The sequence below is a fragment of the Simochromis diagramma genome, unplaced genomic scaffold, assembly GCF_900408965.1.
Source record: "Simochromis diagramma unplaced genomic scaffold, fSimDia1.1 OVJJ01000216.1, whole genome shotgun sequence".
Classification (NCBI taxonomy): domain Eukaryota; kingdom Metazoa; phylum Chordata; class Actinopteri; order Cichliformes; family Cichlidae; genus Simochromis; species Simochromis diagramma.
The window spans coordinates 10,139,304-10,283,482 of NW_024386883.1; the positions used below are offsets into that span (position 1 = coordinate 10,139,304).

The 144,179-nt window shown below is 37.4% G+C and overlaps 1 protein-coding gene across 1 annotated transcript; it reads left to right on the forward strand.

The window, feature by feature from the left end:
• Positions 1-12,078: 12,078 nt before the first annotated feature.
• On the forward strand, positions 12,079-69,549 carry LOC120733791 (gamma-aminobutyric acid receptor subunit beta-2). The gene is made up of 10 exons (XM_040032209.1): positions 12,079-12,422; positions 12,560-12,657; positions 13,204-13,271; positions 37,484-37,704; positions 48,854-48,936; positions 57,407-57,544; positions 59,502-59,654; positions 63,065-63,309; positions 65,910-66,047; positions 66,163-69,549. Exons 1-10 carry the CDS (start codon positions 12,340-12,342, stop codon positions 66,508-66,510), a joined length of 1,575 nt encoding a protein of 524 aa, XP_039888143.1. The 5' UTR covers positions 12,079-12,339; the 3' UTR covers positions 66,511-69,549.
• Positions 69,550-144,179: the final 74,630 nt, after the last annotated feature.

The window sequence follows — 144,179 nt, forward strand, 5'->3', positions numbered from 1 at the left end:
CATACTGTAAAAGTCAGAACTGAGTTCACATGAATTTATTTCTGTTGCAAAAGCGCAGTTCAAGAAATTGCACCCTGCTGAGTGAGTTTCCAGTAGCACATTTTGTGCAAGGTGTATGGAAGAAAGAAAAATATCGGAAAAGTAAACCCTGCAAATGAAGTGCAAAAGCGAAATTTATCACTCTATTTATTTATTTATTATTCATCTAGGTTGGTGCAAAAAAAGTCAAAGACAGTATTGTGTGGGAGGAATAGTTACTGTACCACCACTATGTGGAAAAACGCTAATTATAACTCATGCAATAATCATAAACTGATTTTTTCTCTTGAAAACAGAACAACTTTAAGAGAGAAAAAAAAGTGAAAGCCAATATTCACTGACGAATGCCAGCAAGCCTCTGTAAGGTTATATGCTCAGTGATCAATGAACTGCAATACTTTCTTCCAGTGCACCATTACTTTTTCATTAGAGGTATCATGTCATAAGTGATATCATAGTGATTCCATCAATAATTCATGTGAGGGATACAAATAAAGGAAATTCTTCTAAAGGCATTAAATTGTGAAGACTGATTATGCAACTGTGGTCTCTTTGTACTCAAAGCTGAAGTTATATAATGATCTCAAAATATTGTTTAAATCATATGGAAACGATCGCTTTCAGTTCAAGCACATTCAGATTTAATTCTTTTAAAAGAAAACTGGTTATTGCTGTAATTTGTCTGATAAATTGAAGTTATTCTCTTGGTTTTCTCTTTAAACCCCAATCTTGTATTGTTAGACATATCATCAAAGTAAAAATCGAAAGTTTAAGAAAGAGTTTGGTGAACATTTATAATTCTTTAAAGAAATATCCTGTATGCTGCATTATTAGAAGAACATGGAGGGCATAATTTCACTTTGCATACTGGATGATAAAACTAAGATTTGATATTTCAAAATAGAACACAGCATTTGTTAGAGGTATGGGAGCAGAACTGAAAGCTTTAACACTACTTTATACAACACGAGTATTGTGGTGAGAGCAGTGGCCATCCTAGAAGTGGTGGGTACAATTGCAACAGTGGCAATAGTAGGAAATACAGACCAGGCATATACTGAGGTAGTACTGTATTAGAAGCAATTGCAGTGGCAGTTTCAGTTTCTCTGTTGACTTGCTGGTACATAATGTTATCTGACCCTAATGCCGCGATCAACTTGATCTTTTAAAGCATGAGGTCAACTCATCTGACCAACCACAGTGCACTGACCATGAAAGGCTTCTGACCTGATTTGCATTGCTGGCACTAGCTGAGATTTTGGATGAGCCACAGCAAAAGCGAACATATTCTATTCCTCCCTGCTGTGAATGTGCTAAACATGCTTTGTAAAGCTTCTGATATCTCAGAAAAGCAATCACAAGTGTACGCACATAAATACTTGTGATGCAGACAAGGGCCATCACTATTTAGGCCACCTCTGCAATTTGGTTGCTTTAAGTAGTACTGGACGCACCACACATTTAGTAGATCACTGTTTTTTTAAGCATGCCACCACTTATAAGAATATTTAACATTTACAAAAATTAGCACTTCTCAAAAGAGAAGGATCTGAAGCTACATGATGTTGTTTGTGTGGGAGAAGATTGGCTTGACCCAAATCAGAGACTGACATGCACTTTTGAATATATCTGTAACTTGTCTGCCTGTTTGCTCACCTAATTTCCTTCCATCATAGCATTTTTTTCCTAGACAGACAAGTTGCTGCCTGAATAATTACCCGACTGGATAGCTGATTGATAGAACGATGCGCTTGCTAGTTCGACGTTTTGCGTAAATAGCATAATGACTGACTTATAGACAGATATTAAAATGCTGACTGGATCATTGCCTGCCTGAAGACTACATCTAGAAGTGCACTCTGTCAGTCCTCCAACCAAACATTCACAATCAGTGGTGCAGCGAGTAGAGAAACAGATGGTTAGGCTGGCTAAATTGGGAGCCGTCTAAATCCATATTGTTATATGAACAGCCAGCAGAGATAAAATTCAGCTATGGCAACTCCTTACATCAATTTTATTGATTGTCCTGGCATGGTGATCGTGATCTGACATGTTAGTCGCAATTCTGTCTTCCCAATTTATAATTTCTTTGTAACCGGTCACTACATTCTAAAGCCCATGTCAAGAGAACAATTGCAATTAATGAGAGGTCATTATATCTAACAGAGCATATTTCCATAAAATATAATCACTAAACCATTCATTAGTCTTAAGTTCTGAACTGAGATGAAAAAGGCACAGTGATTCTGATGGATTGCAATTAGGTATGCTTCGTTCCATGAGAACAATACACCTCGTATGCCAGGATGAATAGCAATTCAATTATGTCAATTTAGGAAGTACAATTACTTCGGGAAGATAACGGGACATACTTGAAAATCCAATGTGTTTTGATGAAGGAGGAAAAAGCCTTCAGAAGGAGTTTGTTAATTAGTTCATTATTCAACAAAACAGGATTTAATTAAACATGTCATGATATGCACTCTGTACTTGAACACATATAGCAGCCTCTCAAGGAGCAAGATGCGGAGCTAGGAGATTATTGCAAGAAACTTTTCACAACTTGCTGACCTTTTTGAGGGAGGAGGAACTTTCAGATGGTAGAACTGGAGTGTGTATGTGTGTGTTAAGCTGTATGTTCAATAAAATTCTTTTTAAAGAGACTGAAATTGGTGTGAGGAAGCACGCTACACTGTAGATAAACAGAAAGAAAAACAGATGAGAGAAGATTTGAAGATATCCGCTCTTGTGCATCTGTCCTTCAGCACCATGGACAGCTCTGACAGGCGACTTGGTTCTATTTTGCCAAAGAAAAACACAATAAGAATTCAAAGTCACTGCTGACAAACTTGCACACCATACTCCACATCCCCTCTTACGGTGCCTGTGATTAGTCAAAAAAAAAAGTGCATTGTCTAAACTCGTTTCTGGCCGCATCACAGTGCTTCTATAAATAAATGATTTTTCCCACGTGAGATGGACCCACTGTACTTCATGTGCCTCACAATGCAGTATCTATGGTAACCACTTACAGTAGAAGAAACTCAGCATGTGTGGTGTAATGTGGATGCGTGTTTGGAGATGGCATGAACTAAATGTGCTCAAGAACAGTGAACAATTTTAGGTCAGTGCTTCTAAAAGTAATTTTTGGATGACTTTAGGGTTAACGTCAGGATCAAGTTTTATTAAGTGACTGATATGTTTCAGTACGTGGTGTATAAAGGAGTATAAAGTATAAAGGAGTTGGAATTTGTATTTCAAAGTGCTATTTAGAGTTTATTATTTGGTTGTTGTAGGGGGACTAGTGGTAGAGGTTATAAAATCATTTTGTGTATCTGAATTTTGTTTTTCCGCTCGTCTGTAGGTTAATAGCTAGAAATATACAGTTAGTGCTTGCGAGTGTTCCTCCATCAATAATGCCGTTGCATAACACCTACATTAAATTCAGTCTTTGAAATCTTTGGGACTCGGCCTGGTTATATCTTTTTTTTCCCATCAGCCCCCGTAGTCACACATCCATAACAGCGCACACAAAGCAGTAGTTCTTTAAAATCGCTGTTCCTTACACATGATGTGCTGCACCAGTTCCCGTGGTTTTCAACATTAGGAAGAAATTTCCATTGCAGTTTCCATGGAGACCAAACCATATCATAGTATGATAAAATGTTGATTTGGAGAAAACAGTTGTCCTCGCTGCCTCAGTTGACCTCTTGCCTGACTACAGCCAAAAGCTTCACAATGAACTGTGCTGGATAGCTGCCAACGTCCTGCTGTAAGGAGAGTGGAAATAAAAGTGGTGCAACAAAACAGAAAGCCACAGAATACATAATAGGAAATAATAATATTTATATATATGATGTGAAAGTTAAATGTTTTGCTCTGTAGATGCTGGTTTAATTATGAAACAGAAATTATTTGATTGCTGACATTCTGAAATCTTGTCATGCGTATGGTATTCCTTATTTTCCATATGCAAGAATAAAGAGTTGATATTCAGTCTCCATGGGAAGAAAAAAAGTCAATGTCAAGTTAAAGTCAGTGTGCCTGCAGAGGCAGTGCCTTCATAAATCTGCGACCTGAGTTGATTAAACTTGATTGAATCAAATTATTTGAAGAAAAGACGCAAAAAAAAATTCAATTTTTTTCAAATGGCATTTTGATTCTATATTGACAATCTTTCTCATACTTTTTATCACTGGACTGCTTGTTAAGTTTGTCCTTGAAATTGAAAAAAAAATGAGTCCAACTTTATATATATATATATATATATATATACATATATTAAAAAGATTTGTGATTAGATTTGGTTTTGTGCTGTCAACATATAATTTGCTATACAAAAGTAAGGCTCCCTTAATTTTGTAGCTGAGATCACATGTTAAAAAAAAGTGCCCCTTTAAAGTGCATCAAGTATAAGCCTCACTGTGTAACTGTAGCTCTTGATCTTTGAAATCTGCAGGTGGCATGGTGGAACGGCGACACAAGAAGCCAACTACATCGCTGTCATCCTGTGTCGCAGTCTAAATCATCGCTTTTGATGCCAAGACACCAAACGTGAGGTTTCTGGCAGAGGCCTCCAAATAATCCTCCCACCCTTCCCTCCTTCCATCACTCCCTTCATCTTTCCACCCATCCAACTGTGGCTAAAGCTGACACTCACCCTGGACTCCTGTCTGCAGTTCTGGCAGCAATGACTGACGTCTGTTGGGGCCAGAGTGAAATACTGAGACAGAAATGAAGAGAAAGAAAATGTGGAGGTGAAAATGGAGTTGGCCAACTATCTGCTGTTTTGGTGTTAGCTGGGCAGGTAAGGACACCATAACCTTGAAAAGCTAGCAGGTGGTGCTTCCTCTGGTAGTGAAGCTAGTTAAGGCAAGCTAATGAAGCATAAAACTTGGGTTATGGACTTCTTTTATTTATTTATTTTTTCAATCTACATGGTAAAGGTCGATACCGCCATCCTCACAATTTGTTTGGTGTAAGCGCATTGTCAGTATTAACCCTGTTCAGGACACATTCACGGAGAGCTCAAAGCAGTGCTGATGGGTAGTTTTTAACTGTAATGGATGGAGTGTAGCCAATATAGGATTTTGAATCTATTAGATCTGGTGAAACATTCATGAACATAAATGTTGGTGAAGTGCAAGAGAGGACCGTCATATTTTTATGTATTCATTATTCAGAGGACCGATAAGTGTGTTTCTATTTAATTCATTCCTGGTGCAAAATCCTCAATATGCCATTTAAAGAAATTAAAATAAAATGTGTTGTACATTAGAGCATGAATTGTTTCTTTTCTTTTTCTTTAGTCTTCAAATCATGGGATCCTAAATGAAGGAAGTCAAAAAGCTTTGATCAGATATATGTATTAAAAGGCACTCATCACTCTAGTCTATCCGCTATCCTTCCTTCGCACAAGTCCAAACGATCTCAGTCTTGTCTCTCTTAACTTCGTCTCTAAACCACTCAACCTCTATAGCCCTCCTTCTGGTCAGTCCCACTGAAAATCAGCGCATCTTTAATTTTGCTGCTTGCTTTCCTTCTGTCACCAGTCACCGCTGACAGTCGTCTCCATCTACTTCACCCTGCCGGTACTCTCTCCTTCACCTTTCTTGTGCACTGTCCATTGCTTTGAATGGATGCAATAATGTGCTTTATATTACACAAGCTACTTACATCAATAGCATGACTGATGATTAGTAAACAAAACATTTTTCTAACTTGGAAGTAACCATTTACAAAAGTTTGATTACACATTAATTGACCCTTTATTATTATTATTGATTGTTTTAAAGTAGTACATTTCTTCCTCTGTTTAGGATGTTTTTGGGACATTGTCAGTTGGTGGTTGTAAATGGTCTCTCCTTCTTTATCTTTAACTAGTATATATTGACTTTTTAGGATTCACCTGGGAGAGTTTCATTGTGTGGGAACTCATTTCAGGACCTTTAAGTATGAAGAGGTTGTTAATAGAGACAGATTTAAGTACTGCACCGCTACTTTATGCTAATTTGTACTTTTTGTTTTCATTTTAAAGGCCACCATATAACACTTTGCAGCCTGGAGGTGAATGTCTTCTCTACAAAACTTAAACTTGCGAGAGAATTTTTACCTCGTAAGATTAGTTATGCCTGAGAAGCAACTGTTGCTTAGACAGAGAATCTGACTATTTCCTTCACTACTGCACCGCGTAAGCTTTTTTTTTTCCATGTTTAGCTATCAATAACTTTATCTGGGTCAACTATGCTTACACTACACACTGGTGATCGTCTTTTTGTGAAGCTTTTTTTTTTATAATTTAATTATTTTATTTTAAATTGAACTTAAGTTAACAAGTCAGATCAACACAACAGATTCAAGTTACACACAACACACAATAAGTGAAACATAACTTAAATAAACTTAAATATTTAAATAACTTCTATAATTTCAAGATGATGGAAAAATACACCACTGTCACAAAAGCAGAAAGCTGATTGGGAATATTTTAAAATATTGCATTACCTCAAGTACATCTCAGATACCCTTTTTACAATTTAATTGACCCAAACACTAAAATAAATGAAAAAATACAAGTAATATTTTCAAAAAGCCCTCTATATAAACAATCAATGGTTGTTTGCACCATGCCTCAAAACTGAAGCAAAATAAAATAAATATAATTACTGAAATAGTAAAGAAGGGTTTCTGGGTACTTAGCAACATGCACGACTTTCAACTGAGAGGCTGAGCTTTAGAGTCATTTTTTGAGTCATTTTTTTTACATTTAGAGTCAATCGATGTTTACTTTCATTTTCATTCGCTGTTTGCCCAGATTTAGGCATTAAAACTAGGCTACTTGTCAGGATTAGGACCAGATTATAGTTTGGGATAAAACAGAACCTTTTACAAGGATAAACACATGTTAGAAAGCGCCATTTTCTAGGTTACCAGGGTGATGAGTTCTGCCCCATATAACAGCGACACCGCCAGCGCATATTTTACATGCATTTACCACTAGAGGTCATTCAATTTAAAAAACACAAGGATAAGTCATATTAGCTGCTTGCACAAACAACCTATTGGGTCGTACTTTACGCGAGGACAGTCTCGCATTGACATAATTTAAAAGTGCCTTCCCAAGTCCTCTAATGGAGCTCTCCTGCTGAGTTAAGGAGCTCTAATCAGCGGTGTCAATGCTGTAATTGCAGTTCGCATAAAAGAGAAATACAGAGAGGTGTTTTAATTACAGGGAAAGGCAGAGTGCAATTTCCTTCCCTGCCTGACAAATTGTGTTTGATTATATTATAAATGTGATGTACGTTAACTGTTGGATCCTATGTTGTTATGTAATTTTAGATCTGACAGTCAATCCAACTTTATCCAACACAGGGACATGGTGAGAGAGAGACAGAGAGAGAGAGAGAGGATGAAATGACGGCACTTTATTTTGGCCATGAGCTTTGGCATGCTGCTGGTCCATCTCTGTCCATCTGGATGGATATCAGACAGTCAATCCATGGGAAGCCTTACCTGCTGAGAACATACCAGGTGCAAACTCCACAGTAAGACAACAACCAGTAGAGGTTTATTAAGTACTACACAGTAATCAATCTTCTTCCCTTCCCACCTTCCCACAGCATATTCGTGATAAATAAATAAATACAAGTAAACTGCTTTGGTCTGATTGTTTTGCTAATATTTGTTTAGGTTTTATAAAATCTTTGACAAGATTTTAATGTGTAACAGTTCATTAATAAGATAAATGGTGAGTTGAGATGACATTATAGGTACAACGGTTAACGCAGAAGAGCTCCGCATCATAATGAATTTGCTATGAAATTAAAAGTATCGATAAATGACAATTTTTAAAAAAACGATCCAGTATCTTTGAACGTTACATTTACGTATCAGTGACATATGGGGAAAAATATATTTCCTATCTATAGTCACAATGTGTCACTTTCAATTTGTGGCCAAAAAGCTGATCGCCCTTCAGTTAAATATGTTTGTATATGTGTGAAGATCAAACTATTAGAATACTGAATGTAGTGCCCATCCAAACAGTCAGTGTTTGACATCCTCTGCCATTATTTGAGTTTTCCGTCATGTTCAAAACCTAAGTCAACGTTATGGCAGATGATTAACCGAGATCTGCTATCTGTGTGCTCAGGCACAGAATTCTATCTCTCTCTCTCTCTCTCCCTCTCTCTCTCTCTCTCTCTCTCTCTCTCTCTCTCTCTCTCTCTCACACACACACACACACACACAGAGCGAGATCACAAGCCTCTTCCCTGAATACTTCCATCATATTGCCAAGATCCCAGCAAACAAACGCATGTTTACTGACATGAAACAACACAAATGCTTCTTTGAAAACATTGCGGACATCCTTTTTTCATTCCTCAGCACAGGGCAGCCTGAGTATAGCTTTGGAAGAAGTGTTTTACTGGGACGCTCAGAAAGGCAGTCATTACATTCCTCTTAGTGCAAAGATGCAGAAAGACAGAGAGAGGAAATGGAAGCATGAGAGCCCATTTGAGGATGTTTAACAATTGGCCAAACCAGGCATTAAGAACAGCAGAGCAGGTCAAAATATTTAATTGCTTTCTTCAGTGGCAGATTCAAGGTAATGTCTGAATCTACACACTGAGATTTGAGGGCTAGATTACAGCATTATGTTTTTTATACACACAGTATTATAACTTGTGTAGAATTGTATAATTCCTCCATCTGTTTATCTTCGAATGAGTATTGGTGAGTCAGAGATATGTCATAGTCTTCAAACCAACATACTTTTATAAACTGTTTTGTTTATACAACCATGTATGATTAATTATGTGAGCTACTTTCATATAAGACATGCTGGCAGGATTAAATTAAATAAATAGACACAAGCACACAATATTCACGTTAAAGCCCGACTAACTTCGGATATACATCATGATTTACAGGGAATTGTGTAGGAGAATGAGGAAGAAAAGTGATTTAAGTGACACTGATGGCTGTTAATGCCAAATGTACTTGGCCAGGCCTGTAATTCAGAAACTGCTGATATACCATCTGTAGGATCTGCAGAGAATAGCCTGAAAAAAGGCAAAACATTCAGTAAGTGCCAGTTCTCTTTATAAAATTGCTTTGTTAATGCCCGAGACCAGAAAAGAATGGTCCGACTGCTTTGAGCTGATAGGAAGGCAACAGTAACTCAAGGAACCATTCGTTACACCCAACATATGCAGAAGCCCATTTCTGAATGCACAAACATACCAACTAATAAAATCAACAGAAAGCATATGATTTATGCTCTTGTTCATTTGGATTTCTATCAGCAAGTGACCAAGTACAACATTTCACAAAAGTCTTGACCCATTTCTTTAGATTTTGCTTCCAAGGAGACAGACTTTCTGATTCTGCAATTCAACAAGTAGTCTTGGGGATCTTGATTAATGTATTTATGAATTCAGCAAAGTACATTTGACCTGTCATGCAACACCATCTGGAATGCATCCAATTGGTAATGGCTTTATTTTTCAGCATAACAATGATTCCAAACACTCTGCCAATGCAGTAAAAGCATACCTGGATGGCGAAACAAAACACACACACAATGGAAAACTATCAGTCATCGAATGAGCACCACAGAGTCTAGACATCAAAATTATTGAAGAACTATGGGATCATCTTGAGAGAGAAATGAAGAAAAGATACCCTACATCTAAAGAAATTATTTGAGTCTTCTTCGGGAAGTCTGGAGAACTATTCCTGAAAACTAGATGAGGAAATGACAATAAAGGTTGCCTAAGAGATAAAAAGTTCAGATTGCCATACCAAACACTGACTTTCAAGCTTGTTAAATGCGTAAAAACTCTTTGCTTTATATACTCTTTTTCCATGTATGGCTGCATGTTTCGATAAATTGCTTCACCTATTTCCTAATTTCCCAACAAAGTATAAAGAAATGTGGGGTGGTGGAATACTTTTGCATATCATGGTATTGAAAGGATAGCTCATTAAACTAAAACTGTATTTCCATGTGTTCATCTTGAGTTTCCAAGTCCCTAAATTTCGTCCTTTTTTGTCTATAGTTATAGCTGGGCTTTGTGCCAGAAATAATTTTAGCAAGACCAAATAAATAGCTTACAACTATAGCAGATTTGAAGCACAATTAAACTTATCTATGGTGGCTTCCAGTTGACAAAAATGGGGACAAAGTCATTAAAGCACCATAAAAATAATTTGAGTTTGAATGAATTCATCCAAAATAATGGTGGTAAACATTCTTACGGGTGATCATGTAAAGTGGAATGCCAACTGTTAACTACCCAAGAGGAGCACAGTGATATATGAGTTTTCAAGGCTTTATGAGGACCAAAGCATCTGTGCATGTGTTTCAGTGTAAAACCGTACAAAGACTTATTAGTAAAACAGGCCAAAAGCCCATAATGCTGATGTGCAAAACTTCAAACTTGTTCAGGTTTTTTCTTTTTTTTAGGTAGGATTTGTGCATTTGTGTGCAAAAGATGATTTGCAAATGGCCAGTGTTCATTAAAGACTATTGAAATGATTGTACCTCCCTGTAGTGAAATGCAAGCTACTTCATAACTTACAGCAATAAAAAATGTTTGGTTTTGATGTATGGGGTTGTATAGAATTAACGAAAAATAAATAATAAATCTGGCAACCTAATGTTTGTCTCTTAACGTGTCATATCAGCCCCCTGCAGATAAAGTTTCAATGTGTGCAATGGGGCTTCAAATATACCCTGATTATTATTCGATTTGCTTAGACTTTAAGTTAAATGTACTTTGGTTTTTGTTTTCAGATTTTTGCACAATTTTTAGTTCCAGAAACGCCATCAGGTCGAATAAGGTGCAAAAATTGCACTTGTTGTCTTGATAATACAGGGATTCCATTGATTTATGTGAATAAATCACAGTAATGAATAGAAGTCTCAATATGAAGAGAGTTGTGCTTTGAATTAAAGAGAAAATTCTGCAGCTTCCTGGCAGGATCCCCCCACCACCACCACCACTACCACACACACAGAGAGAGCTGTGAATCGCTACTGGACTCCTACACGGGGCTCACTGCCTTTTGCATCTGCCTCTGATCCCACCATATTCATGACGCTTCGTGTCCGAGTTTACACAGCGGCGCACATCCTGCTTACCGGTGCGTGGAGCCACCAGCGTGCACGGCTGTGTGAGACGCGCAGAGTGCAAGCTTCAGCGCATAGTGCTCTCCTCCATGAAACCTGCTTCCAACCTCGAGGCACTGCGCTGGCAAGGCGCTTCCCAGAATGTAAAGCCAAGCTGCTCTTTTTGTCAGAGGCCTCAATGCGTTGAGGTCGATGTGTGAGCAACTGCTGGTTTAGACACGATATACAGGAGAGAGAGAGAGAGGGAGAGAGAGAGCTCCATGGACAATGTCAAGGGGAGCGGCTGACTGAATTCACTGGTTTAAGCATCATGGACAGAAAGACTTTTTTTTTCTCTTTCTCTGGGCGTTGAGCAAACTGCGGACCTGTTGTGTACCCCAGCTGTAGGAAAAGTTTTGTCTCCTGGTTTGGACAAACAATGTCACTGATGTATACTCATATCTGATAATATTTGCACATATCCTATGTCGATTAGATCTTTGGTTTAAGAACGTATCATACATATCCTTTCCTCTTCACCGGGCCAACGCTTAGGTCTGTGACCAATTCCAGAATCTATAAAACTAGATTTTAGTTAAATGCTTCACCACAGTGCTGCTGTTTCACAAACAAAGATGCTAAATTTAGAATATGAACTGTGTCGTGCAGACTTCAACTGAGAGCTGCCGAGTTGCTCTGCAGGAGCAAAGAGATTTAGTGCCTTCAGTGGTTTGCTCGGGGACTGACGAGTTGGCTAACTGATGTCCAGAAAAAAAGCTAGTGGAAAGACACAACCACACCCACAATTTTCAGTAATCTCACGAGTGTCGAACTATCGCTTTTTCTATCACAGTTGTCGCTTTTTAAACAACCGCTCAACGTGTAAAAAATCAAAACACACGCCCACGCATTCTCTCTCTCTCTCACGCATATCCAAAACAAACAAAACAAAACAAAAAAAAAGGAAAGAAACGGGGAGACCCCCATATGCCCCTGAGCAACCTAAAGTATTGATTCTCCTTTAAATTTTCTCCTAGATTTGCCAGTACCATCAGCGGCAGCGGTGCTGCCTCTCGGTGTTGTGGTCGGGAGTACGCATGCGCCCGGCATTGGAATTACTGCGCTGGCAAGAATAAGTTAGACCTCGTCTTTCCTAAAAGAGCGAAAAAACACAGAGTTTAAATATGGTAGTGTTCAGAAGACGAAGAATGATGTGTTTTATCGTCTGCTTGCTCCCCGTCATTGTGGCCATGGTGTGCGCTCAAAGGTAAGTGACGGAGGATGCTCCACTCGTTTTACTAAGTGTATTACAGACGGCATGGGAAATACTTAGGCACTTCTGTTTGAAGAATATATCCTGTTTGAATCTGATTTTGTCTCTTTCTGTGTTTTCTTCGTCCATAGTGCCAGTGTCAGTGACCCTAGCAATATGTCTTTGGTCAAAGAAACGGTGGACAGACTGTTAAAAGGTTATGATATACGATTGAGGCCAGATTTCGGAGGTAAATGTACTTCTATTTTCCGATACTATGTTAAAGGCAGCGCGTTGTCAGCCTGTGAAATATTACAGTTAATGTGTTAACTGGGCAGTTTTAAGCAAGTAAGGAGGGGGTGGGGGATATATCAGCTTTAGAATGACAGTGTAGATAAAATACGACTAACGCCAGAACACATGTGGATGATAAATTGCACCAGCACATTTATTTGAATGACGAGTCTCCAGAGTTGGGGAAAAAACAGTATCTGCTCATTTTTCTTAATATTAACGTCCAACTCAGGCGTTTATTGTCACGGAAATACGTTAGAACTATCTGAGCTAAAGTCAGCAACTTTTAGAGGCAATACCAATACTTTCACTGCTGGCCAACGCATCTAATCCCACCCGAAATGAACACTGTAAACTATTATTCAGCTGACAAGAGCTAAATTCACAACTGTGTGCTTCCTAGTCACGTACTCATTATTAACCGATATGTCAGCGAATCACCAGGGCTACATCTGATGTGCAGTGTTTTCTTTTTTGTGTGTGCTTGTTTTCATCTGCCCAGGTCCTCCGGTTGGAGTGGGAATGAATATAGATATAGCCAGCATAGACATGGTATCAGAAGTCAATATGGTAAGTAGGCCATTATCACCTCTACTTTTGGGACAGTGTGTGACGATAGTGATAACTGTTATGCTTAAGCCTATGGTGGGAGATGCCCACCATAGGCTGTGTGAACGTGCCAGATCAAATCAGTGGGTGTGAGTTTGAGACTTCAAAGCCACTGATCATTGTGTGTCATGACACGAATTAAACCTCTTTGGAGCTTTTAAATTGACTGGAATAGATGGACGATTGGTTTTTGGTCTTTTAAGCTGATTGCAGCCTCATTTTCTGAGCAAAAAGGCTGCACAGCCAAGCATCACTAACCTAGCACAATCAATTGTTTTAGGGAATAAAGTTCAATCTGCATACATGGCACGCACCTGCAGTGTACTTCCATCTATCTTGAGGGAAGTTTTGATATTAACAAAAGTCTCAACGCTGACAAGATTTTCTGAAACATCGTTTTTGACGAGTCTGTCAAAGCTGGGATTTTGCTAGTAATAGTGACAGTGGAGGAACTTCAGCAGCTGTAGCTATGAGAGGTGATTAAGTTTCATACAAGTGCGCCTCCTAGTGACGATATTATAGAACATCACCTCGGTTTTGAGAGAAACGGAGACATGTATTTTATCACACTGGAAGGTCAGCTTGACACTTATAATACACCAAGCAAAGGGGGCCAAAAATGATATTTATGATGTTATGCATTAGCTTTTGATAGGTGCATTGTCACTCCTACATTTTTTTTAAACTTCTTTTCTTTTAATGTTTTACTTCAACAGTGGGAGCTGGCACATTAGTATTTACAACTTTTACATGAAATGTCTAGCTGTGTCCTGCTGCAGCAGTTGTTTTGGTGTTGCTATCTGTGATATGTTGCATATGTTTCACTCTAGGAAATTGTGGGCTGCAGCACCCAAACACTGTCGCTTGTGTTGTTATCTCCGTGCCTCTGTTGATTCGCAAGAGTGAGAAAACAGATGATAATATGTCTATTTGCATGTATTTGAGGACTTGCACAATCAGTCACACACACACCCACATACACAGGTACGCACACACATGCATACACAATGCAAGTCTTCGGAGCCTAGGACTGTGGCTTTGAATTCTTAATTAAAGCCATGTTTTCTCTGTGTGAAGGATGTGGAAAGCTGCCTTACATAGAGGTTGTTCATGTATATGTACTTGTTAAAAAGAGTGTAGGTTCAGAACTGTACTGTAAGTGCTAAAATAAGATGTATTTTCAAGTATCAAATGCATTCATGATGTTCTTTCCATCCTCATCCAGATTAATTATAGAATAACTAAGCATGTGAACATGTTTATGCAATTTATAGATGCAGGCTGGTTAGGAAAAAAGGACAGCATACCATGTGTTACGTTACTAGTGATTCACATTATTTTCAAACTCATTAAACCACATTGGGACCCTTATACCCTATGGATGGGGAAATTGTCATCCAGGATGACACGATAGAAGTGTTTCATCGTAGCAAAAAGTTATTATTAGAACAACCTTATACTTTTCTCCTATTTTGATCAAGTCTACCCAAATGGCAGGGTTCAGGTTCCCACAGCATAACAGGTCGTTACATCACCTCACTGTACAGTGGGGGTCGAGCATCATGGTTTTTCATTTAATTTGTGTCCTCTCTGTATATTTTCTCAGAAAATGCACAACAGCAGGAACTTATTATTAAATGACAATAGTGCTAGAAAGTAAATAATGATATTTATGTTATTTAGATTACATGGAGCAGTGCGGGAAGCAAATCAGGAAACTGTAATAGATTATGAGCTAGATACCATGGTGTGCCAAAACTATTTTTGCTAATACTTTCAACTCCCAACAACATTCAGAAAAAAAAACTGACCTAACCTAACATCATTATTCTTGCCTACAAGCACACCACAGCTGGGATTTATATTCATGCACCCCCACACGGACAATCAACAACAAAAAAATCCCACTCTCCATCTAAACACAAAAAAGCTGCTTCTTTTGATCATGTGAAGCCTTTGTTAGGTTTGGCCTACTAAACACCCTCTAATGTGAAAGCAGAGTCATTACCACCTGACCCACTGGAGTCTCATAAAAAGAAGAGGCCACATGTGTGTGTAATGGTCTCAGCATCTTTGATCTCTTGTCTTCCTCTAAATGTAGCCACTTTTCAGGATAGCAGCTGGTGTAGAAGCACTTTCCTTTCTTCCATTTCCTCTACCCCATCTGGCTCTCTGTCTGCCACTTATTTCAGTGCAGGGATAGAACCTCCCTGTGTACTTTCTTTATTGAACGGAAAAGGGTTGAGGGTCGAGGATAATGGAGAGATGTCACAGAGGAATGCATCCAGCAGAGCTGTATTTATCTTCATGGTAGAACAGAACATCCATGTTTTGGTATGTATATATCAATTGAATCTGCTAGTCTGGCATTACTCTATGTTGGAGGCCTCACATCTGAAGCAGAGACACCAGGTGATGGCATATGTATTTGTTGACATTTTGCAAAAGACCTTTTAAAATAAATACATCTTTTGCAGCATTTGTCCTCAGTGTCATAGATCTATTTGCATCAAACTCACTTTAGATGAGTTCTCAACCTAAAAGAGCCTTTAAGCATGGGTGGCCGTCTCTGGTATTCATCACATAACCCCTCATAATATTTATGAGGGGTTTTAATATTAAAACTGTACATGCATATCTTCACTGATGATTGTGCCATGTAGAAAACTATATTACATGTTTGGGTTTTTTTAAGGATTGCGGCTTGACAATGAAGAGGATGTGGCCAGTGAAAGGTCACTTGTTCCTGTGTTTTGGACCCAGTGTCACAATCTTTGGCTTGGGACTTTGGATATGATTGTCTAAGACCTAGGGGTCACATTTTTCACTTTTCAGTATGTGACATAAAGAGACAGAGAGAGAGACAGAGACAGATAGGAGAAAGAGCTCTGACATTAACAAGTTACCATGTGGAGAGCCAGCAGCGGTGCTGGTGTTGGAGGGAAGGTCATGTACCTAGTGCTGCAGAGGGTTCATTCTGCGTGACTCAGAGGTGGACATACAGAGAGGGACGCACACTCGGAATACCAATGACATGTTAGACATTCAACCTAAGGCAAGTGGCTTGCAAGCCTTGATTCATGTCGTGGTCAAAATAAAAAATAGAAAAAATAGTGGAAATTAAGTGGGAATATAGAGGCATTAGTAGATCTCCCTTCAATCCTCTCAGTAATTGTCTTCTGCTTCTCTGCTGCTCAAGTCTCAATATTTACTTTTGGTTTAGCTCCTGAGCAGTTGAAGTTTAAGCCAGCAGTTTTCACAGGAGAGAAATATTCCTCTCTGAGGATGAAGAAAAGTTCTTATCCCCCTCCAAAAGGCAGAAATACCATTATTGATGCACATAAAGGTCGAAAGGAGCTTATTGATTGTTGGAGAGGGACTGCAAACTTCAGACCCCCTTCAATTTTGGTACCACCTCTCAGCACGTCTGGTGTAAATGCATGAAGACTGTACGGAAAACTCTACCGCTTATACTATGTATCATAAAGATACATTATAATGGATGTTGGCTGAAAGGCAGGAGATTATTGCTTACCACATGATATTAAAAAGGAAGAAAGATTGTGATAGCACTTATGTGGTATTGCACAATATCTCATCCCAGACCTAAGAGCTTTAAAATGATATTAAGCCTGCTTCTATAGATATGTCTAAATCTATGTCACAGCCACCTTCAGTAATCTGGATAGAGCTGTATACCAATGAGCAGATGACGTATGGAGGAATGTTCAACCGTGTCAGTATTAGTTTAAATAGGTTTCCATGACATGGGTTTGAACACTGAAGAACACTTAGTATAAAATGTCAGTGGGGAAGAAAACATCTGCTTAATCAGATCATAATAAGGTTAAACCAATTGATGGGTGTCATGTAATCTTAGGAAATAATGAGCGCAACTAAATCTATTTTCATTAAAGAATACATCAGCTCTATTGTCTTTTTTTTTGTCAAAGCCCACACACTTTGGCAGGGTTTCACCAAAGCTATACACAGGTTGATTGCTGCAGGCTTTGCCAGTACTCCAATTACCCCCATACTCCTGCTCCATGGTTGTTGCATAGTAACTAATGGAAGCGAAGAAGTAATGTGTGAAGATTCACAAACTGAAACACCTTTCATTTGTGGAAGGAAATAAAAAGAAATGTGCTAAAACTCAATCAAAATGTGTGAATTTGTGAAGACACACCAATGTTTTTTGGTGTGCAAAGTGTCAAATTAAATGTGAAACTATTAAATCGTCTTTGCTCAGATATAAATTTGAAACAAGCAATTTAGAAAATATTGGTAATATTTATTTGAGTTGGAAATTTTGCAACTCGATGGCATACTTTGATTAAAATGACTAAAAAAAAATCTTCTTTTTTCAGTGTAAAAGTTATAACCATGCCTCTAACTTTGGGAAGGCTATAACTAGTCAAAACGTCTTCATTAAAAGTTACACTTGCTAAAAGCTCATTGAAGTGCCTCGTGTAGTGAAGTGGCTTCTTATCCTCAGTCTGTGAACAGACATGGACATACTTAAAATGTCTTTAATGAGAAGTACAGTGTCTCTGTGTTTCTCCCATGCACATGCATACATTTGCTAATCCAAAGCCCTCGCTGGTCTATAGTCATGTCTCATCTCATAAACTGGTATTTTAACAGATCCTCAGTGAAGTTGTTGGAATAATGCAAGAGACCAGAGTCCAGACAAATGCACCCATGGTCACATTCAGGGTTTTTATTTATTTATTTATTTAAGAAAACAAGCTGAACACAATAATTGTACAGTTGCGGGCCATAAAACTACTTTATAAGCTAAAAGAGACTATGGACAGATGCATAGCAGGTTTGCATTGTGCGTTGCAGTCTGCCACAGTAAGTTTTGCTTCCAAAACCTACAACATCTGAAGCATCCTTAAATTGTAGTATTTAATCAGATGATTATGAAAGCACTGGAAAATGTTATGTAAGAATTGTGAACAACCTTGATATATGAATAGAAGAACACATTTGGAAATAAAAGACCTCCTTCATTTTATATTGATGCTACCATGTTATTTGGTAGGAAAAGCTTATAATTTATTTGTGAATACTTTCAGGTTTGTTTACTCTTATTGTAGCAAAAGGCTGATATGGAGCTCAGTCCAAATAAAAATATTTATCACAGTGAGTATTTTAGTGAAACGTGTTTACTCATACATTTATATTCACAGGGAATATTTTCAACTCCCTCATTATTAAGCTGTGATGCACTTTGAACTTTTCTAATAAGTTCCTGTCCTTGGCATTCACTTGTCTCTCCCACTGCTTCCAGGTGTAACCTGTTTCCTTGGTATAGTTTGTTCTATAGACAGAAACCTTTGTGTCACAGAATATTCTCCACCCTCTCACTCTCTTAATATTTTCTTTCATGGCAGTTTTCATTGTGATACCTCTTTCCACCTGTAAATCTGGCCATGACTTTCCTCTGCCTAATCAGCATGAAGAGGAAAAACATAAAACGGAAATGGAAATTCTTCACCTTGCATAGAAAACAACAAGTAAATATAAATATGACATTGTGCAGAGGATGTTGGAGATGAAATTGTGTTTTAGTGATGACCCTGTTCCTCACTGGAGAAAGATTCTAGGTTCTGAGGCATTTCTGTGTGTTAGTACGTTCTCCCTCTGCATGTGTGGGTTCCCTCCTAGTGCACCAACCTTTTTTCACAAGTCCAAAGACGTGTATATTAGGGTAATAAGTGATTCTATTTTGGCTGTATAGTTGTGACTGCTCACATTCACACCTATACCCATGTCGCTGTCTCTCTGTGGTAGACTGGCAACCTGTCATGGGTGTCCCCCACCTATTTCCTATGTGTGATAGGTTCCAGCTCTGCCTATGATCCTGAATTGGATACATGGTTATGAAAACAGATGGATGGATGCCAGTCTATAGAGTTTTAGTAATCTATTTACAGTTAAATCATGGGTCACTTGAATCTTGTTTAAAAAAAGGCATAATTTATGTGGGTGTTTATGTACACAACATAGGATTACTTTTTTATGTCAACAATAAGAACACATAACCTACAGGTAGGTGTTAGCAGAAGCTATTAGCAGAATATAAATGAGGCTGAAGCTAATAATTGTGTTTCTGTGATAAGACCATGATATAATAAAGCAGGTAAACAGAAATAAGGTTCTAAATGATCCTCTTCATCAGGGAGATTAAGAAAATGAATGTAAAACTTGAACAGAATAAACATAAATGAGGAATTTCCTCTTTTGATGAGCACTGTACACGATAAAGTGATCACCGAGGATGTGCCTCACCAATAAAATACCAATAAGTTTAGGGTAAAAAAACCCCACATGTCAGAGCCTTAAGACTCTGTTTGTTGGCTTTATGAATATAGTATGTAAAGTAAATTTAAATTCTTTAACACATACAAAGCAAGTAATACATGTTCCATCAGTGTTCACATATTTTGGAAACTAGCTGGAATTATTCATTACTAAACTTCTTTATTTTAAGTATTGATTGTTTCAGAGACAGGACATGGACATCAAAAAGCACTTGTAATGCAATTTTATTAAATGTTATCCTAAAATGTTTTACAGTAATAAAAACAAAGATTTCCACTCGTGTTATCTTTTAAAAAACAATTGCAAATTTAACAAATTAACATATTTCTTAACTAGACCACTTACCATTCACACAGTGTCTAATAGCAATTAAAAGCAACTAAAGTAGTACCAAACTGAGCGCCATGACACAACTGCCTAGCAACAAGTGTTATAAAGAGAGTGCTGAAGGATCTCCAATCTGGATTGCTGAGTGTAGCCTGAAACTGTAGAGAAGATTGAGTATTTAGTTGCTCAATAAGCAAGCTAACAGTTGGAACCAAAGTCAATCAGATGTAGCAAACACATTTAAAATGCCGTGGGTAGGCAGTAAATCAAAAAGGAGGCTGATGATCATATAAGCAGGTACAGACAAGTGGAACACAGTGAAGGCTGCAGCAACACAGGAATAAGACAACTTAGGCAACCTGGAAAATGTTTTCTATGTGCTATTAATTTCAGATAAGGTAGAAAGAGAGGTCATTGTGATCAGTGTCAAGAAGCAACAGGAAAATTCAAAAACAGTGGCTGGTGGGCATGAAGAAAGAATGACACAGCTGAAAGTGATATTATATTACTGAGAGCACAGGAAATAGTCAGAGGCAGAGGAGGGAGGAGAGAAAGATGGAGCAGCTGTCCCCATGACAAGATTACCACAGGTTTTTGTGCAGTCGAAATCTCTTAAGCCGTGTGTACAAAGATGTCTGACTAAATAGGGACTAAGGAGTTAGCTTGCCATTATTTCTCATCTCACTGCAGGTATCTTTTTAAAATCACACAACTCGTCTTTACAAAACCTGTCCTCAGCCCCGAGTTATGATTCAAAAGTAGTTTTTCGATCACTGTATTTAATTAGGCGTAGCCAAGTGTTGAAAAGCTTTCACTTGGGCAGTCTAACAATCCCTTTTTGCAGATGATGTGGTTCTGTTGGCTTCATTAGGTGGTGGCCTCCAAGTCTAAGGCCATGGTCCTCAGCTGGAAATAGGTGGAGTGCCCACTCCAGGCCAAGGATGAGTTACTGAAAGAAGGAGTTTAAGTATCTCGGGGTCTTGTTCACGAGTGAAAAGAGCAGTAGATCAACCAACAGATTGTTGCAGTGACTGCAAAAATGCCGGTATGTCCATCAGTTCGTCATTCTAAAGAGAGAGCTAAATGTAAAAGCCAAGCCCTCGATTTAACGGTCAATCTATGTCCCTACCCTCACCAATGGTCACAAGCTTTGTGTAGCGACTGAAAGGAAAAAGTCAACGGATACAAGCAGCAGAAAAGAGCTTTCGCCGAAGGAAACCTAGCTTTTCCCTTAGAGATAGGGTGAAGAGTTTGCCCATCCGGGAGGGGTTCATAGTACTACTCCTACAAATCGAAAGGAGCCAGTTGAGGTGATTCGGGCATCTGATGAGGATGCCTCATGGGCGCCTACTCGGTGAGGTGTTCCGGGCATGTCCCACCGGCAGGAGGCCATGGGGCAGACCCAGGACACGCTGGGCTGGCCTGAGTACACCTTCTTGTTCCCACGGACAAACTGGAGGTGGTGGTTATCCGCTTAGGCTCCTGCCCTGTGACCCAGCCCCAGATAGGTGGAAGAACATGTACGTATGGATGGATGGTATTTAATTAGGTTCAAAGTTTAGGCACAGTTCACAGCCTTGCTATACTTAGCCTCTCACTTTTCATCCTGTTCCATCATAAGGTTAAAAGTGTTGAACCTTGAGCTGTTAAAAAGTTTCTGTGCTGGGTTGAATGCAAGCTAAACAGCAAAGATGGATATATTTACTGCCAGAATACCATTGTCTTACTGCACTTTGCCTCTCTGCACTCTTTCCTGTTAAGGAAACTGGATAGGCAGAACAAAGAAAGGAACATATGGAGTTCAACACTTTCGCAAATGCAAAAAAACAAATTCACTAAAACTTTTCAAAATATTAAAAGCTGGGTGTCCCATGGGTACACTAAATTGTACATGGAGGAATCCTTTAAGTGTTTGGCCACTGCATTTTCACATCTTGATATAACTCAAATCTGGTTATCTTTGAAATATCAGCTGAGTTTCATACACCCATCACTGTATCCACACATGCACCAGAAATGTACTTCTTAGATTGCTATTAATATTACAGACATTGCATATTGTACAATTAGTACCATAGCTCTAAATGTCAAGGGAAGGAAGGCATGTAATCAATTCCCTCAGGTTAAACAAGCTCACTAGTTAAGCATCTGATTCACTGCTGCCTGTGACAGAGAATGATGGGCTGGATGTTCAGACAACAGCACATTCCCTGCAGCAGTAGGTCTAACATCATCTTGTTTTCGTGTCGGTGGGCAGAGCAGGGCGATTTAACAGCATATTGCCACTGTTCTATTGAGTATTGCAGGGTAATAATTTCTACCCCTATATTATGTTGCTCTGTTATATTTTCCTGTCTGTCTCTCTCTTTCTCTCTTTCCCTCCAAAGTGTATCTCTCATTTTCATTTTTTCTATGCCTATTTGATAATGACACAAGGCTGAGGCCCTGCTGCAGGGGGGATTAGACAGAGTTACAAATCAAAGTGGGTTAATCGGCTAGCCTACCATTTTTGCAGGCATCTCTCAGTTCAGTGGTCCCACTACTCTATTTGTTTGTGTGTTACTGTAGTGTTTGCGCACACCTGCTCAATGTTTTTTTTTTGTTAGTTTATTCGTTAAAACAAAAACGAGCAAAAAATATCACAACATATTTCTTTTGAACTTTTTATGGACTCACCTTTGGAGAGACAAATTAGGAGTGACAGTACAATCAACCATCCGCTTTCAGGAAATAAACCCAAGATGGCTTGTGTGGTTGCATACAAAGTCAGTTGATGAGCATGGTTCTGGTGATTCTCCTGCCTTCAGGTTTGGACGTTGTGGACTCTTTTTTTTGGAGACTGCTGTTTGATTTTTTGTGTGCAGCATAAAGCTCTCCACGCCAGGCATCATCCTGCACATGAAGATTGGGTCACATTCAGAGCTCTTTGCACAAGTTTGAAGTCCATGTTTAAATCACAAATGAGGATTTGCAAGTTTAGTCCTAGACTTCCAAGGAGAAAATGTAGCATGAACTATGTGCTGAGCTTTAGAACCTTTTTATTCAACCCCACATACTGATGAATATTCTTAAAATCCTGTTAGTTGCTGAAAGTAAGACAGTCAGCACAGTGTGGAATGGACTGGACTAGGACACAAACAGGTCTAATCTCAGATTCCTCAAAGCTAGTGTTATTTTTGCCAAAGACGCTGTGCCTATATAATCACTTAATTCCCAGTGTTAATCAGTGATAAATGTTTAGTGGCAGCTATTTTCCTCTGATTGAAACATTTTTTTTTAGCCATATGCTGTCATGGCTGGATGCCAGGTGACTATTTATGCATTAAAGATGGTATGATATGTCTCTGACACTCACAGTTTACTGTGCACACATTTATCTTCAAAGCTGAGAGCTGCACAGTATGTTGTGTCACTGAAGTTGTGTTACAGAAAAGCAAAGACAGATGCATATAATACTCATAGTCACAGCCACATTTGGGTGCACTTTCCATTTTGCCTGCTCTTTTTCTTAATAGGAAGGGCACGAGTTGAATCACGATCGACTGTGTGTTCAAAATATGAGTGTTAGTGTGTAAGCATTGCTGTTGAGTGTTGTGTACCAGGGATAACACTCATCACTGCGTGGGATCTATTTTTAGGTTGTTAATCAAGTAACATGTTCTGACTGACACACTCAGTATGATATCCCATGAAGTGTGAGTGCAGGGAGATTGCTTCATTTTGGCTCATCCCACCGCAGTGACCTACCAGAGGTCAAAATGATGTGTGTGAGAGTGCAGATGCAAGTCTTTGCTTTAGTGCCTGTTGTCAAACAACAAAATAGCTCTGTACAGTGTTTCCAGATGCAAAGGGTGCCAGACACATTTACAGAGATTTGCTTCTCTTTATTTATATGTGTTTGTTCTCTTTAAATGCATCCCAAAAATTGGACAAGAGGGAAGGGTAAAAATATGTTTTTTTTCTAAAACGTCTATTATGAAACAAGAACGGTCATGACACAGAAAGATGCCGTAATTATCCAGGGAACAATACGACACAGCGTAGCCACTCACATTTAGTACAACCTTTTGAACAAAGTTAAACATGTCAGTAGGGCAAAATTTTAGAGTGACATGAAGGTTACAGGTTATAAAAGTCAGATGACATTTATAGTCATCAGAACTAAGCAAATAAGACACTAATAATATGTAATATACAATTGTTTGTTTGTTTTTGTTTTTCATAATTCTATAATGACTGATGAATTAAAGCCAGTTAAGCACCTGCACTACAGCAGGTAATGTTTGAGATAAAGGATTAGCAGTCACCCTCTACTGACCAATCAATGCTCAGGAAAATAACATAACCATACACGGAAGACCCCTTATCTCCCAGTGATAGGACAGTAATAGGGACTAAAGTTTTTTTAAGTGTTAAAGGTGTTGTTCTTGTTTTTCTTTCTGATTAGCAATATATAATGATTTGTAAGATGGACATTGTAAACACCTTGACCAAAACACAATTGAAAAGTGTTAATTATAACACATAGACATGGACTTCACACCTGACATTTGAGGTAAACAATGATTTGACAGGCTACCCTTACCACAGCAGTTAAAACATTTGAGTTGAATCACATAAAGACAAGGAAAATGACACAAGTCTTATTTTTTTCTTACTCTCAGTTTATTGTTAGTGTAGATGTTATTCACATACATTAAAATACAGTGTGTACAAAAGCGTGGCCACTAAGAGATACAGTGGTTTAATCCTAAAACAGGATAACTATTTGCATTTGCTGACTTTTAATCCAAATTTATAGGCAAGCTGAGTCTACATTTGATAACCACCATAGTGTGACCACATTGCTGAATTGCTAGTATTAAGATAACTGAGCCCAGATAAGACAAAGTTATCCTGGGTATGCTAAACTTGCTTTGTAGTACAGCCGCCGCAAAAATTCTTAACAACGCTGTTTTTTTTTCTCCTATTATAAGAGAATAATGATCCAATCAGTGATACCTGTTTAAATACAACAGTAATACTTACCGGGGTGCTACATTAGGAGTCAAAATCGAATCACTATTTCATTAAAATTATTTCATTTTACCAACCAACTGAGAATGTTGTCAGTTGCAATAACTATAATGTATAACAAACCAAATGAGAAAGTTATTTTGAAGATTCTTGACGCTAATCTTTTAATAAACCTTACATGAGGCCAGCAATTACAAAGTTACAATATTTTTTTTCCTTGTGTATATTCTTGTGTGTATATATTTTCTTCCTTCTCTGATTAAACAGATTTATTAACGTGTTTGTGACTGTTTATCTTTGCTATAAATTTGACTGTTGGTCACATGATTTGCTTCATGTCTGGCAATAACATAGATTTTACAGTGTGTGAAAACTCATGATACTAGCTGTCAATGGAGCACAGGACTATATTCTACTTTATCGCAGCTTGTCAAAATACGAGAAGTTGATAATGGCTTGGCAGGAGAACCAGGGGGTGTGGATTGGTTTTCACAGCAGCTGAACGTGGCACAGAGTTGATAATGGGATAGCGCTGAGCGGTGTAATGCAGCAGTAGCACTTGGCCTAAAGGATATGTTTGCTCTCACTTCTGTCTTATGGGAAAGCATTTTAGCATTGTTACTTTTATGCAAGTTACAAGTTTAGTTTAAATTTAGATGGCCATTTTTCGGTCCAAAAAAACCCAAAACACAAACAATACAAGCTTATTGATCATAGTCTTAGGTATGGGCTAGGTATGATTTTCCCTCTCGTATTTGTTTCCAACAAGATAGAACAAGTTCTGTGGTTGCCTGTTGTGCCATTAAAGGGAGTTTTATGTCCAGCACCCGTGTTGAATATGAATCATGAAACAATTTCTATCTTATTCAACCTTGTATGGACAGCTGTGATAACGTATGAAATGAGTCTTTTGAAGGGCTTTGCCTTTTGCTGTTGCAGATTCTCTCTCTCGTACTTCTCTCTCTAACTGTGATTTGTGTTTATGTATGTATAATATAATAAGTACATTTCCCAAGTTCAATTCCATTAACAACAACATGTAATTTATATTACATGGCAAAGAAACTATTATAGGGACAACCCCCAACAATCAGTTGAGCAAACACCTATGAGCAAGCACTTGGTGACAATGAGAAGGAAAAGAAGAAACCTCTGGAAGAACCGCTATCAGGGAGGGGCAGCATTCTGCCATGACCATTTGGGAGATCATGAGAAAGACGGGGAAAAAGAAAAGCTTAGAGAGAACGGACAAAACAAATACATTTTATATTGCAATACTAACAGTTTCTTGATTGATAAATGGTGGTACAACTTGATAGCCAGAAGAAAGTACTGTACTTTTTGTCACTCCCATATATGAAATAAGGTTTGTCATCAGACCTTTGGGAATTTGTGAGATCACTGTCGAAGTTACAATTGTAGATAAACAAAAGAATTTTCTTCAAACAGTTATATAAGGATCGAATGGCTCCTAGCAGCGGGACAGATACCACATGCTCCCAAAGCACCTCTCACAGAACACGCAAGTGAAACAGTCGAATGCCTTCTTCAAGTCCACAAAACACATGTAGACCACTTGGGCAAAATGTCATGTACTCTAAAGTATCATTGAGGGGGTAAGGAGGTGTTCCAGTGTTCCATGACCATGGACATGACCAGTTCTTTTCCAGCACCCTGGCATAGAGGCTGAGGAGTGTGATCCCCCTCTAGTTGGAGCATATCCTTCGGTCCCCTTCTTCAAAAATGGGAAGCACTACCCTAATCTGCCAATCTAGAGGTACTGCACCTGATCTCCACTAAACATCGTGGAGGTGTGTCAACCAAGACAGCCCTACAACATCTAGAGTTTTCAAGCAACTAAGGCGTTGTTTAACTGGCTCAGTGACCTTGCCCCCGGTGATGGACGAGTCATCCCCCTTGTCCCCAAATTCTGCTTCCTCTATGGAAAACTTGTCGATGGGATTAAGGAAGTCCTTGAATTATTCCTTCCACTGTCCAAAAATATCCTCAGTTGAAATCAGCAGCACTTCACCCACACTCTTCCACCATACACAGTGGAAAAAGAGAACCTCCTTAGTCGCCTGACAGTTTGCCAGAATCTCTTTCAGGCAGTCTTTTTCCGTGGCCTCTCCAAACTCCTCCCACAGCTGAGATTTTTCTTCAGCCACCACCAAAGCCACGTTCTGCTTGGCCTGTTGGTATCTATTGGCTGCCTCCCCACTTGCTCTTGGAACACTGTTGAACATCTGCCAGAGGTTGAACTTGTAGAACTCATGGATGGGGGCTTCTGTCAGGTGTTCCCAGTTTACCCTCGCTATACGTTTAGTGACCCCAGGTCTGTCCAGCATCCTCCCCTGCAACCTGATCTAACTCATGGCCAGGTGGTGATCAGTTGACAGCTCAGCACCTTTCTTCACGTGAGTGTGCGGAATATATGGTAGCTCTTATGATGCGATTACAAAATCGATCATCAACCTGCGACCTAGGGTATCCTGGTGTACATGCACTCATGGACACCCTTATTTTTGAACATGGTGTTTGTTATGGACAGACTGTGGTTTGAACACATTGCCCACATGAGCGTTGAAGTCTCCCAGTTAGACTACAGAATCCCCCAGGTTGGTTCCACATTAGACAGATCAAACCACACAAAGATATTCAGCCTTTTGGAGTTGCCATGTAAGACCTCAAACCTTAACCAAACAGACATGATCTCAAGGGACTTATTCACATTGGACATTCAAAGAATATGGCTTCACTAACACAGCTGTGTGAAAACGGATTGCCCTATAGTCATCTTGAATAGTATGCATGACTAAAGTTTCCGATTAAAAGTTAATGTTTAAGTAACTGTGGCCAAAGGAGATTTTATTATTAATTAAATATCAAAGTTCAATGTTTTTTGAATGCCTAATTGGTGTGTTAGTAAATGCACACAAATCTAAGAAACTTACCTGTTACTGTCTTCTGTGTACTTTTTTGAAGCAGATACTTAAATATTTTTAAATGGAAGGTGAAATATGAAAAAATGTTGAATTGTATTTTTGTTTGTAGAGCACTTTGAGCATTAAGGCTTCTTGATGCTCATCTGAGATTATTAATGGTATACATTCATGATGGCAAATATAGTTCTCAAAACAATTCAAACTGATCTATTTGCTTAGGATCTCTCCCGCACTATCATATATGGACTTGCACCTTCCTAAAAAGTGATACATTTGCAACCTATTACATTTAGTTTCAGTGAAAGCAATGCAAGTTCAAGTATGTAGGTCATCTGTTTCAAATCATCATTTGTTCGTACTTAAAATGGCTTTGCAGTTATCATTCCACTTTATGCCCTTCCCATCACTGATATTTTATATGTTTTTGGTAGTGTTGTCAAGACGGATATAATTATGGTCCACAATAACACATTTCTAGTGTTATCCTTGTATGGCATTGCCCCACATACACATACATACATTTTGGCACTGACACCCCTAAAGCACCCCTGTGTGTATTGTAGGTCAATCCAGCTGTGAGGAAATATTGCTTCTTCAAGGGTATCCTAGCTCAAGGAGATACTGTATTCAGACCATCAAATCTGAAGTCACAAAACTATGTGCATGAAAAAGAAAGAGACATTTGCTCCTAGCTACATAGGTAGACTGGAATAAACTGTATTTGTGGGTCATACATATCTTTATAGACAATTTTTTTTATGCTCACTGTGGTTGTATATTTTCCTTCGATCTGGAGATGTCTATTTACTGCATTAGCTCACTGTTGACAATGTGTATGTGTGCTATGTACTTCTTGTTACACAACTTGAATAACAAACAGGTTCTTCCTCAGTTCCCCAAACGTCCATAATGCATGAGATGCTGGAGTCCAGTAGATCAGCGTATTTCTATGTGCATTGTATATGTGCTGTAGTAAAAGGATAGTTGTAGAGAGCCTCAGCAGCATCAGAAAGGTAGATATTTGACAAGTTTTCAAATGAGTATATGCATGCAGTGTGCACCACACATTTAGCTTCATGAGACATGCAGGTCACACACATATACCTGCCCACACACACATACCCCCACCCAAAACCCACACATGCAATCTTTGAAAGCAGGAGCGGTAAGTGGAACAAATAACATGCACTGAGACAGACTAATTTTTTTTCCCCTTCATCTCTTTGGCTAGCTAGCCTTCTGATGTGAATGAGATTGAAAGCTCCATCAGCTACACCCTGTCTTTCAGTGAAATTCAAAAGCACCCTAATAATCTGCGTCCTACTCTGTCCTCTCTTCTCTTCCCCATCACCCCCCACTGACCCCCTCTCTGAATTGCCACTCCACTCTACTACTCTCCGGGGATGCAAAAGGGCCTGCAGATGCTCCAATCGTCTCTAATAAATTGTATGTAGTCAGTTACGCTACACAGCTGCCAACTGGCAAAGATTTTAACCTCTGCTTTGGGAGAACTCTGGGAAATAAAGGTTCCTCTAAATTCAATTCACCTTCAGCGATCGCTTTTGAAAGCTATGTCCAGGCCAAAGTAAATGATGAAAAGTATAGAGGGGGAAAATGGGTGACAAACAGAAAGAGACAAAATAGAGAGACAGGAGCTACATGATGGAAAGAAAGATTAAGCAAAGTAAACAAACAAGAATCTGGCAGTTATTAAAATACATCGTCTGGATTTTGACCAGATGATGTATTTTATATATAAAAAGAGTATAAACAGTTTTGGTCAGATAAATATCCTCATGGAAATTAAATCTCAAGACCTGAGCAACAAACAAAATTGATCATACTCTGTCTAATAAACTCACATTTACTACTCTTATCACTCCAATCTCATGTATTAATCAAGAGAACGCTAATAATACTGGTCCTAATAATTTGGGAAAATTTTACAAGAATCCCTTAAATTTGCTTACACTTGTGATTATGAGGTTTAATCACTGAAAAATATGATTTAAAAAAACTCATTTATTTTTTTTGCATCTGTTTGATATATTTTTACATTATATGTATTTTCTCTCAGCTTGACCACCTATAAACAAATACTAGTGTTATTAATTCTGGAGCAAACAGGCCAAACAAAACCCCCGCAGCAGCCCTTGTGTGGTTTCCTGTTGCCTATTTACTCCATGCAGTGTGCAAGCTGTTCTAGATACAGCTCTGAATCATAAGGACTCCATAGACAGATCACCCCAGACTGAGAAATATATGTCACTCTGCTCTGGAGGGATGGATGTTTATTATTAGACTTCTTTAGAAATTCTGTGCCCTATTCCAGGTTTCCCGTACCCTGTCGATGAAGGGGTTGAGGGCCATGTGAGACAGGAAATTGAAAGCCACTTGTTGTTGGAGGGCTTTTTTGGAGGAACTGAAGTACTGGTATACTACAGTATGGGCATATGGGTGAGTGGCGAAGTGATCACTTCTCGTCCTCACTAAAGATATTGCAAAATAGAGGAAGAACAAAGAAAATGAAGCAGAAAGAGTGACAGAGGCCTTACAGTCAGGATGCTTTAGTATTCAACCCCAGTATTCAAGGTTACTGCACTTCAGAAATAAATTTAAACAAAATTAGGTGAATGTGTTAAATATTAAAATCATTGTTTTGTGTTTTTTTTCAGTCGAAATTTGGTTGATTTTACCTGAATGCAGGATATACAGTTTGGGGGAATAAACTGGAGAGGAGATATTTAAATCAGAATCCTTAATGGAATTGAACAGCTACAGAACTCATATAGCACCTTAGAGGCTGATACACCACCTGTCATAAGATAAGATAAGATAAGATACTTTTATTAGTCCCACAAGGGGAAATTTCATGTTCTCAAGATGGCTTCCATCTGCTTAGTGATCATGATACCAGCTATTAAAATTCCCCGTTGATGAATTCCCACCTATTTATTTCCCAAACCACATGCAGTAAATGCAACAAGAAGTCCTCTGAGATTAAGAAAGATGGAGAGAAGAATCTAGGGAGAGAGGAAAAGCTCCAGGGGAAATAGATGGAAGGATATTCATCAAAGGAGTGGGGAAAATCTGAGCTCAAATGGGAAAAAATAGCATGAAATAAGAAAAAAATAAATAGTTGGAGGAGATGAGGAAATAAAAATGGAGGGGAGACAATGTTTCAGAGGGAGGTCATAGCTGGTGCTGACTGGGAATGAAGAGCAGTGAGAATAAAAGCAATTTGCATTACCGTTCCACTGAGCTTTCCAGTGCCTTTCATTTGCCCCCATACCTCTCCACTCCACCCCATACACACAGACACAGACACACACACACACACACACACACACACACAATTCCTTTCTGCAAACTAACCACACTGTTCCACATCTCTGAATAGGAAAACTTTCTTCAAGGTTAGTTAGAAGAAGGATTTAGTAATCCTTATTCTGGCCCTCACCTTTTCTCTTTTGATGTAGACTTTGTATTCCCACTCTAGTCCAGCCTTGTCCACTTACAATCAAAACAAATCACTTTCCATGACTTCTGCTATTTATTTTTCTGCTTTGTGTATTTGGTTCACAGTTTTTGTTAATTTCTTTACCATATCTAAGTTACATTATGCCTTAAAATATATAGCTATATATACTCCTTAAGCTTTAAAATTGTGTATATACTATAAACACTATATAGAGTGTGAGCTGAGCAATCAGCTGAACACAACTTGGTAGTAACCTGGATCAGGTGGTGTACCGTCCTAGTGTACCATTCAATAAGGTGGCAGTGTACCATGTTCCACACATGCTTGTATATATTTTTGTGTCGTCTTGGTAAGATGCTGATAAAAAAAAGTATGCTACTATATAGTTTGTTTGTTTTTTGTTGTTTTTGTTGTTTTTGTTTTACTTATTTTTCCAAAAACAAGAAGAAAAAATAACTGTCAGATACACAAAGCAGAGTTTATACAAGGGCTTACAACACAAGACAAAAAAGAATAAGACAGAAAGACCTGAAGAAAAAGCTTTAATGCTGTGCAGCGATGAGGATGAGAGGGTTAGTAGACAGGGCGGCTTGAAGGATGAGTGGGGTTGACGAGGTCAGACTGGGTAGCTGGAGCACCTTTATTTTGGGGTTTTCAGTAGTTTTTCTTCTTCGTGAGTTCAATGTATTTGAAAAAGATGTAGAAGGAGCTATAGTTTTATTTTTTTCTAGTGTACTGGAGAAAAGATATTCAAGGACAATTTATGACAGAAATAATGGTTTGAGCATTTTGGGAACAAACCATCTGCATGGCCTTTCAGAATATGTTGAAGTTTGTTGCAGATTACCTGCTCACCTAAGATACATATACACACATGGGCATGAAGTAGTTTATACTATATAGAGCTACTGATTATCACTTAATTTACTGCGTGACTGTGAGTATCTTTTTTGTCACTCTTTCAACATAATGACCTGACCTAAATTGTCTGTAATTGAATCACTTTCCTAAGTGGATGGAGGGGCTTTCCATGTGTTCTTCTGTGTTGTTTATGACTCATAACTCTCCCGTGTACTGTTTTTAGATAAGATACATGCTTGGATTAAACACAGATTTGTTTTATTTTAGAAGAAATACTGGTCATTACGACTAATTGAGGGTCATCATCCATAGCTAGGAGTAAGATAGCTCAAGATTATAAGCAGTTTATAGGACTTACTTGAATATGCTCTGGGAAATAATTGTTGCCTTTCCCATTTGCATTTCACTGAGATAGCTGCAACTTAAGACTTATAATGACAGTACCTCTGTAGCGATGAATGCTGATGGCAAGCTGAGCAGAATAAGCATATAGAAACAATCTTACAGCAGGATGTAGAGTGGAGTGCACCCATGACATGATTGACTTTACTGCTTTTTCAGAAGAGTACTATATATTTCCATTGTCTATATATGGAGTTGGAATTTCTATAAAATAAAATTTCTACAGTATTTTAACAGACTTACTTACTAACAACATGTTATAGAGAAGCAATCAAAAGCAGTTTGACCAACTGTCTTATAGATTATAGAATTTCTTTTTTTAGTTGTTCCAAAAAACTCTAATAATATATTTAACCTTCCAAAAAGAAACATTTATTACAGAGTGTAAAGCATCCTGCTGAATTGGATATTGGTTATTAGATATAATGGATCATGTCATAGGGTTGTGTGTGAAAATTTAATGATCACTTCACATTGTCCCCTCTTTGACAGTGTGGGAGCACAGCATATTCTGCACACATAAATTCAATATCATTCTTCCTGCTTCACTCTGTCTCCTTTTTCATTTCTCTCCATCTCTCTATCTCTCTCCAGCATAGTTTATATACCGATGCTCATTATGACTGTTGTTATGACTGCCTCCCTTGCACTTACATGCACACACCCGCTGCAGTTATTCTGGTGATTTACAACCTCTTTCCTCCACAAGAGAGATGCACTATAACTGTTTTTGAGGGGAGCTTTATGTTCACTGTAAACTAGCCACAGTGGCACCTCCACAGGGCCTGTCCTGCTCAGCAAACCACAGCCTCCTCAAGCAGATCGGTGTGCAATAATAGGCTCTCAGGGATGACAACTGAAACATTCACTCAGTTTAATAACCAAACCGCAGGCCATTTAACACCCTTCTTTTTCCACCAAGGCTGTCCTTTATTTTTATTTTTTTTTACACAATTTCTAAAGAGTATTTCAGTTTCAGAAAGTGGACTTTGCCTTGTGGGAATTGTGACTTTAAATGAAGTTTTTGGGCAGTGGCACAGTTTTGTTTTGTTTTTTGTAATGTTGCCTCTGTGCACCATTGGAGTGGATATTGAATCAAAAAGATGCAATTTTAACCTTTAAATCAAAAGCATTGAATTAACTGTTTACAAATTATAATCAAATTTACACATAATCCCAACAGTTCAGAGTCTCAAACCTAAATGATCAGACTATGCAGATGAAACATCTGTTCATTGGCGCTCTGAATTTGTGCGTGAAAGAAATCACGATGCAAGTATCATCAGTGTCGGCCATAATATTGTCATTGTGCAAATAGATATGGACCTAACTGTGAGTGCAACATAAGATCGAAAAAGTTATTATGTAGTGCAAAGAATTCTTTAAGAATGGAAAACTTGTAGAGAGTTGTAGGTAAAAATCACTGTTCTTTTCTTGTATTCCTTTATTAGTCAAGACTGTAATGCCACAAGAAGAGCATACACATTTACAACACATTAACAGACCCTTGTGTACAAACTGCAGTTCTACAAGGAACATTTGTAAAAAGGTGCAACACATAATTGAAATGTCATTGTCAGTGTCCAGACAAAAACATCTGTGTGTTTGTGAGGAAGAGGTACAAAAGCATTCCTAGTGTTCCATGTATCACACGAATGCTTTTGTGTGATGCTGTGTCTAATAAGGGCATCAGAAATAGTATAGGAGGGGAACATTTCAACAAGCATCTCTTCAGCCACACGTGCTGTGGTGCATAGCATGGCAGAAAGAGCAGAGTGTGAGCTGTTACGTAACCTCCAATCCGGGACAGAAATGTTGCAAAGGCAGCACGTGCAGTAAAGGATCTGTTGGCGCAAGACTGAGGCTACCCAGAAATTAGATGACTATAGTTATTTACTGAAAAGACACAATAAAACATTTGTTTTAATTTTAATGTCTCTTTAACGTTGGGTTTTAGCATCTCTTGTTTCCAAAAGTCTTCCAACATGTTATTAAGCCTCCTAATGAACTTTTAAATGGAGATGCAGAAGTAAGGTTTCCCATTATTTTTATCATAAATTAAGTAAATAATGTACATTCTTGATTTATTGCCAGTAAGGTATTATGTGGATGAATCCATGTAAATGGCACAAAGACTATAATGAAATTATATGAAATGGGTGTTTACACAATCCCAAACTATGTGTGACCCTAAATTTACCAGTGTCACTCTGTTCCTATTCCAAGTCTAATTATAGTATTGGATGCTAGTATTGCCACTCTACTGTTTATGTCTTGAAAAACCCAGTTCCCAAACTCATGGTTGTCAGCACCCAAGCCAAATAAGGTACAAACAACAACAACATGACAAAACCGATTTAAGTCAGACAGCGGTTTTACTCTGAAAGCTGCTCCCATTTTCCTGACTCCATACAGTCGATATCCAAGCCTCTAGTTCCCAAGGTGCTGTTGGATGTCAGATCTGTAGCCAACAGGCATACTCAAAAATGCATGTTCAGCCTCTTTGCCAGGAAGTGGATGTGCCAGTCATGACAAAAAGTTCCCTGAGACAGCAAGTTTGTTTAACTTAGTTTTTCATGGATGATTGGTAGGCTTCTTACTGCAGTAAGCTACATGAGCATCTGACTGCTGGCTTGACTATTTTTAACGTGCCCCAGATTTACCAACAGGGAATTTTCTTGCAATTTATCACACTTCTTGTATTTTTTTTTTTAAAATAAATTATTAAGCTGCTCTATGAGTTTCAGGTGATGTGTGCACTGTAGATCAGATTTCCTTGTACATTTATTCATATATTCATTGCCGGTTACTGGCAGCATAGTTTCTACCACAAAAGTACTGTACTACTGCTCTATACTGTAAAGTACAATATAGAATGATACTGTATTATTACAGCGGTAGATGTTTTTCACATCTACCGCTATGACTTATGGGTTTATTTTGACAAAACCAGTTTTTTACTGACAAATCCTCATGTTCAGTTTTGCAAGTGTACAGAGTTTGATCATTTATTCACCTGCTAGGCCACAAGGTCAGCTTTAATACAACATAAGTGGAAGGAAGCTGCAATGTTAGCTATATAAAAATATAAGATTAAATAATACAAATAAATAGTTCAATAGACTGAGCTGTGGACAATGCTGTGCAGTGTTGTATACAAACTTCATGATAAACAATTGCATTCAGAAATAAACAAATTGAGCAAACTGTGCTTCCATAACTGCAGCTCATATCACCATTTCTCTTTTTTTTTTCCAGTAACATCCTACAAGTTGCATGTTCTGTGTGATGTAATGTTGGTGTCAGTATTTACTGTAATGTTGTATTATCGTCATGACATTTTACAGACAGAGCAAGGTGATAGCAAGCCTAAATTAGCTGTGACAGAAATCACAGTCAGTGCTTGCTGCTCTTTGAATTTAAATGCTAAGATCACAGTCAACATCCTGGCTCACATAGTAGATTTGAGGGATTTATTTGATCATCTTTTTTTTTTAAGGTTTGCTAATGTAGTTGTTTTTGCAGTGGTACATTTCCTGGCACATTACCCCACTAATTGCAGAAGTGAAATAAACAGTCAGCAGTAATTTGCATTGCACTCCATGCACCCTCAACCTTGAATGCTTGTAACAGGAACTCTCTTATCAAAACATTGCTTCACAGCAGAACTACTGTCCTAATCCAAAAGCCAGTGGCAGAAAAAAAAAGGAATACCATTCAGCTTAATTCAGGTCACACATAGAACTACAATGATCAAAATGTGTAGAATTTATTAAGGGTTTTAACAAATTTTGAACTAAAGAAGAGCTCAGCTTTCCTTTGATAAACTGAGCCCTTAGTTGTGTGGTAGGCAGGTGAGCTCTCTGTCTCGTTACTAACAGATACTGTTGGTTCTAGATTTCCACGTCTTAGGAGAACATTAAGCAAAAGCCAAAATCCTTTCCTGTTAGTGATTTCTGCAATTTGAATACATTCTGTGAGAGAGTGCGCTTTCTATACATTTCTTCATTTGACTTGACTGAGATATCTAGCGTTCCACTTTTGGGCTGAGCAAACAGTAGATGGGTGAATATGTTATGCAAGCACAACACAGCAAACCCATAACCCAAACAGTTCTTAATCCCAGAAAGACAGCCACTGTCAAAGGAAATAGAGCATGTAGGAAATACTCGGTAAAACTTATTTTTTGAGGTTGCTTGGAGGTTATTTAGATTTTTCTCAAATATGCGGTCTCTCTTGCTTTGTCTTTCTCTCTCTCTTCTATGTATGAGTCACATGAGTCAAAAATACGCAAACACACGCATTAAACCAACTGGACATGCCACCGACATGTGCTATACTCCAGAGCCATACCGACAAAAACATACACACACTTACACACCAAACCCGAGCCATCTTTCTCCCTCGCTCTCTTCCTCTCTCTGACACATACACACTCTTTCACACTATCTGTCTTAACCTCATGTTTCTATGAACAGAAGGAATTCCCAGTTGCTTTGTACTGAGGGTTTTTTGGCCTGTAGAGCTACTATTTCATTTGCTTTAAAGTGAACTTCATCCAATATTGAAGCCTGTCTAGTCTGGTCTAATCTAGGAGTTTGCATAAGAAAAGTCTTACAGACCAGCTGTGTAAAATGCTTGTTTTTTGGGGGGAAGTAACCACCTCTTCTGTTGTTTTTCTCCATATCTCTGTTTTATTCATCTTTCCTCCATGCTTCCCCAACTCCTTTCCTACCATTTTATCTTTACCCTCTATTTTCTTGCTCTTTTCTTTTCTCTGTCCTCCTTTGCCCGTCTTTGTGCACTTGCAGGACTACACATTGACAATGTACTTCCAGCAGGCATGGAGAGACAAGCGGCTGTCCTACTCTGACATCCCCCTCAACCTGACCTTAGATAACCGGGTCGCTGACCAGCTCTGGGTGCCTGACACCTATTTCCTCAACGACAAGAAATCGTTTGTCCATGGTGTCACAGTAAAAAACAGAATGATCCGACTGCACCCAGATGGTACCGTATTATATGGTCTAAGGTGAGATTTTAATCTCTTAAAATAACATTTTTGTCAACACAAGAACAAGAACTAAAAATGTTATATGCACAAATGCTGCATGACCTTGGTAACAAATAATGACAAACATGTTGCACAAGAATTGTGTTCTCTTTTACTTCATGTTGTCAAACAATTCACACTTAATCCTTGTCAGCATACTTTCTATTTTAAACATCTTGAAAACATCCTGGAAAAAAGAAAATCTTGCAGGTGAGGTAACAGTGAGACAACCATTGCTGCACTGGACCAAGTCAGTAATTAGCTCATTAGAGCCAGATGAAGAAAACTACTGATGGGAGGTGCAACATTCCCCCTAAGCAAAAATGATAATGTTGAGGAAGTGACCTACTTGTGTCCTCATTTAAAAGACGTCTGCACATCACCAAGCCAAGCCTCACTAAAGGCTTGTGTAACACTAAATTCAAGTCTTTTGCATGCTCTCTGCATAATTTACCTCACCACCAAGTATAAAAAGCAGATGTACTTAGAATAGCTGTAGGTGTAAAGCCTTGAAAGTTCATCTGAAATTAAATTACTTTTTTGTTTCTTTCGAGATCCACCAGGGACGTTCAGTACTAACATTGCTCATTTGAAGGCTGATTAGATAGTCAGCTGCAGCACACTGAACTCTGTAAATGTCATTTCAGTTAGTTTAGATCTTGTTCTTCAGTACCACTGCTAATAAAACCGTTTCTGTTGTTGCCTTGCCAGCTACACCTTTCTGAGCACATTGGGGTTTTTTTTTCCCGTTCCCTCAATGTTACTACATGTCAACTAGTTTTGCACAAATGATGTTAGATTAGTTTTTCTTCCTAACAATAGTTAAACATTTTCATGATCAAAGTCATTTTGATGGGGTTGACTAACACTGTGAGATGATTAAATATTTAAGCCATTAAATTTATTTAACCTACTGAAAATCAAAGAGCATTAGGTGACAAATTATGAAGTATGATTGGTAATTTTTGCTGACAACGATGCTGTATGCATTCAGCAAGATACTTCTCTACCTAAAAAACACCACAACTTTTGCAACGTTTTTTAAAACAAACTTTTAGGAGGGCAACTACTTTAAATATCTCAATGGTTTTTCTCCATGCAGGTATTTGATATGATAATATGACATAACCTAGTTCTTTCCCAGAGACCCGAAGCAGAAATCCTAGTTGCACTATATAAATTGATTGATCATTCCACTGAGTTTCAACCTCTCGAAGTTAACATGATGACCATGCGTTTCTTACTCCTCACTGATGTCTCATCATTTCATTTTGTAAATAGGCCTCTTATGCCCAAAGTCTATAAAATGTTATTGAAAATCATAACACTTTAATGGCTACCATGACGATGAACCGGATCTGCTCTGGGACGGTGAAATTTAATAGAGATTGAGAGAGCACAAGACAAAGGATGAGAGATATGTTAAGAAGAGGATTAAAATGGAATCTTGCTATTATATTTTTCTGTGATACTCTTCATTGCTGTTGTTGGATAAAGTGGATGGAGAAGGAAGAATAAGACATTTTTTCTGAGATGAAGAAATGGAAGAAGAAAGCACTATGTGGAAAATTCTAAATAATACATTGTCTTGTGCTAAAATCAGAATAATCAACAGTCAATTTTCATGGAAGAAATCCAAAGCTCTTATGCAAAAAAGGGAAAATGAAAGAAAATGGGATAAAAAAAAACCCAACATACACAAGCTTTAGAGATGTATTGTTATATTTGTGAATTTGTCTATAAATACTCTAAATTTTATAAGATTTTTTCAAATGTTATGCCACATTGCATTATAGAGGACCTCCACTTTAACAATCCAATCACGTGGCCAATCATGAAAGAAAATCAACAAAATCATTTGTTCTTTTCAGCTAGGGAGATAGCTCAAAAAGGTTGTCTAGAGATGTTCGGGGTCAGGATGACTTTACCTGTATGTTCCCTGACCCTGAAGGTGCACAAAGGCTGGAGAGAATTCTCCTTTTCAAATTTTTTGAAGCATGGTTGAAGACCTAAATAGCAAATTGATCAAAGAGCCAAGAATAAACTCAATATAATTTTAAAATGCTTTGAGTTTCTGCTGGTAGGGTTTTTTTTTAAATTATTTATTCAATAATTTTTGTGTGCTTGAGTGGTCAGTACGGATTGCAGCCCAGTGTCTCCAAGCATGTTTAACTGCAGGTTGTTAGAGCTGCACCATCAGATAATCCACTTCTCCTCCTTGTTTTGGCAGATGAAGTGATAATTATGAGCACTGTATCATCAGCAAATTTCAATGGCCTAATCGTAGGGTTCACTTAGCTACACTTCTTAGGTTATTATTGTTTTGTTTGCCCATCACATACTATCAATTGCTTGATTAATTATGCAGAACAAGCTATATTTGCAAAATATATCACTAGTAATCTTTTAAAAGTGTAGTGTAAGAATATTAAAAATATTTTAATTGACAAACCTTTCCTTTATAATTGGGAGGAAATGTTTTCCTTTGTTTGTTTTTAATTCATTTGTATTTAACAGTTTTGGACTGATATATTTCTCATTTATACTGTCTTATCTTGCACACAGTTCAATAAACTTTTCATATAATGGACACCTACCAGATTTAAACTTTGATGGATCGAGCAGCAGCCAAAAAGTCTCTGTTGCTTCAAAGCCAAAGTGCTTCATGTCTAGAATGTCTAAAGTGAACAAAATCCAACAGAAGAAAGCTCGAGGCAGTAGCAGATTGTGAAGGTCAGATTATACTGAAATAGAACTCAAATAGTACAAATCATTCTTGTGTCAGGTCATCCAAGTTAAATGTAAAATGAACAGCTATCAACACACTGATGCAATATCCAAATGAGAAAAAAAATCCATAATCACACGAAATATGGGTTTGAACATTTTCCATCCACTGAAGAACTTGACACAAAGTGCAAATATTACTTTGGATGGAGTAGGATTAGACTGAAATTGGGGGAAGAAATCCATCACCTTTGACACTCAATATCATGTAAGTAGGATGACCAGATTTTTGCAAATCCTAAATTGGGTCATGGAATCTTGTGCAGGTCAGTGAGTGCTCATACATCCACACAGCACATGCAGATACAGCATATTAATGCCCACTGAAGACCTACTAAAGCTGTGCAGTTATTCAATTTATTATGTTAATAAATTCAATTAGACTACAAAAATGTGTAGACACAAGCATGCATTAAAATGAAATTCATGCAAGTGGAAATTCTTGTAGTCTGACATCAATTAAAAATATTCGAATGAAAAAATGTAACAATAATGCATAATAAAATCAGGACGAAAACATAGTGACACGATGGACTATCAGCTTCTCTAGAACGTGCCATCTATCTCTACAGCTCTATTTGGATAAATGGTTTAGAAAAATGGATAGGTGGATGCAATTCAAAAGATTAGATTTAGGTTAGACTGGAAGCAGTCTGAACTAAGTACATCATATATCTAACAAAACCCGTGACAGATTAATAAATTTTGGCTATTTTGTTATTATAGGCGCATAAAGATAAAACAGCAATTTCAGGCTTTATAAAGGCTTTTAAAAGATTTATTTCTAGATGAAAACAAGCCAGGTGCAGGGACTTCTGCAATTTTGGCATATGAAGTTACAGGATGACCAAAATAAATATCCCTACAACTATGTTCAGTGACCTGTGGTGTTTCGGGAAGATGTACTGTCACAAAGAAAAATGTTTTGAAAATATAATTAAATGTAGCATCTGCAGATGTTTTAGAACTAAACCCACAATTGTTGCAGCTTTCAAGAAAAGCAAAAAGCTAAAATTGACTCCAGGGCAAATATTACCTGTGCAAAAGCAAATATAAAATAATAGGACTGCAAGCATTTTTGGGCTGAGAAACCAAAACAAGAGTTGGTGTTTTGTCTTTGTTATATATAGGGAGTATTTGTTGGTAGATAGGGTGTTTATCACTGGAAAAATACCCACCTTTAAACCCAGCTTTAGGAGAGTTCTTAGCATACACAACTAATGCCTGATTGAGAATTAACAAAAAAATGTCTTTGAATATTAAGCTTAAATGTTAATGTTTTACCTAGAGCATCCTACTTAGTATATTTTCATGGACATCAGTGGGTGGAAAGCAGCTGGCTATGGGGGATGATGACTCTCTAAATGCTGTCATTATCTTAAATATCAAATAATGCAGCTCTGGTGCACAGCACATTCACTGTTTCAATGAGCTCTGAGCTCTGCGAGCAATCAGAGTGGAGTATTTTGTTTATAATCACAGAAAATGGCTAGACTACAATTATGCAGGGGTACTCCTTTCCAAGTACAGTGCAAGGAACATTTACTATATTTTTCCCTGAAAACCCCAAATAAAAGGGACCTACTTCTCTGAGTGCTACTATTTTTTTTATGTATTTATAATTTAACTGTACTAAATTATAATGTTTTTGTACAATTAATTATTTGTTATGTTTTTGACTGTAAAAGTTAAAATGTTTCTGTTGCAACTACTATAAACTAAGACCAGCATAAATTGAATACAAATAAGTGACTGAGAATATTTAAGTAAAAAACAAAAGTAAATCATTGCAACGCATTAATAACTCATATTTATCACCCTGAATACTTTTATTGTGACTGTGACCAACAGCCCGCACATTTCTTTGGCCTGAAATCCAGTCTCTTCCCTTAAAGCTACTTGGCCCTGATTTGACCTCACAAGTTAGATCAATCCAGCAAGCCAATCTCTGAGCACAGCTTGAAAAATATGGAGGGTCACTGCAGGTGATGCAACATATGGGATTTAGTGTGGTTGGCAGCTTTTTCAGGGAATGTTGTTTTTTTTTTTTAGCAACCAGGGAGCGTAAGCAGACTGAAAAATGTGGCTTTGCATCATTTAATGGATGGAACAACTGGGGGAAATGAGAGGGTAAATGGAGAGCAAGACAGCAGTAGGCAATCTGATGCACACTTCTACAGTGTAACAGCTACGTAACATGCTCACACATTACCTCATACAAACATGCATAACCTTTATCTTTTCTAAAAGCCCTGCCAGATGCTTGTGCTCTGAGTTCTACACCGGTGACTCCGACTTGACACAGAGATCAGAAAGTTGCCGAAAAGTAACCGGCAATTTACTCCTTGGTTAAACACATGGAAGCCACAGAGCCCCATCACCAGCAGTAAATCCATCAGTGTGAAATAAATGCTGACAAAGACAGGGGACAAGAGAGAAAGAAAAGGAGAATCTATCTAAACCTCTTAGGCTCAAACAACCTCACCGTCACACTCTGTGGGGTGGTAATCCCTGAGGTGTGTAATATGAAACAGCATGTTAATGTTAGAACTCTTCCCTTTGAACTTCTTTACTGGCATTAGAAGGAAATGTTATGATAGACTGCTCACTGTCTCTCTTCACATCCTCTGTCCTAAAATATTCTTTCTATGGCTTTCTTTTTATTATTTTACCTCCATTTTTTGAATAACTAAGTAAATTACAACATTTCTTTTTCTTAGCAAAAATATTTAAAAAGTAATACTTAAGTTTATCATAAGAGCTGTCTGATCTTATTTTACTATACCTGTAAAGTAATAGTAATGTGTAATATTAATATTGAAATTATAAGTAACATTAAGTAATCTCCTACTTTTTTTTTGTATTTGCTTTAAATGGGAAAAAGCTGGGGAAAAGATAGGAAAAGCCTGAGACTGTAATTGTCGTTATGTGGCTGCGAAAATTAGGTGAACCAATGACTCCACGATTTCAAGATTTAAGTGTCACACTTTCTATTGGCAGAGACTTTCTTTTTCTTTGTGTATATTCTGGCTAACAATGATAGGAAATTATAATATTATGTAATCTGAGCAACAGGGAACATGCATACTGTACGTTAAATGGTGGAGGTCCAAGAATGGAACCTTGAGGAACTCCACATTTAAGTGTTGTTTGTTCAGATTCGGTACTGTTCAATTCAATTTAATTTTACGTAGGGCTGTGCGATATGACCAAAATCTCATATCCCGATATAAGACATTTATCGTGCCGACAACGATATATAGATCACAAAAATTTTACACTTTCTATAAATTCTGTGAATCTCGGCAGCTCTACTTGCGTAAAGTGTTTTCAGCTGGGCGTCGTGTACCTGGAGTCGAGTGTTACATAAGTTGAAACGGCTGCAGTTTTCTCTGAGTATTTTTTTTACCTGATGGCTCTTTTTAGCTTCTCGTCTGTAAACACTGTGCATACTATTTCACGTGATTCGGTTTATTTTGAAAAATCTCAACAGGATCTTCAGCTTTATTGTGAAAGGTTTATGTGGAAAATAAACAAGCAGACGGCAAGAGCCACGCGATGGTTTTACCGTCGTTGTTGCTAACGACAACGCATAAAAACAGTCGCTTGTCCGTCCGTAGGGTGATTATATTAAGTATAAGAGAAAGAGAGAACTTTAAGAAATTCTACAGTGACCATCAAAACGATGAAAAATATTGCCGTAAACAGTTTATTTTGCGACTCCACAAAACAAACAATAGCGTAATATGAAACAATAGACGTTTTCATATCGCCATCTGATATATATCGTTATATTGAACAGCCCTAATTTTAAGCAGTCACCTCAAGATTCTTTATATTGTAAGGTAAAAACCCTGCAATATCAGAAAGACAAGCAATCACACAATCCCAACCCCAACAAGCACTTGGGGACACTGGGAAGGAAAAACTTCCTTTTGATAGGAAAAAAAAACTCTGGAAGAACCCGGCTCAGAAAGGGCAGCCATTCACCACAATCTGTTGGTGGTGAGGGGAGAGAAAGAGAGAGGAGAAAAGAAGGGAGTGGAAGAGAGTTTAATAATAACTAATGATTAAATACAAACACAGATTTGTAAACATAGAGAGTGAAGAAGAAGTGCTCAGTGCAGCATGGAAAGCCCCAGCAGACTAGTCCTACTGCTGCATAATGGAAGGATGGTTCAGGCTCATCTGATCCAGCTCTAACTATAAGTTTTAAGCCAGATCTTTAAAACAGTCTCCTGACTCTGAACTTGGAGCTGGTTCTACTGAACAGGGGCGTGAAAGCTGAAGGTTCTGCCTCACGTTTTACATTTAAATACCCTAGAAGTCACAAGTAGGCCTGCAGTCTGAGAAAAAATATCTATTGGGATGATAGGCTACTCTGATATGAGGACCATGTCACAATATAGGTGATATATGGTCTTTATAGTCCCTGACAGTACTGCAGCATTCTGGAGTAACTTAAGCATTGCAGGGAGATTTTAGAACAACATGATAATAATAAATGAATTACAATAGATATCCTAGAAGCAATAAATGGATGAACTAGTTTTTCAGCATCACTTTGAGACAGGATGTTTTTGTAATTTGAGAGATCCTGCACAAAAGGAGAGCAACAAGTGTCTGGTTAGACATTTACACTGGTAGGCATCACCTTGTTTTCTACCACAGTTTTTTACCATTACCACTGTTTTTTTGTATAAATACCTCAGTTTTACCTGATTTTAGAAGCAGGAAAGCTTCTAAATTCATCTTCTTTATGAAAGCTGCTTGTCACTGGCATTGTATACAATGCCCATTCGCACTCCTTTTTTTGCCTTTTATAGTCGAAACTATGAAATGGAAACACAGAGGAGATTTTTGAAAGGTAATCATAGCACTGTTGTGTTTGTTTAACCAGGCTTGGGTTAAAAACATAAAATCAAGATCATTTTTTGTAATATATTACTTTATAAATTAAATGCATTAGCTGTGCACTCTGAGTACACTTGGTTAATGCTTTTGATCTTGCCACATAGGATCACTGTTTAGACAAGTGGCATGGAGTCTGTCTCATCTATGATAAGCATCTGATTGGTGATGTGTGTGACCACTGCTGCGTAATATATCTTCAATTTGGCTCAGCTTCAGTGTGGAACGTTGACCAGTGAGTGAGTTCAGGCCAAGCCACCTGTCACAGCCAGGTGGCTTGGCTGCAGGTTGTTACAGGGACATCCTCTGGAAGCTTTGGATAATAGGGTGGATGGAGTTAGTTAAGGAGGAAGGAGCATATTCTGTCTGACTATGTATAGTGTCCTGCCTATGTATTCTGTCCTTGTTGCGACTTGAGGCGACTGTTGTTGTGATTTGGCGCTATATAAATAAAATTGAATTGAATTATTCACAGAGTTTAATTAGTATTAGATGTTCCAAGAGCAGGACATAGATTGGCAGCAAGTATCTTGGAGTGATCTTTACAGTTCCAGAATAAACTGAAGTTGTCAATAAACTTTATCCAATAGGTGAGACATGCTGAAGTTAACAAGGTGTTTGAACTAAGTAGTCTCCTAAAAGATCCTATTCCCCTCTCCATGGTAGGAAGTGGGCCACAGAAGAATAACTGATGTGATGGATGCTCAGTTTAAGTGAGGCAGGGATAAGTTTTAGGTCTCCTTTTTTAAAACGTCCCATAATCCAGCAAGTGGAGCATAAAAGGAGAATATTGTCTCCAATTCCGCTGTTAGCTTCTTTGCAGACATGTTGTCAGTTATTGGATTTTGTTTTAATATATTTGCCATAGACTCAGACTATGGGATGCCTCTTAGGTGTTAGTAAAATCTTGTAATGCTGGTGCATAATTGTTTCCAAATCTTTGCTTACAAATAATATCATGTAATGTTGATTATATCCTTAATTTGAATGTCCATTAATCTTTCTGTGTTTGTATAGTAGGTGTTTGTAATTTATGAATATAAATGTATTGGCATTATAGTGGCTGTTTGAATAATGGCATAGTAAAAGAGAGATAGAACAAAGAAAGCGAAAGAGGCACAGAGGCACACAAGCATGGTTATCTCTGCTGTGTAACAGAGGATTGGACTCAAGATGAGCCTCTCCTCTGGCACAAATTTATCTATGTTGTCAGGTGTGCCTAGACGATTACCCACCATGCTGTGCTGCTCTGTGGCAACTCCCTCAGTGGGAGTGAAGTTCTCACACAAGACCAGAGTCAAGGAAAGAATGGCAGCCTATTACTCACAGCCTCATCCTTATGTTCCTTTCACAAAGTCTGATGGACAACATAACCTTATCTATTGACTCATGGTTGCCTTCTGTTATTATCCCTTATTATCCCTTGCTGCCTATTTGTTTTGATATTGACTGAAAGGCTGAATGCCTTTATGGTGATAGATATCCACAGAATATGATAGGATAGAAGTAGTAAAACAGTAAGCTCTGGTTCTTTGACCAGGGTTGTTTACACATATAAGCACATTTACCACAGCAGTACATTTCTTTGGTTAATTTCTCATAATCCATGACAAGAAATTAAGATAGAAACTGCTTTAGGTTGCTCTGTTATTCACAAAGGGTTAACACAGTGGTTGTTTTAACATGCTCAATTTAGCTAACTCTACTTTTTCTTTTCCTTTTTCTTTTTTTACACTAAATGCCTCTCCTGATGCAACCCCAAAGAAATTTGTGTCTCCTCCTGGTCTCAAAGCTTTCATGTGTTAGGTGAATGCGACACTGTGGAGTAACTATAACAAACTAAAGCATTAAATAGTATTAATAGCAATAAAAAACAGCAAGTCAGAAATCAGAATAGTATGTGTAGTAGAACTATAAAGCTCTATATGCTCCTGATTGTGGTTCACATCAAAAGAGTCAGAGTTATGTGGTCAAAGAGGGTCTTGACATATTGCTGAGATCAATTCCTCGAGTGTCTTTTTAGTAAAACATGAAACATAGGAATACCATCTAATAAAAAATGTTAAATAAAACAAACAAAGAAAAAAAACACCAAGATTCTATTTAGATTGCCTCTCATCCCTCATTTGAAGTCATGACATATTTTCACATTTGAATTATTATGCTAAAGGGAAAGGATAAGTTAAGCCTTGGGGGGCAGTAATCTAACATTTCTCTTTTCCCTCCAAGCTGTTTTATCTATCTTTACCATTTCCCATGAAGATAATAATCTATCATTTTATTGATGTTCGCATGCTCCATGGAGTCATGAAGTGTTCATTTGTGGCACATCAGGTGCTATATTTGAAAGCCAAGTCCCATTTAAGCTTGGAAACAGGAAATTATGTGAAAATGTCATTTAAAGTACTTTTTTAATGGAATGTATTAACTGAACAACTCAGATATTTGAGGTTTTTATATAGCTATATGTTAGGAGTGTTAACCCATCAGTACCATGCTGTAATAATGCTATAATAAAGCTATTTCCTTGTTTAATATTCAAAGGAACTTAGATTCTTCTTTTAATTATTAAAAGAATAGCTTTGTACAATTTATGTCATTTTTGTTTGTCTGTGCAGCATCTCACAATAAACAGTAATGTTCATGAAAAAGGTGATGTCTGACAAGACGGGTGCACACTTAAATAAAACTCTGACACTAACGTAACATCATACTTATTTAAGTTATATGACATTTTTTGTAACTGCTATAAGTAAACAAATGAAATTATAATATTGATCTTTCAGTCTGAAATTTTTCATTTATTGTGCTGATTCCAGTTACACTAACATCATCATTTTATTCACACAATAATACTGACCTACAAAGTCAAAGTTTTCAATAAGGTTAATTTTATCCCATATGGCATTTTATGGCATTATTACATTCAATTGACTTTTACAGTATATCTCTCTCTTCTGTTGCTGTCACCACTGTCCCACAGAGAATAAACCCCACAGTGATTCATATCCCAGGTGAAACCTAACAGAGAACCCACAGGATTATCCAAACAAAGCTAGAATTGGGACATAAGGATTAGCTATTCACCTATAATGCCCAGTGGAGTTCCCACCACTACCACCGTTCCAGTCTTTAAAATATATATATAAAATAATTTGGGGTTATTTCTTTATGTATTATTTTATTTTTGCAAGATTTGGATTTTGTTCAGTTACTCAGTGCCACGCAGCTAGCAAATGGTCATCAAAATTGTTTAGAAAATAAATTAAAAGTAAATAAAATGAGGCAATTAAAAGAAAAAAAAACAAAACAAAAAGTTGATTCTCACAACTAACAGCATCTATATTATATATCTTTGTCTAGTCCCTGCTGTAGTTACCCTGTTGAAAAATAGAGTTTGCTCTCTAATTTTGCTGTGATTTCTTTTCAGGATAACTACCACTGCTGCTTGTATGATGGACCTGAGAAGGTATCCACTGGATGAGCAAAACTGCACACTTGAGATAGAAAGTTGTAAGTAATTGATTCATTAATGACCATAATGTGTTCTTTTTTTTTGATTAATGTGTTTTCTTATCAGAGTTGAATTAATATGTCGACTCAGTTTAACAGTTTAAAATTCTAAGTTTATGTCTAACAATTTAAATTTGTCCCTTTTAGCCCGTGTTCTTCCTTTGTACTTTAATAGTAAAGTAAAGTTAAAGTAAAATGAGTGACTGTGCCACTCATTCACAAAGAAATTTAATTTACCTCCAAACAAAAGTGGTTGAAATTTAGCTTTAATAAGAACTAATGGTGAATAATGATAAATACATCTGAATGCCTGCAATGCTGCTAAAGTGCATTACACCCTGAAAGGCATAAATCTGGTGTTAATGTATGAAGGGAATTATAGCATGAAGGTTTAAAGGACATCAGGATCACACAATACATGGATTTTAACACAAAACAGTAATGCAAATATGCTTGTTGTAACAGTTATCTGTTATTAAGATTATCATAGTTTCACGATGACTGTCATGTCAGATGATTTTATTTTGACTGGAACTTTACTTTCTGTACTCATGGCTAAGGGTTCATGCAGCTTCACAGCTGCTTTACAAACTGTTCAAATGAAACACGCTATTTGTAATCTAGCAGCCTGCTACAAAAGTGTCTGTGAGAGTATTGTTGTAGTAATCCATGATTATTATACACAAACCACATTGTCCATACCACAATGTTTGCTTGGTTCATGATAGGCATATAAAGCTCCATAACTGCATTTCAGTTATGGATATATTCTGTATCCATTCTGAAAAAAGACATTTATAGAACAAAAAATAAATTGACAGAATAAATACCAATAAGAAAATAATTAAAATCAAGCTTTCTGTATTCAGTTAAATAGTTACAAAATACATCAAGGCATATTCTGAAGTGGAAACTGTATAAATAAAAATAAATAAATAAATACATACACACATTTGTAAGTAAATAAATAAATAAATGGGGTGATTCATTTGAGGAAAGGGGTAATAAAGGGAAGTAGAATGGAAGAAAACATTTTAAATGTATCATGCATGTTTTGTCAGTTTTTGTCATTATTGTCATTTAGTTATTGCTTAGAAAGTAAACTGATTGCTGCATTTATCCCCGCCCCCGCTTCGCAAATACTCGAGTTAAACCCCCAATACTCATTTTACTTCTGGGCAGCTTTACTTTCAATTTCTACTCCAGCTGGTCCAGCAGCCTCTGATAGTTCTCAGTGTTCTCATACTCCATCTTTCCTATGTTACTGTAGAACTGCTAGATCTCACAGTTATAATTAGCCCCATGTCAGCCACGCCCATGTCTGGTTGGTTAGTTCGAAGCTCTGTTCTTTCAAACATTTTGGAAGACTCTTCCATAAGTACTTTGAATTCATATGTGGCACATGTATGTACGACATGTGCTATATCTTCAGTACATCGTTATGCCTTTCAGTGTATGTCTTTCCAGCTTGCAACCTTAACACTGCTACTATGTGCTTAACAGTCTCCAGGGCACCTTTTCATATTTCTCCTCTGGTAGAATCCTACCTTTATGGATCTAATGTTAAGGGCCTGCTCTCAAGCTGTTCTTCAGGACTGCCTTCTGTGGCCAATGATATGATTTCTTGATCTCAGTCACTTCCTTTATCTGCTAATGATGCATACATTGCATGGAGGGGCTTGTATCCCATAGATTTTACTCCTCCTCTTCATTACTATATATCTTCTGCTGCCTAAGGCACTCTCATAGCAGTTCATCCCCAATACCCATCTTCCTAATGTATTCAGAAATGTTCTGAATACATCAGGAATATGTATTGGCTCTCACAACTGGATCTTGGCACTGACACTCACTAATCCTCACCATCCTTCTTTTCATGGCTGGTGGAGTCTCATGGTGCTGGACTTTAGATGGAACCATCAGTGCCCTCAGAAGTTTGTTTGTATTGATGTTACTGGCATTCCAACTCTTGTGGCCATTTTATTACTTAAGCCAATATCTATTTTGACATTGAAAGCGTTGATGGTATGGGTCTTATTCCTACAATGGAAAGGGCTCATCAGCACTTGTTCGTTTCAATTGAGCTTTATTTATATAGCACCAAATTACAATAACAGTTGCTTCAAGGTGCTCATTATTGTTAAGAGGCTTCATATTGTCTCACTGTCTATTATCTATTTGCTGCTTTACCCGCCAGTTCCTGGTCCTTTGACATTTTGTTGTTTCAATACCCTTTTGAGCTTTGCTCATATGTGTGGAGCTTCCATGTTATGTAGAAGAAGTTTATCTACCAGTTTGTTACCTGGTATTTATACGAATTATACCTTTGTGGGTATAGCCAGTCTGAGTATTGTTAGCCACTCATGTGATCTTCGAATAGAAGTGGATCATGGCAGGTCCTTGTTGCTGTTTGCATACACAAATGCACACAACTGCCACATATCATCTATATATAGTTTGTCATGCCAAGGGGACAGACAAGAAAAAATACTATAATAAAATCTAAATGGGAACTTCATGTATATTTTTACTGCAAATGTAACCCCCTGCTTTGTAGTGTCCAGTTGAACAAATTGTCTGAGTTCAGAGAATGATGGTAAACAACTAGAGGGGAAGATGGAGAGGAGTGGAGCATTAGTGGTGTACATATGAGCTCACCTCACAATATGTCTAGTCATTAGTACCACAAGCGCACATCCTTCTCTTTTAATGTGGTTGGAGTGTTTTCTTTCTCTTAAGAAACTAGCTGGATATTACTAACTGTGGCTGTGAGCATCCATCATATAGATATGGTTGTGTATGTGTAATTATCATAGCCACTAAAACATACCCAATAGACAAAACTTCTGAAAACACACACACATGCACACTTATAAGGTTTAAAGGACTCCCAGTGCTAATATAAAAGGGTAGACTACTGGTTTCCATCCATCTATCCCCTTTAGAAATTCATCAGTGTTTTTTTCCTTCCTCAAAGTTCTTTCTTACGCTGTATGTATCGTTCCATTAGCCATTCTATTTTCAAATCAAACTTTATGTGACTTAGAGGCAAATGTAAAACCGCTGATTTACCAGCTTTTATTCATGCTATGGCAAAAGTGCTCCATAACAAGTAAATAAGGTTTTGGAACAGTGGACACTTTATCAGCATAGTGAAATGTAAAACTGTTAAAGTTAATTAATCTGTTACTGTGCACACAAATCTCAAAGTATTAATCATGCTTCAATTCAGATCAACTCAGATCCTATGGTACAAAAGTTTGTATTAGTATACAAAATTTCACACCTAGACTATTATTGAAGGATTTTCTTGCATTTGAAAATGCCATTCCTACATTATTTATAATGCTCAGTGTCGCTGTTACAGTAATATACAGTCTATATGCTGCTGTATAGCCCTACCTTCAAAAGAAAACTGATTTGATCAAAAGATACAACACTGACTTCATAACAACAGTAGCTGTGAACCTTTTCAATAAATCATACCAAGATTAGGATCAGTCAGCCGTTAAACATTGAACACTAGCCAAGAAGCATTTTTTGGCCCTCGTGTAGCAGCTTTGACTTTACAAAATGTATGGCTCTACACAAGACGACAAAATTGGTCATTTCAGCAAAGCTGTTTTAAAAGCCATAAAATGAAACAAACTAATTAAGACAGCTATGTACGTATTCGATAACTTTTACATATACTGAGGGGAAAGTAAAAGGCACATTACATTTGATGTTTCAGTCGATGTGTGCTCACTATGAAACTATCATTTTATTACAGCATCTCTGTCAAGTTATAGTTATATTTTCTGCACCAGCGATCCCCATCATATGGACAGCCACTTCCACTCTATCTCGCTGTTGCCATCACTGCTTATCAGAGCCCATTTTAGAAACTGCAGACATTCTCTGGGGTGTGAATGATTTCCACACGTGGGCTTGCATGGCTTATTTATTTATCTTATCTTTAGATGTTCCGCCCCTGTCCAGGCATCCAAGTGAGCCGCAGCTTGCTGTATACTGCAAAACTTTAAAGATATTTTTTAATTACTAGGAATAATATTAAAGTCGCTTTGAACTTTGTAAAATCAAAGTTAGTTGCAGACATATTTAGAGTTGAGTATCCTTCTCAGCTTCACTGGGATATGCGTGAAGCAGGCATTTGTCGGGGGGTGGATTTCAAGTGTCGATTTTTGTGTGAGAGTGATGGTGATGTTTGTGAATGTGTATGTGGACACATGTGTTTACGCATCACAGAATGTCTATTAATATGTATTAAGTTGATTTGCATTTCATCTGATAAACTGTGGGAAAAAATAATCCAAAGGACTTGCTTGGTGACTTTAATTCATATAATTTTCAATAAACAGTCAAAATTTAGGGAGTCACAGCATATTTCAAAGTATTCTTATTTCAAATGTTTGCAAATGCCAAATGTGTTTACAGGTTTTATTTACAATATATTTAGAAAAAAAAGTATAGATGTGAAGAATAACATGATTGTTTTGATTCTTAATGCTTTATCATGACCTTGCATGCCAGTGGTATTTAATATATGTATTAGAACTTGGTATTCTTTTATAATAAGTATATGAAAAAAACCACTTTTTTTTTTATTATCCCTGATTATCTTCTGCCCATAGCAATATCAAAGCCAGTGTTTTATCTCCTTCCAAAATCCTTCTTTGCCCATTAAAACAAATCAACTGAGACATTATTTCATAAGCTTGATAAAAATGCCTGGAGTCAGATTTGGTCAGGGAGATATGCCAGAGTCCCAGTTAAATAGCTTTAGTATTGTATTGCTATCTCCTCTGATGTTATCGTGAACAATTTCATTTATTTTTGGTCTGGCGGTGCTCTCTGACATTGGAATCCATAAGAGAAGGTTTTGTGCTAGTGTAAAATAGATATCGTCACCCCATGTTTTTTTTTTATTATGTAAAACTTATTGTTTTTTTATCTAAGTTCTGTAATCTTGTGCCAGTTAATAGTTACAAAGCCAAGTTTCTTATTTCACCATTTTGTAATTAATAGATATACTCTCAACTAATTATTTATTTTGTGTCTCTTACTATATTCCTTGCAGTTAATTTCATATGGGATGGGAATTAAGACAATCTGAATGTGCTAAACACTTTGACACAAAAACTTCAGTAAAATAAAATTGCAAAGTCAGTCTAAGGGTTAAAGTTTTTAGGTAACTAAAAACTAAGTTATAAGAGCACTGGGTCAAACTTCTACTCATCTATGCTATTACAGTACAGAGGTGTGTGTAGTCCTTGTTTGTTGACAGTTTGTTTTTCCTAACATGCCCCCATTCAGTCATCCACTTCAGTCATGCAGTAGCTCTGTTCCCCCCTGAGTGTGTCCACAACACACATTGATAATTACTGCTATGACCTCATATTGTCAATTCACCATAAGCACATGGCTCAGAAAGACTCTTGTTGTCTAGGTAACCCTCTCATGTATTTACTACCAGGTCTTCTACAAGTCAAAGATATCCTTCGCACTCATTGGCTGTCATCAGTGTTGGTCAAGTTACTTGAAAATAGTAATTAGTAAATAATTACTGATTATTTCTCCAAGAAAGTAATCCAGTTACTTTACAGATTACTTATTTTCAAAAGTAATTAGTTACTTTTTAAAAACATGATACACAACCTGAATACGTAATAAAGCAATAGACCTTCCAGCCCAATTCTATTTTTTCTGCATAATCGATCATATAAAATGTATTTAAATGAAAAAGTCTTGTTTTAAAATTTGTTTTATTAGTTTTAATATTTTAACTTTATGCATCAAGCAAAAATTAAATTATTTGCAACAGTCTTGTTTAATTTAATTTGATCGGATATCGGAGAGAAATAAAAAATATCACAAAAACGCCTCACAAAACTTTCGACATGGCGCAACTCGGCTCATAACCGTAGCACGTCAGAGCAGTATGCGTCACGTGATAGAGCGGCTGTTGCGTGCGAGACCTGTCGCTACCAAACCAGCATTTCATCTCAGAGAAAGTTATCCCAGAGACAAGTAAAGCAAGTGTGTAAGTTCATCTCTGAATGTTTGTAAAGCATTCCAACGTTAAGCATAACAACCGATATATGGAGCGACTGCCTCTTCCCTCTCCCTCCCTCTCCTGCTGCTACTTCAATCATGAAACTGATCAATGATCAGCTGATCGGCTTTTCTGTCGCAAGTCCGTCTCTCTTGTTTGTTTTTGGCCCACTTTGCACCAGAAAGAGGGAACCAGCGGCTAAACAACAGCAGCACGTTTAAGCTTGATAAGCTGTTGTTAGAATGTATTTAATATTACTTTCTACACCAGGATCCATTTCTACATAGCTGACGGCTGGTAACTGTGCAGGGGCGGGTCTAGCAAGGGGGGCAGGTAGGGCATTAACAGGGAAAAGGGGGGCACATTTAAAATGTCCAGCTTTTAATAAATAATTATCTGAATCTTACACCCAAAGTTTTAATCTGATGTAAAATGTATAGAAATCCAAGTCTAATATACCGTAGTAAGCTAGTACTTTTGGATTTTTTGTCGCTTAAAAAATTCATCCAAACTTAAATTATTTCTGTCTGCCCCTGACCAGTCCTGACTTCATTTCAGTCATCTCAACTAATATAATTTCCTTATACACTTCACTCCATGAGGATTTTTTTCTTTTCTGGCACCTGTACTGAGGAAGTCATTTTACCATTCCTTCTTTGGAAACTTTTTGTTAAAGAAGAATGAGTAAATAAATAAAAATAAAAAGCAGACAGATAAGCCTCCATCGAACTTCTGCTTAGAACTTGTTCCTGTGCTGCCATCATTAGTGCCTGTGAGCTGTCTTTCAGTCCACCTTTGTCTAACCATTGATAGGTTTTCTTAATATCAGCCACTTCTTCTACCTGTCAGTGGTGCATGCAGTGCAGGGGCCTGTCCTTCCATGATATTTCCTACTTTTGCTCCTCTTCTTTCTTGGGTTTCTGCTGCCTGAGGTATTCACTAAGCACACGGTCAGTTGTGGCCATCTTGGATTTGGGTGTCCCATTCTTGGTTCTGACATTCACTAGTCCTAGCCCACCTTCCTTACACTTAGTGTACTGTCTCAAGGTGCTGGATTTGGGGTGAAACCATCCCTGCATAATAGGGAAGTTTCTTTTCTTGCCGTCAGTGGCTTCTATCTCCTCTTTTGGCCAGCTTTATTATCACAGCACGATATTATTATCAACTAGAAGGACATAGGTGTTGATTGCCTAGATGTTGTTCTTCTCAGGACTTTCCTTACTCTCTGCAAGAACTTGATGATTGCAGATTTCCTAGCGGCCTCTTCATGGTTCCCATTTGCCTGTGGAATTTGAAGGTACTTGTAGCTGTCCTCGTTGTTTGTAGTGTTGCCTTCTGGTAGTACAGTCCCCTCAGTTCTGACTACTTTCCCTCTCTTTGTTGCCACCTGGCTTCAGTCTCTCAGGTTCAAGCAGCTGGCCATAGCTGTGAGTCTTTGCTTGACAATTTCTAAGGCCTCAGGTATGGGCAGCTTACTTCTTATGCATCCATTTGTTATATTAGCAGCACCAATAGTTGGCTAATCTTCCTCCATGCTGCCTTTATCTTGATGGAGGGTACTGCCTTTTGTGGCTGTTTATCTTGTAGCCAAGCATCTCAGTGATCAAAGTTGCTGTGGTGTCACAGTAGTGATTGTCCATCTTCTAGTAGACCTTAAGAAGGTACTTCACGTAGTCTTGGTAATCAGCCACAGAAGGTCTAGGTTTTCATTTTAGCTATGATCCTAGCTATCTCTCAGGTCATCTCCTCTCACACTCACAACCGTTAGTTCACATATAAATATTTTGCCACATTGCAGTTATTGCGAAGTGCACAGTAGTGAGAGATCTAAATAGTAAGGGTATCTTCATGTTGAGATGGCTTTGAATAAGATTTTAACACACAGTAATTGCACTACTGAGCTTTACTTGTGTAACTAACAGAATTAATATGTTAGTTACACAAAAATTTATAACCAGCATTCATTCTTCCAAGGTTGCAGTATTGCGAACTGTTATATGTGTGGTTCAAGGAGTGTTAAGAGCATAAAAGTAGATTGTTTTGACTAGAAAATAATAACAGGTAAACAAACCCACAACTTAAAAACATTTCAAACCATATATACACTATGCAGGCCTTTTGAGGAGAAGGAAGCAAATAGGAATAGGAAGCATATTTAAAATGCACATGCTTTTACGAAAAAAAAAATTCAAATGAATAAAAGAGTTTTTCCTTGCGGACTGCCATGAATTTTTCATCAGTAAACCAAAGCCCAGTGACTGCATCTAAAGTCAAAAGACTGTAAACTGGTAACAAATGCAAACCTAATCATTACTAATTAAATATACAAGAACGACATGCGATAGATTGTGAACAGATATAGTGTGTATACCTTATTATCAATCAGTGATTCTTGTTGCTTGTACTGTCTCGCAGATGGTTACACTACAGATGACATTGAATTCTACTGGCGAGGAGGAGATAATGCTGTGACAGGAGTAGACAAGATCGAACTTCCCCAGTTCTCCATTGTGGATCATAAGCTCATTTCCAAGAATGTTGTCTTCTCCACAGGTAACGCATCATAAAAATCATGATTCATTATCATTGTTACTATTATTACTAGTAATTTTACTTCATTATTATATCTCTCAGTGTCTCTGTATATTCATAAAATAGTTTAGATGTTTCATACTTTATCAGTACTGACTGTTTTCACTGTTTCAACTTATATATATATATGAAGAAAATAATTTCCAGAAATCCTAAACATCATGAAAACAAACAGGCATACAGATCTTTGAATGAATCATTGTCTTCGGAGGCAGATGATACCATGACATTTTAACAACAAACAAAAGAAAACACTGCCTGATATAATGAAATATTCATATGTTCAAGTTTTTCATATTCATGATTTTGTCATGCAAACAAGCATTTGTAAGCAGGACAGTGATTTTTTTTGGTGATTAGTTAAAGCCGCTGCACTGAATGATAGCATAACGTAAATTCAATATGAATGTTGCAGCTGCACCAATGAAAGCTTGTTTTGTCTGCACACACTGCTTGTGCGTGTATGTATGTGTGTTGTTGTGTATTGGTATACTATTAGTATGCAAGAAACTTTACCCAAGTGTCTACCTGAAGTGTGCTGGATTTTATTACCCAATACAGATATGGGGGAATTCCCCTGGTGTCAAACATTCACTGGCTACAGCTTGGTTATAAAACTGTCATAATTATAGTGCTAATTTGAAAAACTCTGTAATTGAAAAAAAAAACCCTCAAAGAAATGTGTTGTAGTTGGACAATTGTAGTAAGACTTTATTGTATACCAAATTTGTATTTGTTTCTATCACATATACTGTATGCTGACATTTCAAATAACAGGCTATACAGGAATAACATGGATTTGTCCTCATTCATCTTCATAGAACAAAAGTCACAAGATCACGAAAGTTAGACTTTTTCCTCTGGATACCACAAAACAAATTTTAGTCAAGAGTTGCAGAGATTTTTCCTCTGGCCTGACAGAACACCACTGTCATTGACAGAACCACATGATCAACATGGTCACAAACCCCTGTTTTCCTAATGAAGCATGTTTCAGCCTTCAGATTTTTAAGCTTTATTTTGAGTGTCTGCCATGACCTTTTTTAAGGAAGGTAGTAAAAAACAGTTGCTCATCAGTCAGTGATATTGGAAAGAACAGATTTAAATTACTTGGTTCAAACTGATCCTGATTACTGATGATTGTGTTCATATTTTTTGCCACACACCTGATATCTTTGGCATTTCACATCTTTTCTGTCATGGTCCTGGGTTGTGCGACCCAGTGTTGAGTTTTATGTATCTTTTGTATTCATTTATGCTCTAGCTTAGTTCGTCTATTTAATTTCTAGGGTGCTGCTTAGCCCTTTGTTTCTTAGTTGTTTATGTCATCTCCTCCTGTACTCAGTCTCCCTGGTTCATGCATCTACCTGTCATGCGTCATGTCTGTGTGGTTATGTTAAGTTCAGGTCACGTCTAATCTCCATGTTTCCTGTTTTACTTTGAAAGTCTGTGTCTAATGTCAGTGTATGTAGTTTCGCTTTCCCTGTCCTGTCATTAGGTTCATGTGTATCAGCTGTTCCCCCTCATGTGTTTCCACTTCCCTTGATCATCCCTTATGTGTACTTAGTCTCTATGTTTCATTCAGTCTGTGTCGCGTCGTCTGTGTTCCCACCCTCCATGTTTTCACGGCCAGTCTTTGCAGTCATCGTCATAGTTTTCTGAGTCTTCATAGTTTATCACAATATCAGTTTCCCAGTTTAATTATAGTTTAGTTTAGTCACGGCATTTCTGCTTTGTTTGAACTCTATGTCATCAGCCATAATAAAGGCTCGCTTTCAGTTTAAGTTCACTCCCGTCTACTCACTTGCGTTCGCACCTGGGTCCACCACACACACCACCGCACGGTCTGTCTCCACAGACCGTGACATTTTCTCTTTTTTAAACATTATTTTTAATTATTATTCTCCTTTCTCCAAAGGTTCTTACCCTCGTCTGTCTCTGAGTTTTAAGCTGAAGAGAAACATTGGTTACTTCATCCTACAGACATACATGCCTTCTATTCTCATCACCATCCTTTCCTGGGTCTCCTTCTGGATCAACTACGATGCCTCTGCTGCCAGAGTGGCTCTAGGTAAGGTTCATAAAACAATAAATAGGCCAATAAAAGGGGAATATGTAGTTGAAAGCTTGCCCAACTTGTGTGCTGGCTGTACTAAATACAAAAATGAAGAGCATGCATCTTACATTCTCTTGTTCGTCTTTTCTCATTTTATCTCTAGTTGCTTATTTCCTCGATTTTGTGAACATTTTGAACTTTACACATAAACCACACTGTTACTGTATCTTTTGCAAGTATTGTGGGTGTTAGTGGGTCAAATATTATTCAAGTATAGGGTTAAATCATAGAACTATAAAGATGGTTGACTAGGCTGATTTGTTTCTACTTTTAAACCAGAAACCGTCTGTTCTCTTTTGGGGAGCCGCAATTTCCTCCAGTCATCCTTGATTATGTAAATCCCATGTTGCCTGGGAGATTTGTAACGAGCTACCCTGTGTTTATCAGTGGTTCACTGTCTTCTTTTTACCGAATTCCATTCATTCAGCTTCATCTATATTTCTACCCAACCCCTCCTTTTTGTCAACAAGGCAATTTTGCTGATTGACAACTGGGCTATATGTAGTGGTCCAGGGGAAGGCATGCATGGGATTTAATGAAAAAAGTTAATGTTTTATAATAGAGGCAGGTCAGAGTTGGGAAATGTTTGGCCACCTCCTTCGCCATACTAGATTCAGAATCTACTTTATCCTGACCTCCTTTCAGGCATTAAAATGGACTTGTAAGGGCTATATCACATGATCACTATGTGCAAAAATCTGTTGTTATTGTTAAGCTCTTATCACAACAGCTTGGGAAAATTGTTTGAATCCTATTTTGACCAGTATTAATTTATATTAATTGGCTAGAACTCTTGGGATGCTCTGAAAAAATGTTTCTTAAATGTTTCTTAAAGCCTGGATGCAATGACTAGCACAATTTAAATGCTATAAAAATCAAATTAAATATATAAAAAAAGTAAAATAAGTCTATAATGCTGCTCATTTTGAATGTGATTCATTAATAATAATAATAATAATAATAATAATAATAATAATAATAATAATAATAGATTGCATTTATATAGCGCTTTTCGAAACCCTCAAAGCGCTTTACAATTCCAATATTGATTCACTCTCACATTCACACACTGGTGGAGGCAAGCTACAGTTGTAGCCACAGGTGCCCTGGGGCAGACTGACAGAAGCGAGGCTGCCATATCGCACCATCAGCCCCTCTGGCCAACACCAGTAGGCAGTAGGTGAAGTGTCTTGCCCAAGGACACAACGACCAAAACAGACAGAGCTGGGGATCGAATCGGTAACCTTCCGGTTACAAGATGAGCGTCCCAACCCCCTGAACCACTGGGTTTGCTCACTTGCAAAAATATGAACAGTGTCTAATTTTCATGGTATTTTCATTTGAGAGACAGGATATCATGGCCCTACAGAATATTGTACGGTCATGCCATTTGACCCCTGATCTCAGTTTTACATTTCACATCTTCCTTTCTTTCAGGTTTACCCCAAAATGTGTTAAATCTTTAAAGAAAGTGTTGGCAAGAGAAAGAAAATGAACTGCATAGTTAGTTAGAAATATACTGTAGTGTAATATATAATAAAGTTACCCATGACCACTTATATACAGAGTAGTACCCATTGTTTATTACGTACTCCTACATAATGTTTGTGTAATCAAAGTAAACACACGTCGTGCTGCCCTTAACCAATTTTTACTGTACAACAAGTACGTTAAAAAAACAACAAAATTAACTAAATAAATATATACTGAATATACAGTGTTTGTGTGCACAAACTTGGCCAAACAAAGATAATTCTGATATACAAAACACAATACTACTCCATTAAAATGAAATGAGTGAGCTGCCTCAGCAGAGTTTGCACTTTTATAGTACTTGATGTTATTTTTTGTTGTCGTTCTTATTGTCATTTAATTTAAATGCAGCATTTTAATGGTTGTTAAATTAATGTATTCTAATTTATTTATATGTTACTCGCTACTTTAGAAATTTTGTTCCAATTGTTCACTAGAATTTAAATAGTACTGCTGTTTTTTTCAATGAATGAGGTATATGTAGGAGGACACGTAAGCACTGTAATTTAACCATTTTAGTAAGTTCTCATATAAGCATTAGAATCTGGCTTCTCTTACCATTTCTCATTTCCTTTATATGAATAGAACAGTGCTAATGTAAGCCCAACACATGTACATCCAAGAGCGAACATTGTGTTAAAAATGACAAAAAAAGGGAAAAATTGCCATGTAATAACTCTTGCAGGGGTTTGTGTGCCGTGCATAATAAGCAAATTCTCAACACATTGATATGCATAGTCTGACAGTTTGCTTGGGAAGGCTTTGGAAAAACTGTCTTTCTCAATAGGAGTTCTCCACTAATGAACAAGATCAAGGTTGACATTTGAATTTCAAAATACTTCACTTCAGGTTCTTCCTCTAAAGCATATTTTTAAAATCATGGGGCAAGCCCTTTACTTTCCCTGATCAAGGTCACCTAATCAAGCGAATCAGCAGCCAGCATTTGGAGGCATTTCAGCCAATGGTGCACAGCAAGTCACTGAACAAACCGTTGTCCGTCTTGGACAACCCATCACACCAGCTGCATGCCACAAAAAACCAGCAGTGCACATTCTCCCACAGACTTATCCAACCCTGCTGAAACAAAGGTCGCTTCTGGAAATCATTCTTTGTTTTCTCTATAAAACTCTACAACAGCTTTCCCTTTTTCTGATAGGTGAACACAACTGTCAGAACATAAGCTTCCTCACACATTTCTATATTTGTCCCTCTTACTGACATTTTTAAAAAAAGAGTACATATTATTGATTTGCTCTGCTATTTGCAAGAAATCTATTTTCCACAATCTCAGTCTTTTTTCAATTTTATTTCCTTTTATTTGGTCACTATTATTAAGAAAATTTTACACTTCCCAATATTATACAGTAAGGCCTTCACCATATGTGAAGGCCTTACTTTCACAACGTTATTAATATTCCTCCCTTCTTGAATTATTGTACTCATGAGGTTTTTAGAAAAGTTGACTTCTGACTTTGTCATTGAGGTTCAAGGTCACTTCGATTTGAACTCATTTGAGATTATTAGTTGATGTACCTATGGCATCAATTTGAAAATCCTACATCGCCACATTCATGAGTTATTGCATTGATACGATTTTCAGAGAAGTATACCTCTGACCTTGACCTTAGACTCACAGGCACCGGGACTCAGACTTGTCCAAGATTTTTCGTAGATTTCTCTATGGTATGACTTCTTTCTTGAGTTATCAGATTGACAAGATTTTCTGAAAACTGGACCTCTGACCTTGATCTTGAGGTCAAAGGGCAAAATTGCAGTTTTAAATCTGACTATTGAATTTCTCAATATCTTTTTTTGTGTTTTTTGTGGTTAAGGTATTACCACTGTGCTGACCATGACTACCATTAACACTCACCTGAGAGAAACGCTCCCCAAAATCCCATATGTCAAGGCCATAGATATGTACCTGATGGGCTGCTTCGTCTTTGTTTTCCTGGCTTTGCTGGAGTATGCCCTAGTAAACTACATCTTCTTTGGCCGGGGCCCTCAGCGTCAGAAAAAGGCAGCGGAGAAGACAGCTATGGCCAACAATGAAAAGATGAGAATGGATCCAAACAAGGTAACTATCTAATAGCTTAGCTTGTCCCTGTAGTTTGGTCATCTACCTGCCTACCAGCATTTAGAAAGGACTTGTTGAGTCCAGTATACTCACTGCATTGGTCACTTTGCACAACATAGTTGACATCTTCACACAGCCACATCCATTTATGCTCGCCTGAGGTAAGGTACCCACTGCAGTATTCTCCTGAACGATAGGTGTTGGCACTTACATAATAAGAAGCCAAAACTGGAAGTCAAAAAATTGCTAAGTTTTTTTTTTTTTTTTCCACAAAGTCTCGTCTTTTCAAACTGCTGCAACATCTCACTTTATATAGTCTGCAAATCTCTGGCCTTCATCAAAAAAAATGGTGATAAGAACCAATGTGATCCTTGTGTCTTCAACCCAGCATTGGCAGCAGTAGTACAATGTCCCGGGTTACACAATTGGCAAAAGGGTGGCTTGCAACAGAATTATTGCAACTTGGTGTCAAATTGACGTCAACTTTGTTGTATAATGCTGCTCTGCCACCACAAGAGGACAGGTATAATGGGGCCCTTATTGAGAATTAGTATGGTTTTCAGAAAAATGTTTACATAAACAATTAAAAACTAGAAACATATATTTGAATACATAGGCAAACCACATCTGATGTTTTACTTCTACATGCATGAAAATGCATGAAATCGCATTTACAGTGAAAATGGATTATTCAGATTGTCTAAAGAGTCTAGAATTAGAGCAGGGCGATATGGCCAAAAATATTTATCACGATATATATTTGAAAATTTGCGATAACAATATAACTGACGATATAATTGATGCGAGACAAAATACAACTCCACAACATTACTAGCGCAAAAAGACAACCTTCCATTTATTTCACTTAAACAAGAAGCTGGTTTTTATGTACATTAAAGCTTTATAAAAATGTAACAGTGCAAATGCAAATTCCTTGCTGAAAGTTTAACCAAAAGGCATTTCCAGTAGAAATGGGCTGACATATCCTGAGCATAACCATGTATAATATCCACTGAAGTAAAAAGAGGTGCTTTGCAACATTAAACTGCAGTGTGCAGTACGCATTTTTCGGACCATAAGGTGCACGGGATTATAAGGCACATTAAGCGAAACAAAGCAGTCAGATAAATCAAACTTTATTAAACTCATTCTTCTTGCTTCCTCCACTTCTGTACCATTGATTCATTAATGTTGAATTCTCTGGCAGCTGCTCTATTCCCATGTTGTTGCAGTATATTAATGACTAACCTCGTATTGTGGATGGATTATCTCAGTTGTTCTCCTGACTGAAGTTTGGTCCGTTTACAGCATCCTGCCATGCGATTGCATTTGTCTCTAACCATGAGGAACCTTCACGTTAACTTTTATAAGTGGAAAAGTGTTAGTGTTCGTCCTCCAGCTTCACTGTTTATGTTATGCTAACATAGCTGTGTCGCTAGCGATCACGTAGCACATCATTATATACCAGCTAGCCCAACTTCAGTAACCCTACAAACGTCACTGCTGTTTAGTTTCCTGTCTTCATTTATGTTGGAAGTGATAGCAGAGCTGTACGTTTGAATTTTTTCAGAAATCTCTCAATCAGAACGTGCTATATCATGCTTAGGTAACTAGCGAAACTAGCGAGCTAACTTCCGCTAGCTTCCTGCTAACTTCTAACTCAGTTAAATGTAATAACTTTTGTTTTCATGGATGCCTGGAAGTTAAACTTCATAGTTACACCTGGTAAAGCAGCAATGCTGATCGTTTTATTAAAGATGAAAGAATTTAGACAGTTTTTAACTCTCAGTGATGCTGCAGTGTTGATTGACCTGAAGCATACGGAGTTTAGGACCCAGATTACTCCCAGATTTAAGAGCATCTTAGTCCGACAAATACGACAATAACAATGGCCGCTTGCATGTTCTGCAAAAAAATGTGCTTTGTTGTGTATCTGACGGACAAACACCAAACCAGTTCCACATCACGGAAGTTGCACCATTTTTACAAACCAATTCTGGTTCATCTGTTTTACTCAACAATCGGCCATGTGCGTATGAAAACAAAGGCACTGCGCATGCGCGTTTTACTCCCATTCTATCGCGATATTTCATTTTCCTATCGTTGCCTAATATTATACCGGTATTACCGTGAACGGTATAATATGGCCCAGCCCTATCCAGAATAATAATTAACAACATTCACCTTTAAAGCAGCTTAGTAGGATTGTTGTAGCCCGTGTTTGGAAGCCAAAATGACTCGTGAAAAAGAGAAGGAGGGTCTCGGAGACAGATGGCTCTTCGCCTTGACAAAATGCAAATGGTCACCATAACATGGCTGCACCTGGACTGCTGAAATACTCAAGGCAAAATGCCAAAGAAAACCAAATAGAAAAATAACTGCATTTATATCCTGTGACCTATTTCAAAGAGTGCACAGTCTATATAGCAATTTAGGAATTCTGTTCTGTTAACCATTTAGGTTATGTCTACATGGAATTTGAAATGGAAACACTAGAAGATAATTATTTCATAAACTGCAAAATGTAACAGTAACAATCTTTTCAATCCAGTCCATCAACTGAACCACAGCAATATTGTTTTGTTTGAATGTGCTTGCAGTGGCTGGTGGGGAATGTAGTTGGCAGAGATGACACGCTGTATGCAAGAATGAAACAACGTGATATGGATGGCCATGAGTCATTGTGGGAACCAATCTTTGTGGATGATGCAGCAATTGGACTTGATCAAAAAAATAAGGTATCTGAAAATGATGTGCAGGTGATTTCAAATGAGTTTTGTGCTAATGTCTCAAAAATAAACCCAACACTACATAAACTTGAATCTAACAAACTTTACTCTTTTACTTGGGCAGATGGACCCACATGAAAACATCCTTTTGGGCACCCTGGATATTAAGAACGATATGGGTGTTTCAGAGCTGGCTCTGGGTCTCAATGACCCACGGAATACCATGTTGACATATGACAGCTCAGCTCTACAGTATCGCAAAGCAGGGCTGGCCAGGCACAATTTTGGCCGAAATGCATTGGAGCGTCACATGACTCAAAAGAAAAGCAGACTACGGAGGCGTGCTTCACAGCTAAAAATCACCATCCCTGACTTGTCTGATGTAAACTCTATTGACAAATGGTCACGGATGATCTTTCCAACTGTTTTTTCTTTCTTTAATGTTGTTTACTGGCTTTATTACGTTAATTAGGATTAAAAAAAATGTTTTAAAAAAAAAAGGACATTCATGAGGGCAAGACCAAACAGCAAATATGTTGCTAATTTTGTCTTTGTGTCTTGTTTGTTTTCTATCCATGTGATCTTGTAATTGCTAGACTGAATCGGTAAATTACGGACTGGATCTGTCATAACTTGGAAAAGAACATTTGCTGGTTTACACGTGAAAACCTTACACTAGAGATTACAAACATAAGGTGCCTGTTCCTGAGTATTTGTTTAACATTTTATGTATTATGGGATGTGTGGATCTTTCCGTTATTTAAAATGTTTGCGTTTCTTGTGTTTTTATTACTTTAGATTTAAACGAAACAGTAATTGCCAAACTGTTATATAAATGAGATATGAATGGATAAGCTGACACTTTATAATGACCATTTACTTTTACCGATACTAATTCAAAGTGCTTGAAGCAAGTTTCAGGTTAATAGGGCTTTCTGTCTCAATTATATCAAAATGTCATGTTTATATGGGACACGGGGGCCTGAAATATACTTTTTTAGGATTTTGTTATTTGAAAAATCATTTTAAAATGGGGAAATTACCAAAACATTCCAGATTGATTGAGTAAGAGTTGCGTGTTAAAAGGAAATACAGTGAGTTTATTATGATTGTTGGGTGCTATCCACTGTGTCAGACAGCTAAGGGAACAAACAATATTATTCCTGTTATTCACTTAAATGAGATTTATTTTAACAGATGCATGACAAATTAAAGGATAATCCAACATATAATCTATTAAGATGGTGCTGGGCCACCATGTGTCACAAAAATCAAAAATTCAGTACATTTTCACATTCATTCCCCAATTTTGTGGAACTCTGCTGAAGAGATGGAAAATTAATCCAAAACATATTCTCTTAGTTGTATTCTAATCTAATAACCAAAATCTCTGTTTGGTTTATTGGTTGGTAGGTTTTTGGACCACATTCCCACAAAATGCCACTATCGGCAAAACAAAGCCACCGGTTCTCCCCACTTGATCACTTCAGTGATCAATGACTTCATTGTTTTTCCTTTAATTTGTTTCTTATCTGTTTATCGTTGTTACATGGGTTTGCTTTAAATTGCTTGATGATGTAATGATTGTTTCTTTGTCTCTTGTTTTGTACAAAAAAAAAAAAAACAGTCAGTGAAATTAAATGGGTGCCTGTGTTCGATGGAAAGAATAGAATTCATAAATATACAAGCATTATGTCATTATAGTAGCAACTGACACCACGATTTGAACATTTATTTTGACTTTTATGTTTCTCTGTTTCTTTGACTCAAATGTGTTTATTTATTCATCTTAATCCCAAGCCAGACTTGTATACTATATATGGGTGTAAAATTATCATGTATTGTTTTTACATTGAAAAATATGTTGACAATCATAAAATATACAGCTGTCAATACACAATGAATTTAGAACAATGACAAAATACTTGCTAACAGTACTGCCCAGAAGGTGGAATTTATGTGGAACAACTGATTATGCACAAAAGTTGTTATAAGCCATAGAGGCTCAATAGTTCTTCTAACATCTGGTGCTCATGGGAGTGGTTTAAAGAGAAACCTTATTGATCTTTTTACACTATATATTTCAATTTCAATTTAAAACAAACCTAGGGCAGCGATACACCAGTTTCAAAGTCCCTTTCCTGTAGCTCTATACTATTTAGATCATCAAATTGCTCTGTTAAAAAACAAAAACAAAACAAGAGGTAAAAAAAAAAAAAAGAGTAGCAAAGCCTCACATGTGAAATTGTACCTACATAAACATTGTTAAATATAGTGGAAGAGGGGAAAGCTAACTTCAGATATTTACCTAAAACACAATCTTGCGCATATTGCTGAAGTCCTCTGGAGTGATATTCATTTTGAGTCTTAAGGCATGAGTGAATACTCTAAACATTAATATGTTAATGTTTAATCAAAGTGTGGCCAAGAACAGTTATGACCCACTGCATGCTCTGTGTAGAAGTAAATCTTTTTTTTTTTGTCTAATTACCCAAATGTTCACTCAGTTTTTGTGTTTAATTCATTTCACAAATACATATACATAATGTTTACAGGTTTATTAAAAACATGTCTTAATAGTTACTTGTGGTGTTATTAAAAATACAATTTTCTTTTCTAGAAATAATTTACTTAACCATTATAGTCACTCTCCAACAGCTCACAAACAAGTTAGACACACTTTTAATTATCAATAAAGTGCAGATTCAAGTGAGCTTTCAGCTCTGGTATTTATATGTTAATTATCAAAATAGTCAATTTCACACTGCTTTCTTAAGATTGAAAACTGTGCATTGTAAGTGAAATATTGTATTTTTGTTCAATGGTTATGGTGATTATGTCACAAAATTTGTCGTCTTTGTTGTTTTAATATATCTTTCTATCTTTCTCTCTCTTGCTCTCTTTTTGGGTCACTTTTAGAGAGATCTACTAGAAAATGATTGTTGGTGTAAATCTCTGAGGAGTTCAACAAAAAATTTGGGAACATGTTCCAAAAGCATATTTATATATGTATATAGCAAACATATATATTGTTAATCAGAAATTGAAACATATTAATACATATTAATAAATACTTAAGAACTTTCTACACAACGAAAAAAAACAAAAAAGATTTTCAATAGCATTTATATTGTAACATGGAAAGAGAGAATGCAAAAGCAGATGTAATGTAAATAATCTATTCAACAATGTCACTTGATCACTTTGATCTTATGCTATTAATCGGAGAATAAGTATTTGTTTTTGCCAAAATGTAAACATGTCTTGATGAATGTAGTTGATGTTCCTTTGCAGGGTGTTTTTGCTATAATGTTTCAGCAAATGTATACGAGATTTTTGTACCAATTAGCTAAACACAGCTTAGTCCACACCACCACTAACACAAAAACACACAAATACAAAAGGTCATGTGATTAAGAGGCTAATAATGCCTTGTATCAGACCAAAAGTCAAACATCTCAGGTCAGCACAGTTCACACTATTAACAACACCGACTACAATATACTTGTACTTAAAAAAAAAAAAAAAAAAAAAAAAAAAAAAGCGGCTTGGTGCATTTGTTTTATCTGTTCTCCCTGTAATTTATTTCCCTTCTCCTGTTTAATATAATGCTCATGATACAGTACAGTACACAGTAACTATATTAAAAGTATGGTACAGTATTTGACCATAACCACAGTCTAGACATGGCTAGTATTTAAAAAAAAAATACAATAATAAACAAAGTTATTCTATCCACATCAGCTGTAGACATATAAAGATAACTCAGATTTTAAAAACAAATCTTAATAATAGTGCTGTAACACATGATGTATCTGAGTATGAGTGTGGGAAGTGGGTGCATGTTGGCCAGATAGCAATGCATTTCCAAAGCACAGTTTGGATGTGTGTTTGTACTTCACAGCACTTTTTTGTTTCATATATTTTTATACTTCTATATTCCAATGTAAAAATGGCAAAACCCATTTTTCTCTAAACCTTGTAAAACAAGTTTGAGCATTTTTCATATTTATACAATGCTTATTGGTTGCATTGCCCCTTAGGGATAGTGAAAATGTAATGATTTGTATGATAATGAAATCCTGTCAAGATACCTTGTTTAAAATTTAATTCATATAAAATACATGGTTGTAAATGGTTTGAAAATGTTTTTTTTTTCTTAATTCCTGGAAAGTTAAGGTTTTTGGAAATTCTAGATTCTATTTAGGAGAATCTGGAACGAATGACATCTTAAAAGCCTAAATGACACATCTTTCTGGCTGAGTATGTCTGCACACAGTCACAGAAGAAGCCTTAGCCTCCTGCTGCCCTGGACCTCTTTCCAAGCAGCATCAATCCTACTCACTCTCAACACCCTCCACCTTGGAAAACCCTTGTATATGGCACTCATAAGAACATAGCTGCACATTTTTGAAAGACAAGCTCTGTAAAAATTATGTCTTTACTTGGGAAGTGAAATTATTTCCCTGATAATAAATATTATATACAGTTCAGAGAATGCCTGTTTTGCACTTATTTCAAATGAGGGGAAAAAAGCAGAGTGATCTCAATGCATGGCAAGTATTCCCAGTTGTGTAAAATTAACAAAATGTAGACAAACGCACTTGAATTATGACCGACTGCAACATATAATGCAGTTGATGCTTATGCAGTACAAAAAAGCTAAAACAGGTCATTTTCTGACATGATGGCTTCTTTTTGTGATTCATCTTCTGGAAAGCACATACCAACACTTCAGAAGGTTAATGAGTCATTCACATATGTATGAACTTTGGATTATTGTACACAAATCTGTAAAATTAGTAAAACTGCCATAAGAAGACTCTGCACCTGTACATTTCCCACTGAAGAATTTTGTTGAATGAAAAATTGAAAGAGCCCATTTTCACTGGAGCAGAGTTTTCTCTAAACACTCTTCCCATTATAATGAAACACACACACACACACACACACACCTATGTTTTAACATGACTGTAGTCCAGCCAAAGCCAGATAAATCAAAAGAACTTGCATGTGATAGCAACAAAATTGTATGTAACTATGCATAACCTTTTCCATTCCACACAAGCAGAGTGTTATGCTGAGATTTGAAACAGAGCCACCGTGGTGTAGAAATAGAGCTCCTGTGGCTCTGAATAGGAGTACATGAGTCATGACATAGAGCGGTAGGCAAGCTTGGCATCGCAACAAAGACATTAGAACGAGTGTGAAATGTGTCTTTTTATCTTTCACCCACAACACCTTTTTTGGTCATCACCCACAGTCTTCAGTTTGAGATTAAACTTACAAAGGGAAGCAGTGACTGTTCAGCCAATATATCAAACCAGCATTTTTTTTTAATGGTGACTCAGTGTTGAAGGATAATTGCAATACAAAAGTATGACTTTGTGTTAGAGCATCTGGATAAATATAGACACCGGAAGTATATGTGCGCGCGTTTGTGTGTGTTTCAGTGTATTCTAATATAAAAGCCCACCTTCCATTTTTATATAAATGCTTATGTGATTCAATTTTTGATAATCCAAGACTCAACTCTAGCAATCATCTACAGAATATGTTCCAGTTCTTTTTCTGCTTAGCCCAGGTAAGATTATTCTGACATTGGTTTAGTTAATTGCTTGATATTAGGAATGCAATAGTTGTAGCCCATTTCCTGTACAAATCTGTGCATAGCGGCACTTGATGCACCTACCCATGAAATGATGATTCTTGACAATCTTCTGAAACCTGTGGTCATCTGTGTTCCTCGTACCCCTGTTCCTAACACATCTTTCTCTTCCACTCAGCTTTCCTTTTATATACTTTATGTATTAAATCTGTGTTTATTCAGATGTTGTCTGACACTAACCTGTGAGATAACTGACTAATTACTTTCACATTCCTTTTCATTATCTAGAGTAAAGTAATAGTTAAATGTGTTTGTTGACTTTGCTTGAAAAGCTCTTTTCCCACCGTATCTATTGAGATGACCTTTTCCTATGAGAGGCAGAATAAGGTTGGTGGATTCAAGCTTTACTTTTGTTATTCTACTTTGTTAATTTATTTTCTCATATTATGTAACTTCATGAAACATCTTTAATTTCTCTGCCTCTGCTTCTCTTCTTCTGCATGTGTGTGTCCCTAGTTAATTAGGAGGAATATATGTTAATGGGACGCTGCTAGCAGACTAATTAAGATTCTGATTAGACTTAAGATACTGTCAGCCAGTCCCACTGTGTGTGCCCTTGTGATTATGTGTGCTTATATGTGTGTCTTGCCTCTGGTTTACTTGTTGAGGAAATCACCCAAACTCTAACATGCATTTTGTCTATGGTTAGAAAATGAAACTAATTCTTAGCTCTTATGGTGACTCATACTTCATGAAAATATCCCATTTGATTATTTCTCTCAGACATAACATTAGCGGTAGATTTTTAAATAAGAGGGTACAAACTTCTAGTTTGGATTGCAGAATAGGCAGAATTTAAATCAGGAAGATACAGGACTTATTGTCAAGTCTGTGCGAAACATATTGATAAGAGACCAAAAAGTAATATGAAATATTAAATAAACCTGTATTTATTTCAGGGGGGTTTTCCCCACTTTCACTTTATTGTCTACAAGTCATCAGTATCAGTTATGATATCGGTTTGGATATGTGGTGAGAGGGAAACATGAAGATGAAACCAGGAGATGTCCTTACTGAGTCATCAGAGCTGAACAGGGTGATGGAGAAACAGGTTTACCTTTTAGGTGACATGAATGAGTTGAACCAAAAGTTATGAACTGTTTCTGAGAGGCAAATAACACCAGGATCCTTTGTAGCTGACGGCTGGTAACTGTGCAGGGGCGGGTCTCATTAACAGGGAAAGGGGGGCACAAAGAAATACTTTTCTTTCTTATTCTCATTTAAAATGTCCAGCTTTTAATAAATAGTTAGACCACCTGGGTCTGGGTGCAGTTCCCCCCTCCAGGGGCAAGGGTACCTAGACCCGGTTCGTAGAGTACGCTTGGGGAGTGTGACCGTGTGTACAGCGTCTCTTTATGTCTGTCTCCATGTTGGTTGAGTGTGGAGTAAGTGCATATGAGAGCATGAGGGTGGGAATGGATGTTTGTGTCTGTGTGTGCCTGTATGTCTGTGTCTATATGTCAGGTTGGGTATCAGACGCCACCTCTCTGGGGACATCTCAGGCCCTCCAAGGTTTGGAGGCCTATCTCCACCCACCACCACTTCCCCTGCCAGTGGCGGACTCCCTCAGGTGTCGGTGCGTTGGTGGTTCTTTGTGTCTGGGGGTGGGCGTCCGGGTACACACCGGCTCACTCCTTGGCGGCCGCTTATCGGGGCCTGGAGCCTGGGGCTCGCTCGGGCCACTTCGGAGGTGGGGTGCCCCCGGCCTCTCGGCCTGGGGCTCGGTCACTCAGGCACAGCTGGCTGCCGGCGGAGCTCACGGGCGCGTCACTGCAACTCCCCCTGGCTTCTGCTCCGCGGCTGCTGAGTGAGCCCTCATCTGGGACTCTCCTCAGCTCTTACTGGGACAGTGGCGCGGCTGCCCCTCTGTTGGTCTTCCTTGGTCTCTTGTGTTCTGGGGGCCTCTGGATGTCTGGAGTTTTGATCTCCTCCATACCTGCTTCATACCCTGGAGGACGGGGCTGTGGCTCCCCACACTCCCTAGCAGATCGTTACATGGAGAAACCTTTGGAATGCAAGCATGCTGATCCACACAGGTATGCACACAGGTGTACACACGGGTATTCACAGACGCGGACTACAGCTTTCTTGGCTGCTGCCTCAAAGCACATTGTGCGCTGTCTATCTTGCGTGCTGCACAATATCGTTTATTATTTAGTATCTACTGATATCTACTGCTAGCTAGTTTATTGTGATGGTGCCGTTTTTTTTTTAATTTATTATGTTGCTCTTTGTTGTTTGCTTTCTCTTCTGTTTTTTTTTCTCCATACAGGTGACCCAGGAGTTTTGTTCTTTTTTTTTTTTTTTTTTTTTTTTCTTTCTTCCCCCCCTTCTCACCGTCTCTTCTCCCATTTGGTTTTCTTTCTCTCCCTCTCTTTCTTTCATTCCTTCTCCCTGTCCTATCCTCCAGTCATGTCTGTCCCGTTTGTAGCAACTGAAAATAAAATAAATTCATAATTATAATAAAGGTCAATCAAATGGACCAATATGGCAAGGCCATGACGATCCACTTGGTAAAATAAATCCGCTTGGCATCTTTCTTGGCCTTAAGACAACAATTCTGATGGCTATAGATCCAAACGGGACACAAAAATAAATAATAATAATAATAATAATAATAATAATAATAATAATAATAATAAATAGTTATCTGAATCTTACAACCAAAGTTTTTATCTGATATAAAATGTATAATAATCATACATATACCAACAAGTTGTATCAAACCAGAAATTTAATGAGCAGCTGGATTTGTCTCGCATTAACTGGCTGGACACAGAGGACATCGAAATTCAGCTGATTGAACTGAAAAGCTCGACTCTGTGGGGGTCAAGGTTTGCAGAACTACGAACGCAGCTGGAATCCATAGCTGTGCGTGTTCATGGAGCTTGCATTTTCACCTGCTGGACATCACTACCTGACAAGTTTAACTGTCTTCGGAACATTGCAGAGGCCTTATTGACAGTATTTGGTTCTACATATCAGTGTGAGCAGATTTTCTCTCACACGAAGAGTGTACTCAGGTAGCTTCCTGAATGCAGGACACTCAGAGACCTGTGTCTCTGAGTGGGAGACCAGAGATCACATTAACATGAGTATCCCTGTATTAACAAACATGCCATATTGGTCCAGTTTTTTTTTTTTTATCATTGTTGTGAGGAGACCATAAATAGCACTTGCATTTTCTGTTGTATGGTGCATTTGCAGTTATGGAGTTCATGTTATGGATAAAATGTGTCCTTTTTTTTGTTTCAAAATAGCGGAAAACTATTCGCTGATAGCTGCCAACATCTGCGAACAAATATAATTCTATAAAGTTGTTCTATATAGTGTGTAACTGTTGATATAAAGCATTATTAAATGTATTGCTAGTGCAATTCTATGGCACATTGACTTCTGAGGAAATTTTAGATGGCACTCATCATCAGAAAGGTTGCCGACCCCTGGTCTAAATAATCTAGAAAAATATTAGCAATACCTTAAGGGACAGCAGTGACCCAAAAATGTCTGATCTTAATCCTTTATTGATACAGTACATGCATTAGACTTTGATGTGTACTAATGTGAGAAACACATTGGTTGAATTAAAAGAATTACACATCAGATAATAAGGTGGTGTCATTAGGTATCATCATGAAAGCACACTCTTTTCTCCTTATGTACAAACAGGTTGTTGGATGAAGAAAAACAAATGTATAGATCTGCTACAACCACTGATGTCCATTTGTGGGACGTTTAGAACTGCAATAATTTGTCTACTTTGGGAGTAGAAAACACATTTTCTTAATGCATTGCTTTGGTCTTAGAATGAGTGTAATCTATTGTAAGAAACTGTTTTAAAATTCTGGGCTAAAAGCCAGATTTTCCCACAAATTGAAAAAAATGTTCTAGCTATAGTTATCATTCCATTCAACAGTGATTTAAAAAAAAATGTACTGGCAGCTAATCAACAAAATGCATATATTCCAACTTTGTGTAGTAATGTCTTTTGTTTTCTTAGATGAATACATTAAGCTCTTTAATTAATTATTCTCTTTTGTGCAGTCTATTCAGAAATATGTTTAATATAGGTTGGATAAACACATATATAGTAAAAGCAATTTTGCTATGCATCTACATCAGGAATCTGCAGATAATTAAAGAAATTTTGATAAAGCATTCATTAAGTGAGCAAAACACAAAGTGAGTGTAGATAAAAATGTCACGTTGCTGTCACAAAGCCCAAGATTCAAAAAGCAAATCTGCTGAATACGAGTGTGCACAGTTTTTCAAGATTTTCAACAATAAAACAATTTTCAGACATTCCCAGTGTAAATTCTGTAATCATTTTAAATCTTCTAACGAGGCCATGTGTTCACATAGCATAGACACAAACAACTGCAGTTCGGTTTCTTTTTAACACTACTCAGGATATGGAGTTAAGGTCATACTGACTGTCACTAGGTGGCTACCGTCTTGTGCTTTTTAAGAGCGTCACTTCTCACTTCACGCTCACAGAAAAATCACCAGTGAGGAAAACTGCTTTTTCTACACCTTAATATCAATAGCAGTTCTCATCGGGTATATTTTCCTGATTCAAATGTCATATAAAGCCAACTGATGAATGTAGGCATTTAGTATATTCTATTTTGAATGAATATCACATACCAGCAAAGACCCAGAAGGATTAGATAGATACAGTACATAGAAATATGCATCCACATACAACCACATTTACAAACCAAATACATGACTCTTTATTGTCTTGGTCATCCATATTTGGTTATGAATATTATTTATGTTCTCACTTTTGTTTGATGTTAGACATTTTTAATGCTTTTAAAAAACAGAATGTCTCATTTAGTCTCTTTTGACAGTGACTTGGTTGATCAACATACATCAAGATATAGCAAAGGTTCTTACAAATGTGTTGCTACATGTGCAATGTTGGGTGCTTGAAAAAGACGACGACTGGACTTCTTTAAACATTGTCCTTAATGTTGTTATAAACTCTCTGAGATAAAAGTCAATTTTGGGGCTGCTTAAGTTTAAAGAAGTCTACTCGCCTTCTTTTTCAAGCTCCAAAGACTACAATTAGCTGCATGCCTGAAAAACTACAGATGAAATTTACCTATGGAGTATATGGATGGCAGATTGAAATGTGCATTGAATAAGGCTGCAAGAAAAGAAAACAGCAAGAAAATCATGAGGAAGATGGAGCTCCCTAGAGGGAGAGAAAATGGACCAAAAGAGCAGGCTTTATACCCTTTGCTACTTCTACCTCTCTGCTATTTTTCTGACAATACCAGCTGCCCTCAGAGGTATAGCAAAGGGGGTAGCAGGAAGTAAGAAGGGTACGAGCAATATGTAGGACATATGGGATAGTGTAGTAACACAAATACTGTAAATATTTTTATGTGTTTCACAATTTCCTTTTTGTGTATGTATTTTACGTTTCCGTGCCCAGACATTTATAGGGGTATTCAGCACATCATGTACGGTCTATATGACAACGTAAAGTAGACAATGATGGCCCCCAGGAAATGTTTCTTGGTAAAGATCCAAAGGTGACCAAAAATAGACCAGATGGAAAATGATATATCAACCAGACTCTCCTCCCTCCACTCCTGTCCTGCCATTTTCTAAAGTCAAGATTGAATGAATGAATGAATGAATGAATGAATGTCTTTTATTCGAGCAAAAATATAATAAAGTTATTGTAATGTACAATTACACAAAAAAAGAAAAAACAAGTTTAGCTCGAAAAGGAGTGGGATGAAGACAAGCTTTTTAACTCCCACCCCTACAATCTTATCTGAGTTTTAAATTTTGTAGTTGCGCAGTACATTTAAATATTTGTGACATACAATTACGGTTATAAAATTATCGCATTGTCATAATTACAACATACAGTAGTGTAAATATTTAGCATCAATAATACAGTCTTTGTTACCACCGTTGAATATCACAGTCATCACCATCATGGTCATTACATTACCATTACATCTTCTCCGTATATTATTTATATTTTAGCTATGAAAATATCAATGAAGTATGCTTCCGTTGTATAGTTGTAACTTCATCAATTTTACTTTTAAGAATTAATTCTGGTCTACTGTTTCCTAATAATGGAGATAACAGTAATAGCAACAGCGTAAGACAATATCAACAGTGTCCATTTCAACTCTACAAAATAATTGTTTATATAAGTATTTGTTGTTATCATTCTATATATAAACAAAGAAAAAAGAAAGAAATAATACAAAGAATATATTATTATTTACTATCATGGATAAACAATCACACACTCGGTTCCTCTTTGTACCTTGACAATATACATTTTTTGTACCTCGATTTAAACAGATGAATATTTGGACATTGCTTGAGCTCTACATCCATTCTGTTCCAAAGTTTCACTCCACACACAGACACACACAAACTTTTCCTGGTAGTTCTAACTATCTGCCTTTTAAAGTTACTACATCCCCTCAAATTGTAACCTCCTTCTTTGTGTAAAGAGCTTTTGGATATTTTCTGGCAGTATACCCTTATTTGTCTTATATAGGAGTTGAGCAGTCGAGAATTCAACTAAATCAATCAATTTTAATAGTTTTGACTGCAAAAACAAAATATTAGTGTGACTATAATATCCTACCTTATACATTATTCTTATAGCACATTTTTGTAGTATAGCCAGGTGATGCAGAGAACTTTTGTAATTATTGCCCCACACCTCTACACAATAAGTCAAGTATGGTAGGACTAGTACACAGTATAACAAAAACATTGCATGGCAGTTTAAGAAGAACTTGGCTCTATTTATGATTGAGATACTTTTGGACACTTTATTTTGTATATGTCTGATGTGTGATTTCCAGCATAATTTGCTATCAATCATTACTCCCAAGAATTTTATTTCTGATACTACATCTATGACTACACCATCTATTTTTATTACAGTATCTTCATTTACATTGTAATTCCCAAAGAACATTACCTTGGTTTTGCTCAAATTTATAGATAATTTGTTAACATCCATCCATATTTTTAATTTCCTTAACTCATTGTTAATGTTAAGTACTAGGTCACTATGGTCGTCGTTAGAATAAAAAATATTGGTGTCGTCAGCAAATATAACTAATTTTAATAACTTTGATACATTAAATATGTCGTTTATATAAAGGTTAAATAGAGTTGGTCCCAGAACTGATCCTTGTGGCACTCCACAGCTAATGCCCAAATACCCCGATTCAAGATTAGTGATGTCATAACTTGTGTACAGTATAAAAGCCCACTGAACACTTAGAAAATGACTTATTTCTTTTAACATGGCCTCTACTTCCTGGGAGTAACATGAGAAGAGGAAGAGAGGCTCTTTGAATACCACACCATGAGATGCTTACACCAGGTGGAACCCACAGGGTGCCCTAGCTGTGCAGAAATGTTGTACAATTATGTGTTAATTTGCCCATGTGGATAGGAAAGACGAGTGAAGGAAGACTGGACTGTCTGTCAGTGCCAAGAAAATGGTACATTAGCCCTAAATTACATGGCTGAATATATCTGAAATAGCTCCACTTCCACTTAAAAGCACTAACATCCTTTCTGTTACACAACATTAGTAGCATTAAATAAGGCCAGTTTAGCAACATTATTTAAATTTTAAAAGAAATTCAGACAGAAGTTTCTCTGTGCCACCCTTGAACAAAAATGTTTTTGATTCCTTGTGGTTAGCGAGTTTAATGAACAAATCCACTTGAATAGGATAATCTGTAAATGAAGACATAATGCATGAATCCTTGTTTGTCCCTAATCTTCCAAAGCACTTGATGCTATTAAAAGGACCGGCAATTGTATTTATAAAATCACTTTTCTCTGCCAGGAATATTATTTCAATACGTTATTCCGTGTGTCTTTAATTAATTTCACTGTGGAAAGATCCAGAGGAATAAAAAAAGCTATGGAACAGAAATGGTTGCGTGGGAGAACAGACCCGCAATCTCTTTACATTAGCAGGGATTAAGAACGTGAAAGCATAATACATAAAGTATATTGCTTTCATGGGCAAATTATTTTCAATATAATTTCCAGTTTCATGTGTTGCATTCATTTTTATTGGCTATGTCTATGAAAAATTTCTGAAACCAAAAAAATCTATTCCAATAAACGAAGTACTGAATAAGCTCAGAATTTATATTAATATGATGGTGAGAAATTGAAAAATTGGTACTCATGTTTTCTTAAGAACTGAAAAATGTCCAAGTGTATTTCCATAAGGATTTTGGCACCATTCTACTAATCCATATGCAAATACATAGAGATTACCCATTTTATCTTTAACAATAAAAAAATTCTAAATGGCAAAACAGATTAATTGCATAACACTGAATAAACAATTTGTCCACCCAACCTGTGTTACAAGATAAATCCCAGTATCAGTTGCATTAGGATGGGCTGCATATAATCCATGTTTGCATCAATGACCTTAATTTATATAATGGGAGAAAAGGGATAAATATAGAATAAAAGTCAGAAAAAGTGAAGGACAAAAATGTAACTGAAAACAACAAATAAGAACTAGAGTAGGACGTATAGAGAAATTAAAACTGACAGATGTGTCATTTTAATTTGCAATGCACTACATTACCCTGCTTCACTCTCTCTTCCATCATAGTTTTATTGTAATAAAAAGTAGGAGCTGACGCCAAAACAACAAACAAAAGGAGCCAATCTCGAGGATTTAACAAATTTACCTTCTCAAAAGACACAGACCAAATGACAGCAATGTGCCTCCCTAACTAAGAAAAACATGAGAAAACTACAATCAACAAAAAGGCAGTGCACCCCTACTTAAGCGAACAGCGCTGGGCAAGTAACAAAAGGCCTGCTGGTTGGGATGAGCCGAGGATAAATGACTGGCCGTCCATGGCGGTGTCATCATATAAGCTGTCTACAGGTAGCTAGCCAATCCGTATGAGCCGCCCTCTGGAGCCACCAATCACGGAAAGGCACCTACACACTGAGATTTGCATATTACACAACATTACAACAGCAGTCGCAACACAAAGTTTAAACATTTTAACACTTAAATTAAAGAATTTAGCTCTCAGTTTTCTTAGTGAAAAAAAACCTAAACAAATAAACAAAGACCTGAACAAGGTGGCTAACATTAGGAATCTAAGGGATTATATAAGTTTTGGTTTCAAAAACATGTTACCCTGCTACCATAGGGTTACTTGTACTACATGTCCTTGCACAAGAGATTAAATATCTTCTTAGCATTAAAATGCACTGGACTGTTTTAGTTATTCTCAACAGACCCATTCAGTGCCTACATTGAGCAGTTGAGTGCATTTTGATTTTCGAACTTCATGCAGAATATTATTTGGAAGCTATGCTACTTGTTAGCATAATTGTGGACCCATGAATAAGTAATAAAAATATAAGACCACAGTTTTTTTTTATTTGAAGAATAATGTGTACTCAATAGACCACCAACATTAATGTGCTCTCTGCCACACTGGCTTGCAAAGAAGGGGAATTGAGTTACCTGTCCAGAGTGTACCCTGCCTCTCACCCTATAGTAGCTGGGAAGAGAATGGATGGATGGATGGATTTCTAACAGCTGATATAACATACCCCTTATTAATTCTAAAAATTTCCCATTTTGTTGCTAAATAGAAGTTTAAAAGTAATTAATTGAAGTGTTGCATATAAATCATAGATATTAGAGGTAGGAAAATTGAACAATTTCAAAATAAAGCATAACCTTTACTGATGACCCCAAACTGTAAAATTATGTTGCCAATTCTTACACCATAGTTTTCATACAGTTACCAAGCTTCAGTATTGTTAAATTGTATCTGTTCTAGGAGTCTGGATGCATGTGATACTGTATGTGAATGCTAATGTGCTTCACCTAAAGCATCTAGCCTTATTTTTGTGTGTTGTTTTACTGAAACCATGTGGCTGTGCACGATGAGTCATTCACTTGCTCAGTTAGCCAGCCCCTCTTGGCTCCTCCTGAAGGCCATTTGGTTAGTAGATGTGTGGCCATTTAAACTGGCCAGTGCTGAAATGGCACCACAGCACAGACGGTGCCTGGTGAGTACCTGCTCTTAGCTCATTATTGGCAGCAGTCTCATGTTGGCATTGCTTCTTTGCTGATTCTCAGCATGTCTGCAAGCAATAACCAAGCATTATTGGTTATTCCCCATCTATATGGAGAAAAGGGCCTCAGCTGGAGAGGTTGCAAAGTTCACATAGGTTTGTACCTGCATCGAAGTCAAATAAATTAGTTTATTAATTAAACTATGTTAATATTATGTTTCTCAAGAGCTTATAACGAATACCACACAGTTAGTTTTGTTTATTGTTTACAAGCTAACAAGGAGTGTGTTAATGAATTTTGCTGGGAGTTTTTTTTTTTTCCCCTGTAGCTTCAATCAAGCTTTCTGCTCCTGTGTCAATATTACAATCCCCAAATCAATTTTGAACAGTAAATGTAGGGTGCTGACACTGGCCTGTTGTGTTAATTGATGTGCTAACAAATGGCAACACACCCGAGTTGATTTAATAAGGCTATCTCTATTTGCAGCGTTATAGAAAAACACAGGGGAAGAAATTAGAGCTGCAAAAGAACAGAGACCAAAGATATGATTATAACTCATATTTTTTTGCAAATAGAAAACAGTCCTTTTTCCCTGGTTATGAAGCCACAGATTCCATAAAACATAATTTTCTTTGCATATTTACGTTATTATTTTGTTTATGTAAAAAAAAGAAAGTCTATATAGGTATATATCTACATACATCTCAGGTTTTCCACCATGAAATAGGTGCTGTGAAGAGAAATTAACTAAATGTAAACTGTGATGAGGCCCATTTGGTCCCAATGTACACAAAAGGTTTTAAAACTAAAACCTCAAAAATGTCTAAAGGTAGGTGGGCACAACAAGGGGTAAGTTGCAACACAATACAAAAAGCATGCAAAATAAGAGGCTGTTTTAAGAACTGTAAATTCTAGAGCTTCTTGGTAAACACTTAAGCGTCATTGTCCGCAAACACCTACATTCATCACTCCATCAGTTCATGCAGAGATTGGAATAAGGCATTCTCCTTTTCTGCCCCATCTTCATGGAACATGTTGCAGAAGGATTTGATGCTTTCTCAATTGATTTCACTTGCAGACTTCAAAATACATAAAAATGTTTTTGTGAAATAGTCTCTGGGAAGTTGTTTTTGTTTTTAATATGACTATGTACATTAGTTTTTGTTTTGTTTTTGTTTTGCTTTTTTGTTTTTAAATTAATAATTATTTAATTTTAATATGACATTTTAATATTTTTGTCTGGAACAGGTTTCTCTTGCAAATGAGACATTGGGTCTCAGTGGGACTACCTGTATAAATAAGGGGTAAATAAAAAAAAAAAAAAACACCAGTTTTTACTTTGGAAGTGTCAATTGTCAATAATTTTCAGTTTCAGTTTCAAACAATCTCTGGTCCGCATTCAGTGCTCTTCAGACAATATTGTTTCAGTTTCTTCAGTTGGACTTTCTCCTGCTTTTTTGCCTCAGCAATGCAGGATCCTCTCTTACAACACAAATGCTTTCTCAGCTTCACCTTACATAGAGATATGGGGGTCTGGCAGTATGCAGATAGTATACAGATTGTACAGGTCTGTTGGGTTAGATTGATTCTGACTGACACATGCACAATAGTAAGAATAAAATACGGTAATTCATGAACCCAGTGGTATTTTCATGCACATGTATTTTCTAGTTAATGGGTGAATACAAATGAATGGAGCCCGCTCTCATAAAAGCAAATTTAGCCACTAGCATATTTCCATCTGAATTCATTGGATAGGTACACACAGTGAATAAGCTATAAAATGCAAACACTCCAATAAGCAAAATGCAAAGAGGAAGACAATGAAAAGGTACCATCTGAAATTGAACAATGTTGACAAGTTTTTCTCTTTGCAAAAGGAAAAAACATTAAAATATACTGATGATTTCAACTTGGTAGGGAGCTAATTTCATACGTTAATACCTCAAAGGCCCTGCAAGAAATATGCTAAACTGTAAACACTAAAACACAAAGTTGTCAGTGAAGCTCTGTTCAGAGGAAACAAAAGGGCAAAATCAGGCTCTCACAGCAATGATTCCAGCAATGGTTTCGTAGCACTTTGCAAGTAAGTAAAGTAAATGAAATCAAATCTGTCTATATTCTAATATTTATAGATCAGTGTATTGTTTTTTGTGTATTCTCTGTTTAAATGTTATGAAACAGTACAGCAGCAGGAGCTGTAAACTATCAATACTCAAAGCTTTGATTTCTGTAACAGGACTGCTGTTACTTTATTCACAATAACAGCTTAACATTTTCGAGAGAAGCTTACACAGCATGTGCTGTGACAAATGCAGATGGATAAACAATAAAGGAAATTGAAGAACTACCGTGAATTCTTTCATGTGTCCCAAAACATAAGGAATAATGAAAAAAAACAACAAAAAAACCCCAATCCCTCTCTCCTTGACTCATTCTCCAATTTTAGCGTCTTGCTTGAATCGTAACACTGTGTTGGCAATATTCTATTTGTTCCTTGGGGTGTCATGGGAATCTGAAACGAGATGTCGGGAGAAAGTCTTTCAACAAGGAGTCTTACATGGAGTAAACCCCTTGTGTGGATTGTCAGAAAATTGAATCAGAGCCCACATTGACGTGTTAGCATTACTGAAAAATTTCTAAAGCGCTGTGCATTTCTAGTAGGATTTAAAATGCAAAAGGGACATTGCTGCAGTTCTCAGAGGGCCGAGGTAGAGAACTACTTAAGGGATTTTTGGTTTTTAATGGGATCTGTCAACATACATCCCAGATTGGCTAGTATGTAAGCAATATCAGCCTTATTCACTTCTGTGCTTCCTGTAAGTATCTGTTGTTTATTGTACCATATCAGTTTTACTCCAAAGCTGTAAAATGTCGATGGGGTATTGTCTTTACCCCATTGGCCGGGCGGGAAGCGTGGACAATTGAGTTGTGTAAGTGAATACAATAAATGAGTCGACATAAGACTTTCAACTTAATACAATAGATGCATCTACTAAAACTCTGGGTTGAGTTCAAATCCTGGTGACCTGAACGAATATCATAGGTGCATCTACTAGGAGCCTGACGGGTAGCACTGCCAGCTTCCAGTATTTTTATACAAAAGAATGATGCTTTGATGTTGATGTTTTAGCAATGAAAATAGGCTTTTTTATTAAAAAAATAACTATGATTAATAAGAGCTTATTAACTCCAGTTAATAGCAGATAATAAAATAACGTGCTTGACATCACACCTTTATATTGTATCAATCCATTTCATTCATATAACGTTCATTTAATGCTTTTTCAGAGTTACATGACGCTATTATTCTCACCCTCTCAAGAACTGACTTTGAAAGAAAGGCACAAGATGTCATAACGTTTGTGAAGTAATTGACTAATTCCTGCTTTTGGCTCTTTGGTTCCTCAGCATGAAACAAATCTCTTTACTGTTGAGACTTTTACAACAGTTAGATGTAATGTTATTCCCAGTAGATGAGCAAAAACCTCTAAAAAAAATAACATTGAAATGAATTATTTATAATGTGAAGAAACCACTTACCTCATGGGACTTTGTGTGACTCTTTCTCAACATAAATGAGAAGGAAATGGCTTTAGATTTAAATAACCTCAGGCCTTTTTTTTTTATGTAATTGCCAGAAGCCTTGATGAAACAAAAAGGAGATGTAGCACCCCACAGTTTAATTGTGTAAACTTCTCCAACTGATCATTGGATGGCCACAGAGCATCAATTCCAAAAAACAGACATAGTCCTTTCAGTCAAATAAAAGACTGAAAATAAGATACATAGCAACCTTAATTATTTGTAGAGTCACAGAGGTCACCAGAGTAATCTGAAACAAATTAAAGTCACTGTTGTTGTCCTTGCATCTCAAAAGAAGGTGAATTTAAAATATTCTAGCCCTAATGAGACTTGCCCTGCAGTCCTTCCTCTTCATTGGCATGTTTTATAGGATTTCTTGTAGTTGAGAAATCCAATTTGAGATGAAATTTTGCAACTGTTCTCTTGAGAGATAATCACATTGTTGATAAATGATTGTACTGCTGTTAAAGCCATGTTTTTTATGGACTATATTTAAAGACGGAATGTCTTGATGTGACTTTGTAGCCCTTTTGTTTTTTTAAATTTGATTTAACCATCTTGCTGAAGAGAGGGTGATGATACAGCAAAATAAAAAAAATAAAAAAAACATTCATCTATTTTCTTTGGCGCTTATACAGCAAAAACTTGAAGTGTTTACGTTGTTCCATAACATAAATCTACTTATTTTTATGTATGCATATTTCAAAGGACCATGGACTGGCAAGGCTTGAATTCATCATCGGGGGACAAATTAGCCAATAAGTAAAAAGCTAGTCTGGAAAGTAATTATAACATGTAACCCACTATTTTATGCTGAGTGTTGAAAGAGTATCCAATAGACAATGCAGCCTCAAGGAAAAAAAGAGGGTGGGAAACATGTCCTAGGCACGGTTTAATTAAGGTACATGTGATGGGAAATTCATCAATCTCTTACAGAAACCCAAACATGTTACTATGATTAATTAGTGAGGTTTTGCCTTTTAGAGTAATTGGATTGTTAGCCTTTTCCAATAGGGAAAAGTTTGCTGCATTACTTAGAAGTAGACACACTCTAACAAACTGCTGTGGTGCATTGGGATGTTTTCAATAATATAAACCACCATAATAATATGCTATACTGTGGAACCTTGGGCATTCTAAAAATAGTAAACAGTGTCTAAAATTTCATCTTTTATTTCCACCAGACTGAGTATAGTGATGGAAGTGAAACAAGGATCAATGCTGTATTTATTAACACCAATTTAAAAAAACAAAAAACAAAAACAAAACTAATCTAAGGCATCCACTGAGAATACTGATACTGATAATGCTGATATATGACATTATGCAAGTGTACGCAAACATATTTGTGTACAATAAGTTATATTTTGTAATTATTAAATACATACATACAAAAAAAATGTATGTAAATTAACAATGTGCTTTATTTTGAAAAAACAGAACAAAACAAAACATTAGGACACATTTAAACTGCTGGTCTGTGGTCCCTAAATATCATTTAATTAGTTGTCATGACACTAGTTCGTTTTACCAGGAGGCTGTAATCAATAACACTCCCTAGCCAAACAATAAATTTGCTTTCAGATGGTGAATGCCAACAACAACTTACTATCAGTCCCATGAAAATGTAACCCCCCCTTCCTGATTTGCATATTTGTCACATTTAAATGTTTCAAATCATCACAAGTATAATATTAGACAAAGATAACCTGAGTAAACAGAAAATACATTTTTTTTCTTGATGATTTCATCTATTAAGGGGGGGAAGCTTTTCAAACCTACCTTACTTTATGTAAAAAATTGATTCCATCACTTGATAGAGCTTGTCTTACAAAGTGAATTAGGCTGAAATACCTCAAAAACCAGTACATAATGCTCTAATCTAAAGAGAAACATGAAACATGATCTAAGGAAACAGGTGAGAAACAAGACATCTATCAGTCTGGAAAGGGCCATAATACAATATCCAAAAGGATGAGATGAGAACCATTATCCACAGTTGGAAAAAAGATACCTGGAAATATGGTGAACCTGGTGAACCAAGAGTGATTGAGAGCTTATTCAGAAGGCCATAAAAAAACCTAGATCATCTAAAAAACTGCAAGGCTTACTTGTCTCCATTAAAGTTAGTGTTCATGATTCAGCAATAATCTTTATTTATTCCAGACTTAAAGTCCACAATTTAAAACAAAAAATTAAACAAATCACATAACAAAAAAAACACAACAAAAAAAATCAAATAAAAGCTACACCAAAATCACCTTCCCACAAAGACATAACAACACCAGTGTTTCCACAATGAACCGATAACTTGTGGTCCTAAACCTTTTATCTGTCTCGTTCTCAAAGTGTTCAGCCTGAAAACTAATTTATATAAGAGGATACTCAGTTGTAAATATGTTATCCTACACTGGCTATAAATGTCACCATTGTCTTACATTTGATCTGCAATACAATATCCATGGTATTTGAACTTGTTACAGGCAGTAAGATTGTTTAACAATTTAAACTTTGATCTGAAACACACAGGCAAGTCATTGTCTGAATTGCTCAAGAAAAACGAAATGACAATTGTAGAGTTGCCTAGTCGAAGTCTGTGTCCAAAATGCTTTGATATAACCTTAAACAAATAAGTAAATAACATTCCTCAACAATAAAACATAAATTATTCATTACAGTTATAACAAACGTTTGATGGCAGTACATGATGGCAAGGGTGGTAAAGCCAAAGAGGTTTGGATAGTTCTTTTCCCTTAATAAATGAGATAATCATTTAAAACTGAATTTTGTATTTAAGCAGGCTATCTTTATCTAAAATTTAAATTTGTTTGCTGATCTTAAAAAAAAAAGCTGAGAAATCAGAAAAAAGTTAAAACTTTAGCGTTGCTGCTCTAAACCTGTCAGGGTGCTGGATTGTTGATGCAGCATTTTGAATGTCTTTCGTATTTTTGACTCCTTTTTGCTGTTTGGGGAAATGTTTAAGTTCTATTGTTTACAGTTGGTATGGAGTTTAGTCTTGGTTAGGTTCTAAGTTTAGTTCGTCTTATGATCTGTGTTTTCTTGTCAATGTGTCATTCCCTGTTTCCTGCGTGAGTCTGTCATGTCCTCTGTGTTTGTCTCTTAAGTTACACCCGTGTTTCCCTCTGTCTTGTCTCCCTTTCTGGTTTACATATTCCCCTCATGATATCATTCCGTGTCTCCCCGGTCTGCGTCTTAGTGTTTCCTGTTTTACTTTGACAATGTCGCGTCCTGTGTTTAGTGTGTTTAGTTTTTCTTCCTCTGTGTTGTTAGGTCAACTCCTTCCAGTTGTTCCCTGTGTGTTTCCAGTTTCCCTAATTCCCCTCTTCTGATTATATTGTGACTGTTTTCCTCTGTCCTTTGATTGGCTCTCTGTGTTTCTTGCATCATGGTCCAGTTCCCTCGTTCATGTCTTATGTTCTGGTTTCCTTGTGTTTTAGCTTAGCTTCAGTTTGCCCGGTTTAGTTAGTCAAGTCTCAGTCTCTCATTTTGCCTTTTATTTGTAGTATCTTCCAGCCTTCAATAAACAGCTCGCTTTCTGTTCAACTTCACTCGCTTGTAAATGTCTGCATTTGGGACCTCCTCCTCTCTTCACATTCTCTGCCATTGCACTTCATTGTCAACCTTTCACTTACTGAGTTACTGGTACTTGAGGAGGTATTAGTGGTTTAGTGTGCACTTGCATCACTACATTTCTTTACACTTACATACTTAATGCAAATAAGCAACTGTACGGGAGTTGTTGTTGACTGTTCTGACCTAACCTAAACAGCATACTGTATGTAAGTGAGTTTGAGACACATGCACTGCTCTTTCATGCCACCACAGCTACACTTGAAAGAAACACTTAAGCAGAGCTTAGTGTTGAGTTAAGTACCCTTGGAGCAAAATTTGTATTTCCATCACAACGCTACCTAGAAAATAAAAGCATAAAAAAGACAGGGAAATGTATCTAGCAAGTGAAGAAGTCATGGATTATTAAAGAGGTTAGACATGAGAGGGAATGCTTTAAAGGAAAATGTTAGAAGAAGGAAGTGGTGAAGATGCAAGCTGTGAGGACATTTGTTTATGGAATGGGTGAGTATGTTTGGAGGACCAGCTGGAAGTAGAGATGGGACTTGCTTCTCTCAAGCATTGCCAGCTGGTGCACCTGTTTCAACTCAGGACTGGTGGAGACTCATTCACTTACTGACATGTATCAATGTCAAGTGAACTTGTCTTCTGGCAGGAAAATTGACACACACGTGGAATAGTAGTTAAGATAGTCAAAACCAGTGTGTGTGTTTGTGTGTGTGCAAAAAAAAAAATGTCACTCATCGCTTACTCATCACTCATTTGTTTGAGAGTGAATCATTAGCCTGGACTACAAGGCAATCACAGCATAATTCTGTTTTCCTAGCATGTTCTCTGAAGGAGAAAAGAAATCGGAAAAGTGATTTTAATGATTTGACAGTTATAATTACATGCCATGCTTGGCTCCGGTAATAGCAGGTTGTTGTAAATATTTTGTTGCCATATTGGTTTTCATTGTGAATAATGTTGATTTTCTAAGATTACAGACTTAACAAAGATGCCAAGTTTATTACTGTTTTTGCCTTTAATTATTATATGCATGAATTAGTTAAACCATAAAGGAGTATAATGCTGCATAGACATGCATTCATTTGTGCCTTTGTGCCCAGCTTTACAGATTTTAAATGCATAACTAGTGTGTAGGGGTTTTTCATGTGTGTCCTAGTGGTGAAGATAGTTATTATGTTGCTTAACACATGAAATCACACTGTACTGTATGATATTACTTTTACCTATTATTATTATTACCATTATTATTGAATATTAGGGGTGCAACGATATTCGTATCGATATTGAACCGTTCGATACAGTGCTTTCGGTTCGGTACGCATATGTATCGAACAATACAACATTTGTAATTTATTTTATCAATTTTCCTTCTGACGATGCTGTCTGTGTTGAGCGCTCAGTGAATCTGTGTTCGACTACTCCGCCTAGGCTGCACTGTCGAGCGCAGATCCACTGAGCGCTCAACACAGACAGCATAGTCAGAAGGAAGAGCGCAGGGCAAGCTAGCGAGACAGAAGTTAAGCTCTACTTGCAACATTCAGATCTGGCGTTTGGAATTATTTTGGTTTTCATGTGACGTATGACCCTGAAGGTAAGCGAGTCATGGACTAAAGTAAAACAGTATGTTGGATGTGCCATGCAATGCTCAATTACATTGGTGTGAACTAGTGTGTTAGCGCAGTTAGCTCGTTAACGTGTTTGCCGTCTAGCCCCATGCACGGAGCGATCGGCGGTAGCTCGTTAACGGAGATTTGCCGTGTTGTGGCGTTAAAGTCATTTCAACGAGATTAACCTGAAAGCACTAGTGGGAACACAACGAATATGACTGCACATTTACGCCGACATCATCCTAGTGCAAAGACAAAAACAACAAGCATGCTACTAACTTTAGCCGAGTCATTTAGACAGCTGTTAGCACATGATTCTCCTTATGCTGCTGAGAATATAGCCCAGAAGAAGCGGATAGTATAGCTTTTATTTTGGAAAGAGCCATTTCTCTGTAATAAACTCTCTTTTCCAAAGATGAGTGATTCCTCAATCAGATACAGGGCTTGCAATATCGCTAGCCCGACGTCCCGGAGCTAGCGATTTTTTCAGTCGGGCTACCAAAATCTATCTCTTCCCTGCCCGTCGGGCTATTGTAGGAAAAATATATGTCAATGCTTTTGCATTCTTTCAGAAATGTAGCTGGGTAATTATGTCATTGGCATCGGTGAGCCACTGTCAATATGTGACATATTGAAGTCGCGTTTGAATTTGCGCTTGTTTTTTTGCTTTCACTTTGCAATCGTGCGAACTGTGTATAGAGAGCGACAGCACTGATCTGTGAGTGATGATAATTTGTGCACCAATTCCTCTGACATCGTCTTATTAATCGTTAGCTTACTATGCAAACATGACAAGTGAAATCTCCGGCAGCTTAAACATGTGAGAGGTTGATCGCGCGGAGAATCGCTGAGCTTATGTGAGTGAGCGTGTAAAAGCATTTCAGTTCTGCTGAGCCAAATAAGACAGGTCAGGGTGAAGAAGTGACAGCCAAAGAAAAGCTTACCACAAAACGGAGAAGTTATGACAAATCAGACTATAAGGCAAAAAGAAAGTGCAGCTTTATGGTTTCATGGACAAAAGAATTTCTGTGGCTGCAATATGATGAGCTAAATAACCAGGGCTGCACATAAGTGGTCCGCAGGTGCGCATTCGCTGTCAAAATAAAAAACACGCACAAGGGTTAGGGTTAAATTTAAAAACTGTACTTTTGAGTTAAAATATATATTTATAATTTTAATAAATGACAAATTAAAAATGCATGAACATTTTTTTGTATCGAAAAAATATCGAACCGTGACACCAAAGTATCGAACCGAACCGAACCGTGAATTTTGTGTATCGTTGCACCCCTATTGAATATAACCCTATCATCATTCTGGAGTCAAACAGGATAGCATATGAGCTATCCTGTTTATTTCGGAAAAAAAACCCAGACATAATCCTTTTAGACCTTGTTTCATTACGCGTGATATCAAGAACGTTCTATCTAAATTACTTTAATAAGCCACATCTAGGTAATATCTTAATGGAGAGAAGGAGAAAGTGATAGTCTGATGATGGTGAGACTGTTCCCTGTCCATTCAATTTATCATTCCTGGCAATCTGTGATGTAAGTCTAGCCTATGCAAATTGTTGTGTAGAGACAAATGTTCTTCGCTGTCTCTGTGTCTGTCTCTCCCACTTTATCTCTGTCACTCACTCGCTAACGTACACGTACACACACATGCACACACACAGGGACATATAATTTAACTTGACCAAACACCGTCACCCTTTTTATCCAATAAAGGGCTATGACAGCAACTTTATCTCGGCCTGCTGGTTCCTCACTGATGGTTTTCTTTTTTTGACAGCTTTAATGAGATTAGAAAGAATCCAGAACCACAGAGACATGTAACGCCTTTAATGAGATGGAATGAAACTCAGCTAAACTATTCATCAACTGGGATTGTGTTAGGTGTACCCATGCAACCAGCCATGCGCACGCGCGCACACACACACACACACACACACACACGTACAAACATGTACAAAATCTAAGAGTGCTTCCTAGCCTCCCTTGACTCAAAACGACAGCCCTCCAAATTAAAGCAGTCGCGACTTGGTGTTGTACGCATTACCGGAAAACACTAGATTCCACTGCTTTGACTTCCTGAGATGAGTCATACCCTAGGGGGATTTATCTTACTGGCTAGATAGAAGACAGAAGGTATAATCTACTTAGATATCTCAGCATTTATCTTCCCTTCCCCATTGCTTCCATTTTATCATTATGGTATGTACGGTAGAGTTTCCATCAAAAAACAAAACAAAACATAAAAAAAGACGCTGTCAAATTGCGTTAAATGATCCCTGCAATAGCAATTGTTTTGGATAAGAATGAATTCTCTTGCTGACTAAATGATCTATTTAGGTGTAGTCATTTCCATCTTTCACATCTGAAAGAGACTTACGAATTGTGATTATCATTAGTATCATCACTATTATTATCTTAAAGTTTGTCTGGCATGAAGATTGTATTATAACTGTAGTATGCAGTAGCTATCATAAATGAGTTCGAGGAAGCGATATATTTAAATCCTTACTGTGACTATTCCTACTTGTAGTGCTACTTATCCTTACAGACCAGGCAAGTACAGACACTTAACTGGCATTTCAGTGTATCTTAAGCAAAATATTTAACGAACCAAATCAATCCTGCTATGATATCTTTGACTATATGTCCTCCTGAAAGTTTTCCTTGTAATACGAATCATGATTTCTTTACACTCACTTTCCCTCAAATTAATTTCACAATAGAGTTGTTAAAATAAAATGTGTGGGTTAGCAGCCCTGACTGCTATGTATAGGGAGTGCAGAATTATTAGGCAAATGAGTATTTTGTCCACATCATCCTCTTCATGCATGTTATCTTACTCCAAGCTGTATAGGCTCGAAAGCCTACTACCAATTAAGCATATTAGGTGATGTGCATCTCTGTAATGAGAAGGGGTGTGGTCTAATGACATCAACACCCTATATCAGGTGTGCATAATTATTAGGCAACGTCCTTTCCTTTGGCAAAATGGGTCAAAAGAAGGACTTGACAGGCTCAGAAAAGTCAAAAATAGTGAGATATCTTGCAGAGGGATGCAGCAGTCTCAAAATTGCAAAGCTTCTGAAGCGTGATCATCCAACAATCAAGCGTCTCATTCAAAATAGTCAACAGGGTCGCAAGAAGCGTGTGGAAAAACCAAGGCGCAAAATAACTGCCCATGAACTGAGAAAAGTCAAGCGTGCAGCCGCCAAGATGCCACTTGCCACCAGTTTGGCCATATTTCAGAGCTGCAACATCACTGGAGTGCCCAAAAGCACAAGGTGTGCAATACTCAGAGACATGGCCAAGGTAAGAAAGGCTGAAAGACGACCACCACTGAACAAGACACACAAGCTGAAACGTCAAGACTGGGCCAAGAAATATCTCAAGACTGATTTTTCTAAGGTTTTATGGACTGATGAAATGAGAGTGAGTCTTGATGGGCCAGATGGATGGGCCCGTGGCTGGATTGGTAAAGGGCAGAGAGCTCCAGTCCAACTCAGACGCCAGCAAGGTGGAGGTGGAGTACTGGTTTGGGCTGGTATCATCAAAGATGAGCTTGTGGGGCCTTTTCGGGTTGAGGATGGAGTCAAGCTCGACTCCCAGTCCTACTGCCAGTTTCTGGAAGACACCTTCTTCAAGCAGTGGTACAGGAAGAAGTCTGCATCCTTCAAGAAAAACATGATTTTCATGCAGGACAATGCTCCATCACACGCGTCCAAGTACTCCACAGCGTGGCTGGCAAGAAAGGGTATAAAAGAAGAAAAACTAATGACATGGCCACCTTGTTCACCTGATCTGAACCCCATTGAGAACCTGTGGTCCATCATCAAATGTGAGATTTACAAGAAGGGAAAACAGTACACCTCTCTGAACAGTGTCTGGGAGGCTGTGGTTGCTGCTGCACGCAATGTTGATGGTGAACAGATCAAAACACTGACAGAATCCATGGATGGCAGGCTTTTGAGTGTCCTTGCAAAGAAAGGTGGCTATATTGGTCGCTGATTTGTTTTTGTTTTGTTTTTGAATGTCAGAAATGTATATTTGTGAATGTGGAGATGTTATATTGGTTTCACTGGTAAAAATAAATAATTGAAATGGGTATATATTTGTTTTTTGTTAAGTTGCCTAATAATTATGCACAGTAATAGTCACCTGCACACACAGATATCCCCCTAAAATAGCTAAAACTAAAAACAAACTAAAAACTACTTCCAAAAACATTCAGCTTTGATATTAATGAGTTTTTTGGGTTCATTGAGAACATGGTTGTTGTTCAAAAATAAAATTATTCCTCAAAAATACAACTTGCCTAATAATTCTGCACTCCCTGTATGTCATGTCTATGGATAGGCCCCTGGGCAGGCATTTTTTTAGATTCTTGCTGCCACATTGTACCTGAGCAAACACACTGTCTCACATTCTCTCACTCTCTGTCGGTCTCTTTCTCTCACACATACTGAAAGTGCAAAAATAAAATCATATGGCAATAATCATATCAATAACATTCTTCTAGTTTGTGATCAGTACCATAGACAGCAAATGCAGCATTTGGGAATGGACACTGTTATTTCAGCTTATGCTATAAGCCAGTGTTTCCCAACCATTATGTGCTGCGAGAAATGATCAGGTGTGCCGTGGAAGATTATCTGGTTCCACCTGATTGGTACTCTAAGCGACCGGTGTAATGGGCAGAACAATTATATTCTCTTCTACTAGAGGGCAGTACAGCTACCTGCTCTAATTAAATGGGTTACCAACTGCCAGTAAAACAGAAGAAGACAGAAGAAAAAAAAAAGTATACTGGGGACCAGAGATGGGCAGTAACGCGTTAACGCGTTACTGTAATCCGATTAGTTTTTTCAACGAGTAAAGTAAGTGATTACTATTACAAAAAAGGTAATTACATTACCGTTACTTTTCCGTAAGCATGCTGCGTTACTAAAACTGTGATTCTTTTGTGAGTGTCTCATGACAATGACGTAAGCGAGTGCGACGTTTGTGGCAATAGCTGTGTGCAGATCAAGAATTGATAATATATCGAGTGTGGGAGAGAGTATGAGCATGCAGCATTTAAAGCGTGGAAGTACTGACTTTACTTTGAGTTTGATTCCGTAAAAAGTGACAAAAATATTAGCGTCCGCTGTTCACTGCGTGGGAAGAAAACTTCTTTTTACAGCGAAAAGAACCCTTAACTTCCAAGCAAGCACCGAGTGCGCTACCACAGAATGTGAAATTCACGGAGACACTCACGGATTCTTCCACTGACCGCTGCGGCACACCTGCACCAGGGCAAACCTCCACCTACCCCACTCCCGCTATACAGGTGAAAGTAGAGCAACAGGACCGCTAGTCTTTGATTTTATTTATTTTCTGCTGTGTTTCACTTGTATTTATTTGAAAGACTGAGTGTAAACACAAAAAAATATTTTATTTTATGTGCTGGAATGTGCAGAAAATAGGTTTAAATGTTAAACAAATTTCTTCCGGTGAGTGAATGTTGCATATAATTTAATGTTTGGCTTGATGCATAAAGTTAAAAGATTAAAACTAATAAAACCAGTTTTAAAAAGAGACTTTTCCATTTGATTACATTTTATATGATGGATTAGGCAGAAAGTAGAATTGGACTGAAAGATCTATCGCTTTATCACCTATTTGGGTTGTAAATCATGTTTTTAAAAAGTAACTAAGTAACTAATTACTTTTGAAAATAAGTAATCAGTAAAGTAACAGGATTACTTTTTGGGGGAAGTAATCAGTAATTAGTTACTGATTACTTTTTTCAAGTAACTTGACCAACACTGCTGGGGACAAACCGAGCCAATTCCGCTATACCTGGTGCTTTTTGTGACATTTTTGTTTGGTGGTGTGCCGTGTGATTCTTCTAATGTGAAATATGTGCCATGGCTCAAAAAGGTTGGGAAACACTGCTATAAACCTACTCCATCTTCTTCAACTAGGTTACCACAAGACTAAAGTAAATTTAACCTAGCTAAAGTAACCGAAATATAATAATGTTTGTAACCATGGTCGGACAGAAGTCATCCTGTTCACTTCTCTCCACCCTGTGTTAAGCACCACTTTTCTTTGCTTTGGCATGTTAAGCTTTATTTAAGGTCACTGTGCTAATGAACTGCTCTATAAGACACTTGTTTGCATAGATGAGGTCAACGGGTTGGTGGACAAATTTTAATATATTTTTTGTATTATTTATATATTTATAGGCTTTGGTTTAAAACCATGGCTTAAATATATGAAATATATAGCTGAGTCCCTCCTTCCTTCTAAGCCCTGTTTCAGTGATCCAGCTGCCCTCTCAAAAGATACATATTTCTGTATATGTTATGTTTATATACAACTCTGCAAAGCAGCCAAAGCGCTTTTGTTGCCTGATAATCAGACACAGTGTGATGAATTTCATTGAAATTTAGCACATGATATATAGAGCCAAATGCTTTAAATGTAGAATCTGTGTACACAGTTTTCATTGTTTCTCTTTATATATTTGAATCCGTTTTCTCCAGCTGCAAATAAGCAATTTTCTGAAGCTGTAAGCACTGGCATTCTCCACGTGTGGGCAACTGTGAGTAAGAAGCTAATGAGCAAAATGGTCAATGAGACTTGAAAGGGACAGATGGAGTGACTGAGTGAGAGAATGGCAGATGGAATGACTGAGAGTGGGAGAATGATGGCAATGAAGCCAAGGATTTGTGAGAGGAGTTGAATGATTTGTATGGGTGCATGCATAGACATGTGGGTTTGATGTGTCAGAGGTGGGGGTGGGTTGTCCTATCAATGTCTAATTGTCTTTGTCTTAAATTGCAATTCCACTGGTCTGCCAGTGGCCCCATTAAGATGACCTTCAGTTGCTAATGGAAGGGGAATGGGAAAAATGTTGCCCATGATGAGGGCACAGAGGAGCTAAAGAGTGTGTGTGTGTGTGTGTGTGTGTGTGTGAGTGAGAGAGAGAGTGTGAGTGTGTGAGAGAGAGATCAAGGTAATTTTGTTTATTTTGAGAGAAGATAAAATGAATAATAGCAAAATTGGTATGTAAAGTCAAGAGAAAGGATAAAACACCTCCAACTGTCCATAGTTTGATATTTGAAGCTGTTGGTAACTGAGGAAAATGAAAAGGCTTTTCATTGATGGGATAGATGGGGCTGGTGGTGGTGGTGGGTCGGTTGGGGTTATAAGAGTAAGGCACCTGAGGCCTGAGATAATATGATGATAAACAGTCCCGAAGGAAAAACCCTTTCCGCCCAGTCATTTCTGGATGTAAAAAAATACAATTAAACCTACATTGAAATGAAAAAGCATACATAACGCACTCTGTATCCTGCCTAACTTCTCTAGATAGCGGTCACATGTTTGCTTGTTTTCTCAACAAGTACGCAAAGAACAAGGTGTGACTCCCTCGCGCGTCAGTACCATTCATTGAACACACGCACTATTCTCTGCATCCCTTTGAAACACAAATCCATTTCTGATTACATGTCCACCAATTTAATGAGTCATGTTTCTGAAGGGCACGTAAGGTTGACTAATTTTCATCCTCCAATCAGAGGAGATGGGCTTTGCTTTTGATTGTTTTTGAGTATGGCTGATACACGAGAATTACGGACCTGAGCAAACTAGGACAAAATCAAATCTAGGTAACTGCAGCACAGGCAAAAGTGCACACACACACATATACACAAACACACACACCTTTTCTCAGAAATACAAACGTGGCTTTATTTTTACAGTCAATTGGCTGGCATTGTCCTTAGTAAAGAGTTATATTTCTTAAATAGAATCAATCATGTTACGAGACAATTAGAAGCCCAGACAAATACGCACTTTTCTTGTTTGTTACTCTGTCCCTCTTTGTCACTGTGCTTCTCTGCCATTGCCTTTCTATTCAGGGAACATTTTAGAGGCAAAACACCCTGCAAGTCATACTCCAAAGTCAAAGATCTATAAACAGAGAACAGTGTCACCTGGTGGTTTACTCTCAATTTATTAAAAACAGTGCGTGGTGAATAATTGATACACGACAATACCCATTGCTGGACTGACTCACTTTGGTTATTTTAGCTGTTAAATTAGATATATCTTTAAAGCCTTTACAGCCAGATTTATTACCCGGGATCATGATCCGGAAATAGTGGAAGTGTCACATTAAAGCCTTGACATTTCTATTTTGTCACGAACAAATTCTGATTATTTAGATAGGTGTTAATATAATGGTCATTTGGATAGTTTGTGTATTTTCATAACAGTATTTCTAAAAAGGTTTTATAAAACACTTAAGTGTTTTTTTCTACAACATTCACAGAAAATCCCATCACGCATTAATCCTTACTTGGATTCACAAGGTTGTAAATGCAGAACACATTTGAATGTTTGAACCAATCAACTCAGGAACAATTTCAAGAATTGAGACTTGGACAATCTTTTCTTCTTTTGTGTTATCATGTGGTTGCCATGGTGTTTGTCTTTTGGAGCAGACCAACAGATTCATTTTAGTATCTCAGTCACATCCTTATTTTTTTTTTTTTAAGTTCTCCTCCTCCCTTTCCTTATCGCTCACCTCTTCAGAAGCACATGCAGTATGAACACCAACTGCTGTTTGCATGACAAGGTTGATAAGGAAAGATACTGTTCAGAGTTTCAGACCATGATATTAAATTGCCCTTTTCAGTGGTTTGCCATTTTTCACAGTTGTGTGACTCTGTGAGACAGTGTACGTGATTTCTGAAGTTAAGCCCACCATGGACCTGATAACTACGTAAATTCGTGTTTTTATATATTTTTTCAGCATGTCTCAAGTACATGGATACACACATAAACCCACACACGTGTACGCCTGTGGTGGAAAGGTTTTATGAAGCATCAAGTGCCTTGCTTCATTGGGCAGATTGTCCCCAGAAAACTGTAAGACTGAAATCCCAAAGGTCAGCTGCACTATGCATAAACAGACATGAACCACTGGCCCGGATGTTTTCAGCAGCACGCGAGGCAGCTCACAGATAAACATAAATCAGAAACGGTGCCAGTCAGAACTTTTAAGCCTTTGAGCACCATCTGGTTCTGAGCCTATCCAAGAGGAGCAAATCCCACCAGGTTAGGAAGGACAGGAGGATGAACAAGAAAGGGAGAGATGTATGAGCACGCATGCATGGATGTGTGTGGATGGCGAGTAAAAATTACAGCAGGAATGAAATGTGGAACGTACTCAAAGTAAGAAAGTAAAACATAGTCATTTTTATACTGAGCCATTATTACTACCATTCTCAGGCTGAAGCAAAGTGGATAAATGAATGGATGAACAATTAAAGTCAGAACTTCCCCAAATGACGCATTACTGGGGGAAACACATTATTATGTTGTTTAAATACTTCAATGTGAAGGCTTCAGTCTCTAAAATGAAATAAAAAAAACAATAAAAAGCCTCAATACACTGCCCAAGACACTGGAAAAGACTCAAGGAAAATAAATATTATGCTTTTTGCAAGTGTAAATACAGTCAGCAGCATAAAGACTAACCAGCCAGAAGGAAATATACTGGAAGGGACAATAAAAATTTCAATAGCAGCAACAAGCAGCTGAGCCATGATGCCACAGTGACTTTTATCTTGGACTGCTATTATAGCACAAAGAGAATTCATGGCAAGCTACAAATTCATTGATTACTTCAAAGATCTGAATAAGTGCATCACCCACCAACAACAACACCTGGAGGAACAGTCAGTAATGCAACTGTTTACTATACTTACATGACCTACATTTTTGTGAGTGCAACAACAAATAAATGAAATTTATTTATTGACCTCTTTTTCTAATACAACTTTATGTTGAAGTGATTTACTTTAGCAGTAAAGCATGATAGAACTTAATTGTGTGTTGCTAAATGATTTATGAACTATACTTACAGGATGCATGACTACAAATTACGTTTAAAAGGGGGAAAAAATTCCAGATTTGAAAAATAAAGCCTCAGTGGCTACAGTAGTTGCTTCATCCATGAATATATAGAGGGAAATAGTGAAGCAAAAAATAAATAAAATGCGTGGCTTCATAGTGGAGGAAAACTCATGTGATTGAAATTCATGATCCTACGCCATTAAGCCACTAAATCTCACTCTCTCTGGAGAATTTCTTGCTCTTGATATGGCTTTATCTCCACGGCCTGAATCAAACATGTCATCAACTGTTTTCTAAATCATGAAATCAAAGTTAAAAGGAGGCGCAAGTCTAGTTTTCTCCCAGGATACTTGAATTACAGTAGCTGAAAGGTTGCGATGGATTTTTTGCCAAATCATGATAAATATATAAACTTACTACTGCTTCCTAATGCAGAACATCCTTGTTAAAAGGACCCATTATACCATGTTAATCCTCAATGTAAACTTACCTATTGATGCAAAAGAACAAAAGTCATTTTCTGTACTTCAGAAAACATTACCTAGATAGATTGGGAACAACAGCAAAAGAAAGCCAATAGCTGTACGCTAATTAGTGACTATTGTACTGTTGAAACCTATCCACAATTTCATTATATCAAGTCCCACAACCACTGCAGTTCACTTCCTGTTCTACTACTGCTGATTTTCACTGGCAAAATCAGCTGATGACTGACAGAAGTATGTAAACCATAAGCAAAAACTGAAGCTACTCCTTTAACACTTTGTCAGACCTTTTCAGCAATTATACCCAGATCTTTATGCATTTAGATCCATCTCAGGTGAATAAATACATGCTTAATTGGTTTGAAATTAAATGTTTGAGTTAGATGTTTGAGAATTTTCCACTTTTTTACTTGAAACAGACCTAGGTTTTTTTCATTGTTCATACGGAACATCAAGATCCCCTCAGTCAACATTGCTGTACTGAGTTTAGTTTGATCAGTAGGTATATTTCCATACTTGCATACATGTATAAATATGATATACAATTAATTATAACAGTTGGTTTATTTTGCTTTGTTTTTCCAAAATAAAAGACTTACTTCCAGTGCAACATCATCTACTTCAAACTCCACCACTCATTTTTGTGCTATGTGAGAATTCTCTGAATTATATGCTATGTGGCTTTCAGGAGTTTGTTTAGCAATGGTATAAATAGTAATACACAGTAGATGATTACTTTGATAAAACTGCCTGTGCAGGCTAACAATTTTTATGAGTCTCCTGAGACCTATTATCTTGCTGTAATTACTATTGAAAAGACTAAGGGAACTATTTGTCCCTTTGGTAAGTATTAATCATACTTCTTCATGCCTGTGGGCTGCACAGCTCTGCTGCTTGATAAATTGTATCACTGAAAAAGTGGGACTTTACCACTGAATAGAGATAATACATTACTTTTTGCACTCAGGTTCATCCATGAGCTCATCCCCATCTTGAATCATTGTTATTGTTACTCATTGATTAAAAATTGCGAAGTGGTAGGCCATGAACTTTTCAGCTTCCGAAGTGGGTTAAGACAGAAAAACTTTGAACTACTGCCACAGACAAATTTTTAAAAAACTGTTCTTGAAAACCAACTTGTGAGTTACACAACTAAGAGACACCAACAGTGAAGCTCAGTCACCAGTTTAGGATTAGAAATCATTAAGTTCTGGTTATAGTTATAGATACTGAATATTTAGAGAGACACTAAGCTATTCAAGGCTTTAAAGATGATGTAGGTGGATGTAGCCGTTTTCTGTAATTGCCTCTTTATGTGGCAGAATCATTTTCATAGTCTTGAATTGAGCAAGCACTTATTATTAGGCCACATGTTGTATTAAATATTGGTGTTTGCATATGTATATTTGTCAAGGACAAAGAAAGGAGACCTTTTGATGTTTGTCTTGTTATTGCTCTGTGTGTGATTGTGTGTTGTTTGTGTTGTTCTATAACTGAGTAACACATGAAACTGGCAAAAGAGAGCGGCAAAAAAAAGAAAAAAAGGATTTTGCACATTTTAACATTCGGCAGCAGCCCTCGGTTGGCACCTTCAAATATTTGCACGAACAGGGCTGTTGGTGCACTCTTCTCTGTGTGCATTTATCTGTGACTCCAATCGTCTTCCTGTGTGTTTATCTAACAGTGTGCGCTCACCCACACTTGTAGTGATCTGCACTGGAGCCAACAAGCAGGCATTCTCGCTGCACCCTGCATTTGTCTATTGAGGTCAGCTGTCCTCGTAACCTACCAATGCTGCAAATGCAGCAAATAGAACCTGACGCTGGTAAGTAGTCCTCCCCACACTTTGTGCAGGTGGCCCTGCAATCAGCTGTCCTGGCTTTTAAATGGGGCTGACTGTTCAAGCACTTTAAAATACACAGATACACAGGGCAACAGAATTCCAATTGCTTTTTTGATCTATGTGTGGCTGGCAATAACAATCCAGTTTCATTGATTATCATCCTCTTTTTGTGGTTTTTGTTCCTTCAGTACATGCACATAAGGTTGGCAGGTTATTAATATGAACGACTCCAGAAACCCTTCAATGTACTAAAAGAGATCCGTTTTCATCACAGCTACACAAAAAAGGACCGGAAATTCAAAACCTATTTTCTCAGCTGCCAAGGCTTAAGTAAAAGACATCTGTTTGTGTCAAACAGGTGGCAGTGATCCTTTGAGCCACTCACCATCGTCTTTAGAAAAAGCTTACTGTATGCTCTATGGCACAGTCTCACGCTTGAATCAGATTGATTGTGTCATAGTCAATGTCATGCCCAGTTTCCTTTTCTAGACACAGGAGTTTTCACTTTGAGGCTAGCTGAAAGGAAATGCCCACACATTTTAGCCCTTTTTGAATGGTTGTCATTTGTACTGCATGAGGGGTGAAATTGTCTAACATGACATCAAAACAACATGACAAAATGGGCCAAAGACTAAACATGTCCTGCTCTGTCATATAGACTTAATACTTTGCCATCACTGCTCTCCTGCTTCTCTTGCTTTTAGTTAAATTCTCTTCTGGGTCTTTGTATTAATGTCCTAAAGGATGTGCCCGTTTATGCTAAATCATTGTATATGAGTTAAATCACATCCACATTTCAGCTTTAAATGAATCAAACAGGGTTCCACTGAGAATGGATAAAACTGGTTTTTATCATCTCCCTAAATGAGAGCTTACAAGATTCATATTTACTCACAATATTTAGTCAATAGTATTGTTTTCACACTATGAAAAGAATTAAGAAAAAAAGCCTTTATGAAATAATGAGACAGTTGTACCCACTACCCCCCCCCCCCCCTTTTTTTTTTTTAATAAAAAAGTGTGGTGGTCCCTTATTAAATTGTAATCCCATGACCTACTGACCTGAACTGTATGTTTTGCGCTGACTTCCTTCTATGTACAGTATGTAGTAAAGGAGCAGAGTAAAACATGTTTAAGATACACAAAGATACAATTAATTACTTAAATCCTTTCAAATTGCAAAACTGACTTAACAAAGTAGTGCTTTTTTTCCCCTTTTCTGTCCGCTTTAGGCAGTGCATGAATAATGCAGTGGATAATAATTTCCATAGTTTATACTTAATTTTTATCATCATAATTGTGATGAACTGTGTGATCCAAATGATCACTTAAATTGTCCTTGCGTAATTGTTATTTGTGTGAGTGTTGATATGGATCAGAAAGTCTTTAATGCTTTTTAATGCTAAGAATCATCTTTGGAAGCTGCAGAATACAAATAAGGTCATTTTAAATCATTTGGATGCATAATTTCACTTAATCTTACCATTATTGCAAGGCAGCTATTTTGCTTACTAGTAATTTTGTTGTTTTGTGTTACTGCACTTATAATTTTGAGCCCCGAGAGCAAAGAACGGTGCACATCAACAGACATCTTCAAAAAGATGCCGAAAATTCTGGGAGTCATTTTGAAGTTATTGCAAAACAAATTTTCTTTAGCTCATTTTCACTGCAGTCTACCTCTGTATATCACTGTCAGCTGCACTGACACTCTACAAGCAGGTTGCTCAAAGTGGCACCATTGGAACATTTATGTAGCCCTTAAATATAAGAAGTAAGCTGTACAGTTAATGCACATGTCATACTATAGCATTGGAGAATGACTGAACACAAGGTTAAACATTACTAACATCGACAAGTACACCTGGTGTCATAAAGGTTCAGAGCCACCCAACTGAAACACCCAAACTGTTTGATGTGTGGATTTTACACGTGGAGGAAAAAGAGTTTTGGGAAGCTTTGATTATTCCTTACATGCACGTTTGTGAGTGACCAAATTATATAAGAATAAATAGAAGAATAAAAAGATCTTATGCATACATTCATACAACGCATGCGGTTGATGATGTGCATCATACATTGCCTTTTTACATTTCTATTTCTCATCCATAAGAATTGCTGATATGAGGAATCACATCCCTGCAGCCAGCAATGGTGCTTCTGTGAGCAGCTGGTCTCTTTCAAGAAAACAGACACACATACACACTTACAAGCACACAGATACATGTGCATGTTTACAGATGCACACACCCACCCACACACACCATGACAGTAGTATTTTATTAAGATGCCATACTCTTGTCGATCCTACGTGCTGCACAATAATATTCAACATTTAGTATTTACTGTTATATTCACATAGATCATCGCGATGATGTTGTTCATATCTATGATCTTTCAACTGACAGACATGCAAAACACTTTTTTACTCTCAGCACAGTCAAAGTGCATGACTAACCCATCATATCATATGAGGTGTACTCTGCAATAAAAGACTGTTGTATTTTTTTTTAACACTCTGGCCAGGTCTCAGTTCATTCTATCATGGTCCTCGGTCTTCAATCCAGTGTTTAGAGTTTTGTTGTGGACTCCTGATTTTTTTCTTTTGCTTTAAGAAATTATTTACGTTCAAGCTTTGTACTGATTAGCAGTGTTGGGCAAGTTACTTTGAAAAAGTAATTAATTATAGTTACTAGTTACTTCTTCAAAAAAGTAACTGAGTTAGTAACTGAGTTACAATATTCTCAAAGTAATTAATTACTTGAAAAGTAACTATTGCGTTATAAAAAAAAAAAAGTTTAACCCTCTGGGGTCCAGGGTATAAACTACTTTTGATTTTCCCTCTACATTTCACCTTTAAAACTATTTCCTTTGCCTTGTTTGGTATCATCCTTTTCAGCACAACCTCACGTGTCTGAATTTACAGTTATGTTTTCATTTTGACATACTGTATTAACACAATTGATCTAATAACAGACAAAAACATAAAATCCGAGTAAAAAAGGTTATATTTTTTGCTGTAACAACCACAAACATGTTTATTGAATCATATTTCATAACTTTAAATGCAAATGTAAATTGTCAATTTTAAAATCCTATGTACAAGTTTTGCAAACAACAAAGTTATTTGTTGCACTAAAGCACTTCTGGATGGATGCAAACTGCATTTCGTTGCCCTGTACCTGTGCATGTGCAATGACAATAAAGTTGAATTCTATTCTATTCTATTCTATTATTTGCAGCCATTTACCTTTTACCTTTTTTTAAAATAACCATTTCAAACTATTTATATAACAATCTGCTGTTCTGCATTCAGTAAGATGCCACATAAATTATTTGTGCCACTCCAAAAAAATAATTTCTGTCCACTATAAAGGAGAACATCACAGCCTGATACCTGCAGGTCTGACAGCAGCAGGTGTATCACTGCTCCTGTTTTCATTCAGCAGTCGCCTCATTGTTTTGACACACAACACAAAACTATCCACAACACTACACACAAACTACACAAGACAACACATTAACTGCACACTCCAAACACGCTAAACTTCACAAATCTCTCACATCTCAAAACTCGCTCTCTCTCTCTTTTCTGCTGTCTTCCTGTCTCTCTCTCTCTCTCTCTCTCTCCGTCACGCCTAAAACATCCCTGTCTTCCTAAACAACCAAATGTCATGTTGCCACATCATTTTTTTTGATTGGTCGACATGGTACATTTTTCCACCAACACGAAAGGGCTGCTTTTGTTTTGTATTTTTATTTTTTTGGTCATAAGCAGAGAGTGCTTGCTAGCACTGTCCTTGGACGTTAAACGTGACGAAATTATTGAGGAAAAAACGCCGCGTATATATTGTCTATCATGACTCTGGTTTTACGTGGCCTATCAACACAATTTGAAAAACTGGTATATATCAACTTATTGCTTTGTAATCTTGAAGTAGTCATGTGATTGGCTTACCACGACTACTTTGTTCTTCCTCAGTCAAACAGCAGCACACATGCGATTGTTTTGCTCCAGGTGTTGTGCCAAAAAGTGATCGTCTGCCAGAAAATGATTGCCGTCCGCGGGAGTGCTTAAAGCTGTAGCACCCAGATTACTTATGTAGACAGCTACTTCCATGCAACTGATATAAGAAGCGGTAAGGTGAAGACAGCTTCAACCGTCTGTTTGTTAAAAAATAGTAACGCGACCGCACCGCATTTTCTTGTTAGTAACGGTAACGGCGTTGTAACGATAGGAATAGTAATTAGTTAGATTACTCGTTACTGAAAAAAGTAACGCTGTTACTTGTAATGCCGTTATTCCCATCACTGCTCATTAGTCCTGAATTTAGTTCTTCCTCTACACTTCTAGAGTGGCTTCTCCTGTCTATCCTTCTCTATGCCAGTCCACTAAAGTTGTCCCATTTCATGACAATTTCGGTGACTGGACACGTGACTGGAAACAAAGTTCCACGGTGCCACAGGCTCAGAGATGTAAAAAGACAAATCAATTAATGGGTTTTACAGCTTAATAGGCATGAAAACAACACGTACAAACTTTTAACTGCTTGTAAATGAATGTAAAGTAATATAATCCAACTGTAAGCAGTGATACAATATAACCCTGAATTCCCTTTACTTCATTTAATACATCTGGAGGCCCACAAATGTTGGAAAAAATGATAACAAATACTATGGATGACAACACGGAAAAGAATTTACAACAGCACTTTGCTTAAAAAACATTTTTTGCATCTGGTATTATTCTGTCAAGTTCCGCAAGTGATTTATAGATTTTTACTTCATGGTTTATGCACAAGCATACACAGCAGTTCATGGCAATGTTATGCTTCTCTAGCGACCTCATTGCCGTTTGTCACTATGGCTCTCTACAATGATTTTAAGAGACAGCTTTATGCTCCTTGTATCAGTATAGGATTGTAATACACTTGAATCTGAGATTGCAATCTTCAGTGCTCCGCAATACATAAACAATTTAATTCATGAACCGTGTTTGTGTTTTTTTTAAGTCTAAAATTATTCTGTACTCTGGAAATCTACAGGCTGTTCATGTGTACTATAAATCTTCTATTAAATGTATCATAAACTGAAATCCAAAGTGTCTCTGAATGCTGACAGGGGGAAAGCTCCCAATTCTTTTCTCCCACCTCCTGACCTCTTTCTCAACCAAACACACAGACATACAGAAGCACAGTCATGCTCTGTTCACATCTTACTACATCTAAGGATAATTCAATTTTAAACCTTGCACATCACTGAACTGAACTTTTATTACAACAGACAGGACACTGCTGGAATTAACTGTTCCAGCCAGTCATGTTGCAAGCACATAGCAGTCAGAGTAAGACGACATAAAGAGTGGAAGGAGAAAAATTAAAAAGACTGCTAAACAGGACTATGGTCTCATATGTTACCCACTTCCAACATCAGCATGAAACACAAAGCTGTGAGTAAAACTACATATACAGACGTCAACTATTATACAAAAGTGCCTGGTATAATAATGCTAGATGAGGATTAGTCTATTATAGTTTACTTGGGAGTTGGGGGCTTTGATAACTGGAGATGCTCAGCTCTATTAAATCTAGTTTCTGCCTACAGTCAAGCTGAAATCCACAAACTACAGATAACAATGAGAATACCTTATGATAAGTTAATAAATGTTTTAGGTGAAATAAACTTTTAACCTGCTAATCACATGAACTAAGAAGAACACATCATTAAACATTTTTGATAAAACATGCTTGGTAACTAACTAAAAATCTTGCGTGACACCACCAAGTATTCAGAACTCTGACTTGCCCTTCACACAAATAACTGAGAAAAGACTTATAAAGAAAAGGCTAATGCTGAGTTTTTAGCAAGTACTTAAGTAGTTTTTTTGCTGACAGAAGATGTCTCAAAAAAAAAAAAATGATGAGTGATCATTTTATTTTAGGTACATTTCAAAACACTCAAGGTCACATTACACAGAATGTTAAAAGCAATAAGAATTTTTAAAAAAAACTATCAAGTCAGCAGCCAGGTTAAAAAGAAAGTGAAGAGAGAGTGTCAGTGTCACAGATGTCTGGTGGGAGGGAATTGCAGAGGCAAGTAGTGGAGCTCTAGACCAGGAGTGTCAAACATAAGGCCCGGGGGTCAGAATCAGCTGGACAAAGACTCCAATGGAATTATACGAAGGAGGGCATAGATTTTGGTCTTTTAACTGTATTTTCACAGGTTTTACAGCCTTTAGCAGTAGTAACTGTCTAGGAATCAAACTTAAATAAAAGACTTGTGCTATTACCACTTGCCTCTGGCACCTCACATGGCATTGTTTTGCTCTTCACATGAATTTAACTTAATCTAATTAATATCAAAATTAATCTATTTTTTTTAATATAGACACTGTTCTCTTCTATTCTTGTAGATTTCTACAGCTCTATCTTTAATGTAGTTCACTTGCTAATGCAAACCAAAAGGAACAATGCATGAAAGATGTGATGCGAAATGTTATAAACACTGATAACTGCCTGCAAATTTATATGTTCTAGTTAAAATAAATATCATTGCAAAATTCAAAACCATGGTTTGCTAGCTGCTAGGACATTTGTGTCATTAAACATATGGACTTGTTATGGTTAAAAGAAACTCCTTATCCAGACTCTGTGGGTATGTGACTATCAGCTGTGTGTGCTTCAGCTCTCATTGTGACTGTTTGAGCTACAGAAACGCGGTGTCAGAATTAAATATACAGTAGCTATAGACAAGGTGCAACTATCCTTGTCTTTTGTAAGTAGAGGTCATCCACTTGTTGTCCGCTGTTATTAGCTAAACCTTATGTTTAGTATTGTTCCAAAAGTGAGCTGAAATCAATTGGCAAGCAGGTTCTTTGGCATACTAACACTGAGTAGGCTCACAGATCATACGTATTTGAGGGTTCTTTTTCTACACATTACATTTAAGATTCATTTCCCTTTTCAGGTCAATTAAAATGCACTCAGAAGGACAGAATTGCATTATACACATGTACATATATATGCATGACAATACACCTTTAGTGAATTAAGTTTTTTTGCTTGCAGTTTCCATTTCCATCTAATGCCATATAATTATTCAGAGGCTTTCCTGCATGCCCCATGTGCTCTTGTGCATTTGAGCGATTCAGAGAATAAATGATGGTATCAAATCACTTTGCAACAAGTAATACATTTAAATCAATCCTAACCTATTTGCAGGCCTGTGCATTATTCATAGCTGCAACCATTTTCAGTCTCTTTTGGAGGTACCACTTGGTTTTGCAGTAGATGTGCAATTGGTTTTGACATTTGTTTGCAGGTGTACGTGTGGAGTGTCTGGGTCTGTAGAGGGAGTTTAAATGGTTGTTCGTGTTTGAGCAGCTTTACAAAAACCTCACATGATAGAGAAAAAAAAACACATTGTTGTTCCTGAATAGAGCATTACTGCATAGTTTCCACTTGGATTCAAAATTACTTTGCAGCAGAGCCATTGAACACTTCATAATGAAATAAAGCTTGTCGGCTAAATGAGAACAGCTTTCCAGATTTCCCTGCATCTTCCCATACCAAGAAACACAGTCACCACCTAATATTAATTAATTTATTCACTTGGTTTTTGAAAAGAGAATTGGTATTAACATAACAACGAGAACTTTCATTTACAAAGCAGATACTAAGAATACCAGAATAAACCCAAAGGCATTACTCTGTAATCAGAGGCTCTCTCAATCTGAGCTGCAGCTAATTTCACCATCATCAAGAGGAAATCAGTGAATCCCTGCTGCTAGCTCACTCATTGCTTTGGACAAATGTCAGCTAATTGCTAAATGCCATGTATATCAGTAAGTCTATTTCAGTCTTCATTTGAAAAATATTGTCTCAGTTTTACTAACTCGAGAATTCATAAGACTATGCAGACTGACAACAGAGCTTTAAGTGGCTCATATAAAACGAGTAACTACAGCTAATGAAACTAAATGCCCTTTGTGTCATGTTGAGAGCAATATTAAAATGATTCAGAATGTATATTCTGTGCATAGGGTCTTTACAATAATTACTGTGACAGAATAAAACTATAAAACTTCACTTTGAGTGCTAAGTTTTAAACCGCTTACATTTTCAGTGTGGGAAGACGTAAAGTTCTAACTCACAGAAGTTTTCACTACATTCCAAATGATTTCAGTTTCATTTATTGATCATCAAAAGTCCTTACAAGTTCAAAGGGAATTCATTTGTTGGGTTAAAAGGAAAACAAAATATAGAAAAGAAGACAAAAAGAAAGATGGTATAAAAACAGTGTACCTTCAGAAAGGTTTAGAAATGTGCTTTAAATATCACCACAGAAAATAAGTCCTATTAATAGCGCACTCAGTGTGCTTTGACCTTCTTTCCCATTTATGTTCTTGTGGGTTTTAAACGTTTATGCTATCCAGCCTTCCAAATGTAAAGGCAGTAAAAGCTTCCCTTAGATGAAATAAAATGTCATAGACTTGTATAAACCTGTATAAACTAAGAGCCACTAAGTCGCAATGGTATGGCATACCGTTCCAAAAGAAGCTGTGGGAAATTTCACATTACAGATGATTATTCCATCTTAGTCTCAACAATAAAATTGAGAATACAATGCAAAAACAAATAACATTTAAAAAAAAAGTTATTCAGGACTTCAGAAACATTTTCTGTCTATAGGGACATACATGGTCCAAACATAAAAAACACACACAGATCTTGATCATTAGCCAATACTGTGTGAGCTGTACCCATGAAGGCTGGGAGCCTGTATGCCAGAGCAGTTTATTACCACTTTAGCTACTGAATGTGCTGACACTGACATGGAGGCTCCAAAAAGGGTTTCATTATCCCAACACTTCAGGGCAGCCTCCCTGAGCCAAATTTGCATTACTGCTATAGAACCTAGTGGATGACTGCAAAAATGTCCTTAGCAAAGTTATGCATAGCTATAGATATAATGTACGTAACAGCCCACTCCATTTTATAATTGCTAGTTCTGCTGCCTCCACTTGTTTCTGTTTTTCAGACACAGGCCTGCCATACCTGTTTCCCAACAGCAAATCATTCACTCAGCACAGTTAGTGAATGTTTCCCTTTATTTACTGTCAGATTATCTCAGCAGTTTGTTGCGCTTTCCAGTATTTTCTTGTCTCTCATTTGGACCCCTGACATTTTTAGAGCACTCAGTCAGATTTGCTTGTTGAAATTTTTGGGCTGTTTTCAGATTGTGTCCCTTTAGTTAACTGTTTGCTTCCTGAACCATCTACCTGTGTTTGCCCCAAGCTTTGACCATTGGACATTGATTGCATCTGAATGTACTGTTTGATTCAGCCATTACAATATATCTTGCCAGCTATAGCAAATCCTGAACATACACTCTGCAGCCACTTTATTAGATAAACCTTGCTGATGCTGGGCTGGACCTCCATTTTGCCTTCAGGACTGCTGTAATTCTTGTTCACATAGTTTAAACAAGGTGCTGGAAACGTTTGGAGATTTTTATTCATATTGATATGATAGCATTGCACAGTTTCTGCAGATTTCAAGATTGCAAAATAATGACGCAAATTGCAATTCCGACACATCCTACGGTGCTCTATTGGAATGAAATATGGTGACCATGGAGGCCACTGAATATAATGAACTCATTTTCATGTTCATTTGCATGTTATGCTCTTTGAAGCAACCGTCAGAAGATGGGTTCAGTGGGATCAACATGGTCAGCAACAATATTCGGGTAGGCTATGGAATTTAAATAATTCTCTATTAGTACTAAGTGCCCCAAAGTGTGTCAAGAAAATGTTTCCACCACCATCACCAGCAGCCTGAACCACTGATACAAGGCAGGATGGATGCTTTGATGTTGTTTATGCAAAACCTGACCCCGTACCACGCAAATCCTGCAGGAGACATCAAGACTCGTCCGAACAGGCAAAGTTTTTTCCAGTCTTCTATTGTCCAATTTTGGTGCAGTCTGGCCAGTCTCACCAGTTGACCTCTGGTATCAACAAGAAAGTCCCAGTATATCACCAGTTTGTCAAATGTTTAGGTGTAGATGAAAATAAAGTTATTACTGTTGCAGTTACTGAAGTTAAAAAGAAGCACATTAACATCAGTGTTTGGAATATTGCTTAAGATCCAGGTAACACTATTATTGCTAGGGGTTAATAAACAAACATTGATCTTTCATATTACTAAATCACTCCACACATCAAGGGAAAACAGAGGACAGAAGCATGTCACAAATAAAAGGATGCTGTGGCAAAGTAAAATCTGTCTTCTGTTTCCATCACTGAAGGGATGCTGTAAGGCAGGTTAAGCCTTTGTGGGCTTTGTGTATATTGCTTCAATGTATTCCCATAAATAACTGAGTCAAGCAGTGAAAAAATTTATAGAGCCAGCGGGTAAAAGCTGGACTGTCACTAAAATTTTATAACCACCATTTTCATTTACTTTACTTACTTTGCCAATGTCTTAAAAGGCCGATTAGTGGCATACAGGTTTGTTGTTGTTGTTTTGTTTGTTTGTTTGTTTGTTTGTTTGTTTCTTTTCCCAAAACTCAGAAAGGTTTACATACCTGAGCATGCAACCTAACTACTGATTTCACCAGTAATATGAGAGCTCAAGGGAACCATCAAACTATGTGCCATTAGCTAAAGAATCTCTGCCTGAGCTGTAGCAGTCTGCCCTCAAACCATTCAGCCATTCTGCAATTGACCTTCATTTCATGTGCCCATAGGTACTGTCTATAATCGCATGTTAATGGAGTGTTTCAGTGTCCGGGTCAGACATAAAACTCACCTCCTGTAGGTATTTGCATTGCCTCTATCCTAATCTCTCATAGTTACCTGAGTCATTATTAGATCAAGAGTTATTTATAGGATTACCTTGAGCCCATAAAAATCCATCAGCCACAACATTAAAACTAACAGGTCTTGTACTTTGGGGCTTGGACACAGGACCTCTGGGTGAATTGTGCTGTGTGTGTTACCAAGACACTCAAAGTGACACTGCCTTTAGGTCCATTGGATTATGGATTACAAAGTGAGGTCCGGGTAGATTAGAATTGTCCCAGTACATTGACAGTCAATCAATTTGTCAAAGTGATAAATTGATTACTGGTATTACTGACTTTTATATTTTGGTTGATTGGTGTTTTCTTCAATATATCTAACATACTTTCTTTTCAATTAAGCAAAAAGGTTTGGGAAGCTGCATTTCAACCAGTGGTTTTAGGGATCAAAATCTATGGAATTATGAACACAGAAAAGTACAGTCAGATTCTGATCCACTACAGTCTGCAAAGTGTTTGATTGGCAATGGTCCCAAACACAGTGCCAGTATAGTAAAAGCATACCTGGATAGAAAAACACCCAATGGGACACTATCACTCATGAATTGCCCTCTCCAGAGCCCAGACCTCCGCATTATTGAAGCATTGGGGAACAGTGGGATCATCTTGACAGAGAACAGAACAAAAGGCAGCCACAGAGGAGCTTTGAATTTCCTTCAAGAAGCCTGGAGAACAATTCCTGAAGAAAGACACGAAAGCTTGGTTAAAAATGTTGGGGGTCTCAAAACTTTTGCATAGTATTTTATGTGTCCAAGTACCTGTCTTGAATATAAGTGTGTCATAATCCTAGTATGGTATGGCAATTGTCTCACAGCACTTGTGTGACTCTTACCTGGTGTTCCCCTTTCTAACGCCTGTGAGGAAAAAAGAGTTTTCACTACATCCCCAGGAACTATGTTGATGCTGTGCTGCATGAGACAGGCTGCAGAAGCCCACTTAACACTTACAGCATGACATTACACTTAAGCTTAAATTCTCTCTAAAACCCATATTACCATGAACTAAGGAACACTTCAGACTACCATATTTTAGAGGGGTTTATCCCCTGACCCTGGCCTCTATTCAATCCCTTCAAGCTCTGTGTGTGCTATATTTAAACCAGCATGATGACTTTTGCCCTGAACTGTCCCATCAGGTTTCCAGACAGGGCAGCATCAGTGCGGGAGGGGGGGGTGTAAATGAGGCTGCAGAGCTCACTTTTAAGGACCAGATGGAGATGATCCTAAAGCAAGGCATTGGGGAACAGTACTGTCACTGCATCTGCAGCCACAATGACCTAGAGAACTACTACTACTGAAAAGTCAGGTCAGACACCAGCTCTTATCTCTAATGTTGTTTTCACAGCTGGCTTAGCATATCTTAGCTTCTTGGCTAACGGAGCATACAACCTTTTAATTCGTAGCATATTCATCTTTCTCCAGATATACTAGTTTCCAATCAAGTGTTCATAAATTAATGCAATTTTTTCCCTTTTTATTTTATTTTGAAAGCAGAATATTTACTATGAGAGGAAGCAGGCTCTCTTTAATTAATGCATTTATTACTTTCACAGTTAGAATCACATTAACATAAACCATACTAAATTCTTTTCACTTTTGAGCATTTCAACATTTCTTAATATTCACAAATTAAATGTCATTTTGTTTTCCTTTATATTACTTATCTCCAGTGTCTTCTGATTATATATCTCAACATTACTTCCCCATCTATCTTCACAGATTAAATCATCACTCACCTGCCACACCTATTAAAACACTGCAGTATATCCATCTAGTACCTTGGCTGTGTGCAGGCAGGCAGAGAGAAAGGACCCAAAATGCAGGACTCACAGAGGCAAAGGTGAACTTTAAATAAACAGCTTTATTGCAGGTTGCAGACTGAACAGCAGACTAGCAAAACTGGGGAGAAATAAACTGACGGACAGGTAAACAGACCACACACAATAATTCGAGAGTACAACATGACAGAAAGTAAAGGAAAACACAGGGCTTATATACACAGGGGAGTAGTCAGGGACTGGGAAACGGGGGAGAGACAACTGGGAGAAATTAGGCTAACGAGACAGGGGAAGTAAAACTGAATACACTGACATAAGATGTGAACCTTCAAAGTAAAATAGGACACAAGAAACAAAACAGAAAGACGTAAACTTGACACTGAACTAAACCTAGAATAATAATGTCCATTTATACTACTCTGATCTTTTATGGTGGCAAACCCAACCACTGCAGCTACCAATTGATTTTCAGCTCTGTTACAGCTCTTTCAGATCTGCCAGCCTTATTCTAGCCAACAATCTGTCACACCTTCAGTGGACTTTCACCTCTGCCAATCAAATCCAGCTTTCTGAGAGCCTTCTCTGCCTCTTTCTTGCATTAAAATAAACTTCCCACATTAGCTCTGCTTATTTGACTTTAGAGACGTAACCCTCTGGGGTCACGCTGGCATGTCCAAATAAAATGACTGATTTAAGATGACATAGCGACAAGATCTAGTCACATTGAAAGTGTGGACTTCAAACTATATACAAGCTTTTAAATTGTGTTTATAGACCACACAAAATCAGAGTCGTGATAAAAAAATATACCCAATTTTTTTTTCTGAATACTATCACCACATTTAGTGCTGGAAGAAATGGTAAAAACATACAGGGAGTGCAGAATTATTAGGCAAGTTGTATTTTTGAGGAATAATGTTATTATTGAACAACAACCATGTTCTCAATGAACCCAAAAAACTCATTAATATCAAAGCTGAATGTTTTTGGAAGTAGTTTTTAGTTTGTTTTTAGTTTTAGCTATTTTAGGGGGATATCTGTGTGTGCAGGTGACTATTACTGTGCATAATTATTAGGCAACTTAACAAAAAACAAATATATACCCATTTCAATTATTTATTTTTACCAGTGAAACCAATATAACATCTCCACATTCACAAATATACATTTCTGACATTCAAAAACAAAACAAAAACAAATCAGCGACCAATATAGCCACCTTTCTTTGCAAGGACACTCAAAAGCCTGCCATCCATGGATTCTGTCAGTGTTTTGATCTGTTCACCATCAACATTGCGTGCAGCAGCAACCACAGCCTCCCAGACACTGTTCAGAGAGGTGTACTGTTTTCCCTCCTTTTAAATCTCACATTTGATGATGGACCACAGGTTCTCAATGGGGTTCAGATCAGGTGAACAAGGAGGCCATGTCATTAGTTTTTCTTCTTTTATACCCTTTCTTGCCAGCCACTGCTGTGGAGTACTTGGACGCGTGTGATGGTAGCATTATCCTGCATGAAAATCATGTTTTTCTTGAAGGATGCAGACTTCTTCCTGTACCACTGCTTGAAGAAGGTGTCTTCCAGAAACTGGCAGTAGGACTGGGAGTTGAGCTTGACTCCATCCTCAACCCGAAAAGGCCCCACAAGCTCATCTTTGATGATACCAGCCCAAACCAGTACTCCACCTCCACCTTGCTGGCGTCTGAGTCGGACTGGAGCTCTCTGCCCTTTACCAATCCAGCCACGGGCCCATCCATCTGGCCCATCAAGACTCACTCTCATTTCATCAGTCCATAAAACCTTAGAAAAATCAGTCTTGAGATATTTCTTGGCCCAGTCTTGACGTTTCAGCTTGTGTGTCTTGTTCAGTGGTGGTCGTCTTTCAGCCTTTCTTACCTTGGCCATGTCTCTGAGTATTGCACACCTTGTGCTTTTGGGCACTCCAGTGATGTTGCAGCTCTGAAATATGGCCAAACTGGTGGCAAGTGGCATCTTGGCAGCTGCACGCTTGACTTTTCTCAGTTCATGGGCAGTTATTTTGCGCCTTGGTTTTTCCACACGCTTTTTGCGACCCTGTTGACTATTTTGAATGAAACGCTTGATTGTTCGATGATCACGCTTCAGAAGCTTTGCAATTTTGAGACTGCTGCATCCCTCTGCAAGATATCTCACTAGTTTTTGACTTTTCTGAGCCTGTCAAGTCCTTCTTTTGACCCATTTTGCCAAAGGAAAGGACGTTGCCTAATAATTATGCACACCTGATATAGGGTGTTGATGTCATTAGACCACACCCCTTCTCATTACAGAGATGCACATCACCTAATATGCTTAATTGGTAGTAGGCTTTCGAGCCTATACAGCTTGGAGTAAGACAACATGCATGAAGAGGATGATGTGGACAAAATACTCATTTGCCTAATAATTCTGCACTCCCTATAGTTTTCTAAGGCAGCGCTAGCAAGCACTCTCTGCTTGTGAGCACCCCCCCCCCCCAAAAAGACACAGCAAACATACCTGCTACACAGCATATAATTGTTGTCACCCAACAATTATATGACAACCACAGTTGGCAAAATTCCAGACATTCTGTACTTAATTAGAAGTACAAATACTACTGTTAAAAATTCTCCAATAAAAGTTAAAGAACTTATTCAACTTCTTTACTCACGTAACAGTTAAACAGTACAGGTTCTTAAATGTACTGAAAATAAGAAAGTAAAAAGTAGCTCTTTGGAGGCTGTTCCTATTTTTGTGCAAAGCTAACTGAACCTTGTGCTATACTAACATAATGCCAAAATAATATCAGTTGAAGGGAATACAAACTGTAGTCTAAGTTTTTTAAAATTGTATCTATACACAGCTTGAATCTGAAGAAAAAGACACAAAATAAAAAAACATATCTATCTCTAAACAGGAAAATGTGTACAGTCAGGGGTTAAAGTAGATTCAGCGAGTGGGGGAAACCCTAAAATTGGGTTCGCTGTAGGGAAAAAGAATCATAACTCACAACAATTTCTATTGAGAGCTCCTGTGATCAGCAGCTCTTTGGGGATTTACACAGCTGAATTCAGCAAGATGTGAGCAGATGTTTCAGGAGTTGTCCTGGCTGATTTCCATCCTCTACACCAACAGTACACTGTTTATGCCGTTTTTATACTAGACAATATAGTTAGTTGTAAGTTGCAGTAAGTTGGTGTGAAGGTGGAATTTTGTGAATGGATCTCTACTGGCTTCATATTAATCTCTGCTACACTTGATGTAACCTAAATCTGATTATGAAACCACAGCCACCGTGCACCAGTCACACACACTGTTCTTTACTTTAAATCTGTCACAGTACAGCAAACTAACCTGTTTATCCTGCACTAACCTGCTTCTCTTCTGTCCTGTCTTTCTTATCTTCTCCACCTTTAGTTAGCAACCACTGTGCGACAAACTGCACACAAAAGGTTTGTGTGTTTGCTGATGTTCATTGACCTGATAGAAACAATGCATTTGAAATTGCATGACACTTAAAAAAAGTCACTCCCTTTATGCTCGCTCATCTTCAGTAGGGCTAGCTAGATGCTGAAGCACCACAACCGCAACTTATAAACACCTGCAGTCATTTTGGTATTGTGGCAAAAAAAAAAACCAACAAAAACAGAAAACACAACCCATTTTTAACCGCTGACTTTAGCACATATCATTTCTTTTATGCGAAATTCTCTGGCAACTGATAAACAAACAGGACTGCCTGTCATACTGTGTTACTGTTTAGGTTTGCTGTTTGGAGGCTGGCAGTGATGAAATAATAACTCCCTCCAAAAGCGTTAAAGACAAAGTAACGAGCCTGATTTGAAAATGTAAGAAGTAGAAAGTACAGATATTTGTTTAAAAATGTAGAAAGTAAAAAGTAGTCAGAAAAAAAGCTACTTAAGTAAAGTAACAAAGTATTGTACTTACTTACTACTCTGATTTTGTGTGTGTGATTTTAGGTCAATTGTATTAAAAAAGGCATGTCAAAATAGAGTAAATAAAATAACTGTAAATTCAGACATATGAGGTTGACCTGACTAGACAGACATGGAGAAATATAACGGAGAAGCAAAAGGAGAAATATAAAGGTATATTCAATTATGCCCTAGACCCCAGAGGGTTAACTTAACTGTGATTGCTGTTTTTGAAAAAAAAAAAAAAAGTTTAAATTAAGTTTTCATATTGTATTTTCTTGTTGTGTAGTTACTATCACAGCTGTGGAGGACACACTAACTTAAAACTGTTTCCAACGTAGAACCCGGGCAAAGTCAAGCTCTGTTCATTTTACTCTGCAGTGAGCGCCACTTACATTCTGAATTTAAAGAACTGGTTATCGCCGGTGTCATAGTCACTTGCAGATAGCACTTGGACAACAGTCAAGTCCAAACAGTCACACTGAATATCAATACAAAAAATATCTGCACATATCCTTGCACCAAATCAAAATTTGCATCACTCAGACCCAAGTAAATCCGCACATACTCATGGAAGCAGAAACTCCATCTGTAATGGACCGTTGGCTTTTTATTGGGTTTCATTGAGTTTCTGGTTGTTAATGAGAGTTTCTAGTTTGCTTTTCGTTATTCTAGAGCTTTAGTTTCAATTACTTTTGTAGACTGAGCTTTGTCGTTGTTTCTGTGATTATTCTTGTAATATTATTTTTTCTTAGCATTGTTATTCTGTTTTCAGTTTACTCAAATTCTGGTATTTATTAGTCCAGCCTTCTTAGTGTTTTCTTATTGTCAAGTCTCTGTCTCTGTATTGCATATTTCCAAGTTCAGTTACTTCCTGTTTTATTTTGTGTGTGTGTGTGTGTGTGTGTGTGTGTGTGTACAGGTAAGTCCTGTCTCTCTTGTCCCTATAGTCTGATTGTCACTTTGTCTTCTTCGTGAGGCCTTTAGAATTTTGAAACTTTTGAAAACAGCCGTAATAAAAGGCCGTAAAAAGCCTTCTTTTGTCTCCTTTTACCTGAAACTCTTGCATTTGAGTCATTTTTCCTGGACCCCTCCAAGCAGTTGTATAACTTTCAAGAGAGGGTTAGTGTTCCACATGTTGCTATTACTTTTTGTAACACAAATACAAATATATTCTGGTTTAAATTACACTCACAACCTGTGACGGAGTTACACCGTCCCGAGGCGCCAACAGCTGATCTGGGCGCATACACGCACCACCACCATTAGTTTTACAAGTACCGTGGCGGCGCGGCTTTTCGGCGACCGGGCAGATAAACCAAAAAGGGGTGAGAGGTATATCTTGAGCAGCGTAGAGGGTGGCCAACATATTTCCCCACTTACCTGCAATAGAGCCGGTCGCGGAGACTCGCTGGGATCGCCGATTATGCGGGATTATGCAAGCCGATGGGGTGGTGTTCCGGGGTTTAAATAGTGGATTCGCGCGCTTGAAGGGTCACGTGAACTGCATTATTCTTTTGGTTCGTTTGGTGTTATTGTGAAACACTGTAGGCTGCCTGGAAGTGGCCATAAATGCCTGTATATACATATATGTATTGAAGGACTACAGCAGGAAATAAGCTGAGGGGGAAAGACGGTTTGATAAAAGAAATAATAAAGAGATGACTATTACGCCTAGTGGGAGGGGCTATGGGGTATAAGAGAAGGCGGTCAGGGCCCGCCTGTTGTCTTTTTTCCAGTGAGCTGTTACAGAGAGGGTAACATGCAGACTGTGTGTTGTATATAGAGGTTTGTGCTGACTTAAGTCAGTTCTATTTTCTTTGTAAATAACTCTTTGTGCACCTGGGAGGCCGGCAAACTAAATAAATTATCCACATTGAATGCTTTCCGACTACGCCTGTATTTGTTCGGGAGAAGTTTAGGAGAGGACCCCGCGACACAACCATATTCAAAGTTTCATATGCGATTTTGCCAAACTTTAAGAGTTTCAGCTCTATAATGCACCCACTCAAATAACAAGAACGAGCTCAATATTACACCTTATATTTGGAAAATACTATTAACACACACAGTTTTCTGCAAAACTGAGTTGGTCTGTGCAGGATACCTTCAGGCACAGTATTAAGATGTAGGTCACCGTCATATTCTAATGCATTCAGAACCCAATATACAATCACGTTGGTACATGCAATAAAGTGCTTGAAAATTAACTGCATTCTTGAATAAGCAGAACACAGTCTGTTGCAGCACCAGTGTATTTTGTGTGTGTGTGTGTCTGTGGGAGAATGCGGCACAGCATTGGTGTATTGTTATAGTTAGTAATTTTTCATTAGGTGGTGTTCCTATCTGCACCATGCTGCATACCCTGTGGAATGTTTACCTGTGGTCCCTAATTTACTGCACGTGATTCTACTGTAAGTGGACGTGCAGATTTCAATTTTGCCGCTTTGAAGAAATAAAAGTTTAGTCAGCAGTTTGATGATATTGTGTCAGTAACTTCTCTTTAAGTGTAGGTTGATGGTTCATTTTAAAACATTAAGCTCTGTCTTAGGTGGGAGGTGAAATGGTCAAGAAATATTTATCATAAAGTTAAAGGATTGCACTGTTTCATATGGTTGTAAACAGCCTTTCTAAGATTGATCTGTGGGTCAAATCTGTGATTTTTATATGTGCGTGTTTTCTGTCCTTTTTAGTAGAGATCAGCACTCCCCCCTGCTGGATATTTGGCAGATCTGCTGAAACTTAAATGTGTCCTTTGAAGCCTCTCAAAGGATTGCAGGAGCAGAAGGAATTATATGCAGAAAAAAATATATATGTGAACACCCTCTATATGGATGAGATGTTTTCTTGAGTAGTTTAAAAATTACAATTGGAAAAAATCTTGTAAACAGTAAAACATTTCTGAAAAATGCTCCACTTGTCCTGGTGAAAACATACTGCTGGCTTGGTGCAGTGTAAGGCAGAAATTGAGGCTTCATAACTAGGGCAATTACAAACATTTAAAGGGCTATTACCAAGCTGACCTCTGTGGTAATAATCATCAAGAAAATGCATTAAAAGATTTCAATGACATAGTGTCCTCTGCTGAAGGCTTATGGAAGCAGAAAGAGTCTCTTAGTATTCCACTTGAGACACTTTACCACCATATTGCAATTTCCTGTTTGAGTCTTATCTGGAGCAACCTGAAACTGCACTCCAGCGAAGCCTCACATAGCTCCCTCTGCTCACCTACTGCTATTCCATCTCTGGCTCTATTTCTCACTATTTTTTCCTTCCATTTTTGCTCTTTTATGCCTTCACTCTCACTTTCACCCTCTCGCCCTGCCTGCCTGTGCAATGTCATGATTAGTATGCTACGAATCGGTAAAGCTTTACGTGGATATCAGTCACTCAGGCAACCAGTCAGCAGTTTCACTGTCAGTCAGGAGGTTGATCAGTTTAGTCCCTCACCTCACACTGTTGTTGAATTACTCATTCAATTTCTGGGTTGATCGCTCAACCACTTAGTCATCTTTTTTTTTTCTTCCTATTCCTGTTCTTTCATTATTGTTGTGTTTCTATATTTTTGTTGTTGCTGCTCCTGCTGTTGTTGTCTTTGCTCACCTGTTGTTTATGCGTGAGCTATATAGAAATAGATGTATTAGAAGGAACATGTAGTTCTCTCTTTTTTTTTTTCTTTTTGGTCTTTTGTTGTTCTCCTCCCAGCATTATAGGGCTGGCTTAGATTCAGAACAGCCAAAACTGGATGTTTGAACAATTGCTCAGTTCTCTGTGAGATAGAAACAACCGCAATATTTCAGTGGGAGGCATTTTTTTGTCTGGCAGAAACAATTATGGCTTGTGCATTTTACATCTGGAAAGATTTAGAACACGATGCTCACAGCCAGCTGTTGCAAGATAAATTTATACTGTGAAGTGTTGACCTAGAGAACAGCATGACTTTTTTTCTTATTTGTTCTTATTCCACATTTGAGCAGATGTTTGACAGTTGATTTGAGGTTATAAGATTCATAAACGCAAAGCTTGTCACCACAGCAACGACCATAGTCCACTCAGTTCATGTTTTTACACTTTTATGAGCTTTGACGATGACTTTTTGCATATTAAACACTAACATTTGCTTTGTTGTTTTTTGAGAACATTGGAAATAAATACAGAGTGGCAGGTGCAGCAATAGACTGATGCCCTGTTTCTACCATGATTACATTCTGTTCAGGCATTGTTGCAGGGAGAAGGAGGAAGATCAAGCTTCGGCCACAGAATATGAATTTTATATCTGCAATGCAGCCAAGAGGTACACTCTTGTGTAACAGCACGCCTTGCCAATGGACAATAAAGATCATTGGTTTTTGTAATGAAATGTACATTATGAATTAGACCTCTCTGGTTTGATATTCACTGATCCTGTGGTAAAGCATTGCTTCTGTTTCTGCATTTAAACATTATAGAATGAAAGCTTCTACTTCTAACATAATCATTATTTTGAAAGGTGTATGAATATTACTTATATAAAGATCAATGTAACAAAAAATTGGGTGCAATGGGGGAAACCGTGAATTTATATGGTTACATTGTAAATGATAAAGTTCAACCTTGTTGTAATGAAATATTCATGGACTATTGCCAGTGGGCTATAATAGATGAAAGGTCATTAAAGTCCACCCAACAGCAGGGTGATGGATGAGTGGACAGTTCTTGATAGGTGCTTTCTTTTGGCAAGTCATCAAAAAGGTTTTACAAAGTCAAAAAAAAAATCAAGGGGTTAATTAAAGTGGTGAACTCTTAATTGAAGTAAAGTTCATTACACCGGAGAGAAATTTGCAGAAATTGTGAACGTACAATATGCATTATTTAACAATTAACGGAAGACAAGATTTATTGTCTTCCAAAAAATATTTCATGTTGAGAAATTAATGGGTCAACTTTTCTTAATGTTTCTTTACGGTACAGCTCGGTACAAACACTTACTGAAATTTCTCAAAACAAAATAGAATTAATTGGATCTTAATGGTAAGTGCCAACAAAACAAAAACAAAAAGATTTGTGTGTTCTAAAAAAAAAAAAGTGCGTTCTAAATTAACCCTACGGTGACAAGCCCTTACCAAACCTTTGGGACTTTTTCTGGCTCAGGATTCAAGTTCTGTCTCCTTATAATAACACTTCACTTCAGCACTTTAGCCTCAAGGCATGTAAACAGCCCATCACATTATAGTGTTTTTTCTTTATTTTTTGTTGCATTTGTCACAACGCTTTGTCTTCTACTACAGTTGGGAAAGTTTGTCTCAGCAATGTTTATCTTGGTGGTTAGTGCATCTTTAAGAAATTTAGTGTGTCTTAAGTATAAAATAAATGACAAAAGCAATTTTATTTATATAGCACTTTGCAATACATGCAAACTCAATGTGCTTAACAAAGAAGACAAAAATATACTCATCAGAATTGGTAAAAACCATTTTCTGACTTGCCTTTTTGCGGTAATAAGCGTTGCATACCATATGAAAAGCACATCTACCATCTTTGCTTAAAGTTGAAAACCGGAGATCTTCATGTGAGCTATCTTTGGAACTTTAATTATTATTAAAGAAATTAACATCCTTATCAAATACATTGTGTGAATTGGCGTTGATGTGAAACTTAGGGATTACAATATATTTATCTAAGTAGAATTGGTACCAAACGTAAAGTTGCATTTTAATGTGTTTTTAGGCAGACAATTGAATGTAATGATTGATTTTGGATATTGGATTGACCTCCTCAGGTGGATTCTTTCAATAAAGAAGAGAACAGTGGCTATACTGTGATTCATTACTTGCAGTAACTACTCACAGCTTGCGACTGAAGGTGAGGGTAGGTTTATCAATCAACAAGTAAACTGACTTCTTCACCTTTATGCTCTGGTCTTTCTGCACCACAATCACGAGTACAGTATGTGCACCACTGCAGAGGCTGCACCAATCTGCCGGTCAATTTCTAGCTTCACTACCTCCCTCAATCATGAACAAGATCCTCAAGATACTTGAACTTTAACTCTTAAGGCAGGAACTCCTCCTCAACATGAAGTAGTCTATCCTCACTTTTTCAACTCAGAACACTGGCCTCAGTCTTGGAGGTGCTGATTCTCATTCCAGCTGCTTCACACTCAGTTGCAAACCAGCCCAGTGTGAGCTGGGGTCTCATCTCTCTGAATGACCACCCGATATGACACCCTCTGCCCCATGGCGCATAAAAATTCTGTCTATGAAAGTTATGAACAGAATTGGTGACAAGGGGCAACCCCGGGGTGTGACACCCATCGGGAGTGAGTCAGACACTGAGCAGTTTCACTTAAGTTCACATTTCCAATCTTCACCTGGACAATAAAGCACCAAAGGTGTCAAAGAATAGGTAATGACTTAAGGCCAGTATAACATTTTGTTGCCTGAAGCAATATAGCATTAAAACAGCTTAAGGATTATTGTAGGAGAAAAAAAACTCAGACAAGGTTACACAATAGAAACAAAAATGGATGGACAAAATGAAAACATTCACAAACACAGTGTCAAAATAAATCCTTCAGTTATACAGGATGTACATCCGAACCTTAAACATTTATAGTGGCCCACTCATCAACAGCGCTGACCTTCCTGATGCAAAACATTAGGTTTCATTATTGGGTAAACCAAATCAGGCTGGTGTCAAATGTGAAAATACATTTTCAGTACTGATAAGCCTCAGGGAAATGTAAACTGGAGGTGCTTTGCAATAGAACACAATCACTGGGGGGGGTTCATTATGCTGTATTTGTACGTTTTGAATGCTCACCCATTCGTGTCCAACATGAGCAAAAACAAGCAAAAACTGTATGTCGTGATAATTATCCTCAGGCTTCAAAATATCAAACCATAAATGGTTCTCTTGTTCTCTTGTTTCCTGTCAAGCCAGTGGGAGTGAGAAAAGAGGAAAAAAGAGTCCGGAGGGGGAAGTGGAGGGGCTGATTCAACATGCACCTACACACTCAGACCATCCACCTCAGACAATATCCGTAATCTGCATAACAATGTAATTATAATCTGCCTGAGTCTCTCCTCTGCAGTTCCTTGAGTTTCTTGCTGCAGCACCTAATCTGCCTGCAACTCCTTTGGCAAAGGACTGGCTAGCTAATCAGGTGAAGTGAATGATGACCACATTTTGTAGTCCAGTCTGCCTTTAAAGAATTAATCATAAAATAATTGGATTGAAAATTAGGGAGACGTTGTTTTTATATTCCATTACCCTGGAGTGGATTTCTCATCACTGTGTGTGCGTGCCTCTTTATTTACATACTTTGTGCTTTTTCTCTCTGCCTTAAGGCTTTTAGAGAATATGTTGAGTGAGGAAAGACGGATAACAAAAAAGCAGAAGAGAGAGAGAGAAAAGAGTAAAGGGGAGGAGTTTGGTAAATCAGATTGACTTAATTTTGTATAAAGGGGGCCGGTGTCCTCAAAGGGTAAATTGATCCAGTCACTGTGATGAATAGATTCAATTAATTCACCCAGTGTGGGACAGGGGTGAATACATGTATTAGGGGACACCCCCTCCGTTGGCTAATTTCTCAAACATCATCTTACACCTCTTCAAGTCAAGAAATCATTTACTGTCACTTTCTCCTTCCTCTGACTTTGTTTCTTTCCAAATATCCCACATTAACACTGAAAGAGATAAAGACACAATTAATTTGGGAAGCCACATTTCAGATTAGTTCTTCTATTATTTAATTGTAAAAGAGTCCTTGCTGATGGTAAAATGGGACAATAGGAAGCATGTATGGAAAAAAATGTAGTAATAAAATTGCAGTTTTTGTTCAGTTTTGTTAAGACTTATTGTGCACTTTGTGACTTTTGTAGAGTACAACATAAAACTACACATACGCCCCAAAAAGATGATGAAATTCCATGCACAACTTACTGGAAAACTGGAACAGATTAGATTCTCCAAAGTTAAGCTGAACTTCTCCAACTTTTACAGAACTTTTAGCTGCATCATATGGTCCTCCTTAGCAGATGGAGTGAGCTCAGACGTCATAGATCTCTTGACACATTTCCGTTCCAGCATAGTCAAGCCATATGTTTAGTAAGTTCCCCAAAAATTATGACTTCACAAATTAAATTTCTAAAGACGCTAGCTACGCCATAGTGGTGGAACTATGGACTCGGAATCCGCTACTTTTGGGAGTTGTCATTAGGCTGGTGCTTGTGTGTATATTTCCTGATGACTGAGATATATAGTACAAACAATGTGCTTATAGCTGTTCATAAATCTGGCGTAGACTGTACATTTTTGCTTTTGTGCATACACAGGCTTTTACTGAATCTATAAAGTTTTATGCTTCTGCTCCCAGGAGTCCAGCCAAAGCTTTCAATACTCTGAGCACTTAGTGAATTGCACTAGAGTAATTTACACTAGACTAATATGATATTCTGCACATCTCTACATTCTAAGAAACCCCTTTATATCTCTTTCTTCCTATTTCTCATTGTACTCAGCTTCACTGTATTACTTTTTCATCACTTTAAATTGGATGTCCCAGAATAATAGTGACCCTGTCCATTATTAATACACTGAATCCATCATGGCAGGAAGAAGCAGGATTTGGAAACCCCATGAACAATCTCAAGGGCTTGGGGAACTTGTGGTTTCTCTGGACAGGCACCATCTGCAAGTGTTCCTCTTTAGTGATTGCTAATAAGAACAATCAACTGTACTTCACAAACAACACAGTTCACACAGAAGAGACAGACACATACAGACACAGTACATAATCCATCATCCACTCTACCCCTCTACCCCGCCCCCCTTGCTTGGTAGTCATAGGGAAAGTAAATCCACCAACCTCACTTGCTACTGATACGAAGTATTTAGGAAACTAAATCCTTTGATCCCAACATATTTATGTCTTTTTATATTTGTGTGTTTAGACTGTAGCTGCATCAAAACTCAACTAGGAATCAATTACCATGGTGCTCATTGGCTAATCATTAGTCCTCTTTCTGTGTTAACAGGACAAGTTGCTTTTTCAAAATCCAATGTTTCATGTCACCACGATACGAGCCAGCTGAAATGGACAAATTCAAAGGTCTGGACCCAGGTGAGTACACCCATATGAGTCAAACAGGTGGGATAGCCATGAATAAGCTGGTAACGAGGTGTTTCTCTGGAATGTGGGAGGCATATTACAGAGAAACACTGAAGGAAATGAAAGGTCAAGCTGTGAGATCTGCCACAAACTTGCTTTTATTTATTACTTTTTTCAGGTTTATCTGTTTATTTCTTGATTATTATTCATGTTATTTCGGTTATTACATTATATGTGGTATACAGTATGACAATGTCTAAGACAGTACAGGCAGAAAAAGAAGAGATGGGGTGTGTGTGCGTGCGTGTGTGTGTGTGTGTGTGTGTGTGTGTGTGTGTGTGTGTGTGTGTGTGTGTGTGTGTGTGTGAGAGAGAGAGTGTGAGTGTAAGAAAGAGAAAGAGAGAGGGTGAAAGTATGTGTGCTTTTGTCACAAAATGTATCTGAAATTGAGGGCAGGAAGCTGCAGTAACCCATTCATAGCTCCCGGTCTCCAGGCGCACAAGAACCGCACAGTACTCGGCACAGTACCCCCTGCTGAACCCTAGACCCCTGCTGGACAAGAACACTGCTGGACAAGGGTGCAGGACCACATTGCATATATATAGTTCTGCAGCAGAGTTGTCTTTTCAATAGGTGCATAGGTTTGAGTGCATAAGGCCATTTGGATCAACCTTTGTCCTGTATATTGTGTTCTATAGAGAATTTTAAGGGTACAGATATTTAAAACTTTTGTTACCGAAGTAGGTATTTCTAGATTCATTTGACTGGGATGAATTTTTCCTAGAAAATAGATTTCCATTGCTGATATTAAAGAAATTTATTGTTGCTGATTCTCTATTTTGATACAAGGCATTTAAATGAAATAAACCTTCCACTGTATAACATGTACTAGATTTTTTTACCTTTCTCATGCCACAATGAAAAATGATGATTTTCTTTTTCTGGCAAATATCTGGATTGTTCCAAATGGTACAGTGACCCTGAGAGGCCAAATAGACTGCAACTTAAGAAAACACCATAAGAAAAACAAAAATAAATAAATAATTAAATTAATACCAATTAATTGGTTCTTTAGGTTTTTTCATAATAGAAACTCATATTTCATGTAAAAGCATTTTGCATTACCTTAAAAAAAACCTTACAATGATAATGTGTATGTTTGGAGGATTTTGAAATTCCTTTCAAAGCTTCCTTCTTATATTTTTAGATCAAAGTAGTTCTCTGGTTGAGTTTTATGGTGTTTGTCTTCATTAGCTTTACTTTGACACTTTCTGGTACTTTCCAGCCACCCATCTAACCAAATACCTTGTTAACTGTTGTTTGGAAATCGAATAACAGTGGAGCGTGGGTTTAATATTTCTTTCCTAAGTAGCCTGAGGTTATGTTCATTTTTACAGGAAAAAGTGAGTGCTGCAGTTTTGCAATAAGCAAATCAAGCTTTAAAACCTATGGGATCATGGGTAATGCACAATGACCCTACCACACAGGCTGAAGAGTAGGCATCCATACCACTAATACATTTAAGTTTCATGTATTTAAGATATTTACGTTTTCATGACAATAAAGAAACCAAATTAAAAGTTTAGTAGCACAAAAACTTTAAACTTTAATTTATTTAAACTTTAATTTATTAAACAATCTTAAATACCTTACAAAAACAACCAAATTTCAGTAAAAACAGAGTCAAATACATTTGTGCTAAAGCTGGGATTTTAAAGAATTGTCAATGCAGTCATTTGGAAAATGTGTTAAAGAAGGTTTGCTCACACGAGCATTGGCTTCAGCACCTCACATGTCTCTATCAGGATTTAGTGTCAGTGTTAGTCAAATTTTCTACAACTGACCAGGGGATTTCACAGGACTCTCTTCAGCCCCGTGAAAATGAAGTACACCCCATGATGTGTTAGCTTTTAGAACCACCTTAACATCAATAACGTATCATAAATGGTTTCAGTATGACTTTATCGGTCAGTCAAAATGTGTAGGAATTCTGGCCCATCTTTCTTTAAGTCATTTATCCTTAGTTCTTTTTTTAATCATTCTGTTACAGATTTTGCCATTTTTTGATGTGCTTTGTATACCCCATTTTGCCACACTTGTGATCACTGGCAATTTCACCATTTGGTATTTGGTATATAGAGAGGTTCATGGTCAACTTAATGCACAGCACCAAACCTGGTGCTGTGCATTAAGTGGAAACATCTCTGCTTTGGTCTTATCATTCCAAAGGGCCATGTTCTAGAAGTCGTATGGTTTGTTCAGATGTAACTTTTCAAATTTAAGCCATGCTTGACAAAAGGCAACCCTTGGCGTTTTTACACTTTCTCTAACCATTGCACAGTCTAATCTTGGGGTGAATTTACTGGAAAAGTGTACTTCTGAGCATACAGACAATTAATGTGAATTTTCACTGTCGAATAATGGGCTTCAAATTATTTGGAAAAGACTCCAGATAGATCATCGATGATGTCTTTGCCCCTTGGCATTGTGTTAACACAAATTAATGCCACAGATCATCAAACTGCTGAAATTACTGCTTTTATAGCAGTGATCACACTAGCTGCCACATAATCAGATGCTGCATTTGATTAGCAGTATGCGACTGCTACTTAGCCTCTTAATTCCTTGCAGCAGTAAGGGTTTATTTAGTGTATCACAAGACTGTATGCAGTCACGTGAAAACTTTACTTTTCACATGACTGTATATACCTGACAGCTAATATGCACCTCTGGGCTATGTGGCTTTCCACACGCCTAGCTAAAAACAGCCATTGATATGTCTTAGGGTACACAGTGCAGAGTAACGCTTGATCAGTAGTGTTTACTGTACACAAAGACCTTTGTTTCCTGATGGTAATCTTTAAAGCAGCGCCTCCTGTTAGGCAGCGCTAGTACCTCTTGGAAAAAATGTTCTCTTAAGGAATTTTGTTCTCCTTCCAGTGGCCTTAAATTACAATGTAAAAAGGATACACATTTCTACATTTTTTTAAATTTTGTTCTGATAATTGGTTATCTGAATTATTCCAACAAAGTAGAGGGGGTAGAATCTGCAGTTAGAGCACAAGCAGGTTGATAAGTTGTGAGCTGAGGATTTTATTCAGATTCATAAGGTACAGTAGTAATACTACAAGATTAAAATGTCTTGTATGGCCAAGTGTTCTCTCATGCAAGCACATCAGTCAAGAGACTCCACTGCAAGTTGGTACCTTGTTTTTATAGGACATATTATCCTATAGAATTTCTTCTCTAATACGCAATATATCTACTTTTCTGAGTGTGCTGACCTCCCATTAAGATGAACACAGGTCTTTGGCCTTTAGCCTTAAAGGGAAAATCACATTCCTGTCTTACTAAGTCAAATAGGATTCACTAGCCTTCACAGACACCAATGAGAGACGCTTGAGTAGAAGCCAAAGGTCAGCTACAGAATCAGGTCATCATGTTGTGAAATGACTTCAAGAGGATGACTGCAGATATCTAAACCAAGTGCAAAGATTAAATTTATCACAATTTCGCTATTCTAGTGTAACTCTTTCACTACATATACAACATGAGTCACTGAAAGCCAGGGATTTCGTGAAAGCAGCTTGGGGAGTTGTAGCACTGCATTTTAAGGTACTTCTGTATTGGCATAAGCCTTAATGTAATATTTGAGGTGTACATTAGTTAGTTAAGAATTTTCATGGCATCAAACTTTTATTTTAAGTTGACCTGAACGTTTGGTGACTTGTTTCCTAACAAAGTATATAAGCTAACTGTTGTAAGAGACAACCTGCAAGACAGTGTTGTTGGAAATATGAACAAATTCTGTAGATAGAGGATGTTTGCAACCAGTCATTGTACTTGTATTAAACCCAAAACTAAATCCAGGATTTAGAAAAACAATAAAGCTGTAATCATGAATGACATTCAGCATTTTGTCCTGTCTATATCTTCTCATCTGCATCATTTGTTGCTGTAACAATGATGGGATTTTTTTTTTTGTTTGTTTGTTGGGGTTTTTTTATGTTCTTACACCAGTTACAGAGGGTCCTTTGGGGAATTGGTGACCTAGAAATTGAGATTCTGTCAAATGGCTGCAAAGCAATTTTCAACTGGGTTTAGTGATGTCAGTTTAGTCTCTAGTGTGTTACAGTCCACGTGCAAGTGTAACAGAATGTCATTGTACATCATTGTGTATTTTTTCAATGAAGATTTACTTCTCATCTGAGCACAATAATAAGGGCACCACTAAGGTATCAATTTACTTAATAATAAACATATATTTGTTTAAAACTAAGAAATAAGTTCAGAAGAAAGGAAAATGACTGCTGTGTGAGGCAAAAGGATTTCTGTCCTTGCATGCACCAAATAGCTATGCTTTATATAAGCTATGAACAAAAGACAAGTAAAATAAAGACAACACAATATATACTACAAAATACTTGATCATTTATGAAGCTCATAATTATGTAATTCCATTTTAATATACCATTGTTATGACTGAACTTGGCTTCATTAAAAATCTGCAAATATCAGAGCTAGCTATCGCATAAGGTTTCAGGAAATTATTATGACAAAGATGGTTTCACAAAAAGAGAATGTCTTCTCTTGTGTGGCTCATTGGAGAAAATGTCATAAATAACTGCAAGAAAAATTAGACCAGTGTCTTTATTCTCTGTATATTTCTTACATTTTACCCACTGGTTCTTCTTTCTGTCTTAAAATTTCCACAAAATACTGATATAAAACACAAAATGCAAAAAACAGAAAAGCATAAGCATAAGAAAAAGGATAATAATAAGTCCAGGTTATAAAAAAGGGGTCGAACTGTTTTCCCTGGTGTATAATACACAATGTGCATCCTCTTTAATGAAGGACACCCTAGATACGCCACTAAATAAATATAATTCTTTTCCTGACCAGACATTATGCTGGTCAAATTATATAAAATCATCCCCAAGATAAAGGCAGCCAATACATGTTCATATCAGGAGTTCTGTTCATATCATCTGCATTTGTCACACAGAGCGCTTAATTAAGCTCAGGTGGGCTTCTGCTTCGCTTTGGCAGTCAAGATAAACTCTTGCACATACTTCACTACCCTACACTGCACTCAAACCAAACAGTAGCTAGTACACCTTAAAGACTAATACCATGTAGATATCCATCTGTCTTAAAGGATTGTCAAATTAAATCAGCCAATTATAGAGTCTTGAAGTCAAAATAACACTTTTTCCAGGTCTTACTTGACATCACTGGACAGAAGTTGATGGCTCACAGAGGACAGTATAGACATGGTCCCTACAATAAGATAAGAAATACTTTTTTCTCCCATATTTGGGCATTTCCTTTGCCACAGTAGTTGGAATGATAATAATAATTATTACTGTATTATTATTAGGACAAGTGATACTAATAATAATACTTTTTGTGTAGGCTGGCAATAGTAAGCAGAGTAATAGCACATTAGGAATATTAAAAGCAGAAATAAGTTATTTTCCTAGATTATTTGGTCTTGCTTTTGGGTTATTTATTCATTTGACTGTTTTATATTGTATATCTGTATTTGTAACATGTACCAGTGTAGCAACTTATGTTAAACTTCAAAGTGTTGCATTGACACTTTGACTGCAGAAAATTGGCCTGTATCTTTCTTCCTTTGTCTTTTTTTTACAAGCTTTAGCAAATATGATACAAATATATGCAAATGTATTAGTTTGCATATTAATTAATTAATTATTTAGTTGTCACAAAGTTTATGAAAAACTCTTTAAATTTAAAACAATTATTTCATGGTTCAGGATTTAAAGGGTTAACACCTGTCTGAAAAGCCTTTGAATATAATAGCATGAATATAATAGCAATATAAATGAACAGGTGAATAGAAGTGCATTGTAGAACAAAGGCATTAAGATGTGATAGCTTTGCATCTGCAGGACAGATAGTGTCTGACACTTAAAAGGCTTCTACCTACAGTTGTGAAAGCTGTCAAACACATTCACGGTCTGGTGTCATTTCTGACATTGTATCTCCAGAGAAGTCTTTTGCTTCAGGATACGATGCCGTTTGTGTTACTTCATTTAGATTTAGAGATAGAAGTAAAACTAGCAAAATACAAGTAAAAGGTATAAAGAATTGCTGTTGTTTTATTAAGGTCACACAGTTTTAGAATAAAATAGAAAATGGTAAAAGGGAAAGGTGTTTTCAAAGTGTGCCCATTATAATGTATGGCTGTTGCAGTAATAAAGGTTCTTAATACCTAAACTAATAAAATTAACCAATGCAACCAGCACTTTAAGTTGGACGTTGGATGCCCTTGCCATCCAACGTACCAAATTCATTCATTCATTGTATTAAGTAATTTAATTCAGTTCAGTTTAATTTATAAAATAAAATGTTGTCTGTGTGTGCGCGCGTGTGTGTGTGTGTGTGTGTGTGTGTGTGTGTGTGTACTTGTATGACACATTATTATGCCACAACTTTGAGGCTACCAGTCCCATAACAGTCAACGTACAATTAGCATTACAGAATTATACTTCAATTACGTGATTCCATTCTGCGGATGTATAAGTAGCTAATCACTTGATTTTTATTGCCTATAAACACTTGGTTCATTCTGTGATTAGAACTGATTTGATGAGGTTCAGATGAATAAACCATATCCACCTATGTCGCAGTGTGAGCCAGTAATCAGCAGCACCATAAAGCAGAGCAGGATGTGTACAGAATAAACTTTATACCCTTAGGCGTGCCTTCAAAACATGTCTGTGTTTATTCTATATATGGCAGCAACACTAAGGCCTTTAGCAAAATTGTGCTTGAATGTGTCATATTTCCTGACAAGCTTGCCAACATCTTTTGCATGCAATGACTACCATTGTTACACATCGCCTACTCTGCAATGTCATCTGTTCCCAAAGTGACATTCATGTCACATATATGGCTATTTCACATGCACCTTACATGTACTTTTTAGTGTATCTTTCTGTGAATATAAGGTTACCAAAACCTAGCTTGTCCAAGTCTTAACAGGTGTGAAAAATATCACTCCTCCATACCTCATGCCTCAAATCCAGATAAGTTTACCAGATCTGCATCTAAATTTAATTTAAAAGTATTTTCAGATTGTTGCTGTAAAACATAGAGACGAGTGTCTTGAGAAATCACGCCCCTGCACCCATTACAGAATGTTTAATTTAGACTCCAATTTCTCCTCAGTGTCTTAGTATTTTGGAATATCTTAAGCGAGTCAACAACATGTGGGCACAGAGAATTGAAAATAGACAGGTGTGTATTTAGATATGTGAAAGTGAGAGATGGGTAGACTACAGAAAATAAGGTAAATTACAATATGAGTTTAAATTTAAACATTTTGGGGTCTGTTTTCAAATATAGCTCAAACCCAGCTTCATTATGTAATTGTTATAGTTTGTGTGTTAGCTTCCTTCACCAACAAAATAACAACTTTATTTGGGGATCTAATTATTTGAAACAGAAATAAAGAAATACAGACAGACAGACAGAGTATTCTGTTAGATCATTCTCTTTTATGGTTAAAGATGCAAAATCTAATAAATAAATACATTCTTAAAAAGAATTATAAAATTTACCACAAAAAGCACCAGCTTATTCACAGCTCAGCAGGGTGCCAAAGTGCTGAATATTACATTTTAATTGGTATTTGGAAATGTTAGTGAATGCTGTCTTTTCTGTAACTACAGTTCATAAGCTGCATGACACCTTTGAAATTTTCCCTGCAAGATACCCAGTCCTCTAAAATCAATTTTATTGATACTAATTTCCAAAAGTTAAAGCTCAAGGAGTTATCAGCATTATTATTCCTGTTTACAGGAACAGCTTTACAGAAGCTATGATTGTTTTTTTTTCCTTGATTGTGATGCATTCCTCTTTATGCTCTTAGTTTTTACATTTACATTTAGAGGCCAACCCCTTGCACATGTGATTAAAGAGTTAGGTAAAACAAAAATGCAACATACACAATGGGTTTTGGCTTTATTATTTATATGCATAGATCTGTAGCTGATTGCATTTCACAGCATGGCCAATGTTGCTGCATTGTTTCATATTGTTGCCTTGGATAAGCTTAAGCATTGTCTCTGCATATGAGATGATACGGGAAAGTCTCTGACCGCATGCTTTGAGAAAATCTGACAATTGTTTGTTTCCCTAGCCCAGACTCCCATGGACTAGTACTCACTCCTGAATCTCCTGCCATGCAGCCATTTCATGCTCTTCCAGCATCTGAAAGCAAACCTAGAAACTTGGAAAGCTGAGTTGATATGTAATGTCTTTATTCCAAAAAAAGAAAAATCATGTAATTTTAATCTATTTTACAACAGAAGTTGCAGTATAGAAGTTTCAGATTAAAGAGTTCAATGCTACATATTATGATTCCCCACTTTCCTGTAATTTTTATTGAGAAATCTATAACCCACAGAGGGAAGAGATGGACAAGTCAGCAAAACATTAGCTTGAAACCACTGCCATTTTAAGTAGCTTAAAAACGTAAAAATTTTATATCACGTTGTAGTGTATCCCAAAAATTAAAAAAAGTTTTGCTTTTACAAAACCTTTCCTAAAACCTAAGTAATTTTTGTGTCTTGTGTTTTGACAAGTTGTGCCGCTGGGTATGAGTGTTCTGGAAAAAATGTGAGTGGACCACAATGCAACATGTAGAGGCACCTCTAATGATTAAAGTGATGGTCAGTAATGTTCTTTATTGAATGACACAATAATGAAAATGAACAACTGCTGATTTAAGCCGTCAAATTCATGTAAGCGTGTTGACACTGATATAAGTTGACAGTTGAAATTAAAATAAAAAAGAGGCACACAATGTTGTTTTTTATCTGTTTTCAAGTTGTGAATGTAGTAATTTTTCCCAAACAATTATTAAGTGCACATACTTCATGACATTCGTAACAAAACACGCCATTTGAAAAACGTTCAGGGTGTTATGATGCTTTTAATGGTGGATAGGTCTCCTTTTAATTTTGTACAACTGCATGAGAACTCAAGGAGATGCCACGTCGAAGTATGGTGGAGGTCAGATCTTTCTGTTTATAACTCATGTAAATTAAATACTGAATAGGATGTTTAGGTTTGTAGGGAAATACATATTGGCGTTTTCCAGTTTAAAGACATAGAGATAACTGGATATATTTAGAGTGAGCATAGTGTGTATAGAAACTGCAGGTAAAGATGTGTAAGGAAGGGGATAGGGAGGGAGACAGTCGATCAGGCTACTTTATATTTTAGTTCATTTTCTATTTACAGAGATGGATTATCAGTAGGTCAAACCTCAATTTTTTAGATGGTTGTAGTGAGTCCCAATCAATCCACTAAAATGTTGCGAGCAGTTTCATTTTGAGAACAATGGATTGTGGGAGGAGAAGAAAGATAGTGGGAGTGCTGTGATGGAGATTAATGTTAAAGCAGACTAATGGACCGTCTGTCTAAGCACTTAGAATGGACAAACTATGTTTTCAGCCCATAGAAGCTGCTTGAGTTTGCAGAGAGGCAGCAGGCTGCAATGAGGTTGTACATAGAATTTATTAGAGTGTGTCTTGGCAAAACGCCTCATTTCCCAAAGCCTCCCCAGCTTGTGATCTGCATTTTAATTGTTTCTGCATTTACATTAAGATCTGCAGCTTAGCTCCCTGATTGTGCAACATTGTGACCTTGATGATGTCCATCAGGTTTCGTTTCTCCTCTTACTTCATTTTCTACACCATCACTTATTACATGACTCACTATGTGAGTGACAGACAGGGTCTGTAATTTGTATTTGCTAATACCAATACTGTGGTGACACAGACAGTATGTGAAATCTAACTTATACCACAAACATTTATTAGTCTCCAGAAACTCAGCAGAGTTAGTACGTACAGTAATGTGCAAGTCTTTACTCAGTTCTCATTTTTTATATATATATATATTATATATATATATATTAGGGGTGCAACGATATTCGTATCGATATTGAACCGTTCGATACAGTGCTTTCGGTTCGGTACGCATATGTATCGAACAATACAACATTTGTAATTTATTTTATCAATTTTCCTTCTGACGATGCTGTCTGTGTTGAGCGCTCAGTGAATCTGTGTTCGACTACTCCGCCTAGGCTGCACTGTCGAGCGCAGATCCACTGAGCGCTCAACACAGACAGCATAGTCAGAAGGAAGAGAGCAGGGCAAGCTAGCGAGACAGAAGTTAAGCTCTCCTTGCAACATTCAGATCTGGCGTTTGGAATTATTTTGGTTTTCATGTGACGTATGACCCTGAAGGTAAGCGAGTCATGGACTAAAGTAAAACAGTATGTTGGATGTGCCATGCAATGCTCAATTACATTGGTGTGAACTAGTGTGTTAGCGCAGTTAGCTCGTTAACGTGTTGGCCGTCTAGCCCCATGCCCCATGCACGGAGCGATCGGCGGTAGCTCGTTAACGGAGATTTGCCGTGTTGTGGCGTTAAGGTCATTTCAACGAGATCAACCTGAAAGCACTAGTGGGAACACAACGAATATGACTGCACATTTACGCCGACATCATCCTAGTGCAAAGACAAGTGGAAGCAGACAAAAAAAAGCAAGCATGCTACTAACTTTAGCCGAGTCATTTAGACAGCTGTTAGCACATGATTCTCCTTATGCTGCTGAGAATATAGCCCAGAAGAAGCGGATAGTATAGCTTTTATTTTGGAAAGAGCCATTTCTCTGTAATAAACTCTCTTTTCCAAAGATGAGTGATTCCTCAATCAGATACAGGGCTTGCAATATCGCTAGCCCGACGTCCCGGAGCTAGCGATTTTTTCAGTCGGGCTACCAAAATCTATCTCTTCCCTGCCCGTCGGGCTATTGTAGGAAAAATATATGTCAATGCTTTTGCATTCTTTCAGAAATGTAGCTGGGTAATTATGTCATTGGCATCGGTGAGCCACTGTCAATATGTGACATATTGAAGTCGCGTTTGAATTTGCGCTTGTTTTTTTGCTTTCACTTTGCAATCGTGCAAACTAAAGAAAGGCTGACCCTGGAAGCTTAAGAACGCTGCATTCTTAACAGCTACAGCCTTTTTGCTTTTGAATGTTCCAGCTTCATCCTGCAATCCAAATGAATGCACTTTAGGTTAAATGGTGATTCTAAAATGGCTATGGGTGAGGTGTAAGGCAAAAAAGTGCTTAAGCACATAGAATAAAGTGCTGAATTAATATGTGTGAAAAGATGAATGCAATGCAGCACAATAAAAGCTATCTTTGACAGGCTGTCTGAAATTATGAGCCAATATGCCTATATTTAAATGCTTTCAAGACCTCAATATCACCTCAGGTCACCTTCAGCGTTATATCACAAGTTTAATGGTGTGATAAGCATTAGTACATACACGGTCATTAAACTTCTCTCCAGCTAAGTAAATAAAATGGGTGTGTTTTACTTGGCATACACAGTACAAGGTTAACGACACAAGATGTTGGCTTTAAAATATTCTCAACCGATCTGTTTTTGGTACCACATAACATCCACCATCTCTAGAAGCCGTGGCTTTCCAATTATTATTATTTTTTTCCCCAACAAGAGACTTTAACAGGAATTCATCAGTTCTCGTTAACATGCCACTGAACCATGCAATGGAGTCCAGAGAATACTTCAAAACATACAGATTATTCATCTCCATATGGTCTGCCAGTTTGGCCCTAGCAGTTGACCACAGGACAAGGGCTCTGTGGGTTAGCTCCCCTCAGTCCAGACATATGGCCTCACTGCCTCCACTGGCGCAGATGATACAAGAGCCGCTACCACCGTCGAGCTCACCGCCATGTAACACCCACCCACAGTTGCACTGTCAGTGAGGTTTCTGACAGCATGGAAACGTCAGTTGTTTTTGAGCATTTTTGGCTCACGCCGTTTCTGTCATGTTTTCGTTTACTTGCCACAGGCATCAGCCCTGCAGCAGGTTGTGCAATTGGTGTGAAACACTGTATAATGGAGACACACTGAGGCACTGTATGGCTTCAACGTGAGCATCAGCATTCTGTTCAGGCCAGGAATTAAACTTTTGAGGAAGTTCAAAGTATTTTACTCATGCAATGTTCATTTTTTTCTCTTATTTTTTGTTGCCTACAATTAGAATAAGACATGCACATTACATGACTTACTATAAATTGAATACTTTGTAAATGCAGAGCTATTTTTCCTGCTTCTTCTACGGTAATTAATAATTAAAATATTTTCACTTAAGGTTCCTGCTAGTTGCTTTCAAAGAAAACCTGATATAAAATTCTTTAAAAAACACCACAGACATACAAAACAACACAACAGGTGTGTTTTTCATCTTATTGCAATTCATGAACATATGCTGACATTGACAGAAATTCAAAGGGAACCGCAAAGTTCTCTTTCTATTATAAATATTGAAAACACAGCCAGATCATTGTCTGACAGGTCAATACAGCCACTCACATGTGCTCCATTATGCCCAAGTTGTTGTGCTGTAGCACACACTGTTCATAGAGAGGAAGCACTAAGGTAAAACAGTTATCTATCAGTAAACGCAAACATGCTGTGAGATGAGGCCTCAAGCTGTTCTCCTCATGTCAGTCATTGCTTCTAATTAGTGCGCATTTAGAGAATGTCCTGACATACTTTGGCTGAGCTCATGCTGTGTCTTTTGATAACAAACAGCCAGCGTTGATTGTGATGATAAAAAGAAACTTGACCCACAAGTGCCCTTCCCTCTGCTGAGCTAGCTCACACCTCAGCAGACTTCTGTTTGTGGAGGTAATGACGAGGCTTCTCCAAAGACAATTAGTAAGTCTACAATAACAAGCTCAGTTTGTGCCACTGCTTAAACTTCTAATTGATTTAATTAGTGTAAACTTTAATGAGTAATACCCAATTAACTCTTGAGCAGGATCAATAGAGTCGGTGAGTTATCAATAGGATTAGCTTTTAACCTTTCTGTTTAGCGGTTAGGAAAACGTGAAGAAGGATCAATCACTATCACAATCAGGGTTATGTGAGCAATCAAATACAGTGGATTTCTCCAGTATGTTAATCCCTTCTCAAGTTTGCCAACAAAATGTGTTTGCCTGGGTCCATACCTTTCAGCCTGTCCCTTCACTGAGTAAATTGATTGGTCTGTATTATGGCATTTCTTAATTAAAGAACAAATGGTCCAGTGGGTAGTATAAGTATAATGATTAGTACCATGAGCAAAATTGGAAAATGCTATAAAGCCCAGCCATGGGCCCTAAAAGACAAATTGGGGAACTGGTGAATAATGAATTGTTTTACTTTGGTCTACTTTTAAAAAGAAATCCTGGACAAAAACCAATACGCTGCCATGGATACGTTGCTCTCCAGAGACTGATTAGGTCAAAACAAAATTTTCTCCAACAGACAAATCTGATATCACAAAGTGGATTTTTGGCCAAAACCTTGAGAAAATCTGAGTAAAAATATTAAACAGCGAGTCAGAATTAAGTCTACGTCCAAAAGTAGTTTTGCCAGGTGAAAGTCATCAGATTTTATGGAAATACCTCAACACCATCTTTATATGGACATCTGCTGAGCTTATTAGTTGGTGGAGTAGGCTGCCTACTGTTGATACGGGTGCAAGTAATAACAAGTGATCATAGTGGAAACAGGTGTTCAGCCACAAGCATTAGTTTAAGCCATTTATTGCTATCACTTTTGCCATGATACACAAGAGATAAAAGTGGAGGGTTTTGCTAAACATGCGTACCATGCGTACATTAAAATATAGAGAATATAAATTTCTGTTGACTGGAAAACATTTTGAAATTAGTCCAAAAGTTTGTTTGTCTAGGACAGGGGTGTCAAACTCAAATACACAGTGGGCCAAAATTCAAGACTGGAACAAAGTTGCGGGCTAACGTTAATATTTATTGAAAAAAAAAAATCTTCCTCCAGATATAAGAATGAATCTTTTCTTATGGACTCAAATAAGTTTTGCTGGAAAACTGAATATGGGACAAGCAAAGCTTAATACTAAACAATATATATATTAGCTGTATAATACCAGTAGGCCAGCTCTAATAATAATTTAGTATGGCTTCGCGGGCCAAATGTAATTAGGCTGCGGGCCAGAGTTTGACACCTATGGTCTAGGAGGTTGAAAGCATTTGCAACCAAGAGTTGTTCTCAGACTTACAAACAGCAAATCGATTTTCTGATATATCTTAACAGCCTCCAATTAAGTTTAGAAATAAAACTTCACTTTAAAGTATCTGAATGAAGAAAAAAAAACCACCATTGATCTCCAGCAAAGCTGAAAAATCTCAAAAGTTGCATTCCTTTTTCCAAGAATGATTAAATAATTACAAGAGTTTATGAAGTTTAGTTATCATTTTTGTTAAATTTGCCAACCTTTAAGTCATTTAATTTGTTGAAGTTTTTGTCTGCAAGAGGTTCAAATTTCAGAGGTATTAAATGATGAAATCATTTTAAAAATTTAAGTCATTGTAGTTTCAGTTTGTTGCTGTTTATTTCATGTGCTCTCCATCTAATCATATGTATTCAATAAGAGAAAATACAAAGGACTGCATTTACACATATGCAAACCTATATAGAGAACCAAATAAGCTGGTTTCCATGGTTCCTCATTAAGTTGTTTACTCTCTACTCTTCATATATAACAAAAATTAGACCAGCATGCGATGATAGAAGCAAGAATGAGGTTTAAAACAACATAAGTCTTAAATAGGTTAACATGTGCCCTTCACTTCTTTATAGTTATTATGTTTCATTATTTTGATCTGTGTGAAATATTTTGTGTATTTTGGCAGCATCAAAACAGCCATCAGCCTATGACAAAGCAGCAGCTTAATGATTTTAGACATGTAGATATGGAGAACAGAACCTTGTGAAGTATAAATTGACCATCAGAAAAGAGGAGGAAGGTGAATCTGAATCCAGTCTGCTTGTTGCCGCTGAATGTCACAGGTCTGAGTTTTTCAGAAACTTCTCATCTACTGCAATTTTCCCACACAACCATCTCTAGAGTTTACAGAGAGTGGAAAAATTGAAAACACCCAGTGAGCAACAGTTCCCAGGCAAAAGTTGGATTGGTGATGTCAGAAGCCAGATGAGAATGGCCAGACTGCTTCGAACTGACTGAAAGGCAACAGTAACTCAAATAACTCGTTACAACTAAGTTATGCAGAAGAACAGTCAGCAGTCAGGCTTGTATCCCTGTAGCTTCCATTTCTACTGGTTCATGTTCCTTAAGAAAAATCACTGTGATGATTGCTTTGAAGTCTCTTTGGGCTGATTATCAACTTTCCTTCATGATTTTCATAAGTAAAGATAAGATCTCATGTCCTCATCAGAACAGCAATTTGTGTTGATGTGTGGAACTGTTTTTACAGAGTAACATGAAAACAATGCAGTAATTAAGAAACATACTACAATACTTTTAAGAAAAGTACTGTGTAAGACATTACACATACATAAAAAAGCTGAAAGGTCAGCTTTGTAGGGTTGATGTAAAAAACTCTATTACAGTGGTCTACACTATACCTCAACATACCAACGGACACATTAGTTCTCATGTAGCTGATTGACCAGAATTAAACTGAGATGAGGTCCATTCACATCCTGAACAGACCTCATCTCTTGAACTGAAGTGGCTGCAGTTCAAAAAAACAT

What these genes read in the sequence shown, in the direction of transcription:
- LOC120733791 (XM_040032209.1), top strand. Translation starts at nt 12,340, where the DNA reads ATGGTAGTGTTCAGAAGACGAAGAATGATGTGTTTTATCGTCTGCTTG. An exon ending in ATTGAGGCCAGATTTCGGAG is followed by an intron (nt 12,658 to 13,203) that starts GTAAATGTACTT and finishes TCATCTGCCCAG; the next exon opens with GTCCTCCGGTTGGAGTGGGA. An exon ending in TGAGAATGGATCCAAACAAG is followed by an intron (nt 63,310 to 65,909) that starts GTAACTATCTAA and finishes ATGTGCTTGCAG; the next exon opens with TGGCTGGTGGGGAATGTAGT.